The sequence below is a fragment of the Numenius arquata genome, chromosome 5 (genome assembly GCF_964106895.1).
Source record: "Numenius arquata chromosome 5, bNumArq3.hap1.1, whole genome shotgun sequence".
Taxonomy (NCBI): Eukaryota; Metazoa; Chordata; class Aves; order Charadriiformes; family Scolopacidae; genus Numenius; species Numenius arquata.
In genome coordinates this window covers 3,173,567-3,311,309 of record NC_133580.1, presented here as the reverse complement: position 1 = coordinate 3,311,309, position 137,743 = coordinate 3,173,567, and the positions used below count along the sequence as shown (strand labels likewise).

The 137,743-nt window shown below is 47.8% G+C and overlaps 9 protein-coding genes across 14 annotated transcripts; 4 read left to right on the top strand and 5 right to left on the bottom strand.

Annotated features, from left to right (window-relative positions):
• Positions 1-1,586: 1,586 nt before the first annotated feature.
• P2RY4 (pyrimidinergic receptor P2Y4) lies at positions 1,587-2,825 on the bottom strand. The gene has a single exon (XM_074147494.1). It carries the CDS (start codon positions 2,823-2,825, stop codon positions 1,587-1,589), a length of 1,239 nt encoding a protein of 412 aa, XP_074003595.1.
• Positions 2,826-8,490: 5,665 nt separating this feature from the next.
• Positions 8,491-18,570, bottom strand: LOC141464335 (phosphatidylinositol 3,4,5-trisphosphate 5-phosphatase 2-like). The gene is made up of 27 exons (XM_074147172.1): positions 18,434-18,570; positions 17,132-17,195; positions 16,221-16,359; positions 15,987-16,137; positions 15,724-15,864; positions 15,499-15,586; positions 15,042-15,128; positions 14,643-14,750; positions 14,436-14,550; positions 14,160-14,266; positions 13,835-13,937; positions 13,217-13,413; positions 12,764-12,881; positions 12,571-12,667; positions 12,269-12,407; positions 12,064-12,163; positions 11,610-11,698; positions 11,287-11,368; positions 11,095-11,184; positions 10,887-11,003; positions 10,712-10,800; positions 10,419-10,506; positions 10,056-10,211; positions 9,866-9,947; positions 9,268-9,787; positions 8,863-8,981; positions 8,491-8,623 (listed from the first exon to the last, which is right to left on the bottom strand). Exons 1-27 carry the CDS (start codon positions 18,568-18,570, stop codon positions 8,491-8,493), a joined length of 3,456 nt encoding a protein of 1,151 aa, XP_074003273.1.
• A 6,069-nt stretch (positions 18,571-24,639) lies between these two features.
• Positions 24,640-31,753, top strand: ARR3 (arrestin 3). The gene is made up of 16 exons (XM_074147364.1): positions 24,640-24,656; positions 25,558-25,588; positions 25,930-25,990; positions 26,372-26,416; positions 26,804-27,003; positions 27,116-27,175; positions 27,430-27,497; positions 27,813-27,948; positions 28,042-28,126; positions 28,252-28,324; positions 28,863-29,000; positions 29,520-29,603; positions 29,889-29,912; positions 29,992-30,048; positions 30,958-30,966; positions 31,654-31,753. Exons 1-16 carry the CDS (start codon positions 24,640-24,642, stop codon positions 31,751-31,753), a joined length of 1,188 nt encoding a protein of 395 aa, XP_074003465.1.
• Positions 31,754-32,487: 734 nt separating this feature from the next.
• On the top strand, positions 32,488-49,833 carry RAB41 (RAB41, member RAS oncogene family). Of its 4 annotated transcripts, none has more exons than XM_074147244.1 (8): positions 32,488-32,645; positions 34,102-34,160; positions 35,884-35,937; positions 41,699-41,804; positions 42,043-42,154; positions 45,107-45,200; positions 47,003-47,069; positions 47,492-49,833. In XM_074147244.1, the coding sequence occupies exons 1-8, from the start codon at positions 32,567-32,569 to the stop codon at positions 47,554-47,556; spliced, it is 636 nt and encodes a 211-aa protein (XP_074003345.1). In that variant the 5' UTR covers positions 32,488-32,566; the 3' UTR covers positions 47,557-49,833. The 4 variants fall into 4 exon arrangements, with proteins under 4 accessions (XP_074003345.1, XP_074003347.1, XP_074003346.1 ...); XM_074147246.1 differs by lacking the exon at positions 45,107-45,200 and adding an exon at positions 44,515-44,608 and having other exon boundaries at positions 32,567-32,645; positions 47,492-47,556; XM_074147245.1 differs by lacking the exons at positions 41,699-41,804; positions 45,107-45,200 and adding exons at positions 38,013-38,118; positions 44,515-44,608 and having other exon boundaries at positions 32,567-32,645; positions 47,492-47,556.
• A 2,777-nt stretch (positions 49,834-52,610) lies between these two features.
• PDZD11 (PDZ domain containing 11) lies at positions 52,611-56,686 on the bottom strand. Of its 2 annotated transcripts, XM_074147938.1 has the most exons (6): positions 56,591-56,686; positions 56,353-56,436; positions 55,149-55,205; positions 54,716-54,814; positions 54,478-54,538; positions 52,611-53,660 (listed from the first exon to the last, which is right to left on the bottom strand). In XM_074147938.1, the coding sequence occupies exons 1-6, from the start codon at positions 56,675-56,677 to the stop codon at positions 53,626-53,628; spliced, it is 423 nt and encodes a 140-aa protein (XP_074004039.1). In that variant the 5' UTR covers positions 56,678-56,686; the 3' UTR covers positions 52,611-53,625. The 2 variants fall into 2 exon arrangements, with proteins under 2 accessions (XP_074004039.1, XP_074004040.1); XM_074147939.1 differs by lacking the exon at positions 55,149-55,205.
• A 362-nt stretch (positions 56,687-57,048) lies between these two features.
• Positions 57,049-78,471, top strand: KIF4A (kinesin family member 4A). Its single transcript, XM_074147130.1, has 30 exons — positions 57,049-57,199; positions 57,311-57,425; positions 58,079-58,269; positions 58,961-59,053; positions 60,308-60,474; positions 60,716-60,810; positions 61,019-61,138; positions 62,277-62,452; positions 63,443-63,504; positions 64,172-64,307; positions 64,825-64,883; positions 65,093-65,198; positions 65,885-65,947; positions 66,259-66,444; positions 67,538-67,641; positions 67,947-68,091; positions 68,555-68,665; positions 69,425-69,508; positions 70,029-70,142; positions 70,388-70,543; positions 70,980-71,074; positions 71,518-71,647; positions 72,317-72,487; positions 72,870-72,977; positions 73,699-73,776; positions 73,865-73,966; positions 74,659-74,820; positions 76,151-76,270; positions 77,010-77,126; positions 77,714-78,471. The coding sequence occupies exons 1-30, from the start codon at positions 57,077-57,079 to the stop codon at positions 77,891-77,893; spliced, it is 3,669 nt and encodes a 1,222-aa protein (XP_074003231.1). The 5' UTR covers positions 57,049-57,076; the 3' UTR covers positions 77,894-78,471.
• Positions 78,472-81,175: 2,704 nt separating this feature from the next.
• On the bottom strand, positions 81,176-84,549 carry TAF9B (TATA-box binding protein associated factor 9b). Its single transcript, XM_074147129.1, has 7 exons — positions 84,489-84,549; positions 84,330-84,411; positions 83,933-84,069; positions 83,724-83,858; positions 83,005-83,086; positions 82,089-82,202; positions 81,176-81,704 (listed from the first exon to the last, which is right to left on the bottom strand). Exons 1-7 carry the CDS (start codon positions 84,537-84,539, stop codon positions 81,538-81,540), a joined length of 768 nt encoding a protein of 255 aa, XP_074003230.1. The 5' UTR covers positions 84,540-84,549; the 3' UTR covers positions 81,176-81,537.
• Positions 84,550-89,128: 4,579 nt separating this feature from the next.
• Positions 89,129-91,691, top strand: LOC141464578 (growth hormone secretagogue receptor type 1-like). Its single transcript, XM_074147573.1, has 2 exons — positions 89,129-89,885; positions 91,384-91,691. The coding sequence occupies exons 1-2, from the start codon at positions 89,129-89,131 to the stop codon at positions 91,689-91,691; spliced, it is 1,065 nt and encodes a 354-aa protein (XP_074003674.1).
• Positions 91,692-93,384: 1,693 nt separating this feature from the next.
• LOC141464322 (fibronectin type-III domain-containing protein 3a-like) lies at positions 93,385-122,975 on the bottom strand. Of its 2 annotated transcripts, none has more exons than XM_074147150.1 (25): positions 122,840-122,975; positions 118,843-118,918; positions 117,473-117,549; positions 113,470-113,701; positions 112,023-112,295; positions 110,986-111,041; positions 109,649-109,803; positions 109,316-109,375; positions 108,084-108,222; positions 107,017-107,070; positions 106,210-106,331; positions 105,936-106,110; positions 105,605-105,691; positions 105,157-105,295; positions 103,788-103,856; positions 103,437-103,555; positions 103,232-103,337; positions 102,448-102,623; positions 101,510-101,623; positions 100,874-101,023; positions 99,890-100,170; positions 98,983-99,195; positions 97,525-97,691; positions 96,403-96,524; positions 93,385-95,499 (listed from the first exon to the last, which is right to left on the bottom strand). In XM_074147150.1, exons 1-25 carry the CDS (start codon positions 122,933-122,935, stop codon positions 95,182-95,184), a joined length of 3,576 nt encoding a protein of 1,191 aa, XP_074003251.1. In that variant the 5' UTR covers positions 122,936-122,975; the 3' UTR covers positions 93,385-95,181. The 2 variants fall into 2 exon arrangements, with proteins under 2 accessions (XP_074003251.1, XP_074003250.1); XM_074147149.1 differs by having other exon boundaries at positions 118,843-118,933; positions 122,840-122,932.
• Between the last annotated feature and the right edge of the window lie 14,768 nt (positions 122,976-137,743).

Below are 137,743 nucleotides of genomic sequence, written 5' to 3'. Positions count from 1 at the left end.
TGACACAGCTGTCCCCCAAGGACATGGGACTGATGTGGGGGGGCTGGCACAAGGCTGGGGTCCAGCAATGGGCACAGTACCCCCAAGATAACCAGGACACCATGAGCTGAGGGAGGAGTTGTTATGGGAGGAGGGAATGAGATGGACTCTTTGGGCTGGCATCCCGATGGCAAGCAGGACTGGGCTGGGGAGACGTTCCTCCAGGGTAGGGGGGACCCTCCTGGACTTGGGGATCCATGGAAGTGGCCTCAGCTGGAACCATGGAGTCTTGGGCAAGGGGGCAGGTGCTGCCCTGGCCCCAGATGAGCCTTTTCAGCCACCTCTGTACCCAATACAGATTTCCAGCTCCCCCCACCGCTGCCTGTGTGTGCTGGGGGGGCAGGATCAGCGGTACCATGGCCATATCCCCATGTAGGTGGACATGCCACCCACCCATGTCCCCTCCCTAGCAGTCCCGTCTCTGGGGCTGGGAATGTGCTTGGTGGGGACCCTTGCACCACTCAGGTGCAACCAAGCATCTCCGGGTCCACCTGGGCCATATTGGCTATAAGGGGAGGTGAGGTGCTGCAGCTGCTCTTACTGGGTTAACTGGTCTTTGGAGGGCTGTTTGCTTCTCTCTCTGCTTTCAGCTCAGCGGTGAGTGAGGAGGTGTCTGGGGGTCCAGTGGGATGGGGGAACCCTGGAGCCTTCTCCCTCCCTGGGTGACCTGGGCAGCTCCTGGTGGGATGTGGCTGTGTGTGGCCGGTGCCAGGGCTGGGAAGGTGACAGACCAATGATGCTATGGGCTTCCCTTCTCTGGGAATCTGCTGGGGTGATGGAGGGGGAACATGTCCCAGGGCTCCCTGTGGTGGGGAGAGCCTCGTCCCATGCCTTCCTGGGCTGGTGTGGGAGGGTCAACAGCGCCGAAAGCTGCTCCTCTCTGTGCAAGAACTCGGTCAAACAAGAGGGCTGGGTAAACATTTGGAAAGCAAACACCTATAAAGGCAGATTTCTGAGGACTCTCCCATCGCTGTGGGTGTCACCGCTCCAGCCCCTCACTCCGAACCTGCCCTGGCGCTAAGGTGGCGGGTGGCTTTTCTTGCTCTCAAATGCTTTCTGGGACGAGGGTGGGCATCTCGTCCCGCTTCCTTCTGCTACGAGGAGAAACAGGTCTGGGTGTAGAGAAAAGGGAAGGGGCTTTATTGGGGGATGGTGGGCAGTAAGTGCCCTGTGCTGTGTCCCTCTCTGCCTCTCCCAAGGCCAACAGTGTGACAGGGACACCTCGGAGAGCCTCTGCCAGGCACACAGGGGACCCAGCATCGGCGCCATCCCTGGGTTCGGTCCGGTCCCCACACGTTGCTGGCAAGCAGACTGGAAGGGCTGTGCATCCCCAGGGAGGGACCAGTGTCCCTTCTCTTTAATGACCTGTCAGCCTCCATGTGTCCTCGGAAGCATCCTGGGATGGAACATGCCCTATCCCAACGTGGCTTTCTCAGCATCCTTCCCATTCCCACAGGAAGATGGCTCTCCTGCCTCAAGCAGTACTGTCACCCTCCTCCCACCGCATCCCGGCGTAGGGCTGGGACAAACCCCATGGCCACCCATCCTCAGCCTTCAGCAGGGGCAGGTTTGGAGACCTGGGGGTGCCGGCGTGCCCACACAGAGCCTGGAGGGGCTGTGACTTGTGGAGACCAGGGATGAGGCTGCTGCAACCCCCCATTGTCCCCTCGGCACCTGCCTCTGCTCTGTGCTGTCCCTGTCCCTCGGGTGTCACTGGCAGTGTGGTTGCCACCCATGAGGTTGTTCGTGATGGGGGACACCAGGGCCAGGTTGCATGTGGGCACGGGCCGGAGCCGCTGGCCTGGACCCCGTCGCAGCCACCCCCGGTACTTGTCCCCAGCCATGAAGTACAAGATAGGGTCGAGGCAACTATTGATGCTGGCCAGGGGCCGTGTGATCTTGTAGGTGAAGTTGATGATGTTGAGGGTCCAGCAGTCGGCTTGGAAGTAGCGGGAGGTGTAGTAGAGGGTTCTGGTGATGTGGAAGGGCACAAAGCAGATGGCAAAGACAGTGAGGACAATGATGATCATCCTGATGGAGCGCTTCTTGTAGGAGGGCATTCGGGGGCTGGAGAATCTGGACTTGCCAAGACTCTTGGCCATCAGGCAGTAGCACAAGACAATCACCAAGAAGGGGACCCCAAAGAGGAGGGCCATGACGGAGGAGCTGTAGTGCACGTAATGGTCGAACTCCTCAGGCCTGGTGGTGTCATGGCACAGGGTGCTGTTGCCCTTGGAGCTGGTGGTGACAAAGATGAGGTTGGGGATGAGGCAGATGGTGACGACAAGCCAGGCGCCCACACAAATGATGCGGGCATGTTTGGTCTTCACCCACTTCAGGGCGCGGATGGGGTGGCAGATGCCCATGTAGCGGTGGACACTGATGCACGTCAGGAAGAGGATGCTGCTGTAGAGATTAGCGTAGAAGAGGAAGCGAACGATCTTGCAGAGCCATTTCCCGAAGGGCCAGTTGTTGCGGTCGGCATAATAGTAGACCAGGGTGGGGAGGGAGAGGACGTAGAGCGTGTCAGAGACGGCCAAGTTGAACATGTAGGTGGTGGTGGCATTCCATGGCCTCATCCTGGAGATGAACATCCACAGGGCCCAGGAGTTGAGGGGCAGCCCCACCACAAAGACAATGCTGTAGGAGACGGGCAGCAGGATGAACTTGAACTCCTCGTTGAAGACGCACTTGGCCTCCGACACTGCGGTGGTGTTTTCTCCCGGCCAGGGAGCAGGCGTTGGTGTCCACAGGGCAACTGGGAACGTCCTCACTGAAGTGGCCATGTTTTCCAAGCCAGATCTAGGGGAGCAGTTAATAAAAGCGCATTAGTCGTTGATCCTGACCATTGTCAGGCACAAAGCATGGAAGGGAGCCAAAGATGCCAGATTTTCCCCCCCTCCAGGAGCTCCAGCCACTTTGATGGTTCTCTGGTTTTTCTCAGCTCGCGCGTTCGGGCCTCACGGGGAGCCGAGGGAGGCTTGACAAATCCTCCCCTTCGCAGCCCCCGCAATGACACCCGTTAATCATCCCTTTGAGCAGTGCGCAGTGACACCAGCGCCGCGTGGAGCCAGGAAGCGTGCCTGAGACAGAGGACCGCGCCGGCCCCGCCGGCCAGCAGCCCCACGGCGCGCCGAACAATGAGACCTTTATGAGCAACAGCAGCCCCCGGCCGGTGCCAGCGCAGCCTCTTGGAAGCCGGCTCAGCCTAATTGGCACCATCCTGACAATGCTGCTCGTCCCAGAGGGCTCCTTGACAGAAGAAAGGCAGGAGGAGAAGAAAGGCTTGTCTGGGGGAATATTATGGTCCAGAGAAATCCTTGGGGGGCTGTTAAAGGAGCCTTTGGGAGAGAGCGTCCCTGGATGGCGAGGGGCCTCCAGCTGCTGGGTATTCTCCGTAGGAGAGGGATGATCTAAGCCCTGCGGAGAGGAGCTGCGCCAGAGCCAAGTCCCAGCCCAAGACAGTGCAAGTTGACAAGGCAGACATTTCCCCTCGCACAGTGTTAGGATCAAAAGCTGGGTTCTGCATCCTCCTGGAAAATCAAGCCCCAGGTCTGAGGTATGAGGGTGAGTTCATAAGGGTGGAATTCGCCCCTCAGGATGTCTAAAGTTCAGAGTCCACTCCTCCAGAGGTAAGAAGGAGCTTCTGCCACCATCATGGTGTCCAGCAAAGGACCAGTGAAGGCTGCCCATGCCTTGGCCCCTCCACACCCACCACCATCCCTGGAGAAGTGATTTTGGAGTAGCTGCTTCTACCAGACGAGGATGGATGCTTGGATGAGTAACCTGGGAGTAGGAGCATCTGCCATGCTGCTGGCAGAGATGAGGGTGCAGCCAAAAGCCATATCTGACAGAGTTGTGTGTCTCCAGTTTCTGCTGGTCCAGGGCTCACCCAGGAGGTGAAGGGTGCCAGAACGGAGGAGGACTTGGGGCTCAGGGAGATGATTACGTGTTTATGGTGTTGGTGGCACGAGGTGGAAAGCAGCATCCTTCATCCCTTGGCTCCCTCATCATCCACCCCCTTGCCTTTGCCGTGGAGATGAGCAGCCTGATGGCTTCTTGTGGCAAGCGCAGTTGGCAGGAATATCCTGTAGGGTGTATCCATGGGGTCAGCTGAACTGCAATCAATCCTCTCCCTGCAAAACCTCACCTGGAGAGACATCCCTGAGTTTACAGAGATGATCATAAATTAATCAGCAGGCAGATGGGCAGGCGGGTGTCCACAGGACTGGCCCCTCAGTGCCACACGCACCTCCGTACTCTCTGTTTGAGTTGTGGGCTGAGCTGCAGCATCAGGCTCACATCGAACACCCTGCAGCTTCCTTCCCACTGTAGGCAGCGCAGGCAGCTGCCTGGCTTTATTACAGGGATGAGTTCAGAGAGCAACAGGCAGGTCCTGATCAAACATTAACAGTAGGAAGAACTTGCTCTGTTTTCCCAGCACCAGGAGGGAAAAAACAACTGGTATGAAACCCTGAGCCTCCGGGCACTCGTGCCAGAGGTGGTCTCACGGGGCTGGCTCTGCTGGTGGGAACACTGTGCTGGTCCCAGCCCAGTGGCTGCACCTCCCCAAGCCGCGACACTGCCAAGGACACAAGGCACCAGGAGATTTATTTTCCATTTCTAACCTCTGAGTGCAAGTGAGCATGAAGCCTTGAGCCTGACCGGACCGTAGGTTCTGCAGGGTTCAGTGACCAAAGCCAATGCCCATGACGCAGGTCAACAAACAACTAAGATACAAAAAAGCCAATAAATAAAAAAATAATAATCTGGTGTAAGGGAGGCAGAAGGGACAAGCTTGAGCAGCTGTGTGATATCGGGCTGTTCAGAGGAGAGCGCAGGTACGTGGCTTCTGGAAGCTGATAAAGCCTGAGCACAATCAGTGCTCGGCAGCATGATTTAACCATTCCTGAGCAAGCTTCCTTTGGGGACAACCACCAAAAAATAAAAATGCAAAAGAAGGTAACATTTGGCAAGCTTTATCTCAACAAGTTTCCTGCTTCCTCATCTTAGTCACGGATCAAAATCAGTGCTTTAAATTACTGATTTGCAACAGTCCACCCTGAGGACACGTCACTGCCAAGCCCGTTCCTACCCCTTGCTGACATCCCCAGCAAGGCTATCCCTGGCCACAACCTCTCCAGCGTGGGCTTTCTCAAGGAGGGACCAACTGTAGCCACAGCATGGTCTGAGCCAAGCGTTTGGGCTCACTGATGGAGCGGGAGATGGAAGGCACTGCAGGGAAAGGCCATGGAGCTGGGAAGGTGATGCCCGCTCCTGCCCTGCTCGTTTTGTGGATGCACAAGAGCTGCAGTGCTGGGGAATCCCTTGCCCATGGCAAGCACATCCCCCTGGGATGGTGCCTGCAGACTGGCCCCCGTGCATGGCCCACGAAGCTGTGGGGAGTCCTGCAAATCACCCACGTGTCCATCTGCCAGCAGAAAGGGGCAGGAGGTGGCCATGGGGCCATGCATCGGGGGCATGTGCTGTCCGTGGCCCTTTGTTGCAGGATTGGGAACTCTGCCCTGACTCCCAGCCCCGTGGCTGTGCCCAGCTTGAACCCATCCTTCTGCCCCATGGGCAGAAACCAGCCCCTTTGAGAGCTGGTGGCCACCCCCAGCCCAGGGTGGCCCCGCAACTGGCCAAGGCTGTGGGCCCTGGGGATTTACGGGGGCGTTGGAAAGGCACCAATGAAATGAATGAGTGGGGCAGTGCCGAGGGCAGACTCTGCCCCGGAGCTGATGTCCTGCTCACCGGGATGATGGGACCAAGGGTCGGCGACCGCGGTGTAGCGGGCAGGAGCTTCAGAGAGCGGATTTCAGAGGGGAGCGAGCGGCCACCGGAGGACGTGGGGTGAGCCTGGGACTGGTTGCTGCTGGAGCACGGGAAAAACAGGGCTTTTCTTCTCGCCTAAGCTCTCGGAAATTGCAAAACAAGGGGAAATTATGCAAAACATCCTGCAGAAGGACCCTTGTCCCTAATCGCCACGTGGTTTTTGCAGCCAAAGCCCCGGCACAAGGGGAGCGTGACCTAATTTCTTTTCGATCTTTCTCTTCGGCTGCAAGAGCAGCCAAAGCACGATCTGCCAGCGCTGCCTGGGCGCCGGTGCCTCCTCCCTGGGGATGCCAGCGGAGTCAGGCGCTTCCCTCGCTGCCCACCACGTCCCCCTGCTCTGATGTGAACCCCTTTCTCAGTAGGGTGGGAGGCAAGGGTTTCCTTTTGCCCTTGGGTGGGCTGTCTCTGTCCCTCCGCCTCCCTGGGGAAGGGCAGGAGTGTTGGGCTAAGCCGTGGCAGCCCGAGGGCAGCTTTGCCCTGTGAGGAGACAGAGATTTGGGGGATGGAGAGGAAGATGAAGGAGAGGAGGTGGCCACACTGAGAAGGGTGAAGGCCCTTGGTGATGGAGGAAGGCAGTGGCACGTTAGAGAAGAGAAGGCATGGAGGAATTTGGGGATGGTGGATGGATGGGAAGAACTGGCTGACCCCCACCCCACATCCAGCCAGCCCTGGGGGTCCCATCTCCATCCCTTGGGGGGCCAAAGCTGCTCCCCACAGCCTCCCCCCCGGAGCCCAGTTGGGTTTGCAAGGCCGTGGCATGGCCATGGCAGGGCGACCCCAGCTGCTGCCCTCCACCAGCTCACCTGCGGTCCTGGGCTGGGGTGGCTCTCAGGAGCGGGGCACCCCTGTGGAGCCCCTGTCCTCCATGGGGCTGGGGGCCATGCTGGTGGGGCTGCGGGCTACCTTTTGCCGAGTTGTGCCGTCTGTGCCCGCTCCCGCTCTCCCAACGCTGGGAGCAAAGTGCCCGGGAGAGGCAGGGCTGGAGGCGGGCGGAGGCGGGGGCAGGAGCCCGCAGTGTCCCTGCCCGCAGTGTCCCTGCCCGTGTCCCTGCCCGCCCCAGCGGCTGCCTGCGGGGCTTGGCCCCAGCTGCGTCCCCATCCTGCCCATCGCCCTCAGAGGCTTTGAGCCACCTGCAGCCCCCACAGCAGCCCCCCAGACAAGGCGTGTGTGGTCTTCACCCTTGAGTCACAGCCCTTTCCCCATGGGGGCCAAGGACTCTTGGCCATGGGGACCACGGTCCCTCGCTCATAGGGACCACAGTGCCCCACTTACGGGGACCATGGTCCCTCTACCACAGGGGCCATTAGCCCCTCATCCATGGGCATGGCAGCCCCCTGCCCGTGGGGACCGCGGCCCCTCGCCCACCCCAGGGCAGCCTCCCTGCCCCACTGGGACCATGCGGGTCCCGACAGTGCCCGCACCCCAGGGTGCTGCCCTGCTGGCACCCCAGCTCTGCGGGGCACTCCTGGGCACAAAGGTGGCCACTGCCACCTTGAGGCCAGCCTGGGCATAGTGTCCCCAAAACCAGGGCCACCTCGGGTGTCGCAGCAGCTAGGGCCCTGCTGAGTCCCACGTTTGGGGGGACTGTGTCCCCCCACCCCCTGCGGAGGTGTGCCACGTCCAGGAGGTTTAACTCTTTTGCAAGCGTCCAGGTGGGCAAAGGATGGGTGCTGTGCAAACATGTCACTGTTGCGATGAAGGGGGCACGCCGGGGGGCCAGCGGGTGCGCCTTGGGATGTGGGGGACCATGGATGAGAGCGGGGGGCAGCAAGGGGTTCTTTGGCTATGGAGGGAGAGCACAGGGGACTGCGGGTGTGCAGGGCTGAGGGAGCAGAGCCAGCGTGTTTGAGGGGGAACTGTGTCACCTCAAGCACCCGCCGAGGGTTGGGGTTTGTGGGGTCCCCAGTTAAACAGGGGGAAGGAAGGGGGCACTGCCCCCGGAGCAGCCGAGGTACCGGGAGCCAGCACTCTCCCCACCCAGCTTGCCCATCTCGTCTCAGCACACTCCTGCCTTGCCCCGGCACAGAACCAGGCGTTGCACACACGCGTCCCCCTGGTGTCCCTGAGACTTTATTCTGGATGGAGACAGCAGGGGGCATCTCATAAGGAGACGGTGCTGCAGCCTCAGGAGCTGTTAGGAGAAGTCCTCTTGGAAGTCCATCCGACCAGGGCTGAGCCCAGGGAGGAGGGAGCAGCTGCCGAGGCCGAAGGCACGAGGGTCTGTGGGGCTGGGCACAGACACCGCTGTGCCCTTGCAGGCTGCAAGTCGACTGCCTGAAGAGGCTGAGCCTCGTGATCCAAAGCACCCAGCGGTCCTCACTTCCCAAGTGGCCTGAACATCTCCGGTGTCCCCTATCCCTCCTTGCTGGTGGGGCTCAGTATGGTCCTTCCATCACTTTGGGGAGGGAGGACCTTTACAGGCAGCAAGACCTGGATAGTGTCCATCCCGATGGCCACAGGAACTTCCTGAAACTTTCCAACTGCTTGCTGGTGAGGTCACTGAGTTGGGAGCGTGGTCAATAGGTCCAGCCCTGTGTGAGTTCCTCAGCAGCTCTGTCTGCCTCAGGAGCTCCACAGAGGAGAGCACACGTGGGTGCTGGAGCAGGGATAGGTGCTCTAGGTGCTGGGTCCGAGGTCGGGTCTCTGTGGCAGGCTCACCGCGGTGTCCTCACCGAGTTTGCCATGGATGAGCTGGGGAGGGGTTGGGCTGAGCACCCCAGCCTTCAGCAGGTCCCGCTCTGTGACATCTCTATGCACGGGGCAAGAGGAGCCACCAAGAAGGAGCAGGGAGCCCGCATGACCCCAGGGCATCCATGGAGATGTAGGGACTTAGTATCCTCCTGTCCCTGCCCTGCCACATTTCCCCCCACCCACCCCGAGGCTCACTTCTCCTCACCCCTGGGGTGTGGAGCTCTGCCAGGAACCCTGGGGCCACAGGAGCTGGCCCGCACGGTGCCCCCCTTTCCGAGCTCCAGTGCCTGGGGGTACCTGAAGAATTCCAGGTGGTTCCAGCCATGCTCCTGCAGCCTTTCCTTGTCCTGCTGCAAGCCAAGGTGGCCCAGGCACCTGCCGACACCACGGGACCACTCCTCCCTGTCACATGGCCACTGGTGAAAGAAGAACAAGGACATACACCAGCAGCGTCACATCAGGACTATGAAGTTCTCCACCTTCACGTCTTCACCCTGCATGAACTGCGCATGTTGTTGCTCCTCCACTTTCCACTGTATCCCACTGCCTGTGCCGTGGTGGCTTCACCAGGCAGAGCACTGCCATGGGGATGGGACCTCACATCTGTTGGTGGCCCCACAGCCCAAAGCAAGTCCCCCTACTCCTTGAGCTCCCCAAACCCCTCAGCTGAGCTCCAGCACCCCACAGAGACCACAGAAGTACCTCTCCAGGGTGGCCGTGATGGTGAGTATCCAGTGTGCACCTTGGCACCTCCCGGTAGGGCCGTGGGGGTGGCTCCAGGGTGCTGTGTGTCTGGCACAGCAGGGTCTTCTGGTTGTCCCCTCTGTGGTCAGAGGATGCCCAGTCCAGCTGGCTCAGGCAGGTGGCCATCTGCAGTGCTGTCAGTGAGCAGTCGCCCAGCCCTGGTGTGTCCCTTGCCAGGATGGCCGATTTGGGTCTTTTCTGCTGGCCCACACCAGGGGGGCTGCGTGTTTGCCCATGGGATGGCCCCCCTGGCACACAGCGACGCCGGCCACCCCATCGCTCTTCCTCTGAGGGTGAAGGGACTCGTGCCCCAAGGGGGCTCCGGCACTGCTGGCCCCCGGACGGGCTCTCCACCTGCTTGTCATGGGCTTCGCCAGCACCGGGGGCCGGCACCCACGTGTTGGGGACCCCCTCGAAGATGAAGTAGGCTGGGTTGGTGTAGCTGGCAGCCGGCTCTGGAAGGCTGCGGGGTCGACTCCTGCAAAGCACGGAGGGTGAGGGCTCAGCATCAGCCCACGGCCGGGGCTCGTGGTGGGGCAGAGCCCAGCTGGGGTACCTGAGGGGCTGCAGGGGTGGCTTGGGGCATGTTGGGACATCAGCCACCGGCTCGGTGTCCTCCTCCTCGAAGCTGATCCACTCTGCAAAGACACCAAGGTCAGGCCTCTTCCCACCAGGCACAGCCATGCTGTCCCTGAGCATGGCCCCATGTCCTGGGCGATGGGAGGGGGCTGTCATGGCCACATTACCATAGAGCCTCTCGCGGGTGCTGCGCCTGTCCTTGGGGACCCGGACCTTCATCCAGCCACGCATGGAGCCCGTCTCCTCGCCACGGTGGAAGAGGAAGGTCTCAAACTGCTGGGCCATGCTGCCGATCATCGACCTCATGGCGATGCAGCACTCGCCTGCAGGCATGGCACACGCTGGTGTTAGCCCCCCCTGGGAAGCTCGGGGGGCAGATGAGCCCCTCGCGGGTGGCAGCGTCCCTTCTGCCAAGCTCCAGCTGCAAAACCTTAGATCCAGCAGGCTGTTACCTGTGCCCTGCTGGGGCTATGCTTGGCATCCCCCCTCATGCCACCATGGTGGCCCCCAGGCCACCATCCTGCACGCACCGTAGGACTCGCAGCTCTCCACACCCTTGATGCTGAGGAGAAGATGCTGGTCCCCCAGGTACTCCAGGTCTGGCAGGATGGGGTTCAGCTGCACATGGAAAGAGGGGTGCTCGGGAGGGGGGGGACTGCTGCAGGGCAGGGTGGTACAGGGGTGGCTCTGGAGGGTGACGGTGACAGCCCCTGGCACCCCTTGGGGCTAAGGGTACAGAGCCAGAGGGAGGGATGGGGAAGAGGAATGAAGATGCTCAAGGGCTGGGGGGGGGGCAGCAGCTGCCCCCCTGCCCAGTACCTACCACAGGCAGATGCTTTGCGGACCAGCCCAACTTGAGGAAGCCAGGGACGTCACAGCTCTGGGAGGTGTTCTCCCCGCTCCGCTGGGCTTCTGCCGGGGGAGAGGTGGGGGCACAGCTCCAGCTGGGGCTAGCTCACCCCCGCGGCACCCTCCCCAGCACCCAGGGGCCACCTCACCCTCCAGGCAGTAGGAGTGAAACTCGATGTAGCACTTGCTGCGGCTGGCAGTTTTCACGATCACCTCGATGCTCTCCCACTCGATGCAGGCCAGGGGCTCAGGGTCAGATCCGGGGGCTGCAGGCAAGTACCGGCCAGGTTGGCATGTGCCAGCAGCCAGGGCCTACCCCAAACCAGGCACAGGGGGTGACAGACCCCAACCCCTTACCTTTCTTGGGCACAAACTGTGACGTTACTCCCACCTCGAAGGTGGCAAAGACGGGCGAGTGGTCACTGGTTACGATATCGTCGGTGCAGCCTGGATGGAGGGAGGGGGCAACTGGGTGACAGACCCCAAGCCCTGGGGACCTGGGCAGCGCTGGCCACCCCGGGCTCCCCCCAGCCCCGGGGTCTCACTCACCATAGGAGTTACAGACCACGTGGGTCTCTGGGTGCGACTTCCACAGGATGCGGTCACACCATGAGGGGACGTTGATCCTCATCTAAAAATGCAGAAAGCATCTGGCTTCAGTGACCCCTCGGGTCTGGCTCCCCCCAGCCCAGAAAAGCACCCCAAAAAGTGAGCTCCATCCTGGCCAGACCCACTTTTGAGGGAGAAGAACGAGCTGGCAGAGGCGTGAGGGCTGACCACCACAAAGCAGCACCCCCCCAGCACCGTCCGAGCCTGGTGTCCCCGTACCCCGGTGATGTCCTACAGCTCAGCAGGAGCCTCCGGGAACTCACCCCCGTGGGCTTGAACTTCTGCCACATGTAGCTGTCCCGGGAGCCCCGCTCGTACCGGTACGTGGGCGGGAAGGAGATGTCACCCTCACCTAGGAACCAAGACACAGAGATGGCATAATGGCCAGTGTCCCTGCTTGTCCCCATAGCTGCAACCAGATGGGGAGAGTCCCCATGGGGTGTCATGGTCCCCGTCCAGGGGACTCATTGATGGCTGGCACCCTCATCCAGCCCTGCAGGGACAGGCTGTGACTGTCCCTATGCTTGCACACTCTTGGGACACAGAGCCCAGGGGTTTTGCACGGTGCACATCAAGGTCCCCCAGGATTTCAGCATCCCAGGACAGGGCACCACCGCATTTCCGAGGTGGCACAGGGAGAGGGCTACAGGGACCAGCGCAGGGGCAGGTGTCCCCCACCTTTGAGAGGGGAGCCGTTCCCTCTGCCCCGACACTCACTGAATCGCAGGAACACCTTGTTTTTCTCCCGCTCCAGGTTGAGCTGATCGACAGCCAGGAGGGTTTCAAACTCCTTCTTGGTTATGTGGGCAAGGATGTCCTGCACCGGGGGAGGAAGGTACAGTGAGCCCTGGCTCTTCTCCCCCCTGTGGCTGCCACCACCAGTGTGTCACCGTCCCCAGCCATGGTGCCTGCGGAGTCCCACCTGCACGTCCATGTCCAGGCGGTAGTTGAGGTCCCCAAACCAGAAGAGGTGGGTGAAGCGCAGGGTGAGGTCAAAGGCACTGAGCCGCTTGTCGCCCAGAACCAGGGAGCGCAGGATGTCACTGTAGTTCTGGTTACGCCTGTGGAGGGGACAGCAGCACCACATGAACCTCCCTGGGGACACCTCATCCTGCCCCTGCCAGGCGGGGACAGGGACAACCCCACAGTCCCTGTGGCTCCTCCAGCCCCCTGAGACACCCACCTGCCCAGGAGCAAGCCCGCCCACCCAAACCCCTTCATCACCTGTGGGTCTTCTCGCTGCCAGAGGCCAGGTGGCAGTTGATGAAGCCAAAGGAGGTCCCATTGAAGAGGAAGGAGACACCTACAGCTCCCTTGTTCCCTGCAGGGATGTGCTGGGCACTGAGCTCTGGGAGGTCCTGGGATGGCTCCCAGGCTGCTCTCTGGGGCATCCCCTCCACCCCATCCCCATTCCTACCCAGTGTGTTGGCAATCCCGGTTTTCACACTGGACGTGTGGACGTGGCTGATGCGCCGTTCGTGCTCAGGCTTCACCAGCACCACGATCTTGATGCTCCAGAGGCATTGCAGGGCGACCTGCGGGGGGAGGCAGGGGGTGAGCCTGCCTGCTCCCCCCACATTGCCCTACAGCTGAACATGGTGGGGACGGAGAAGCAGCAAGGTGAGCCAACCCATCCCTGAAAGGTGGCTCCTGGGGAGGGCACTCCCTGCATGGGGTCCACCAGGCACAGGAGGTTCCCTGGGCTGCATTTGAGGTGGGAGAGGACCCTGGGTTTGGGGGTAAGAGCCCTGAGGTGATGGCTACTGGCAACCAGCTCCTTGAGACTGGTGGGGAATGGCTTTACTTTGCCTAGCACTGAGTATCCCCCCCAGGCACAGCTGGAGGGGTCCAGGCTGCACCCCGCTGTTACCACACGGTAGTCGATGGCCATCAGGGTCTTCAGAGATGCACGGAGGAACTCGACCCACTCGCGGTCACCCAGGGAGTTCTCCTGGGTGCCGATAACGTAGATGTCGTGGGGGATGCAGGCGGTGGTCTCATCCTGCGTGCGCCCCAAGCCCCTTGACGTCAGCCAGGAGGCAAGGGAGCGGGGTGGTGGGGTGCTGCCTGTGGGCAGGGGACAGCAGGTCACTGGGGGGACAACACAGGGCTGATTCCAAGCTCCTCAAGCCCCTCTCCACCCTCTGACCCTGCGTGTCCCCAGGAGCTGCTAGGGATGGGAAGTATCGTGGTCTACCCACGCGCATCCCAGACTGCTACCACCCAAAACCCTCTCAGTGCTCCAGCTTCTCCGTTTCCCTGACTGCCACCAAGTGGGTGGATCCCGATGGGACAGAAAAACCCAAAAGTGACCAGGTCAGAGTCTTCTCCAGCCTCCTGCTCCCATTGAGGGCCAGCTTGGACCTCAGCTTTCCTGGGGCAGCTCCTTCACCTCCCAAAACCCACCCAGGCACGCAACGAGCCGTGACAGCCTCCCAGGAGCCCCCCTGTTCTCCCAGTACAATGGGACCTTACGCTGGCCCCTTACCCATGTTCCACGTCCCGATGTACACTGAGATGAGGTCAGGCTCGTCCAGCTTGGAGTGCTGGATCTTCATCAGCTGCAGCAGCTGGCAAAAGGCCTCTCGCTTCTGCAGGATGATACGGGTGTCTTAGGACCCCCAGAGGTGAGCTGGGACCTACAGCACCCCAGAAGGTGCCAGTGGCAGCAGGATCAGGGGGACATCATCCGCAGGCATAGGAGCCGGCTTGCAGGGCTGGTCTGAACCCCAAGACCATCTGTCTGCTGCATCCCTACATAACGGCTCTGTATTCCCTTGGGACACCCAGCGAGCGCAACCAGTGCCGCTTACCCGTGCGTTGGGGAAGACAAAGTCCCTGCTCAGGCTCCTCTGGGGGTCCCGGTCGTACACCAGCCTCACCTTGTTCTGTACGCTCTGGTATTTGATCAGCTGCAGGACTGAACTCCGGGCATGAGGGGGGCAATAGTGGTACCCACCTCCCACAGCGGGGGCCAGCAGGCAGCGTGGGATGTGTGCAACTGGGTCTGCAGCCCATCACCCTGGCATCAGGCCTGTGCCAGGGAATCCCACGGCCCTGCAGGTAGCCGGGGGTCAGCAGCCCCTTACTTTTGTCCTGTGGAATGGTCTCCTCCGGGGACCCACTGCCCCTCTTGGTGATGGCCACTGTGCCCAACTCCACGTCCACCGTCAGGGCTGCCCTTTGCAACTTGCCCACCTTCACCTGCAGATGGGGACACAGTTGCCGGGTCAGCCCCGTGCCTTGCCGTGCCTGAACAGTGACAACTAGGGTCCTGCCGTGCCCCCTGCCCTCACCTCGAAGCTCTGCACGGCCAGGGGCTTGGCAGTCGGCGGGGGGGATGTCACCATGCTGGGCAGCGCCAGGTTGTGCCTCGACACTGTCTCCTGCAGCGACTTCAGCACCTGCCGGAGAGATGGGCACTGGTCTGGGGGGAACTGGGCTAACTGGGAGCCCTGGGCACCCTGCGCCTACCTGTTCTGCCCTGGGGGGCAGCCTGGGGCTGTGCCACCTCACCCAGCTTGTTTTGCTGGAGGGTTTAATTTCGGTGAGGGCTTTGCTGGAGCAGAGTGAGGTTCCCCAGCCCAAGGTGCCAGCAGAGCCAGGAAGCGGCTGCCGTTAACAGTGGCCGTGCTCCCCCTGCACCCAGCTGGGCTTCCCCAGCCTGCTGTCATGGGGAGGGGGGGGGTAGGCACCTTCTTCTCCAGCGAAGAGAGGAGGTGGTTGACAGTAGATATCTTGTTGAGGAGCAGCTCAAGGTCTGGGTCGCTGGTCAGGAGGCCCTGAGGGGAAGGATGAGTATTTTTGGAACAGTGTGGTGGCACTGGCCCAGTGGATTCCTCCCAGCAGGTCCAGGCTGCACCCCGAGATGTGGGGGGTTTCCCCCAGCCATATCCTGGAATGGGCACAGAAATGAGTCCCTGCTTGTCCCCAGGCCACAGGGAGCCAGGTTCCCCCCTTCCAGCTGTAGAAACCTCAGCACACACAGCACTCGAGGACCACCAGCAGCACCACGGGGCGTGCAGCATCTTTGGGTGCCAACGGGTCCCAAAAACACCTTGACCACCTCCCCCCCAAGCCAGCTGCCCCTATCCACATGCGACAGGGCACCTGCAGGCAACTGGGGGCTGTGGTGGCCCAAGAGGGGCTCACCTGCTCCCTGGCCGGGCTGCGAGGGGACGCGGGGGGGTCGAACACCCTGGCCAGTGTCTCCAGACCCGCCAACGTGAAGTCGATCTCACTGCAGAGGAGAGGAGCGGGTGAGACCCAGCACAGGCATCTCCCGAGCCTCAGTGGCTATGCTGGGTCACCACAAAGGGGCTGGGGATGAGGTGGGTGGCCCCGGAGGGGTGTGTGTCCCCCACCCCGGCCACTCGCCTGTGCAGCGCCCGGCAGGCGGTGACGAGCGCGGTGCTGAGATGGCGCAGCTGCGGGTGCCCGTGGCGCAGAGCCTCCAGGTCCAGCTGCAGGTGGTGGTTCAGGTACTCGGCCATGAAGCCCATGAAGTCACTGGCTGGGCTGCAAGGGCAGGTGAGCATCTTTGGAAAGATCCCCCACCGGACGTGCCACCTTCTCCAGCGAGGGGTGGCCGTGCCCACCCTATGGCCACCATCACCCTGGGGTGGTCAGGGGTGCGTTACCTGCTGTGGACCTGCTCCTGCAGCCTCTGGTGCAGCTGCTGTGAGATGTGGGTCCGGCTGGCGATGGGAGCACTGACCCATGTGCCCGTCCCGGCTCCCCCGGCCAGGACTGCGCTCGCCGTGTGCCCACCACCACGGCCATCCTCCCCGTCTGCGGGCAGAGGACAGCCAGCTCAGCGGGATGCCCCCCCCACCGCTCACAGCCCTGCACAATCGCCCCCCTCCCCGTCTCACCCGAGTCTTCGTCGGCCGCTTGCCTGGCCCGGTGCACGGGGTAGAGCAGGGGTGTCACCAGCCCGTTGTTGGGCTGCTGGTAGGCGCCGATCAGGTCGGGGAGGGTGCGGAAGCACTTGGCCTGGATGCCCTGGATGGTCTGGGGAGGCAGAGAGGGGGGAGCACTGTCATGTCCCCCCACTCCGCCAGCTCCACACGCTGGGGCAGCCCTCCGCCAGGCTGCGGACCAGCCTGTCATGTCGAGCGGGTCTGTCCCCCGAAATGTGGCCACGGTGAGCTTTAAGTGCCAGCTGGATGCTGAGCTCACCCCAGCCCCTGGCAGGACAGCAGAGGGAGGAGAGGAGTGTGGAGACATGACAATTCCATGACAATTCGGTGACATCTGCCTCGAGCAGCAGATGGGGCTGCTCCCTAGGGACCCTCAGGATGCTCTTTTTAGGGTGTCAGAAGGAGCTGGGTACCAGGAGAAACGGGAAGTGGCACCAAAGAGAGGAAGCAAGGCCGAGCCGGTGGCCAGGACAGACATCGCAGGGACAGATGTTGCGGGGATCGGGGCCGCCTGGCCGGGCTGGGGCAGGGGATGGTGGCAGGAAGGGGACAAGCATTTTGCTGTGTCGCCCCAGGTGGGCTGGTGGCAGCCATGGGGCTGGTGGGGAGATGGCCTTCCCAGGCAGCCCCGTGCTGAAGGGGTGGCTGCAAAGTGCTCGCATCCTGTCGTGCTGTGTGTTGCCGGCAGCTCGTGCAAAAAGCAAACCGCACTGCTCACTCAGCGCCGGCGTGCCGGGGAGGGCAGGCACCTGCATCCTGTCTGCACCCCAGTTCGTAGCCGGTGGCCCCCCCAGCATGGCGCCTGGCGGCGTTAGCCAGGGCAGGGAGTGCACCCCAGTGGCACTCGGCCTCCGGGCACCCACCTGGACGGAGAGCAGCCCCTCGTCATCAGGGAGGATGCGGTAGGTGTGGACGTGCCGCTGGAACCTGGGAGAGAGCAGATGAGGGTCCCCCATTGCACCCCCCACAACACCATGGGTGCGTTGGGGGGGCGCCTGGCACCCAGCCCTGGTGCAAACACCCCGTCCCCTCACAGAGAGAGGAACTGAGCTCTCATCTCTGGAAATAAAAGCGTCACCCTCAGCTCTGAGTCTGGACCCGTCTGCAGGGGAGGATGCGCAGCGTCCCCCCGCCTCCAAACAGCATCCTGCCTGCAGCAGCCACGGCATGGCCACGGCACACCAGGGGCTCAGCCACATCTCTGTCATCATTCGCCTGTCACCTACAGCCCCATGGCTCCGTGTAGCAGCGAGGGCTTTTGGCCAGCTGGAGCCAGGCGCTGCGCTCCCCGTGACTGTGACTACTCTTTCCAAGGCCACCACAGCATCCCTGCCCGTGCCACCATCCTGTCTGGCATCAGCCTGACATCCGACTCGGTGCTGGGATGCTGGCAGAGCCAGGGTGGCTACCGGCTGAACCCCCGGCGTGACTCGCACCTCCCCATTCCCCTCGGCACCATGTGTTTGCAATTTGTCCCACGCGCCGAGCCTGGGGAAAGGGGGTGGCATCCTGCCAAAGCCGCCGAGGCACCGCCCTGCACGGTCCCCGCTGCAGACGTGTCGCTGGGCTGCAGGCAGGGTGCAGGCAGGGTGCAGGCAGGGTGCAGGCACCCCCCAGCAGCAGTGCTCTCAGGGGGCTGCGAGCCCGGTGCCAGGCAGGGAGATGGGGAGGTTAGAGGGGGATGCAGCCCCACCAAGTCCCAGCATCTGAGATGTTTAACAGCGGGCGTCGCGGTCTGGATGCGGCTGCCCTGGGGGTTGGAGGGAGAGGGGGGATGTTTGTTTTCGCAGAGGGAGGGTGATGCAAGTCAGCCTCTCCCACTCCCACGCACGGGGCCGGCATGGCGGGCAGCCCAAAATGGCTCAGCGTACCCTGGATTTCGGGTTCTCCCTTCAGCAACCCCGGTGCTGGGCAGGGTTAGCCCAGGCTGCCTGCTCCCAAGGACACAGTGACCTGGGCATCACTGGAAAACCCCTGTGCTAGAGAGCTGGCACCCTGCTCACCCCACCAGCATCCCTGCAGAAGGCTTTTCTACGAGATTTTGGCAGTGCCAGTCTGAGGGGCAGTGCCAGGATTGCTGTGCCCGGAGCTGGGAGAGGGACAGAGGGACCCCGGCAAGGGACAAGAGAGGAAAGCCGCGAGCAGAAGCCAGGCAGTTGACTCACAGGAGGCAGAGGGCGTACGCCCCGGAGACCGACTCGCTGTCCCGCACCAGGAAGCAGCCATCCCGCCCGGCCTTGGCCAGCAGCTCCTCCGCCACCACCCGACTGATGTCCCGGTGGTACCAGCTTGCTGCTGCCATCCTCCAAAGCAGCGGGACACCGACAGCGCTGTGTCCCTGTCCCAGCCCCACATCGGGGCTCAGCGGCGGATGCTGGCCATCAGCTGGCCCACGGGGTCGGCTGGGGAAGGTGAAGGTGGGGGTGGCGTGGGGGGACCAGCCCGCTGGTACCCGAGCAAGCCAGTGGCTGGAGGTCCCAGAGGGTGATGTGCAGCCACCCAGGTGATGCTCATGGGGATGGGGTGCCCTGCAGCCAGGCAGCGTGGCAGGAGCAGGAGGGCAGCTGGGGGAGGCTGGGGGTCCAGATGCTCCTCATCGCAGGGGGGTTCCAGCCTGTGGGGTGCATGGGGGCAGAGAGGAGGAGATCAGCGATCAGACTTTTCCCGCAGGGGGGACTCACCCCATGTTCCCGCCCCAGCCTCGGGGCCACCGTCCTGCCCTGGTGCACGGCAAGGACAGGCCATGTTGGCATCCTGGTGGCACAGGAGGGCTCAGACCTCACCGGACACACTCACCGTCCCTTGCAGATGCGCTGTGGGGCTCCTGTGGCTCTTGCAGGGTGCTGGGGGCAGCAAGCCAAGCTCTTGGGGTGTAGCCAAGCAGGACCGGAGCTGCGATGCTGCACCGGCCGCCCTGGGCTTCCTTCTGCGGGGGACGCCGGCAGCTCTGCCAGGCACACGCTGCCTGTCAGGGTGGCAGTGTGGGCTCAGAGAGCACCCAGCCCGCTGGCCCCACTCCCCAGCCCCACCACCCTGGCCCACCCCCTCAGTGCCCCGTCCCGCTCACTCGGCACCACGGCGGCCGCCGCGCTCTTCCTCCTTCTCTGCGCTCTGCTCGCCCCACGCCAGAACCAGCCTCCTTGCTCCTCCTCCCGCTCCAGCCCTGCTCGAGGGGGAAGCCTTGCAGCCATGCGGGGCTGAGCGTGGCAGGGCGCAGGCAGCAGCAGTCCTGGAGCCGGGGCTCTGCCTCCACCTCGCTCCCCGCTGCCCATCTTCCCCTGGGGCGAGAGGCAATGGAGGGGAGAGAGCCCCATCCCTCGGACAGAACCCCAGGAGAGGGGGCGGCCAGAAGTGTGGGACAGCAGCAAGCTCCTGAAATGTATTTGGGGTGGTGGGCAGCCTGTGGGCAGCAACTGAGCTGCCCGCTCCTGGGGACCTTGCTGCCCACGCCTGGGCTGAGCTCTGCTGTTTGCTGCCGGCCACATGGAGGTGGAGACGCCGCAGGCATCAGGCAACCAAGCGAGCTGAGCACCCGCGATGCCAGTCATGTCACCCCATCTGTGGGTGCCCTGGCTCCGGGCAGAAGGGAAGCAGGGTTCTGGGGATCCCGGGAAGGGGTTTAGGAAGGCAGGAAGCTTTTCCTGGCAGGATGGGGCTGCAAACAGGACCAGGGCTCTCGCAGCGCCCAGGCGCAGACCCAGAGATTTTGCTCCTCATGGCAAGCAGCGAGCGGGCCATGCACATGCCAGCAGTGGCCTGGGCAAGTGGGTGGCTTGAGCTGTGCTAGGGTGATTAGCATCAATTAACTAAAGATGAGCAGCAGCCACCATCTGCTGCCAGAGTGTCTGGGGGCACGAGGGCTGCTCTGGTAGAAGAGGGAACAGCAGGTTCCTGCCAGAGGAGGATAAGGATGAGGAGAGGATGAGGATGGAGTGCAATGCCAAGTCACACTCCCGGCTGTCTGCCACCCTTGGCATCACGAGCCAACCCCTGCAGCCATGAGCCCAACGCAAAAGGACCAACCCCACCACCGTCTGCCCAAGCCCGCCGGTGTGGATGTGCCAAAAGCCCCTGACAGGGCTTCCTCCCGGACTCCCAGCCTCAAGAGGAACCTGTGGCCAAGGCCACTGAGAAGTTGGGCAGCCCACTTGACTTTGGGCCGGGAGCCGGGAGCCGCACGGCAGTGGCTGCATTTCTCACCAGCGCCCGACATGGGGAAGTAGAGCGATGGCTGGTCTGTGAAGGGACAGCAGCTGGAGACCCCCATCCTACTGGAGCCCCACCAGCGCTACTCCCTCCTTGTTACTTAACAGTGCGGCAATAATTCCCCACAGCTGCAGAGGCGCCTGGCTTCGGATTAATGCCATCCACGCCGCTTAAGCCAGATCAGAGGAGGAAGACCTGGAGCTCTGAGGGGCTTGGAGAAATCAGAAGCACCGGCTGCAGGCTTTTACGTAAGGCTGCTGCGGTGTGTGGTGCCGGAGGCTGAGCCGGGATGTTGCCAAACACACTGGCATCGGCACGCAGGGAGCTCTGCCAGCACCGGGGGACAGTTGTATTTTGGAATGCGATGTGTGTTCACCCGTGACCAGCTTTCTGGGAGGCTCCCCAGGCTCCTTTCAGAGGGCAGACCCCATGAACGAGGGCACCGAAGTGGGAGGACGCAAGGAACCCCGTGGCCATTCCTCAGGAAGGGAGGACACTGTCCATCGGGAGCCAGGGATGAAGCCGGGCCCCCACACACTCCATCGGTATCCTGCCCCGCTGGAAGTGGCTGGTTGAGCTGTGCTTCACACAGTGCATGGACCCGGAGGGATGTGTGGGATGAGGCAGATCAGAGGAGACTTTGGCCATTTATTAAACAGGAAAAAGGAAGAAGCCCTCCCTCATTTCCCTATTATTTTTAACACTACGCTGCATCCCCCCCAGCTTCCTTCCCCGGTGCTTGGTTTGGAGCATGGCGTGAGCGCGGGAAGCGATGTGGTCTGTCCATCCCACCACTGATTTCTTTGTGGGGGGAAATATCTACCACCCCACCTGGGCAAGTTCTCCCTGGCTGAATCCATGCAGTCAGGACTAAACCGAGCTGAAGCCACCCATAATGAAACCTGCTCTCCGTCCTTGCCATGCTCCACACACTCTATGGCTCCTGTGAACAGTACGGGTCTCAGGGGCCTTATTAAGAGCCTAACGAAGGGCTGCAAACAGCTCAGGATTAGGTGCTGGGGGTGGCTGCTCCGCCATCGCCCCCCCCCCCCCTCCAGCCGAGCAGTGGGCATCCAGGTGGGGCTGCCACCTCCTCCTCCTCTTCCACCCACCGGTGGGAAGGTCACAGTTCACGTGTCCCCCCTGACCTTGGCAGAAATAGCACCCACTAATCTGCAAACTAAGCAGCTCTCCTGCGTGCAATTAAAGAAATCACAAGTCCCGGCCCCAGGAAACGTGTGCTGACAGCTAAAGCCCTGGGAGGTGGAGCTGGTGGGGCTGGCGTGCTGTGGTGGCTTGTGGTGGCTCCCAGTGGCCCACAGGACCAGAGGCACAGGTGGGCTGCGTTTGGGAGGGTCTGGTAGCCAGGTGATGAAGGTGATTGAGCTGATCTAGGGTGCTGGGAGGAGGCTGCTGGCAAGTCTGGGATACAGTGGTGAGCAGAGACATCCTGACCTTGGTGCTCAGCTCTGGGAGCTGAGCCACAACCGAGTACATGCTCAAACCAAAGGGTCTCGCCAAGGAAACCAGGGCTTGGGGGATGCTGAAGATGAGGAAGAGGAATGGGGCCTTGCTGGAGAAGTTTGCAGGCCACCCTGGGCTATCCTTGCGATCCGTGCCCTGTCCTTGGGGCCAACCCAGGGGTATCATCCACATAAGCATCCTGCAGCCCCTCACCCTGTGAGAGGGGCGTCCTGCGTGCTGGCTGCTGCTGAGGAAGGAGGGTAGCGTGGAACGTTTCTCTCCCGGCCGGCCATAAGGCAAATCCACTCTGCGCTTTCAATGGTTTTCTATTTGCAGCAGCAAACCTTGAATTAATGATGTGCTAATCGGGTCAGGCGAGGCCAGCCCGCGGCATTATGAAATGATGTGGGGCTGAGCAGATTGCCCAGTTGGTGCTGGAGGATGGCGGCAGGTCCATGTCCCACCACCAAGGGCTGGCTGGCCCTTCCCTGATGCTTTGGGGGGGTGCAAAGACTGGCATAGGAGTTGCCACCGCAGCCCCGAGCCTTGCGTGTGCTATTGCCCCATCACCTTCTACATCAGCCTCCCCATGAAAAGGGTGTCCCATGTGCCCTGGAACACAGCAGGTCACTTCTAGGTAACCAGCCAGATGGGCACATCGGCTATGGAAGAAGCTGTCTGCACCTCCTGTCCATCTGTCAGTCATCCAGCAAAGTGCGTAAGTGAGGGATAAAATCCAGCAGGTTCCTCTTTCCCCCCTGCCATCTCCGTCTACCCTCATGGCCAGGGTTGGCCCAGCCCCGCTTGCCATGGGAGCAGTTGTAGAGAGCCCCCGTGGGAATCTGCACCCCTGCCCACCGGGAGCAGAGCTTCCACCTCAATTACCGTCACCTTCCTCCTAAGCCCGCTTTGCCAATCTCCGTAAGCTGCTTTCTCAGGGCTCCGGCAGCAGCCGTATTTATAGCCCACTCTTACTCATGAAGCGTCTCCCCAGTTAATAAGCTAATAGGATTCTTCGCGAAAGCACCTCTCCCACGGTATGCACACCCCCCCCCCCCCCCGCATCTCCAGCCAAAGCTGGGTGAGATCAGATACCAGGGGAGGGACCACCCGGGGGGGTATAAGAAGCTGCAGGACTGGGAGCAGCCCATAGTGACTGGGTGGCAGTGGGACGTGCTGGGAGAAGAAGAGGAGAGTGTCTGTCTGTCCATCTACCCCCCCCAGGTGAGTGCTGCCTGCTCTGCTGCCTGGGCCCTGCCAGTGATTTGGGGCACGGATTCTGCTGTTTTGTAAAACACTTGGGCGCAGGGATGTTGGTGCCGACTGTGGCTTGGAAGGAGGGTGGTTTGGGGCTGAAAGGGGAAAAATGTGGCCAAAAGGATTTCAGCGCGGCCAAGCCAGAGGGCATGGATGGAGGGGTTGGGTAGCGGCACGGGAGAGCTTAGCCAAGACTGGAGGGGTCTCAGTCCGCTCTCTGGGGCTTGGGAGATGCAGAGGAGGAGTTCAGCTCTTCTCTCCTCCACTTTTCATCACCTCATCCCAAATTCCTGGGCTCTGGACAGGGCTGAGCCCATGGCACCATTCTGCTCCCACTCCCTTCGCACGTTCTCTCGCTGCTGCCCAAACAACCCTGCAGGTGAGGGTGCCCGAGCTCCGCATCTTACAGCACCTGAGGGCATCAAAGAGCCTGCATTTGGGACAAATCCCTTGTTTTCCCACAGGGAAGAGGATCGTCTCCTCCTCCTATATCAATTTCTTCTTTCTCCCCAGCATCCTTGTGGTTGCATAAAGAGGCAACTCTGCCCACGTGCTCTTGGGGCTTAAAATCCTGCCTGGACTTAAGCTCTGCTAATGTCAGAGCTGCCTAACTTTAAGAAGCTGAGCTCATCCTGTCTAATCTCCCGGCGAATCAGCTGGCGATCAGCGCAATATTTACGGTTTAATTCTGGATGCCAGGCTTGAGCAAGCAAAACACAGGCAGCACAGTCAGGCAGGGCTGGGCATTGCCTTCCCAGAACCGGCTCTGGCGCTGCTGGCTAGCAACGGGGATGGAGGGGCCATGGGTTGGGGACGTGCGCCCCGAGACTCCCCTCCTGCCCACAGGGTGGTTAAGTGGTTAAACTGCCCTTGACCTTTCTGCCTGTGGTTTCCTCACTTTCCTGTGAGTGATGGGACAGAACAAGCCCGTTCCTGCCCTTAAGCCATGACAGCCAATTTCCTGCAGACAAGAAAAATTCATAAAATTGAACCTCCGTAAGCCCTTTTGTTCATTTTCTTGCCTTTCCCAGCCTTGAACTCACTTCCCTTGGGAGTCACCCCTGTGCTTCCTATTTTCTGAAGCCTGTGCCTGGGCCATCGCTCTCCCTTTTTTCTCTTCCACCTCTTCTTCACTGCCTTTTTAGCTGGAGGCAAGGGGTTTGCTTGGCTCAGGTGCCCTGCTGGGTTTCCAGCCGCTACCATGTGCCCTGAAGCCAGGCAGCTCCAGCTGAACCTGGAGCATCCCAGCTCTGCCAAGGCAAAAGGCCCAGCAGTGCCATAGCCTGAGGGCTCTGCAGTTCCAGCTCCTTGGGAGGTGAATGATTTTATGATTTTGTCCCACTGGCTGGTGACAGCCAGCAGCTGCCCCTTCCCCACCGCCTCACCCAGCACTTCCCCTCCATCTCTCCCTGCAGATCCCCGCCTGTGTCGCTGCTGACTTAAAATGGCAGATGGATCAAAGTAAGTGTCTTTTTTTCCTTTTTTTTTTTTAATTTTTTTTTTGTTGTTATTGGGATGGAGGAGGGCACTGCATGGCAGGAGCAGAGGGAGAAAGTAAGCTCCCTGACTCCCCCCACCCACTGCCCCCATGTGCAGGTACCTGAGCTGGCTGTAGAGAGATAGAGTTCTCCTTCTCTTCTCCTTCTCTTCTCCTTCTCTTCTCCTTCTCTTCTCCTTCTCTTCTCCTTCTCTTCTCCTTCTCTTCTCCTTCTCTTCTCCTTCTCTTCTCCTTCTCTTCTCCTTCTCTTCTCCTTCTCTTCTCCTTCTCTTCTCCTTCTCTTCTCTCTTCTCCCTTCCCTTCCCTTCCCTTCCCTTCCCTTCCCTTCCCTTCCCTTCCCTTCCCTTCCCTTCCCTTCCCTTCCCTTCCCTTCCCTTCCCTTCCCTTCCCTTCCCTTCCCTTCCCTTCCCTTCCCTTCCCTTCCCTTCCCTTCCCTTCCCTTCCCTTCCCTTCCCTTCCCTTCCCTTCCCTTCCCTTCCCTTCCCTTCCCTTCCCTTCCCTTCCCTTCCCTTCCCTTCCCTTCCCTTCTCTTTCTCTTCTCTTCATGTCAGTACTTTCTCACTTGCCCTTAAGACACAGCCAGCTAACACAACCCCTCCTCGATGGTTACACACTGAGCTCAGGAGCATTCCATGGGGCAGGTTTGGCTCTGAATTTTCAGGACACTGAATTCTCCAAGGCCAGGACATCCCTTGCACTGGCATAGCTCTTGGAGGCGCACCGTGCTCACAGGGAAGCCCTCTCCCTCCTTGCCCCACAGAGACCAAAGGCTGCTCCCTCCCTCCCTGCCTCAGGAGTGGGCTGGGCTGCATCCAGCCTCATTGAGGGCATTCCCAATCCCCCCTCTCTGTGTTTCCTCCGCAGGGTGTTCAAGAAGACCAGCCCCAATGGCAAGGTGAGTCCATGCATGCAGAGACGGGACCATGTGCCCCATCCCTGGGACTCCTCTGGGGCAGCTCTGCCCACAGGATGGGAGGCAGACTGGGTTTCCCTTCCCTTTGAAATCTGATTGATTTCTGCTATTCCCACCACAATGCCACTGCAGGGCTCACTTTTTTAAAATAGAAATTAAAAAAAAAGAAATCTATATGGACCCTTAAATGCAATGTCTGGTCCAACATGCTAACAGCAGGGTTAACGTCCCGCAACACAACCCAGGGCTTGAAAATTTTTGGCCAATTCAATGACAAACACTAACCTGTTTCCCTCTTTCCTTTGACTATGTGCTGCCTCCAGCTATCCATCTACCTGGGAAAGAGAGACTTTGTGGATCACGTGGAGTCGGTGGATGCTGTAGGTGAGTGGGGCTGTTTCCGCCACGGACCGAGAATCACGGGCAGCAAGCGGTCCAGGGGGGACCAGTCCCTGCGCTGGTGGCTGCTCACCTCTGCTTCCCACCAGAGCAGAAGGAGCAAGGGCAGCTCTGGAGGAGCAAACGTCCCATTTTCCTGCAAATACCCTTACAGAAAAATGCTGGGGAAAGGGACAAAATCCCTTTGCCAAACAACCCAGTGACACTGCTGGTGGTGATGCTGAAGCCATCCCGCTGACCAGCAGCTCCCCTCGGTCACCTTCCCAGCCAATGAGCAGATTGTTTAACTTTTAAAAACCCTGTGGTTTTGCAAGGATCTTCTCTGGTGGCTGAGCTCACTGGCCCTTCTTCTCTGCTTGTTTGCAGATGGCATCTGCCTGATCGACCCAGAGTACCTAAAGGACAGAAAAGGTATTAAGACACAAAACCCCCACGTTATAAGGGGAACGGGTGGAAACCAGTTCAAAGCTCACAAGTAACCTGGGACTGTAGTCAAGTTAAATCTGCAACAGGTTGTCTAAGCTTGTTGTACATCAGGGCAACGGCAGCTGGCCTGACAAGGAAAGCTGCCTCTTTCTTCTCGTCTTTTCTGCCTGGGGCACTGGCTCTGAAGCTACCCGTGCCTTGTAGAGAGATGTGATAAATCTTGTTAACTTGGTGTTTGAGGTCTAGGTCCTGATAACAGGGTCATATTTCTCCTAAAGAGTTATTAAAGTAGTTTTTCTTTCTTTGTTCTTCTCTCAACCCCTTTTCCCCCTTCCCCTAACCCTACTCCTCTCCGTTTCCATCTGGCTTCAGTGTATGTGACGCTGACCTGTGCGTTTCGCTACGGCCGAGATGACCTCGACGTTATCGGCTTGACCTTCAGGAAGGACCTCTATGTCCTGACCACCCAGATCTTCCCGCCGGTACCAGATCAAGCACCCAAAACCCTCACTTCTTTACAGGAAAAGCTGATGAAGAAGCTCGGGGAGAACGCCTACCCCTTCACCTTTGAGGTAGGGGCTGCTCAGCCCTTCCCAATCACACACCTTCCATGATGTGCACCAGGGATCATCTCTGGGCACACTCTTTATTTACTTTTTTTCTCTCTTTCCCTGTTCTGCCCAGATTGCCACCAACCTGCCCTGCTCCGTCACCCTGCAGCCAGGACCAGATGATGTGGGAAAGGTGAGCTGCTGTCCCCGACCTGTGTCCCCTGGACCCGTTCTCCCTGGCAGGGACTTAAGTTGTGGGGTGCCAAAAACAAGAGCTGCTTCTTTTTCATGGGGACGTGGCCCATGGGATGAGGGTTGGGGAGGAAGGATGGCTGGAGTCAGGACCAGGATCTCTGGGGATGCAGTGGAGGGGGAAAGAAGGGAATGGACCTGAACTTCAGGCAGCTCTGAGCCCCTCCTACTTAGTGACCATATGTGTCCCCCCAGGCCTGCGGCGTGGACTTTGAGGTCAAAGGATTTTGTGCTGAAAATCTGGAGGAGAAAATTCACAAGAGGTATTTGTAGGGGATCCCTTTCCTGCCTTATGGCCCTAAAATTGAACCACCAGATGGTTTTGGGGTGGCCAGCTTAGGGGTCGGGCCAAGAACCTCCTGTCAGCCTGTGCCCCGCTTGGATTGGGTACTGTACCTGAAGGGGGGGGCAGTGGTCCCCATGTAAGTGCCCACCACGTCCTAAGAGCAGGCTGCAGCTTGCATCCTCTGGCTACAGACACCGTGATGTCCCCAAAGGCAGCCAACATGTTCCCCTTGAAAGCCATGTCAACACATCCCTGCTGGGGTAAGCAGGGGTGACCGCTTCTCACCCTGCAGGAACTCGGTGCGCCTCATCATCCGCAAGATCCAGTTTGCACCCATGAAAACGGGGCCAGCTCCAAAGTCGGAGACCACCCGGCAGTTCATGATGTCTGACAAGCCCCTGCACCTCGAAGCCTCCCTGGATAAAGAGGTCAGTATGGAGTCTGTTCCCTGGCTCACCATGTGACCCCAGAGACAGAGACTGGGATACCCAGTCATGTAACTGAGCCTTTTCCCACCACAGATCTACTACCATGGAGATCCCATCAATGTGACCGTCAACATCAACAACACCACCAACAAGATTGTGAAAAAAATTAAGATTTCCGGTGAGAGGGGGCAGGAGGCGCACATCCTGGCACCCACTGCATCCCGGCCTCCCCGTCCGAGATGGGGACTGCGTGCCTGTGCCTCTGCCATGTCACCAACGCTGCACCCTCTTGTCTCTCCTCAGTTGATCAGATCACAGATGTGGTCCTCTATTCGCTGGATAAATACACGAAGACTGTGTGCACCGAGGAGATAAAGTAAGTAAAAAGGGGCTGGGAGTGGCGCGGCATCGCAGCCAGAGGGAGGAAGAGAGAGGAGGAGGAGGAGAAGGAGGAGGAGGGGAGAGTGATGGGGAGAGGGGGTGGGGAAGACGGTTTTACACCAGGCAGCAAAAATATCAGGGTTAGAAAAGCAGATGCAGAGGAAGCAGAGAAGAGGGAAGGCTGTGGACACTGTGCGCCCCCCCCAAACGCAAGCCGGTGTCAGCTGAGGAGGTCCCTGGGGGAAGGTGCACAGCTGCCCCCAGGCTGCTTCCTCTCCTCGCTTTGCATCTCTGAGGGCAGCCACAGCCTCTACGCCCCTGCGGCTGCAGCAAAGGCAGAGGGTAGAAAAAAGAAGTGGTTGTATAAGGGAACAAAAGGAGGAAACAGAACCAGGCAGTTGCGTGAGGAGGGCAGGGCAGGGGGATGTCTGGCTCTGCCCAGGTGCCTGGTGTGATGCTGAGCATCCCCGATGGGTGCTGAGCACCCACCAGGCTGGTGCTGGCTCTGAGCTCTCCTCTCCCACTCCTTCCAGTGAGAATGTGGCGGCCAACTCCACCTTCTCCAAAACGTACTCCGTCACCCCCACGCTCTCAGCCAACCGTGAGAAGCGAGGCCTCGCTCTCGATGGCAAACTCAAGCACGAGGACACCAACCTGGCCTCCACCACCATGTAAGATCCGGGCGGGTTTCCCTCCTCCCTGCCATGGCCAGACCCATGCCTTCACCCCACTCCGACAGCTTCCTGATGCTCAGGGGGCTCTGGGCTCCCACCAAGGGTCTCTCGCACCTCCTGTGCCTGAGCCCACTCCTTCCAGCTGGAAAATGCAGGGATTTTGTCACGTGGCCACAGACCCACCTCTCCATCTTGTAGGAGAGACATAGTCTCCCAATCCCACCCATAGTCCAAAGCCCCTGTATCCCTCTGCTGAGCTGCATCGAGTCTTGTCTTGGGAGTAAATCCCAGCTCAAGCAGCTCAAGTGGCCTCCAGAAACTGTTCTGTGGCTTCAGCCAAGTCACCTGCCCTCCTCTCTCTTTTACTGCCATGTTGTGTTGTCCTCTCCTGCTAAACCCCAGTGCACCCCACATGAAATGTGGCATGGAGACAGCCCCAGGAACTGCTGCAGGGGAGCAGATGGGGTCTGTGAGCAGCACTGCCCTCCTCACCACTCTGCTCTGCCTTTCTCCTAGCCTGAGACCTGGCATGGACAAGGAGGTGTTGGGCATCCTGGTATCCTACAAAGTGAAGGTCAACCTGGTGGTGTCCCGAGGAGGGTGAGGTTCCGTGGGCGCGAGGGTAGGGACCATCCCCTTGGGCTGTGGGATCTTGTACCACCGGGCAGATGACTCATGCCATGGGCCCCCTTGTCCCTGCCCCACTCCCCTGAGCTGTGGGGCAGCTGGGTGCTGGGCTGCTTTCTGGCTCCCAGTCCTCCAGCCCAATCACCACTGCCCTTCACTCCTGTTATAAATCATCTTCTACATTATTATAAAGCAAAGTCTAAAACCTTCCCTCCTCTGCCTTGGCTGATTTCTGTCCCTTCTCTCCTGCTGCCGCAGCATCCTGGGGGATCTCACTTCCAGGTAAGGGGGGAGCTGCCTGTGGGGCCGAGCATGGTATGGCGCTGGGCGAGTTTATTGAAAGAAGTGCTTTTCCTTCCAGCGACGTTGGTGTCGAGCTGCCTGTCATCCTGATGCACCCGAAGCCTGCGGACAGTAAGTAATGCCTGGGATACCACCAAAACTCAGGGGAGGAAGAGGCAGTCCCCGTTCAGAAGGGAACTGGGAAAAGCCATGCTGATGCAGCCACCTCCATGCAAAGGGCCTCGCTTTTCCCCAGCATCACTGGCTGTGGGACAGGCAGAGCCACCCTCTGTCCGGGACCAGCTGTGGGAGCAGGTCTCCTCCCCGCAGCACCCTGGCTGCCGCCCATCTTAACACCTCTCTTTCCAGAAAAACACCTGAGCATTAAGAAGAGATGTTAGTTGCCATGTCCTTTCTCTATTAACCTGCATGTGTGTCTTTCTTCCAATCCTTGCCTCCCCGTGCTTTGCTTATCAATGGACTACAGATAAGCCAAGGTAAAGAGACGTTTGCTTATAGTCAAGCCAGTGTTTCCTCTAGCACATGAACCATACGGATCCATCCCAGATGGATGTGATGCCCAGCTTGAGGTTACATCCTTGGATTAAATCATCCAGGCCTCAAAGTCCTGAGCCCCTGTGTCACGGCATGACACCCTCCACGGTGGCACAGGCAGCAGGAGCGTTGTCATGGGCTGGGAGGATTCAAATTGCATGTGTTCTGCAAGTTTCCAGGGCTTATTTTACAACTCCACAGTCACAAGTGCCACCACTGGACATAACATCCCCTACAGCTTTGGTCCCCATCTGCTGCGTGCTGAGGTCCCTTGGCTGTTGGAAGCGTTGCTGGTCACATCCCCTTGCCCCTTTGTGCTCCCCAGTGCCAGAGCCCTCTTCTCCTCCCACCACATGAGCTTATTCCAGCTGAAGCCACAGCTGGGGTTGCTTCCCTCCGGGAAGCCGCAGCATGCCAAATCCATTCCTGGCAGCCGTGCCTGGCAGCCACAGCCGCCAACCAGCCCCACAGCCGGCCCTGGCTTGCAAAGGCCCAAAAGGCTGTTTTTTGTGTCTGGTTACACCCTGCAATGGGACACGAGCACTGGGATTTGGAGCCTGGAAACTCAGGCTGCAACTGCAGAGCTTTCACACTGAAGCCTATCAGTTTCCCAGCTCAGTGAGGATATTTAAACTTCCAGAACAGGAAATCTCTTGGCCTGTCCCCACCATCGCTCCCTGTAGATTTTGCCAAGTCGTTTCACATTTGCAGGCTTTTGGAATCAGTCTTGCTGACTCTTTTTTTCCATTTTCTTCCCCCACTTTTCATTTTGTGGCTCTCCCTTGATGTCATCTGCTGCTTGCCTTTTGTAAGGAGGTAACTAATCTCTTTGTCTCCACTTAAATTTCTTTTCCTTCCCTTTTTTCCCTTGACAATGCAAAATACTGTCTTTAAAAATGCCAAAAGTTGCAGTTACTCTCGCCCAGTTCCTCCGGTCACGCACACTTGCAGCCGAGCCAGTGATCTGTCCTGGATTTGTGTTCTCGGGTTAGGCCATGGCTCACAGTGACCTGGCTGTTCCCTGAAGCGTGAGGGGTAATGGGGCCAGGGCGAGCATCAGCAGGATTTGGGCACCGTCCCCTAGTAGGAACAGGGTTTGGGTGTCAGCAGGGATTTTGCCCTCTTCGCTGAGGTGCGTGTCAGACAGCTGGACAATGGGCTCACCATGCTCTGCTCTCCTTTCCAGTGAGGAGGACATTGTCATCGAGGAATTCGCTCGCCAAAAACTCAAGGGGGAGAAAGACGACGAAGATGAGAAGGAGGAGGCCGACAAAGAGGAAAGCTAACCTGCTGCCTGCTCGCACGGACAGCCACTGGTCCCATGCGCCCCGGTTTGGGACATAGATGCCCGTAGCGCGTTCCCTGCTGCACTGCACGCAGTACAGACACCTCAGCCCTCTACACGCAGTGCGATGTATTCCCCTAGGTACACCTTCCTACCCTGGGCTCCTCACTCTGACTCCAAGCCCTGGTTGCGATGGCGGGAGCCGCTGCATCTCCTCCCGGTACCGCCACATTGGAAAGCCTGAGTGAGTGCAGGACGGTGCTCCCACCTCCTTGCACCCATGGCTGCCTTCGAGGGGATGGGGACAGGGAGGGTGCAGCGGAGCCCGGCCAAGCGCCATCACCAGCGTGTTTGTCGTTTGCCTGCGTTATGAAATACTCTGTGACACCGTTATAAATAAACCCGCCCCTGTGGCCCGGTGCAGGCTCCGTGTCGTGATGCCGGGGCGCGGGGCCCGCCCCGGGGCGTGTGGGGAGAGCTCGCAGCGGGCAGCCGATGCTTCAGGCTGCGACGGGCCTCGGCGGGAGGGCGAGGCGTGGGGGAAGCCGGGGGCGGCCGCTCCCGGCCGGTCCCCCCGTTACAGGGCTGGCCCCCCTGCACAGGCCGCAGCGGAGGCCGCTCCCGGCCAGGCCCCCAGAGGCCGGCCCGTCGCTATGGCAACCGCCCGCCCCGGGGGTGGTGCGGAGTGACGCGGCGGTGACGGCGGCGGAAGTGACGCGCGGCGCGGCAGGCGGGGCGGTGGCGGTGCCGGTGTGCGCTCGGCGGTGTCTCCTTCTCCTCAGTCACGGCTCCGGCTCGGCCTTCCCGCGCCGCCATGTCCGCCCCCGGCAGCGGCGGCGAGTTCGGGAACCCGCTGAGGAAGTTCAAGCTCGTCTTCCTGGGCGAGCAGAGCGGTGAGCGGGGCGGCGGCGAGCGGGGGGGAGCAGGCCGCGGCGGGCCTCAGGGGCCTGGCGCCGCGGGGGAGGCGGGGTGAGGAGCCGCCGCGGGCCTAACGCTGCGGGCGGGCGGTGAGGAGCCGTGAGGGACGGTGAGGAATCGTGAAGGGCTTTTCTCTGCCCGGGGGGGAGGCGATAACGAGCCGTCCGGGGCTCCCGCCCGAGGGAGCGGCGGCCCCGCCATGGTCCGGCCTTATCCCTCCGCCGGCCTGGCGAGCGCCCGGGTCTGCGTTTGAGGACACCGCCTGCTGAGGCCGGGCCTCCTCCCGGGGCTGGCCCGCAGCCGTGGGGCCGGGCGAGCGGCTGGGCCTTGCTGGCGGTTGGGAGAAATGCGGTGGCTCTCAGGACGCTGCTCCGCCCCGTGTGTTGTGTCTCTGACCGTGTCCGCACCAAGTGAGAGAGAATGAATGGCAAAGCTGTGCTGTTTGTATACCGTGGCCGTTGCCTCTCTTACATCTTCATTTTTTCGTTTGTTTTACCTGAAAGTTACCTCCCTTTTGTACCCTTTCCTCATAATAAATGGATGAGTTGTATCTTTTTCTTGAAGTCATGGTGTTCTTTGCTGTATTACTTTCTTTAGATCTATCTCTTGCTGCTTATCTCCTCCTCGGTCCCAGAACTGTAGGTCGTGGGGGAATTTCCAGAAGTTGTCTGATATCCCTGCCTTACCAAGGCGGGATCGACTGCTGCTGACAGACATTTGTCTAACCCTCTCTAATGTTCACAATTTCATAATCTTTCTAGGCAGCTTATTCCTTTTCCCTCTTCTCTTCCTTGTCATGTCCTTTGAATTTTTCTTGGCTTCCTCCAGCCTCCTGAGAGAGAATCAGAGATCTTATCTTTGGCTCCCATTTCTTGTCAGTTCTGCGCTTTGTGTCTTGATAATATTTGGAGATGTAAATTTAAAGTTTTTAAGTAAGCCACCAAGTTTACTCTGTACCTAGAATCTTGTTATGAGGAAAGGATACAAGTCTTGAATGTGGCGTTTGTGTCCAGCCCGAGGCAGCTGAACAGTGTCCAGGCCATCACCATGTTTTATTTTGATGTTTGTGTCTAGAAGTCCAAGGCTTGGTGATTACATAAGTAGCAAAATGTGAATAACAAAGCAGATTTATTGCTTGCTTAAAGCAAACAAATAATTCTTTGTTACATGCATCACAACGTACCTAATACGAGGACCAGATTTTCATTATCATTCATTTTTGACCTACGTAGATTGATTTGGCTTAACCTACTTCATCATTTTGTGAATTAATTTCTTAGCTGGTTATTTTGCAGGAGGGCGTCGCTGGGAAATATCCTTAGGTTGGCAAGTTCATTCATATGATCGGTGCTACCAGCATGTGACTCCCAAAGCGGTGGTTATTTTTTTCCACTGCTGCTTGAGAGTTTTTTTTTTTCTGTTCTTTTGTAGTTGGGAAGACCTCTCTGATCACCAGGTTTATGTATGACAGTTTTGACAATACTTACCAGGTATGTGGTAGTTTTGTTAGTTTTGGGTGTGGTTTTTCTTTTTAAATATATATATCAGCAAGTCTGTTCCCCGCTATTAAAGTCTATGCCTGTGAGAACTGTTAGGAGCAAGCATGTTCCCATGAGATGTCAGTTCAATGTCATATGTAAGGTTGTAATGTGCCTTGAAATGGAGATGAGACTTCTTGATTAAACCCAAGCATCTAGTATGATGTTGGGGATTACAACATACAAAAAAGAAGCAAGGTTTAGATCCTGTCTGGGTATATGAGAAGCCTTGAGGAAAACAGGGAGAAACATTGGTTTATGGAGTTGGCTAACAGAGAAGACAATGGTCAGGGTGCGTGACGATGGATATGGAAGTCTTGGCAAACGGAGAGAAAGAATAAAATATGAACGCTTATGATGGTTTCTGGTCTCTAGCATCTGAGTCCAGAGTGCATAGATAGATCTGCAAGAAGTCACCGTGGTGTATTCTCCTTTCTCATTCTTTTTTATTATTACTTTTTTTTTTTTTCTTTAACCAGAAGACTATAGATAGAAAAAGGCAGGGAAATCTTGGCAGGGAAAGAGTAGGGTAGGGATGAGGAGGCTGCAGATGAAAAGCTGAAGATGTTTAAGAGGCCTGAAGATCTCAGGAAGAGTTAGTTGCATTAAAACCACTTAGCAGTATTTCAGGGGAATGCCAAATATCTTTAAGGAAGATGAGACTAGGGTGTTATCTTTTAATTCAAGCCAGAAAGAGCTACTGGTTTAGATTGGGGTAATTTAAAGCTGGAAAAGGAAGAAAAATTTGTTTTCTTGAGGACAAGACATTCACTGGACCTGGATCCTCTTGTGCTTTCTGTGTTTCTTGTCCTGATTTTTGTAAGGTGCTCTTGTAGATTTACCTGCTTGTTGTAGTTGTTATAAACTGTGTCTTGCCTGCAGAAAATAGGACTAGAAACCAGTACTAACTACAGAAATTGACTGTCGGGGTCTCTTCTAATATTAAGTGGCTCGTGTTCTGATGGAGACCTTCCAGAACATGTTATGCTGCTTGTGTTTAAGACAGATAATCTGTCTAAAATACTCAAATCTGTTACATCAGTAGCCTGTCTCCTGTTTCCTGGAGGTATGATGGCCTAGGACATCTGCTTGGTTTAAGTGTCTGGGAGTGCATCTAACTTAGTAAATTACTTTAAGTGTCTTTGTGCTGGAATTGCTGTACAGCAATGAAAACATGAATGGAAGGAGACGTACAGAAAGAACTGCCTGGGAAGTGAAGCTTCTGAATTTCACTGGAAAGGAAGCACATTCTGAAATGGAAAGCCCCAAATGAATGTTGCTTTTTAGCTTTCAGTACAGTTGCCCACAATTTATATATATCTAATTTGCTCCATCTTTTCGTTATTTCTAAGAAGATAATTCTTGCCAGACTGAATTGCAGTAGAGCAGAAAGAGATGCCAGTTCAGATATGATCTGTGTTAAGATGCATGAATGTCTGAGGCTAAAATCCAGACTCAGAGGTTCTCATGCAGTTGAGAAGTGTTAGAAGAATGATGTGAAATGAAGACGGTGCAGATATCCAGCTTGCTTTCTTTTTATCAACCATATTGAAGGCAAATGACTTCAACAGCTTAATTTAAGTTTGTGAACATTTCTGAGAGTTTGTATAGAAAGATCTGAGTTGCAGATGCTGGAAGGCGAGTTGCAGTTACTAATGCTTTTTCTTCTTTTCAGGCGACCATTGGAATTGATTTCCTGTCAAAAACAATGTATCTTGAAGATCGCACGGTAAGTGAGGCATCTGTGTGATAGCATGGCGACTGCAGGCAGGGGAGTGCCAGTTGCTGTGCATGCTGTTCCGCCTGGCTGTTCCTCCAATGGCTCCTGAAATCCCACGGCAGCCTTCAGAGGGACAGCCTTTGTTGAATAAAATCACTGACCCGCTCTCCTGTTTCTGATACGTGTTAACATCTGATACGTCTAGAATGAAGTCAAAATCTTTCATGCAAAATCGGGGCAAGCTAGTGTCCATATCCCGAGCCATGGGCTGTTCTGCTATAGGCTGTCTACCTTAGATATAGTTTGCTCCCAGAATTTGCAGCTCTGCCTCTGGGATTGTCAGTATAAATGGTTTTGAGCAGACCCCAGGCAGTTCCAAGTCTTGAGGTCATTAGGGATTACCAGCGGGGGCATAGTTCCTTCCCATAGAAACCCTCCTTTTATAACACAGTTCTTACTTATTCTTAATAAAGTAATTATGGATTTAGCTTGCATGAGATTCCTTTTTGCATAAAGAGATCCCTCACATCCCTCTCCTGTCTTTCAGTATTTGTTTTTTCATTAGTTCATGTTTTGCTAGTAGTTGCCTTTTTGTTAGTTTTGCTATTGGCTGGGAAACTGTTGTGGGAAGGAAGTGTGTGTGGTGGTACAATGGAAGTCCTTTGTTTGGCTTTGGGTCTGTTGCTTCTGAAGAAGTCTCAGCCCAGTGTGTGGTGAGTTCCCCGAGTGCTCCTCTGCCATCTTACCAGCGATTCACCCTTAGAAAAGACCTTGCTTAATCTTTGTTTGGGACAAACTACTTGTATAACATTCTTCAATGGTGCTGGCAGTGGCAGAAGAAGAAAAAGATCTCGGGAATGCTGCTTAACACCTGTGAAGGCCAGTTGGAATGCCTGCGTGCTGTTTCCAGCAGCGTAGTCTTGATTTCTTGTGGCTGTGTAGGTCAGAATGTCATTTACCCGCTGGCCTGCTATCCAGAAAGTACCATGTTCTTTCTGATGTTGGATATACTGTTAGCTTTCCTGCTTCTGTAAGTGGTCCACAGAGCCCGTAAAGCCTGTTTAAATAACAGAGGTGTTGATTGTAGGTAAGAGGAGGGGGAAATACAAGCACACAAGCTAGGAAAATTCAGACATCGAAATAATTTCTCGGATATGGCTAATGAAATGAAGAACATTAAGCCTCTAACTACAGCATACGCTTTAGCATATTTGATAATGTCTTTACACCAAATAACGTACCTTGAAATTATACCTGTGCCAGATCACTCAGCGCTAAATATGGCCTGAGTAGCAACTACTTGCCAGCAGAAAGGACAACTATATGTGGAGCTGGGTTCTTCAAAACCATCTCCAGTAGCCAGCGCATTGGGAGCTCTGGCACTAAGTGAGCTGGGGCCACAAGAAGCCCCGTCCTCACTCCCAGCTGTCAGGCTGCCAGTTCCATGTTACAGTTACAACCTCATTCTTGAAAGACTGAGTAGTGGTTCCTTCTCTGAGGCTGGATATCTTCCCAGACTTTGATTTAAGCACAAGATAAGCCAGTCTAGAGGGTGTTTACTATCCTGGTACCCCACTGCTATATTTCAGTACTTGACATCAGGCTTTCCAGTGGATTCATCCGCAGCGGGGTGATGTGGTCCTTATGGTTAGGAGTGACCGCATCTAACTAGCTGTAGGCTGCAGTTTGCTTCTGTGGCTCTTGTAGCCTGAGTCCTGACACGGCAGGATGCACTGAGGTACGTATGCTTATTTCCCTCGTCAGCACATGGTGTGAAAAGGTATTTTTTAGGGATATCTTGGTTTTATGATTAACTGGAAGAACACGTTCGTATGTGTGAGTTATTAATGGGTCTGTGGAGGGAGGGAGGTTTCTCAGACGTGCTCGGCTGAGGTTACTGCCAGAATGCAGTTAGAAGTGCCATTAGCTCTTTTCACATTTCTGTTCCATTTTAACTTTCCTTTGGTTGCATTATTTTTGCCTTGCAATTTTTTTTTTCTTTTTATTTCACTTGAGTTTTGGTTTTGTTTTCCGTTTTCCTGCTCTTCCCTTTCCCCCTTTCCCTACGCTTTTCCATTTCCCAGATCAGGCTGCAGCTGTGGGATACAGCCGGCCAGGAGAGGTTCCGCAGCCTCATTCCCAGCTACATCCGTGACTCTGCTGTGGCTGTCATTGTCTTTGACATTACAAGTAGGTATTGAGCTGGAGTGTCTGCAGGGACCTTGCTTTTAACATGTACCTTTTATGCACTAGAAGTGGTGGTGGTGGTATCTGAAAGGAGCTAAGACAGGCCATTGGCCCCAGGACTGTAGGTGTTTCATGGGCTGAGGGGAAGTAGCTGAGCATCTTCCCCCCAACCAATGGTAACTCCATCCCATAATACAGAAACTGGGCAATTGTTTAACCCTGGTCTGCTCAAAGCTCAAACGATGGAAGTGATACGCAGAGGACTGACAGGTGGGCGAACAAAGACTGTGACTTCCCATGTGTCTGTGCTGATTTGAATGAAAGGTGGTTGGTAGCCCTTGGAAAGCTTTATACTTTTTCTTGTTTTGGTTTTATTAAACATCAAACCTGTTTTTCCCCCTCTGGATAACTAGAGAGGTAATACAAGTAATGACTTCAGATACCGAAGCAATGGAATACTGTCAGAGTAGGTAGAAAAGTATAACACCCCTTTAAATAAAAGTGACTTATGAGGATTCGAGACTCCCATTTCATTGAAGAGGAGAGATGGTGATTCATATGAGTGACCAGAGAGCTTTTGAAAGAGAAGAGATGTGACTACTATAATTTCTAAAAAATAAACAAGCTTAAAGGGAAATTTTCCATAACTCTTGGCATTAATGTTTTAGTATAAGATATGAAGATAGGAATACAATTATTTCATTGTAACTCCTTGTTATTGATTCCACCTGATCTGTCTTTTCGGGTTAAGCTCCAGGATCACCATAAATACGTAGACAGGATTTATACCAGTGAGCCAACACCACGTGAACAAAGTCTTAAGAATGTAGCGCAGGTGAAAAACCTCTGCCCCACCTTTATTCTGTCACTTTCTCCAGATTATAGTGAGGCTTTACAGACCAGGGGTTTGTTTTGGTTAACAGAAGTGCTTAACAAATAATAACCTTCTGTTATGATTTATCTTGCATGTTGAGGGCAAATAATTATATGGTCTTACTCCTAACCCTATAGTTTAAGTACTTGACTCTGGGAGGATTTCTGGTTTGGTGCAAAATGATGTAAAAGTGGAGTAATATGTTTGGGTTTGAGGAGTGCTGAGGTGTGCACGTGATGACGTGACGATGACTGGGAACTTGTCTGGGTGGGGCAGTGTGGCAGGCTGCATAGGTTGGCATCTTTTGTCCCCACGGTTGTGACAGGTACATGATGCTGTTTATCCAGGCAGGTGGAAAAATCTTACCAGTCCAGGCTGCTGTTAATAGCTTCCAGACATGTCAAAAATAATTAAGTGAGAGCTGATCTCATCATACTTTGGTAATGGTCTCATCTTTTCGGGTAATTTCATTTTTTCTTGTTACTGCTCTTTGTTCTGTTCTTAGTGACTGGGAGGCTTTTAGTTTTCTTGTGTTATCGAAGGAACATGCGCATGTACCTCTGAGGGCATGATGATGGTGAGCGCTAGTGGGATTAGGAAAACACAGTTTCCTTTACCACTCTGAAGAGCTATATATTTGCATTGTCTTTAGGGGTAACTGTATTTGGGAACCTCAAATAGTCTCCTGTTAGTTAATGATTGTTGTGGTAGTGTAAAATAGGGAGAGTCCCATAGGACATACTTAAGTGCCAGCCAAGATACTCTTAACTAGTAGGGAAAACCCAGAAGCTAGCATGTGGGGAGCTGATAAAAAAAAAAAGAGAAATTGCTTACTTATTGTTACTGTGCTGGGCATCTTGAAGTACAAGTGGCCCATGGAGAGATCCATGGTAAAAATCTATATTGCAACTCTGGCCCCTTTCTGAACAAGTTGCCTTCTTTATAAGAGAGGGTTAACTCCTGGTTGAGCACCTTCCATCTTTCCAGACCTGTAGGGTCAATGGCATGTGAGTGGGTTATTTATATTTTGTTTTCCCTTCCACAAACTTTGGCTTGTAGGAACAAGAAGCCACAGAAGACTGTGGTCCCTTCAGGGGTACCCACACCCCAGCTGAAGGCCTTCCCTCAAATAGCGTTACCCTTCAGTACGAGATTACCGGGGACAGTTCTTCCCTGGTTCTGTGGTACTTCCTCTCATTGCCTTTTTGAGTCTGAAGGTTGGAGCGTTTAAATTACCACTTTGATAAACTTTCTGGGTGGATAGTCTGGTGTAGCAGCAATGTCTTGGGGACTGTGTGGCAGCTTGCTGCGATAGCTAGAAGCCGGAGCCCGAAGCTGTCATTATCAATCTGATCTGTCAGCACGGGTGTGATATTGTCCAGGTGTATGGAGTTTTTTCACCCTGAGTTTCCTGGGGTAGTGAAGAGTCCTGACTTTTGCTACTGTGATCAAGGCTGTCTTCAAAATGAAGCATGAGCCTAATTGCTTTAACTATAAGCCCTAATCTTCCTTAAGCCCTAGGGCATCAGATCTACATACCCTGATGTAGATGCGATGTTTTGAATCTTCTTGTAGCGAGACACTTTGCAGACATGTGCTATGTCCAGCTTCTACTTATCTCTTAAACAAGCCAATTATTGGTCCTTCTGAAACTGCTTTCTCTCTTGCAGCCAGTCTCCTGCAAACTGCCTTATTAATTGCTGTTCTGTGCATAAACAGCTGCTTTCCTTCGTTGCTGAACAAGTGGCTTTGTGAGCACATCTGACTGATTCATGTCATTAAGCTGAAAACCAGTATCTGCCCTCCTATGAAACTCGTGCCTGTTGAGAATGCCAACAGCAATCATGTTTTCTGGCAGTGGAGCGGTAGCTGTAGAGGTAGCCGGGGAGGGTAATGACTTGGAAGGAAATGGTATCACTCCCGGTTGTGAAAAAAGCTTTTGTTTAGCATCCACTGTGGTAGTTGGGCATGTTTTGACCGTTGCTGTTTCAAACAGGCAGGTGCCAGACCTTAGAGCTAATATATGTAATAAGTCAGTTTGTGTTTGGGCATAATTCTGGAGATCAGACTGTCCCTCTCATACTGTTTATTTGTTTCTGACTCCCATGCTTATCTGAAAGGGAAAACCCAATGCCCTTTGTGTCACATGAAGCCTACAGTATATAGCTTTTGCTTTTGTTTCTGCTGGAACTTATTGATTGCCTTAATCTTGCATGAAAATCCCCATTGATGTCTTCTGGATGCTTGATGCTGGAGAATGGTTGCTGTTTTGCTATGTGGTGTCTGGGCTGAGGGAATTGCATGTCTGTCACATGGGAATTGCCCAAAAAGCTTTGATCTGAGATGCTCTAGGCTAGGCGTCCGGTGGAGACCCCATACAGAGCACTGGGTAGACCAGGAAGGCCAGCTCTGTATTGTTAGCTGCCGCTATCAGCATTTGGGTAGTAGCCATAGCCTAGAGCTCTTTGGGAACACCAGAATCTCTAGGCAAGGACATTATCTACAACCAGAGTCAGAAAAGCCAACTTTGTTGGTGTTTGGAAATTTGGGACAAGATTACAAGGTCAACCTCAGCTTCTCAGACTGAGCTGCATAGAGTTAATTCTAGAAACGGCCTTTTCTCTAAAGGACAGTTTCCTCCTTTTCTTTTCTCTCTTGCTCTCTCTCTCTCTCTCTTTCTCTCTGCTCTCCCTGGCCTGGTACCAGCAGGTTCGGCTGCAGCTTTGGGACACAGCAGGCCAGGAGCGGTTCCGCAGTCTCATTCCCAGCTACATCCGCGACTCCACCATTGCTGTGGTAGTCTATGACATTACAAGTGAGTGATGCTTTGGTGTCTCATTATTTGAAATACTACGTGTAAGCAGAACTAATAAGTTAAAACCAGAAGTTCTGCAAAAAGATGATTAACATCAGAAATGTTTTTTTGCCCCGCCATGCTTTTCTGTCTGAGCAGAAAACAATTTATGGGTCATTTATGTGTGGTGTGGGAAGATTTGGAGAAGCACCTTCCCTCTCTGAAAAGAAGTTTTATCCTGTTTGATTCTTCCCTACAGACTTGAATTCTTTCCAGCAAACCTCCAAGTGGATTGATGACGTTCGGACAGAGAGAGGAAGCGATGTCATCATCATGTTGGTGGGGAACAAAACCGACCTGGCAGACAAGAGGTAATGGAGGGGAGCTGGCAGCCTGGCTGCCCTGGCCAGTAAAAGCGAGGAATTGGCCAACTAGTCTGTCTTCAACACAATTTGTTGACTTTAAATGAAGCATAAATAGCAAGTTTCTTCTTGTTACAGGATGCAGCATAAGCTTTTATAGTATCGATCTAAAAGGTTTCCCTCTCAGCCTAAATTCATGTTATACATAACACAAACTGTGATGTTGTGGATACGTGAGAGGAAATTAAATTAGCAAAAGCAGACTTCCCCAAGAGACTTAAGAAGTTAATTAGACTCTGTAAATCACACAGATTTAATGTTTTGGGACATGTCATGGAGCATTTTACTTTTAAAACTCTTAATCCTACAATGCCACTTCAACATTATCATGTGAGAGCTTCTTAGAAGACCACAGGCTTGTGCTTTTGCATTTCTTTTTCAAATCCTTCTCTTGATTGTTGATTTAGCAAAAAATTTGTTTAATATTTTCAGAGATTATCATTCTTTATGAAGATGTCAGAAACGGTCTAGATAAGGAAAGATTTTTATTATAATGGTTAGTATCAGCAGTAGTTGGCAAAGGGATGAGAGAGTAAGCCATATGCAGTTCCTTACAGTCCCAATACTTTACACTGAAACATCTTCACATACACCAGGTCCTCTAAAACGTGTGCTTCATATGTCAGAGGACATATGAAGTATTGAAATGATGGGAAATTTTTATCTGATGCAAAAGAAGGCACCTCAGAAAGGCAGAACTGGAAAATACGTGGATCTCGCAGCAAAATGAGGTCTTACAAAATCAAACCCTTATCCTTTGGCTGTTCACAAGACACTTCTGATCAAAAAATAACAGCTTGAAAAGCCTTCCAGGTGGAACATAAATGTTTTCTCAGAAAAATCTCGCACTATTATCTGAACTGCCTGGGTTTTTACTCTGTTCCTTGGGATGATGGGCCTAATAGGGATCTGTTTCATTGTTGGATGCTAGCACATTTTAAATTCTAAACCGTGCTTTATTCCTGCAGTGTACATATTGCTTCAGAATGTATTGTGATGTGATTTTTTTCCCCTTGTAGTTTTGGTGTTGTCCAAATGCCCCTATGAGACAATAGCCAGCATCCCTGGCTGCACAAACCGGTCTCAGGAGATGCTTTTTGCCCTTTATTCCTGTACAAGTCATGCTGTTAGTTTTTTTGTTTGTCATGCCGAGCAGGAAAAGCATAGATAATTCTAATACTGGCAGGTGGTTTGAGTCAGCGGGGGGGAAAAAAAGATAAAGTTAGGCTCTAACAAGGCACTGTGTGGGCTTTGTACTGATGGTTCCTACAGAAACGTGGTCTGTGTCCACCACACAGACCACCTTAGTCTTTACAACTATTTGGCTTTTTCCATTTCCAGTGGGGGGCCCTTCTAAGTGGCCTGTGCCTTGCACTTTGGAAATGTTGGTAAAAGTTGGGTTCAGAGCTTCAGAAATATGATAAAAATGTGTATAGCTGCTTTGGATTAAGAATTCCAGGTGGCAAGACCTCAGATCAGTCTCTGAAATCAGTTTACAAAAAGCAACAGAGCAAAATCCAAGATACTCTGCTTGAGCCAGCTCTGGATATTGACAACATAACTCATATGCCCTCCTGGGAGCTGAAAATAACTGCAGCTTCCCAACTGAATAACCTGAATTTCTATCAAAATCCAATTTCATGTGGAACTGGAAAACCCAATGGGATAATTTCAGCCTTGGATTATTTCCTGATAGTATGTAAGTGAAGGAGAGTGTGTGCAGGACAGCTGGCCCAGCACTGTCATAAGAATTAAAAATACCAGAAAATTGTTTGAAACATAGCTACGGTTGAAGTTCATGTAGCACTAGAAGTTCTTATTCTTATTTTAGAAGCTTAATGTAAGCAACAGTCTTACCAGTCTACCAGGACAGTAGTCCTGGTCTAGGCTAGAATTTTGAATTCTGGTGTATATCCAGGTATCAGTAAAAGAAGCTGCCTTGGTTTTCTTTTAAAGGGAAGGTAGATTGGTGTTCAGCTGAAATACCGGGCCTTTTAAGGCTGGGCGAAGCCACAGTATCAGTCTGAGCTTTGTCACATTTTTCAAAATAGAATACAGCATATTGGAAGCCATTCATCCTATGGTAAAAACCAAGTGATGATGCAAGTTAAGTTCTGAGGCCAGAAAGCTGAACTAAAAATAGCACTGTTCTTATTCGGTGCAGCCTGTTAAGTTTTTCTTTCCTGCTAATGTTGCTTCAGTTGGTGGCTGGGTTTTGGTTTTTTTTCTGCCGTTTTCTTTTTATTATTTTTGGACTATTTTTCTTTGTTTTGGTTTTTCTTTTCTGTGATTTGTTCTCGTTGCTGTAGACAGGTTTCTATAGAGGAGGGTGAGAGAAAAGCCCAAGAACTGAATATGATGTATATTGAAACCAGTGCTAAAGCAGGATATAATGTGAAACAGGTATGTACAGGGTATTGATGAGAGATGCGTTTGCAGGTGCTTGCTTGCAGGCAGCAGCCTAGCATTTGCTGTTGCACTGTACTTGCTGCTGGAGCCTTTCTGAAACCTTTCTGTAACCTCACAAGAGTTCCCCCTGTTGACTTTTGGGAAACTGCTTTTTGTATCAGGTGCAGCTTCTGGGGATTTTTCCTTCCCTTGAGGATGCTGTGAATGAGGCTCAAATGTACTGCACAAACTTCATCCTGTGCTGATCGTCTGTTATTAACAGTCATAAGCCCAGGCGTTGCCTGGGTAACTTACCTGACGTTGTTTCAGTCTTAGCTGGAAGACCTGGGAGTCTTTAAGACTCAGAGGTCCTGAGGTCTCCATTGGTGGACTCTGCACCCTTGTAGGGGGTGGTGAGGCCCTCCACTGAAGAGCGTCTCAGTCACAGACATCTAACTCTCCCTGTCTGTTCTTCCTTTCTGTCTTTCTGCTTCTGTTTGGATCTCTGTCCAGGCAAATCACTACAGAAGAAGGTGAACAGAGAGCCAAAGAGCTGAATGTGATGTTTATCGAGACCAGTGCAAAGACTGGATACAATGTGAAACAGGTAGATCAATGTTATGTTCTAACGGCAGGAAATCTGCCCTTGACTGCTCTGTATGGGAATGCTTCTGCTTGGGGTTCATGTTCCATCAGATATTTGCTTGTAGTGTTTATTGTCAGCCCCTGAAATGCTTCTTGCATTGCTGCCGCACCTTTATTTATTGGAAGCTCCTTTCCTGTCAAGTCAGTGACTCCCAGTTAAAGCTAAGCAAACTCATCTTGAATGAAAGGAGAATCTAAAACCAGAGTGTGCTGAGGGATAGGAATGGCACTATTTTGTACAGCCAGTCAAACATAATTTTTGTACATTCCCTTTGCTTTTGTTAAAAGTTAATGCACTGTTTTCCGAAATCAGTGTTGACATCAGTCAGGATAATTGCTTATGCTGATGCACTAGAGCAGAAGTTCCTGCTTCTGTTTGCAAGCTGCAGAGGAAAATCTTAGAATAGTTGAGGTTGGAAAGGATCGTCTAGTCCAAACCTCATGCTCAGAGCGGGCTGCCCAGATCTGACTCCAGTTGGGTTTTGAATATCTCAAAGGATAGAGAACCCATTTCTCCACGCAACCTGGCACAGTGTTTGAACGTCCGTACACTAAAAAAAAAAAAAGCTTTAAACTTGTCTCGTGTTTAAGCGGAATTTCTTGTATTTCAGTTTGTGCCCATTGCCTTTTGGTATAAGCTTGTGGTCCCACTCTCTGCTAGTTCAGGAATCGTTCTGAAGCGTGACGGAACTTGGGGAGTAAGGCAACCCTAAGGTCCAGGGCTCTGCAGGGAGCATAAGTACTGTTCATGTCAGCTGGGAAACACACGTACCGGTTTGCTGTGCACCAGCTGGTGAGGACAACCTCACGATGGGATTAGGAGGCTTTGGGTTTGTTTCTTTTGACAATTCTGGATTGAGTCCACTTTAGTCTTTGGTTCTGACTTGCTGTTGCTTTATTTGTCTAGCGGGTGTTCGCAGTGAGAACTTCTGTGACTTAAAGGATGCGAACTGCAGCACCTTGCTAGTACCTCAGTGGCTTGATTTTTCCAAGTGACACAATTTGGAGGTGTGGATGAGAAGCCCCCACCAAGCTACTGTGAGAAAAGTCATCGATAACTGATGATCCCTTTAGCTCTTTATGCAGTGCTTTTCACCAGAGAGCCTGGCGGTGTCTGTGTGTGAGCTGCTGCGTCAGTGTCAGCAGGAGGAGCTCTCAAGCATTGACTTACACAAAACCATTTTCTGTTTTTAAGGGGATATGATAGTCCTTCCCAGCTCTAGCACATCCTTAGTAGCTTAAATGCAGCTCACTTGATCAGCTGCTCTGCTTGGAAATGGCTGGTTTGCAGCAGGACTGAAGCGAAAGGATGGGGTGTAAAATCTCAGTTATCCATAGATTTCTTAAACCTTTGGTCTCTTCTGAGGTTGCTTATCATAAGTCTAGTTTTTGCACTGTAACATTGCTGGGTACAAAAGCATTTGAGGCTGGAAATGGTAGATGACACGCTTAGTGAGTGCAGGAGGGAATTGTTCTATGTGTCCCTGGAAGAACTGTTGCTAATTAATTCCATGTTCTGTTCAAGCAGAAACAGGTAAAATAAAAATGTCTTTTTTAGGCATCGAATAACTTCCTTAATAAAACCTGTTAAATTTCTTAGATAAGATTCTTGTGGCATTTGTTGATCATTGCTTTGCTTGCTAAAGTACCCATGTAACAAGTTTGTACAATTTGGACTCTAAGATCTGCTGTAAAGCAATGTGTTTTTAATATGTGGGGTTTTTTTCTGACAACTCTTCAGCTCTCCCTGTTTCTCCTTTTCAGCTTTTCCGTCGTGTGGCTGCTGCCTTACCTGGGATGGACAGCACACCAGAGAAGAGCAAAGAAGACAGTATCCTTGCCTTCTTATCAGTAACTTTTCCTGGTCTCGTAGTATTTGACAATTATCTTTTGTTAGGTTGGGCTTACTGACTTTTTGGCACGTTGTGGGGATGGGCCTTACTGGGGTTTTGCAGAGATATGGCTGAAACAACCAGTGTAAGTGTGGTGCTTACCTATGGGCAAAAATTGAGGACCCTGCTTGTGGTCTGTACATAAATGTACACAACTACTGAGAATGGCAAGTACAACTTTTGCTTTCTCCACGTAAGCTTAGGATAAAATTTGTAGAGTTTTAAAATACCATAATTCTTTCCTCTGTTTGCACAGGGCTGTCTTGTGCGCAGACCTGTCCGATCGGGCTCTGTCCTCTACAGGGTCTTGACGTACCAAGTCCACTGGCTTTGCAGTTTTTCTTAACTTGTCTCCTTGCAGTGATTGACATCAAACTAGAGAAACCTCCTGAGCAGCCAGTAACGGAGAGCGGGTGCTCCTGCTAACAGGCCCGTTCTGTAGCAGCACATTCCCCAACCGGCCAGTCTCACTGAAGAACATCACCGCTCATTGGCTAGGCAACCCTACTTTGTGGGCTGAAAAAAAACCAATCTACTAAGCGAGCGAACTCCCTGTTTACTGGTGGGGAGCAGCCCCGGCCGCCCCTCTTACTGCATGGTATGAGCCCTGAGTGCAGAATGAGTGTCCTGTCTTTTATTTTATTTTTTTATGTTATTGCACTTTGGCACTGCGGTGCCCTTTACACTCTTTCTCTCTCTTCCTCTCCTTCGCCCCTTCTTCTCCTCCTGCCCCGCCCCCCACCTTGAGCCTGTCTGCTCAGATGTATCTTGTGAATGCAATGGAAAAGCCACCAAGTTAGGGAAGACAAAAATAGAGCTTGGGGGTGGGCTTTCCACCTTCCTTACTGCCTTGCATCTTAACTAGTTCCCTCTCCACTCCAGCCCCATCTCTGTCCTGCATCCCCACTTCCTCTGTTGAAAGGCTGCTCCTTTTAAACCAGTCAGTTTGACTTGGCCTTGCCTTTTTGGACAATACAGGTTATCTGTTTCTAGGCTTTTGCTTCCTGCAGGGCACACACAATATTAGCTCTTCCGTTTCTCCTTTCTGTGGATGATCTTGGCTGACTCTTGCTCATGACTTCTGAGGTTTTTTTCCCCTCGTGTTAGACACAGCACTGGAAACCCCCAGACTCTGATAGCTTTGGCCTTGTTGCTCCCGTTTCTGTAGCAGAGACATCCCGCAGGCTCCTTTCCTCAGTTGGAATATCTCCCCAGCCAGAGAATGTTGGCGCTCGGTGAGTGTGGGGAAGGAAGAGGGTACGGAGGCTTTGCAGCATGAGGCTGGATGGGGAGAGATCCTCAGGGTGGTTTGTAGAGACCTGGGTCCTGTCTGTCAACAGCGAAAGCAAACGGTTACCCAAAATCCATCGCTACAGGGGCAATATCTGCCCTGGGAGTCATGGATGGCGTTCGGGCTCCTTTCCTAAACTCTGTCCTCTTGTTCATTGTCACATAGACTGGGACCTTCTTCACGCAGGTCACAGCAGATAGAAGGCCGGTGATAGCTGCTCTGCTCTCATACCGAGGTTGCTGCTTGATGAAATCATACGTAGCCGCTTCTACCGTTGTAGTAGACTCCTCGGGGATGGGGCCAGTAGCCATTTCACTTTTGGACTAGTCTTAAGCTGTCACATTGCCAAAACCGAGATGAGCAGTGGCAGGGATTTATTGTCAGAGCTGGGTAGAGGAGCGGAGGAACGTGTGCTGCTGAAGTGAATTTTGGTGTCACCTCTTGACCTTGGAGGGTGGGAAATAAATCCTCTTCCCCCTGCCCCTGGGTTCTAATCAAGTTAATGGAGCTTTTCAGAGACTCTTACTGGGGTTTTTCATCCATCTGTCTGAACCAGAAGTCTGTAGGTTTGTTGAGAGCGAGGAGAACAGAACAGTCGGATGGCTCTAAGCCATTCACTGTTCTTTTCGTCACCCGGCCTATGTCATGCTGACAGGGGGGATGTTAGCGGGCAGGAGAGCGACTGACCGCAGTGTGAGGGGTGGGGACAGGAGCGTTTGGCTGTCGGTGACACTGTCCTAGCAGGATGCCCACCGGTCGCTGACACAGCGTGCGCACTTTGAAGCCTGCAGGCCCTCGAGGGAGGGGAAGGGGCAGCCTCGGACAGGGAGGTGGCAGTCCCCATGTTGGCCATAAGTCACCTCGCTGCCCATGACTGCCCTTTTGTCCCCCAGAGCCCTGTCCCTTCCCCTCCGGCTGAGCTGGCCTGCAGGAGGAAGCTGGGATGTTGTTTCCCATTTCACTCTGGAGTGTCCCCCTCCCCTCCTTACCCACAGTCCCAGCTGGCAGAGTGGGGTCCCAGCGCCGGCCCCCCCCCCCCCTCCTCTGTACATACCCCCTGTTGTGTGGGAATTGCTGATGTTTGTCGGTGTGTCCGTGTCTGCCGTAGAACAGGTTTTGCTGTCCCCTTCTCACGGGCAGGTGTGCACTGCTCTGCTGTCGTGTTGTTCTGAGTCACGGAGCTGGGGGAGGGAGGGGGGAGACCCTATGTACCGGGGTGGGGTGGGGGGGGGGGGTAACTAGTGAAATAAAATAGTTCACTTCCCACTGTCTTCTCTATGGATGTGTATAATATTGAGTGTGTGTCTGGCCCTGCTGTCTCCTAGCTGTTAGCCGAGTAAGTGTGACTATTAAATATGAGTATGGACTGTCTGACCACAGCCGTGTATCACACTAAATAAAGTTATTTCACCAACACCTTCGCTGTCCTGCTGCCAGAGCTGGGGGGGCCTGGGGGTGCCTCAGCTTATTTTACTCCTAGGTTTAACAGGTCTGTCCTGCGCAGGGTACGGTGGAAGAAGGACAAGCTTAATGGCCGTAAGCCCGGCTTTGGGAGTGGGATGAGAAGAGATCCAGGATGGGGTCCACTCCAGGAGGGCCCTGAGGGAGGGGGGGGGCTGGGCTGAGGGGGTGTCACCAACCCAGGAGCACTGGTGGCCCCAGCTCCTCTCTCTTGCTCAAGGGGGTGTGAGGGTACCCCCCTCCCCAAGCCCTTGCAAGCCCCTTCCTCCCCTTGGGGTGTGAGGTGTTGCGGGAACCCAAAGGGAACTGCAGGGCCCCCCCCTCCCACACTCACCCCACCAAGGAGCGGTTCAGGGTGTGGGGTAGGACACCCTGTCCTGAGCCACCAGGACTCCCTGCGGTGCCACATCAACATCTGGACGTGGCGGTGGAGATGGTGTATGACACGCTGCACTGCATCGATGGAAGTGGGACACCAACGTCACCAACACACGTGACGTTGCCTGGCTGGCTACCAGCGCTGATGTGGGCTACGGTGGCTGTGAGTGGGGGCCTGAGGAGGGGGGGGACAAGGGGTGGGACTGGCTCACGTAGAGGGGCCACCCTGTCTCCCTGGCAGGAGAGAGGTGTCTGGGGGACAGGACACCCCTTGGGATCTCTGCTACAAGAGGCGGTTCTCACCAGTGGGGCTCGAAGGGGAATGGTGGGAGCTGCTTGGTGGACACAGTAGGACCACCAAGCAAACTGGAGGGGGTCACTCGGGCCAGCAGCATCCCTAGAGTGGCTGTGTGTCCGTGTGGACCCCACCTGCTGTTTGGGCTGGTGAAATAACTTTTCTTCTTGTTCAAGGCAGTGCCTGAAGCCTTTAGGGAACAGGGATGTGGTGACACTGATTCTTACAGGTTGAGGACGGGTATAACACCATTATCAACTTCTCCGTCAAACACCTGGTGAGTCAAGAATGAGCTGGGCTAGAATGCTTTCCCATTACAGTGGTCTCGTGGACTGGAGTGTCCAAAAATGCTGTCCTGGGGCTGGTCACCTGCTGCACGAATTCACCTGAAGTCCAGGATGGTCTCCTGAAGAGCGTACGGCACTGACTCCCTCAAAGCTGAGCTACGCTCGCTCGGTGTCAGCCTAGCAGGAGTGCAGCAAGGTCCTGCCTGGGGCAAACTGGGATCCCAGAGCCCCTAGGATGTAGCCGTATAATTCCTGTACGAGTTTCTCAGCTTGAGGCAGCTCCTCTGAGCCTCTTGCCCAGTCTTTGCCCTGTACTTTCAATGCCAGACCCGGGAGAGTGCAGGGAAGAGGGAAGGCAGCATCTGACCACCGTCTGCCCAGGAAACACCCTCCAGACGAGGATCTGGCAAGACCTTCTCCAAGCTTCCATGGTTGTTTCCTGCTGCTTCCCCTCTCAGCGGTGGCGCTGCAGCGTGTCACCTCGCTGGAGAAGGCCTGTGGGAGCAGCCCCGTCCCAAGGGAAGGATGAGAGGGGCGACCGCAGCCATTGGGAGAACTGATGCTGCTGGCCCCGCTGCAGGGAGGAACGTTACGTGGTTTACAATATGGGGCGGGAGAGAGCTTTTAAAGCAAATCTCTGGGTTTTGTAGCCTTTTTTTTTCTCGTGACATGCCTGTCTGAGACTCTCTGCGCTGAGACTCGATGGGGCCGGGAGCCCGCAGGCGGCCTCTGCCAACCCGGCTGAGTTACGCCGAGGGAGAGGAGCGGTACAGAATGGTTCTGAGGTGTAACCTGCTGTGCCTTAACACAACACAGCTTGTTCTGGGACTGCTTCTGTCGCCCCAAAAGGTTCAAGTGACCTGTAATACCTTTGCCCGTCTGCTCCCCTGGCCAGGGAGTTATTCATTGACAAACTAAAGCTGCTCCAGCGCTCGTGACCCTTGGCCTCTATTTTTTGCGAGTCGCTAAAAAAAAAAAAAAAAAATCCCACGTTGCTGGAGCTGTTGTTTTCCCAGCAGGGACCAGTAATTACCCCTTTGTCCCTCCAGTTCTGGAGGATGAAATGGACTGTGGTGGCCAGGACAAACCCTGTTATTGCTTTGTCAGTTAAGATACCTAAAACATGACTGTGTCTTGGGAAAGAATCCGCTCTTTCCTGTCAGCCCACAGCCAGTCACAGGCTGCAAAAGCGCCTGAGTAATTACCTCTGAGTAATGGCAGGGAGGAAGCTGCCCAAGGCAGGGGAGATCTTCCTGGAGCTCTGGCGAGGGACCGCTCAGGAGTCCCCAAGGAACACCTAAATGCTGAGAAACTGGTGTGAGACTGGAAAGGCCAGTGTCCATAGAAGACCTCTCCGCTTACCTTCTCGGAGCGTTCCAGGGGGGCTTCCAGGATGCTTATTTCCCCAGTAGAAAAGCTAATTTTTTTAATTCTGAGTGAAAGTCGTTGTTCTAGTATATTTTTCTCTGCTTCAGCCTGGCTCAGCCCAGCGTTCAAGCTAAGAGCAACCTGGCTGTGTCAGGGCTGTCTCAAGCAAGTTGCATTTGTGCCACCACAGACAAAATCCTCCACTGCAGCAGCGCTGAAACACCGCTCCCGGCTAATCAAGGGCAGTGGAAAACCACCCTTAAACCAGAGCTGCACCTCGCCTGGGGTCTCCTGCCTTCCTCCCACAGGCTGCAAGGGCAACTGGAGCCAAGCCTTGTCCCAGTTTTCTGCCCAGCATTTCCCTGGGGTGGTGCTGACAAACAGCCCTCCACAGAGACTTCCTGGGTGAGAGTAAGACTCATTTTATTATTTCAGTTATTACAGATAAGCAGAAACCACTGCACAGAAGGCCAAGGGCTGTCCTGATGCCATTTACAATGTGATACTAGCACGCGTTTGCACCCAGATTTGCTGATAACTAGCACGTTTTCATCTGTGCTCCCCCAGCGCAGGGCACAGCAGGGTTCCACACCTTGACTGGGGAACAGGGAAGGGGAAAGGTTTGCCTCAAAGTGGGGGGAAGAGTTCTGATGGGAGCACGTGAGAGGGACAGGGCTGTGCCAAGTGAAAGGAAGCAGGTTCAGAGAGTGAAACCCTTCACCGTGCAAGCACCACACCTGAGGGAACCTGGCCAAGTGCCCGCAGCAGTTCAGGAACACGCCCCAAGCGTCTCAGTCCTGTACCACGGGGGTTGTTAAGCAGCAAAGAGGTACAAATGTGCCTCGGCAAATTAGTGCTGCTAGAGATGGACACTAAATTTGTGTAGATTTTACTCCTGTTCCTCTAGTCCCAAGCAAACCCAGCAGTGTAGAGCAGAGGTAGGAGAGTGGAGAAGGAAAGAATTTCACGTCACCAGAGAAAGTGAAGAGATTGATCTCTTGGAGGACAAAGGCCGTGCTCTGCTCAAGCACCCTCAGACCCTCTTGGCCTTATATCCAGCAACAAGGGTGGGATCCAGAACCAGCGGAGCACTCCTTTAAGTCCTGCTAGAAAAGAAGCACAGATCTTGCCGGAGAAGCTGCCTTCCGGTACCCACTTCCACATCAGCACCACCAGCTTGTTTCAACACCCGGTTCAAAGAGTACAGACTAAAGCCCCATCCATCCTCCAGCTAAGTAAGACCCCGTTGCCATCTCTCCACGCAGGAAGCGGAGCCGATGTCTGTGCAGCCAACAGGACAGTTGTACCTCCAGTGACAGCTGAAACTTGATTTGTCATCTCACATGTTGAGGAAAAGTAGTGTAGAGGTTTTTTTGCAGGACGGCCGCTCTGGAGACCCAGCAGACAGCTGCCTACTAGTGAACAGTTCGTTCCTTCTGTCTCTGGTAATCTGGAAGGGAAGGAGAAGGCAAGGCTGAAAGAGCAGGAAAGGCAGCCGATGGCAAAGGGGAATTAGTCAAAATGTTACAGGAAAACATATATTCTATTTATACATCACTAAATAGAGGCACTGTTTGCTACCCTCTTGGGTAGCAGCTGGCTTTAAAATAGAATATTTGCACCCCAGCCAGTCATTTCAAGTTATTTTAGGGCATTTAGAAAAAAAGTTTGTTTAAACTACTCTCTTCCCCTGCTCCATGTTTTTCTTCTTTCTCCACTTCAGGGTCAGCTTCCATTTTATGAAGAATCCTTGTTTGGCTTGACTTGGCCTCTATTTTTTCCCCCCTTATATCTATGAACTTTATAGGTGAAGAAACTGTAAGTTAATACAGTCTCTTCCCTCACTCAGAGTTTAAATGACCTTAGGGAGGGATAAAAACCACAAGCAGCGTCCACTATCGGCACAGGGCCACTAGTGACAGAACTAATTCCTGTGTTATTCAAAGGTAAATAGTATGTTCTACAGCTCTGAAGTTAACGCTTGCATCCAACAATCATCCCACCTTTTATCCCTGTGTTGTTAAGCCCTGCTCTGTAAGTTTTTCTATGTGGACAGCTGAAGCCAGTCCTTACTCTTTTGACTTGGTAGCTGTCCTGATCCCCAAATCAAAGCCCAATGTTCTTTCTGATCTGCAGGCTCTTAACACCATCTATGACCTTAGACTCAAAACCGCTAAGCTCAGGTGGCATCGGCAGGGATGCATGGCATTCTGCTTCCCAAGGAGAAATACTGCTTGGTGACTGGACTTGGAGCCAGGGGCACTTACTGTAGGGGAAGTAACGCACGCGCATGGTGATTTCACGGGCTGTCTTCAGGATCTCCACAGCCTGAAAGCAGAAAGAGTTGCTCAGTGACCAGACTGGGCTGGAGGATAGGAAAGAGGAATGCATCGGTTATGTCGTGCCACCAGCTGAGTTGGTGCGGACTGAGAGGCCGGAAGGAGATGGTGTGTGCACGAACTCCCCATCCTGTCCTTCCAGGAGCTGGGCCTCAAGAGCGCTCACCTTGCTGTGCTCAATGTCCTGGAAATCCACATCGTTCACCGAGAGCACCTGGTCCCCTTCCTGCAGCCCAGCTCTGTGTGCATCCGAGTCGGGAATCACCTGCGAAGGGAAGAGCAGAGACAACAGCCGTGACCCCCCCAGCACAGCCAAGGCAGCCCAGCCCCAGGGCCTCCCCACAGTGCCCATCCCACTCACACCGGACTGGGGAGGATAGGGACTGGGGGACTGTGGTGCAACAGCAACACTCCGTGGGTTGGGGAGAGATCAGGAAATGGTGCAGGACTGTCTGATTGCTGCTTGGTGCATGGCAAATTACAGCTACAAGTCTGGAGATGCATATAAGGCATATGACAGTCTCCATGCACACCCAGCTGGCTCAGCAACACCCAAAGGGACAAAACACAGGGAGGGAATGGCAGAAGGACAGACACACCTTAGAGATGAAGATCCCCAGCTGCGAGGCTTTTCCTCCTCGGATGTTGAAGCCCAGCTGTGAGAGAAAGCAGCAGTGAAGTGCAGTCATCCCCTTTGGCCCAGGACCCTTCCCGCTGCTAATATGTCCTTTCCAGATGGAGCAAAGATGTTGGTGCTGCAGCGTTCAGCCAGGCAGCAGCAACCACCAGTCCCCCTCTGCTAATTTCTGTGGCAATCTCATCCTGAACACCTGAGGAGCTCCCTGCTCCCTGTCCTTTATCATCTCCACTTCACAACATACCAGACTTCACCCACAAAGCTTTCTTTTCTCTCTATGGCATGGCCCTTCCCAGCAGGGCAGGAGCAATCCTTCCCCTTACCCCACTCACTCTACCAAGTCCCTGGATGAGGGAAGAACCAGGAACCTCCCCCGTCTGCCCTCAGCACCCTATCTTGCTAGGAGGATGCTGCCCATCGGGGATAATCATAATCCCGCATGGAGTTCGGCCTCTCCATCAACCGGTTCCTGCCATTGGGAACAACGTCCATGAATCAAACTGTGTAATCTGTCCAGCTTTGGAGTCCTCAACACAGGAAGGACATGGACCTGTTGGAATGGATCAAGCGGAGTGCCACTAAAATGCTCAGAGGGCTGGAGCACCTCTCCTCTGAAGACAGGCTGAGAGAGCTGGGGTTGTTCAGCCTGGAGAAGAGAAGGCTCCGGGGAGATCTTAAAGCAGCCTTCCAATACCTAAAGGGGACCTACAGGAGAGCTGGAGAGGGATTCTTTGTCAGGGAGTGTAGCAATAGGACGAGGGGTAATGGTTTTAAATTGAAAGGGGGGAGATTTAGGTTAGATACTAGAAAGAAATTATTTGCTGTGAAGGTGGTGAGACACTGGCCCAGGTTGCCCAGAGAAGCTGTGGCTGCCCCATCCCTGGAGGGGTTCAAGGCCAGGCTGGATGGGGCTTGGAGCAACCTGTTCTGGTGGGAGGTGTCCCTGCCCATGGCAGGGGGTTGGAACTGAATGGTCTTTAAGGTCCCTTCCCACTCTAACCATTCTACGGTTCTATGAAACACAGCAAACCCCAGGCCGAGGAAACGACCGGGCAGGAGCTGTCGTCGTCCCCCACCACCACGGTGCCCGTGGGGCCGGAGCGGGGCCGCGGGAGAAGTCGGGGGGGGGGGGGGGGGGGGGGAGGGATGGTTAAGCGGGGTCTCACCTGCGCCCCGGGCGGCTTCTTCAGGACGATGGTGCGTGGCAGGAACTGAGTGAGCTCGTTGTTGTAGTCGGGGTGGTACACCCTCTGCAAAGCAACGCGCCGGGGGCCGTCAGGCGGCGGAGCCCGCCGCACCCCCTCGGCGCGGGCCACCAGCCCAGCCCGCCACCTTTCCGGCCACCAGCCCGGGGGCCGCCGCCGCCGCCCCCCCCCCCACCCACCCCTCTCCCCGTCCCCTCACCTCATGCGGCGGCACCCAGGCGGGCGGGCTCTCGTAGGGCGGCAGGAAAACCACCGGGAAGTCGTCGTAAGGCAGCCGGCCCTCCATGCTGCCCCGCCGCCTGACGGGACCGCCTGACGGGACCGCCCCGCCCCGCCCCGCCGCGCGCCCTGACGCCCAGCCCCGCCATTGGCTGTTGCGGCGCGCGGCCCCGGTTTGAATGTTGGCGGTTGCCGGCGCCGCCATCGCTACCAGCAGCGGCTTCAGGTGGGTTCCGCCGCGGCCGCGCTCCCCGCTTCCCTCAGGCACGGCCGCCGCCGGGCTGGTGGCCGCCGCGCTCTCCCTCTCCTCCGCCCGGTGGGGCCTGGTCTGTCGCTGGGCGCGGCCCGTCGGGGCTGGGCGCCTTACCGGCCTAGGCCTCCGGCTGCCGGGCGGGGGGTTGCAGGCCGCAGCGGTGAGGCCTCACCGGGCTTCGTTCATCCGTAGGGCGGCCTAGGGTGGCTGAAAATGGTGAGGGAAGATGAGAAGGTGATCCCGGTGCGCGTGGCGCTGCGCTGCCGTCCCTTGGTGCCGAAGGAGACCAGCGAAGGGTGTCAGATGTGTCTGTCCTTCGTGCCGGGGGAGCCGCAAGTAAGGGAGAGGGGGGGCCTGAGCCCAGGGGTCGGCCTCGCCTCCCCTGCGCCCCGGGGTTTGCTGCTGGGGCGGCGTGGTCAGCGCTGTCTGTTGTCCTCTCCTCCGCAGGTGGTCGTAGGTAACGATAAGTCGTTCACGTATGATTATGTGTTCGACCCTTCTGTCGAGCAAGAGGAAGTCTTCAACACAGCTGTCGCCCCTCTCATACGAGGCATCTTCAAAGGTTTGTGGTGACTGAGGTCAAGCTCTGTTTTAAAATACCGGGGGCTTTGGTGGGCTCCGCTGTGTGGAAGGCGGCACTGCACTGTTTTGTTCTCTGTTCTAACTCATTTCTTCTTTGATCTTATCAGAAAATAAAATCCTGAGCTATCTAGATACTGACTTCATCCTCTAGTGAGAAGCGCTAGTGCTATTTACAACCTGTTGTACTCCATAGGGCTAACAAAATGACTCATATGCATTCACTGGATCGTTTTGATTCCTGAAGATATTTATATAAGGCAAAAGAATTCTATCAAGATTAATACAATGAATTGATAAGCATCCCATACCAGAAGCTGTACCGATGCTACAGTGCAGCTGGGATGACAGAGAACTTCCACTTGTGTTTTTATGATTAGCTCTAGTAAAGCAACAGTACAGTCTTTAAAAAGAGCTGAAATAATAAATTTATCTGTGTTTTGGGGAGCTTTTTGTTGACTTTTTCCCCCCTTTATGTTGCCAACTGTGATCTGTGCATAAAGCTTGTGTAAACTGACAGCAAGGGGCAGTGCTCGTCTGGAAGGATGCTTTTACTGGAATGCAGCTTTTTTTTCGTCAGACGTTTCTTCTGGCTCCCATGTGACTGTCTGATCTGGGCACCCTTTGTTCCCATAGGGTATAATGCTACCGTCTTAGCCTACGGACAGACAGGATCTGGAAAAACATACTCTATGGGAGGTACCTACACTGCCAGTCAAGAGTACGAACCTAATGTGGGTGTCATCCCCCGGGTAATCAAACTGCTATTTAAGGAGAAGGAACAAAGGCAGGATTGGGAATTCGTCCTCAAAGTTTCTTATCTAGAGGTAAAAGTTGTTTTGATTTTCAAACTATTGTAAAGTTATGAATTGCAGATAAAGTGAGCTTTCATGACACCACCTCCTTCGAGTAACAGAATCATAGAATCATCTAGGTTGGAAGGGACCTTTAAGATCATCTAGTCCAACCATCAACCTAACTGATGAAAACCATCAGTAAACCATGTCACTAAGCACTATGTCAACTTGTCTTTTAAATACCTCCAGGGATGGTGCCTCAACCACTTCCCTGGGCAGCCCATTCCAATGCTTAATAACCCTTTCCGTGTAAAAAATTTTCCTAATATCCAACCTGAACCTCCCCTGGCGCAACTTGAGGCCGTTTCCTTTAGTCCTGTCGCCTGTGACTTGGGAGAAGAGACCAACCCCCCCATTGCTACACCTTCATTTCAGGTAGTTGTAGAGAGCAATAAGGTCTCCCCTCAGCCTTCTTTTCTCCAGGCTGAACACCTTCAGCTCCCTCAGCCTTTCCTCATAAGACTTACAATACATATTTACTTAATCAAAACTGCGTAGTTAAGACTACATAAGGTCTTGTCAGGAACAGGTACTAGGTATCTTTCTCTAAAGTTAAAATCATGCAAAGTTAGCTGTGATTTCAGCATAACTGTACGTCTTTCTCTGTGAGTTGCTCTCTTGCAAGGCTGCTAACTCTGAACTGCTCTTCTGATGCTTTCAGATCTACAATGAGGATATTCTAGACCTCCTGTGCCCGTCAAGAGAACGGTCTTCTCAAATCAGTATACGGGAAGATCCAAAAGAAGGCATAAAGGTCTGTTGCTGGGTTAGATATAGGTATATAAGGGGCTGACATGTCTCAGGATGAATGTTTCAGTGAAACAACTGACTCCTTGAGCACTCATTTATATTCATAGAATCATAGAATGGTTCAGGTTGGAAGGGACCTTAAAGATCATGGAGTTCCAAACCCCAATATTAGTGCATATGAAATCATCACAACTACTCATTCTTCTCAAAATTGAGCTGTTGATGATTCTTAAGTTAACTCAGAGGGTAACACCAATAGGGTTAGATATTCATGACTGGCAAGTCCTATTCTGACTTTTTCTGAAGGCTGATTTAGGTGAATAACTGAGATTGTTGTATTTCAAGTAACTTCAAGTTTCAAACTCTGTTGCGATTGTACTCTTTAGTTTAGCAGACGTAGCGCGCAACAAAGGGATCTTGAAGAGAAACTGTTCAAGTGCTTATTTTTCGTACACGTGTGTACTGTAAAAGGCAAACCTTGTGCTGCTGCTTGCTCTGTGGACTTGTTTTGTAGTTAAACTTCTGTCCATCGGTTGTGCTTCACTGATACAGTTTCTGTTTACAGCGGTGGGTAGGTTTTCATATGCACAGCTTAGGCCTGCATGGCACCTGTAGCTTTGATCCATTTGTGATGTGTAATCTTGTGCTGCTCACTGTCACCTCTAAAGTACCAGGGTGTGACTCATGTGTGTGTTAGTAGTGACATTGTGATCCAGGGAGACAGGCCCTTCAGAGGGAAGTGCAAACTTGCCAAGGAGCGTGACCAGCCCTGATTTCTCAGTCCCCTCTGTCCTTTGTGTCCCCAATACCTGCCTCCCCTCCATTCTGTTCACACAAGTCCCCACCCTTATCAATCAATTTTCATCATCTTCTGCCTGGCACAACTTTCAGTTCCCAGCTTGGACAGGAATATCTGAAGGCAGCTGTGGGTTTCTCTAGAGTACTGAGGAGCCCTGTCTCTATCCTGTAGCCCAGCTGGTTCTCAAACCAGTGCAGAGGAACTTGATGTGTGTACGTAGGAGTAGGATGAGGGAGAGGTGATGTGACTTAGTGTTACTGATATGAAGTTCAGAACAAACTTTTTCTGGGGGAATCCATACCAAGCTTCTGCCTTGAAGTGAGACCCTGATTCTTGTGAATGCATATTTACACAGAGACTTCACTTTATCTGCTGTAGTCTAAGACAGGATAATTTTTCTGACGTAAGCTGGGGTGAAGAGGAAGGGGAGGCTAAATAATGCTTTCTTCCTGGATACAGATTGTAGGGCTAACAGAAAGAAGTGTCACCTGTGCCCAAGATACTGTATCCTGCCTGGAGCAAGGGAACAATTCCAGAACGGTGGCCTCCACAGCAATGAACTCCCAGTCGTCACGGTCACATGCCATCTTCACCATTTGCATCGATCAGAAGAAGAAAAATGACAAGTAAGAGCGATTGCGCAGTCACTCCTAGCAGCTGTTAGAAGTCAGACTTACTCAAAATCTCATTCTTTTTTGGTCTTGGATGAACTCAGCTGAGCTACTCTTGAGGCAGTTCCTTTATTTGGCTGTCTGATATGAAGTATATTTTTCAGCCTAGTAGCTCAACTCTATTAACCACTGGACTGCTCCTTCCCTAACTGCATGTTTATACTTGAGAGAGTAAAATAGTCTATTTCTGCCATAGGAACAGCAGTTTTCACTCCAAGCTACACCTGGTTGATCTTGCTGGCTCCGAGAGACAAAAGAAGACCAAGGCTGAGGGAGACCGACTAAAAGAAGGTCTGTAGGAAAAAGGATTGGTGTATAGCCTGGGCTTCTTATTGTCTTTGAGTTAATAAATTGAGTCCTTGTCAAGAAAAGCAAAGCAGTTCTTTAATTAACCTTTATAATTGCTTTTTAAATCATCTTAAATTTTTTAAAAGGACTGGAAATGACCAATTGTTAGCTGTTGAGGTAGCTCTACTTACTGTCATCTGTTTGTATGCAGGCATCAACATAAACAGAGGACTCCTCTGCCTGGGGAATGTAATTAGTGCTCTTGGTGATGAAAATAAAAAGGGAGGTTTTGTCCCCTACAGAGATTCAAAGTTAACGAGACTGCTGCAAGGTAAGAGACAGGTGATGATAAAGCCTAAATCTACAGATGCACTTCAAATAGCAAAGTAGCCAAAAAACCCAAGAGCCAAATGACTACAGGTCAAAGTGGGAGCTGCTGTTGACAAAGGGATTGCTTTTATTGGTTTAGTTCCCCTTCTCACTGAAGGTAGACCTCTTCTATACCCTTTTTTTAGGTTACAAATGCACTGAAATGAACTCATACAATTCCTGTTCTTATGTGATGAGAGGAAACTAGACCGATCTAGTGCATTTCTTGGGTGGGAGGGAGAAGGAAGATGGGAAGTCAAGTCTGGAACCAGAGACCTATACTTATACCCTGATTATAGCTACTTACTGGAGGATATTACAACCAGAAAGAAACTCAAGCTGTCTGTGCCTTCACTGTGCACGTCATGTTTGTTTTGTTTTCTCAGTATGAATATCTAAACTGTGTGGTACTTATTTTTCAATAGTTGCAATCTAAATTAGCCTTTAATATAGGCATAGCTATAGTAGTGCAATTTACTGGGATTTTTTTGTACAGACAGTTAGGCTTGTCGGTATTTTTCATACCTGAAGATACTTAAAAAAGGAGCTGGATTATGCGGAGCTGGATGTGGGGTCCTGTTTTTTTCTGATCAAAAATTTTATGTAGCCAATATGTATTAGTGCAAAACCAAAGGCGAAAATATCATGCAGCTTGATGATCTGAACAAATATGTTAGCCAAAGATTCTTTAAATTGGAAGATAGTGTGAATTCTGATGTCTGGATACCCATGGAGGTCTTGAGCATTACTGTGTGGAAGAAGGGAGGGGAAAAACCTGAAAGAATTTAAGCAAGAAATGGCGTACAGTAATTACAGACATTAGTCAACAGGACAAGAAGATTACTGGGGGTTTTGGTGTCAAATCATCGGTGCTGAGACATAATTTTGGGACTCCGGCTTTCGGGAAAAAAAAGCCTTTTACTATAGTACTGAGTGGGGCAGAGGAGAAAGTAGATGACAATGGCACACAGATACAACTAGAAAATATCTAGCTGTAGTATGGAGATGCACTCATGTCGTCTTAGATATCTTAATGATGGTATGTTACTAGTCATTCTTGCTCTCTCAAAGCATTGATTATGCCTCGTTTTCCTTCTCAGATTCTCTGGGTGGTAACAGCCACACTCTCATGATTGCCTGTGTAAGCCCAGCGGATTCCAATCTAGAAGAAACTCTAAATACCCTGCGTTATGCTGACAGAGCAAGAAAAATAAAAAATAAACCAATTGTCAACCTCGATCCCCAGGCAGCAGAGTTGCACAATCTAAAGCAGCAGGTACTGGGTGCTTTCTTCATGTGGAAGAAGTAGCTCTGCCCTTTTGGTTTTAAGCTCAGTAAACAGCAAGCAAAGACATCAGATGCCTAACTACACAAAATATGCAAAAAAGAATATTTAGTATGTGTTTCTTTGTCTCTTGAGATGGCTGCATAAGTGCTGTAAAGGGAATACATGAATATTTCTTGTAACTCTACAGCAACTATTCAATGGCATAGAAAAATGGTAATGTTACTGTGATTTACGTTTCCCTTCCATGGAACAAATTATTGCCTGCTCATTAGACTACAGGCAAAATTAGAAATAGAATGATGATTGTCTTTGCTGACGTCACCTGCCTATGTCCAGCACAGAGTGGGAAGTGAAGAGTGTTCCTCTGTGGTCAACTTCAGAGGGAAATAAGTTGCATAAACTAGAATTGGTTAAAGCCAAGGCTAGAATGCCTGAGGGCTTGTCTACCAATGAGAGTTATCCAGGCTTGCTGTGCTTACTTGATGGGAAGTATATGATAGTCTACTGCTTCTCCATAGAAAAAACTCATTAATCTGGTTTCACAATGGAGCAAATAGGCAAAACCACTTATCTCCTATGAGTGTTCACCAAACCGAGTGAATGTTTAGGAACATACTGTAAATTCAAATCACATATTTAGGAAGGTAAGTGAGCTGATTTCCTCACGTGAAAGATAGCAACAGAGCATTGGTTCAGCCAAGTGGGAGACCTGCCCTTCGGATCAGCAAGGTCTCTGTCACCCTGCACAGAACAGTATGTCAACTGTGGGTGACTAAACACGCATTCCTGACAAAGAGAAGGTAGCTTTTTAGTGTAAATTTACTTGAAATACCGTAGCGACAGAATTCCACAGGCAAGGGTAAAAGGACACTTCTGGAGCAGGTGACTCATTAAGACTCAAGATCTTAATAGTGTTCCTTCAACCATCTAGTTACTATATGGGAGAGATTTACAAGCAGTAATTGTTTTTCTTTCTAGGTTCAACAGCTACAGGTGTTATTGCTGCAGGCCCATGGAGGGACTCTCCCGGTGTCTATCAAGTAAGATTTGTAGATTAATGCTCAATGTATCTGATGGCCACCACACGCCAGTGAAGGCTCTAGGTCTCCTGTGTTCCACACAGTGCTGTAGAGTGAGGGTAGAGCAAACTGGTTGCTTTCTAATATGATCTGGACAGTGGTTTTTTTTTTTTCCTTTTTTTTTTGTCATGTTTACTGAAATTCCATGCAGGTATGGGTTATTTAGTTTTGTAGCAAAACCCTTTAAGATTGCCAATATCACTTGTTAGGAGACATTGCCTAGTTCCTCTTCCCTACTAAGTATCTGTTTCTCAGACCCATCCATCCCTCTTTCTTCCTCACTCTATCCCTAAATGTAGGGCACCTCCATCTCCATTGTTCTTAAAAGCACAAAATGCAGGGAAGAGTGTAATTGTGTGTTTGGCTTCTGAGGGTGTTTCAAAACCCAAGTACATGCAGTTTACAGACTTACCATTAAACAAGGGTGTTCTCTTTCAAATGCCTACTTTTGGTATGCTGTATTGCTTACATTTTTTAATTCAGATTAGACTTCCTCCAGTTATTTCTGTTCATCTGCTACAACCTGTATTTATTGTAAGTTATTTAGGAAACTTGGAGGTAACTTCAGTGCTATTACAAACCTCTAGTGAAGTCATGTTTGCAAGCAAACTGGTCCTTAATGTTACAGTAGCATGGCACCTTCGGAGAACCTCCAGTCCCTGATGGAGAAGAACCAGTCGCTAATGGAGGAGAATCAGAAGCTGAGCCGAGGCCTGAGTGAGGCTGCTGGTCAGACAGCACAGATGCTGGAGAGGATCATTCTGGTAAGGTTCAGTTACCCAGAGTTTTTGGGTTGGTTTTTTTGCAGCTGTGTGACTTGCCCCATTTAGCTGAAGATTGATCAATAGCAGCTCCTGTACTAATGGCACCTGAAGAATCTCTCTTTAATGTTCATTTCACGTTTATTGCAAATCTCTAGCTTTGTCAGAATCAAAAGTCTTCCAGAGCCTGTCAGTCTATAGGTTTGGTGACGTCAGTAGGGAAAAGTATGAATCTTTCAGCTTTTCTGTCACTTTAATGTTTTAGATACCAGCATTTGGACATGCATGCGCTCTCTTCCCTCTTCCCCACCCTGCTCTGCTTTGTTTTGATTCACTGGGGTGTGTATTCCTGTGGAAAAGGGTGTTAAGTCTAAATAAACTAGTGGTGGTGATCATGGTTATATCTTTCAGTAGACTGAATTGCCACAGACTGACAAATATCTTTTGCTATAAATAAATTAGCTGTTTTCTCACTTATCTTGCTTTTCCTACAAATCAGTATAATTCTGACTTCTCTTAGACAGAGCAAGAAAATGAGAAGATGAATGCCAAACTAGAACAACTTCAGCAACATGCTGTGTAAGTCTATTTCCACACCCTACTCATGCTGAGGGAATGTCCTTCAGCATTAAATGTTTTTTGTTGGGATAAACTGGATACAGTCAATTTATGTTTGTTCATCCAGAACTCATTTGTATGTTCAGTGGGGAAAGTTGTTCCTTATTGGCATGTGTGACACGAATGTGCCATGTAATACTCAGGGACTTATTCCCATGTCTGTGTTGCAGATGCAAGCTTGATCTGCAGAAGCTGGTAGAGACTGTGGAAGATGAAGAACTAAAAGAGAATGTAGAGGTGATTCGCAATCTGCAGCAAGTGTTGGCCCAGATGCAGGTAAGACCGAATTCAGGGAGAGAAGAGTGTCGAGCCAGTTTACGAATAAAACCTAGGGTTCTTCTGCCCATCTGCTGAGCAGTGGATTCCACTCTGCAGAAGCCTTGCTTAAGGAGCCCAGAAACTACAAGTATTAAACGACTCTTGATATATCCACTCCAAAACAAGCTGTCCTGCTGTGCTTTTAGTGCTGCAGAAAGGCCACTTGCGCTTGAGTGGCTGCATGTGATGGAGGGGGAAAGGAAGAGTCTCCATAAAAGAATCTGATAGTGGGAAATTAGCATGGATTTACAATCCAAAAATTGGAAGGAGACTTATAAACTTGGTAGTTTTAATGAGGAATCCAAATTGCAGAGACCTGAAATCGTTAAATAGAGGTTGCCAAATCTTTATCTAATTTGAGGAACTTCTGTTCGCCCTCGCTAGACACCCCCCCTGTTCCCAGACTCCTTACTCTTGCGAGGAGCTGGCTGCTGGTGCTGGAGTTCAGGGAAGACTAGAAAGAATGCCTTGTCCAGCTAGTTGAGGAGGAGTATGCTCACTTTACTGAAGGAGGAAGACAATGGCATCCTCTATCCAGAGATAGCTTTCTGGACGGAGGAGAATAACATCGTGCTTTGTCATTATAGGGCAACAGCTTCATCTGTCACTTTTTACCAAAATTTTCTTTTCTTCGTCCTGTATAGAGTGAAAATGCTGCTACAATGGAAGCTGCTGCTGAGATGGCAAACTCTGATGATGCTGCAGCTGTAAGTGAGGGGAGTCCAGCACTGCAGACCTTGAGGGGCATGTTTTTATCCTATCACTCCTTTTATCTGCATCCTTCTGCTAGGTTTCTAACCCAAATGCTTGGTAAATAACGTGTCACTCTTGTATGTGCTGCCTTTCTAGGCTCTTATTTGCTCAATGTGTTCAAGATCAATAACCTGTTCTCATTTCTGAATATCTAATTTTTTTTCAAGTAAAAAAAAAAAGAATGTGAAGTGTTCTGCAGAACTGTGATCACATAGTTAAAGAGCTTTGGACTGGCTTCTCCAGCTCATTACTGTGTCTTCTCCAGGAAGCAGAAACAGCCCAGGCTACCAAGAGATCCTCGGATGACTTCACCACTCAACATGCTCTCCGTCAAGCACAGATGTCCAAAGAGCTGCTTGAATTGAATAAAGCCCTTACTCTGAAAGAGGCACTTGCCAAAAAAATGACACAGAATGATAGTCAGCTGGAGCCCATTCAGTCCCAATACCAGGTAAACTCTTCCGAAATAGTTCTTGTAAGGCTTTGTTCAGTTTCTTTTTCTCAGTTAGTGCAGTCACTGCATGCTGAGGAGGGAAAGGAGAAGATCTGTCCTCTCATGAGCATGTACTTATTGGGTATATCTTTCCTTAAGCTGGTCACTGCGCCTGTGGGCACAGGGGGGCAGTCAACTACAGGTGTTAGCAGAGAAAGTGGGGGGATGACCATGCCCAGCTACCTACAAATAGATCTACCACGATGACAACGAAGCTGGTGAGGGGTCTGGAGCACAAGTCTTATGAGGAGAGGCTGAGGGAGCTGGAGTTGTTCAGCCTAGAGAAAAGGAGGCTGAGGGGGGACCTTATTGCTCTCTACAACTACCTGAAAGGAGGTTGTAGAGAGGCAGGGGTCGGTCTCTTCTCCCAAGTCACAGCTGACAGGACTAAAGGAAACAGCCTCAAGTTGAGCAAGGGGAGGTTCAGGTTGGATATTGGAAGAATTTTTACACTGAAAGGGTTATCAAGCCTTATCAATGGGCTGCCCAGGGAAGTGGTTGAGGCACCATCCCTGGAGGTGTTCAAAAGACGGGTTGACATGGTGCTGGGGGACATGGTTTAATGATGTGGTGGGTTTTTTTTGTTGTCAGAGTTAGGTTGATGGTTGGACTAGATGATCTTAAAGGTCCCTTCCAACCTAGATGATTCTATGATTCTAAGATGGTCTTTTCCGTGAAACAATCTATTAGCCACTAGCTGTTCTATATGAAATGAGCTTCCTTGCTTTTTACTCGGAGGTTGGCTTGGCCACACCAAGCCAAAATGCAGGTACTTCATTGTTAACTCTCACAGTACAGCCAGCTGATCTGGCTTCCCCTGTTCACTAATAATGCTGTGATCTTCCACCTCTGAAATTGTTCAGCTGTTACATGGTGTTTGTGGACCAACTAAGATTGCAGTGTGGGGAGGACGAGCCCTTTTGACTCTACTGCTTTTAGACAAGGTGGTTTACAGCCTGTTGGAATGTGGTTTCTCAAGGCCTACTGCCTTAAAGCTTTGTCTCCGAGTGCAGTTTCAAAGTCTTTATTTTACTGCTCTTGTCCTTTCTAGACAAATATCAAGGATCTGGAGTTGGAGGTCAGCAATTTGCAAAAAGAAAAGGAGGAACTGATCCTCGCTCTGCATATGGCAAAGAAGGATGTCAACCAAGCTAAGTAAGAGTGCCTCTGGAAGCCCTGTGGCTTATGGCACTGTAAATTGTGTTCGTGAGCCTGTGAAAATTCATGGTCTTGCACTTCTATTTGTAAAAGCTCTTCTTTTGATGCGAATGCCTCTCTTTTAACTTGCCATGTGAGTTGTATGAGCTGCAGAGAAGCCTGAGAATGGGCTTTCATCAGTGGGAAAGGTGGTAACACACAATTGCTTTATTTTTCATAAAGCATCTCTAAAGTTGGAGGGTACTTGTTTGAGAATAACAGTAATTAGGGGGGGCTATTCTTAAAGCGTGATTTCTTTACAGACTGAGTGAACGGCGTCGCAAAAGACTTCAGGAGTTGGAAGGGCAAATTAATGAGCTGAAGAAAAAGCTGAATGAGCAGTCAAAGCTCTTAAAGCTGAAGGAATCTACAGAACACACTGTCACCAAACTGAACCAGGAAATCAGGGTAACTAACTCGAGCATGCAGTTCTCAAGCTTGTTCCGGTGTAGACACAGCAGCTTCCAGACAGAAGGCACTCACTTTGTTTTGTTAAAATGAGAACATCAGTTTTTGGCAAGACTCCTTTGGCTATGTGACCACCCGGCAGGTGGCTCTTGAAACTTGGGAGGAGCAAAAGTCCAAAGCATCTTCTGGTTATTCTGATAATTTATTGCCTCGGTCAAATCACTTGACTTCTCTTTGATTTCCATGTGTATACCATGCATGTGTTTGTCTTATGCCTTAAAAGAAAAATTCCTGGGTTTTAGCACTTGGAGAGTGTCCTTAGGCGTGTGCTCTGAGTGGGCAACACGTTGTAATATTTCCCATCTGCCACTCCCCACCCTGACAGACACGCTATGGGAACGCAGGTTGAAACTGCCCAGAATTCAAGTACTGGACAAATCTTCTAGCCGTTTCTGTTTTTCAGGAAATGAAAAACCAAAGGGTACAACTGATGCGCCAAATAAAAGATGATGCTGAGAAATTCAGGCAATGGAAACAACAGAAGGATAAGGAAGTGATCCAGCTGAAAGAACGGGTAAGCAAACAATAAGTCCCCAAACTGTACCTCCCTCCGAAGAGTGAAACAAATCATTAAAGTGTTTGCTGCAAGGCTTTGTTTAACTAGCAAGCATCTGAAAAACATCTGGGGAATGCTTTGAAGATAACTTAGTTCATATGGTTGCCACCTCTTACCAGTTGTCGTAAATGGACTCGCTTGCTTATGTCTGGAGATCTTAAAGCTATCAATACAGCTGTCATGATTCAGCTCTAAAGCAGAAGGCAAAATTGCTTAATACTTTAAATACTTTAAAGTTGTAAGGTTTGTCCATTAAATGGGAGGTATTTAAGCTTTCAAAGGAATATGGAATCTGCAGGTAAAGGGAATTGGTAATGAAATACAGCTGCTTGTAGCATTCAAGTGTAACGGACAGCAAACATCTGTACCTCTTGTTCTAGTCTCACAGGAGTTCTCAATGTAACAAGTATGCTCCTCAATGTTTTGGGACACTAAGACTTAAATTTTTGGTTTGCAATCTCTTATAGCCTTTAGGCTTCTAAACCTTTTTAATGGAAAGTGTGGAGCCCCTTCTAGTCGCTTTAAGTTTAACAGCCATTTGTTCTCAGAGGCGCTTACCTTGTAATGATCAGTGAGATCACTATCATGAAGCACTTGAATTGCAGAACAGCAAATGTAATTACGTTCCAAGAAGTGTGAAACTGGCCATAGGTATTAATGTGACATGTGATTTTATTTTATTTTTTTTCCATCTGTCTTAACACTATTTCCCTGCAGGATCGCAAGAGACAATATGAGCTACTTAAGCTAGAACGAGATTTCCAGAAGCAGGCCAATGTACTTCGGCGCAAAACAGAAGAGGTAAGGAGCTAATATCTGCTAGAAACTCCTGACCAGTTCCTGAAGGTCTGCAAAGGAGGTTGGAGGTTGTAATAAGATATGCAGAAACTTCTTAAAAGCAGTTTGGAGGTCTGGAAAGAGGTGCCTTTCTCTCTGTAGAAAAATAATCTGTCTTGTAGCCTTTGAGGCATTCTAGTTAAGTCTGCTCCTTTAAAAGGTAAATTGCCCTCTGAGTATCAGGCTGCTGTGGTAAATCTGTAACAGACACCCAAGAAAGTGTATAATGAGCTTGGGCGGACCATCATTTTGGATGCTTTCTTCTATCTTTAGGCCTAGAAGCAGATTCTCTTTACACCAGGAATCTCAGCAAAGGAAACTAAGTCAGGGACTCAAGTCTTCAATTAATCCTAAAGTTTTATTAACCTTACGCTCTTCTCACTGTCTCAAGGTCTGGCTTGCACGGTGAATACCTCAGGCTTTCAACTGTTGCAGATTAAGTGAAGTAACTACTGTTCAGCTCTTGTGTTAAAATATTTTGCAGGCAGCAGCTGCTAACAAGCGCCTTAAGGATGCTCTGCAGAAACAACGGGAGGCTGCAGATAAACGGAAGGAGACTCAAAATCGGGGAATGGAAGGAGTTGCTGCACGAGTAAAGGTGGGTGACAATGTGTTGTGCATCCCAACAGAAAACAGGCAAGCTCAGCTTTGTTAACTCAGTAGGTGCTGCTGGGATTGGTGGCTGGAGAGCAGAGGGGAGGAACATGGAGTTATATATTGAGAGAGAATGTTATTATTCAATGTATCCGTGAAGGCATTGTGGAGGAGAATTCAGTCCTGAAGTTGAGACTACTGTTTGTGGGTTGATTTTTCTTTTTTTTTTTTTTTTTTTTTTCCCTCTAGAGCTGGCTTGCAAATGAAGTAGAGGTACTTGTTAGCACTGAAGAGGCTCGACGGCACCTTGCAGACCTTCTGGAGGACAGAAAGATCTTGGCACAGGAGCTCCTTCAGCTTAAAGAGAAGAAAGAGGCTGGGGAAAACCCACCTCTAAAGCTCCGGGTAAGAGAAAAGGAAATGCCATTTTCCTTGTCCCGCACCTCTGGCTGTTCAGCAAGTTCTGTAACTTATTAACTCCTATTTAACCTTTTCCCTCAGAAAAGGGATGAAGATGTTCCCTTTCTGGAAGAAAGGGTTAATGTTGTTACTGTCCTCTGGCATTTGAGGGAACAGAGTTGCTGAAGTAACTTGTTAATTAATGTGATGTATCTAATGAATGGGAGTGTGTGACACCTCTTACCACAGAGTTGATGCCTTTGGGAAGAAACAATGGAATTTAATTAATGGATAAATACTTGGAGGCTTTTTATAATAGTATGGCTCCTCTTTGCTGTGATATTTGTAAACAAAACCTCAGTATATGTGTATTGTGTATACACAGTATATTGTGTATTTCTTCACCTATTGCTCACTCCTGTCCATTACTGCAATTCTTTAGAGACGCACCTACTCCATCGCAGATCTCCAGGCATCAGAGATGGACCTTTCCATATCCAAGCAGATAGAAAGCCTGGAAACTGAGATGGAGCTCAGGTAAGGCAGTATGACAAAGCTGCTTTGCACAGCCTTGCCTCCTTTTTTTTTTTCCTCATCTCTATCTGTGAAACAGAAAGTAAAATAACTTACACACTGATACTAAAAATGATGAGATAAGACCATGTGGCTTTCCTGGTTTGAATTTTTCCAAGAATGTGGGGATATGAGGACACTACTCAGTTGCTAAGATTGCTTTTTTTTTTCCTTAACTCTTTGTGAGCATCTCTGTACGAGGGAAACACTGTGCTTCTAGTTGGAAGTGTGGAGGGAAGGAGAAACTCCCTGGAATACCATTGCAGACTCCAGCTGCTGTATGAAGCAGTCAGAATTCTAACTTGAACTATTTTTGTCTAATATTTTAGTAACACTAATCTCAGCCCAGACACTAGCCCAGGTTTTCTCCTGGGTTTGTAACCTCAAATACATGATTTCTTCCAAAGGAGCGCCCAGATAGCAGATCTACAGCAGAAACTCTTAGACGCAGACAATGGAGATCGTGTGAAACAGCGTTGGGACAGCATCGCAACTATTCTAGAGGCTAAATGTGCTTTGAAGTATCTCCTTGGAGAGGTAAGTTCTGAATTTTCCTATTTTATTGCTAAAAAAAAAAAAGGCTCTAAGTCTGCTTAGCCAGGAATGAAGGGAAGGGTTCGACAGGCTGATAGCAGAGATGAACTCAAGTGAAGCACTGCTGTACTAGATGAGGCTTATTTCCCTCAACTTCTGATTAAACCATTCTCCTGTACTGTAGGTCATTTTGGGGAGTGAAATCCAAAAAGAATCAGGAAGAGGGAAACAGATAGACACAGCTCTGGAGATATCAGCTGAAGTTGTACTTACAGAAGGCGTTCATGGGAATAGTAAAATGGAAGAGGCAAATTTCAGAAGTGGAAGAGAAGAGAAAGCACCAAAAAATACTGAACAAGTGGGCAACCTGCAGGGGAAACAAGGGTACCACTCTCTGAGGTCAGAGGAAAAGCAGTAGAATGGGTGTTGGGATAGGAGAAGCTTGAACAAGTCTGGGGGTAGGAGAGAGTAGGAATTGGACTAATGTGGAATCAAGAAAAGGGCAACTGAATGGCAGAATTGTGTGTCAGTCCCTGGTTCAAATTCTTAGGGTGGTTGGAATTCAGGCAGAAATGCTTTGCCTTCATACTGAAGCATGTCTGCCCCACCAGACTTTATGAAACATGGAACTCATTGACCCAGCAATCACCTTGGTTTTTTTTTGAATTTCAGCTGGTCTCCTCGAAAGTGCAGGAAAGCAAGTTGGAGAGCAGCCTGCAGCAGAGTAAAGCCAACTGTTCAGACATTCAAAAGATGCTGATTGAAGAGCGAAACCACATAACAGAGATGGAGGCCGAGTTCCAAAATCAGCTTTTGGTGCAGGAACAACACCACCAGGAGAAGGTAAAACATAAATGATGGAAATCTTGAGAGCTCCTGTGTCTTGAGACTCTGATTCACAGATCTGCTTGGAGATAAAGGCGAAGTGTTGTGCTGAAACCAATCTGTTGCTGTGTATCTGAGGAAGATTTGCCAGACTTGCAGTATAGCTAACAAAAACCCTAGGAATCTCCCTATTCATCTTCTGTCCTATGCAAGTTGTTTTATTCAATAGCTTTTCACGATGCTTTAAGTGAGGATGTTACACGTGAGCACAAGATAACTTTTCAAGTAGGATTGTGCTGGAAGTGGCAGAAAGAAACTTTCTGAAAGATTCTTTCCTATGGTTGGGCTGCCAGATGTCTCTTTAGGAATTCACACCTCCTCTATGTTAACTTGCTTTTAGGTTCTGTACCTGCTTAGCCAATTTCAGCAAAAAGAAGCAGCAGAGAAGAAATTGGAAGATTCTATAAGTGAGCAGGAGAAACAGCTCCAAGAGCGGCTCAAGTTCCAGGTAGAGTGTCTGAATGTGGCTTTGGGGGAGTGCTCATTGGACTAGTAACTTCAGAGCGAGGAAGGTGCAGGGAGATCAAAAGCGTTTCTATTTGTAGCCAAGGTTGCTCAATCCAGTTGGTTACAGGGGTTAATTGCTATACAGGTTTGAATAAGCCTGAGGGTGTTTTTCTCTTATTTATCTTTTTCAATTAAATAAATATAAATGCAGCCATGAGGCCTACCACAATCTGACCAACCCAAGCAACTTCTTCCATGCTCAGAACACCTTTAGGATATTCATTGTGCTATTACTAATCCTTTACAGAACACAGCTCCAGTATGTTATCAGCAATGGAAGATCATATAAACAAGCTGCACCTTTTCCTGTTGCTAAGAGGATTAAGTGGAGTAGCGAACTCTTGTGGAAGGGCATGTTCAGTGATGTATTAAAGCAAAATCAGCCTTAGGTACACCTAATTTGGAGATAAACCTTAGAAATAGAGGGAGTTTAAGATCACTTTGAAAGGACCATGTTCTCTCTTTTGTATTGGCAGTGTTACGCGTAAAACAAAGCAGTAAGCATTTTCCTGATCTAGAAGTCAGAGCTGATCTCCTGTTGGAGAATACAAAGAAACCCCTCTGGCGTTGCAAGAAAGATCCAAATAGAAAAACTTGTCCCAAACAACTATTTGTGCTACCCCCGCATAAGCCCTACAGATTTCATCTTGTCTTGCAAACAGGAGGAAGAGTTGGAGAAAATGAGAGAGATCTGTGAGAAGAACCAAGAACTTCTCCGGGAAAATGACACTCTTAAACAGGTAGAGATTTCTACAGATGTAAGTCAGAAGAGCTGCTTGGCAGTTGGGTTATGTATTTGCAAAGTGAAACTTTTGTCCCTCTTGACAGAAAATGCTGCTCCTTCAAGTTGCCAGTGGACAGAAGCTCCGTCACATTCAGCAAATGGCATCTGAGTCCCCAGATTCTCCTTTTGATTACGTTCCACCCAAGGTAAAGATTCTGCACACCAATTTCCATGCTCGTATTGTACCTGGGTTCTTTTCAAAAGTTAATGTTGGCTATTAATAATCTTGGTTTCTTTCCCCCAAGTTGCTTTTTACAAGGCATTTTGTTTTGCTTATTGAAGTGGGCCTGCTCTCTGCAGTCCTTAAAGGTTTCTGTTTTCAGAATACTTCTGAAACTAGTTTGCAGTAGGTTTTCAGTCTTTGTGGGGAAAAAAGAAAGGCAAACAAAACTCCAGACCTGCTTCCTCAGTCTAATTATGTCTGACTCTGTACCCTGCTTAGTAATTCAGGTGTTTTCTCTGTAGCATTTCCAGCCTCTGAATCACGGAGCAAGGCATCTGTCATAGAAAACTTAATTACTGCCTTGCGAAAGAGCAAAATCTTAGTGCTGGGAGGAATAAATGAACTAAAACTACTTTGCCAAGACTGGGACACAAATCTATTAATTTTCCAAGGATTTTTCAAATTTTTCCTCTTATAAACTCTAGCAGTTTAAATTGACTGGTTATTTTTTTTAATCCTGACAATTTGATCTTTTATCTCCTCCCTAACGCTAGAGCCACCTTGGCTGTCTGAGAGGAATGGGGCTATGGTGGTGGGACTCTGAAATGCCTTAATAAAATATAAACACACTGTTAGTACTTCTGGGGCCTCAACCCTTGTCGTTTCTATGTGTAGCCAAAGACTCGCCGGCAAACGACAGCAAAACCCCGTGCACCGACCCCAGAAATGGATGTGGAAGAGCTGCTCTCTGACTCGGGGGAGTCCGGAGGGGAGATAAGCGATGCAGACTGGGTTCCGGTAAAAGCAGCCAAAGGAGCAAAGAAAAGCGTGATGGGGGTAAGACCCAGTTACTTGTGTCTTGTTGTTACCTCTGAGGGAATCACTTGCCTGTACCTCTAAGGCTGGCATTGGTTATTTATCATATTCTGACAGAGCAAAATTGCTGTGAAACTACACCGCTACTGAGAGATATGTTCTTCCCCTTTCACAAAGGGGTAGATTATTACATCGTTCACTATAGAGTGGCTGAAAACGTTAGTGGATACCACAGGAAACTTATGAATTTTAAGGTCTTGCTTTAGTTCCTTTCACTGCAGCTTGTCAACCTGAGACTGAACTACAGAACTATTAGTGGTTTGATTTTGGGGAAGTTCTTTTTGGCTGTGTTGCAGGGAGGAGGGGTTTGTGCTTTACACTTGGACCTTGTGAGTTCGTTTATGTAGCCCAGTGGAACTCCAGTGTAAATTACTGCTCAGTGCAGAACTGTAGTGTGGAGCAGCTGGTCTGCAGTCTTCTACTGCCTCACATACCCAGGCTAGCAAAGAGATTCATTGCTCTGATCATAGAGTATTGTAGAATGGTTTGGGTTGGAAGGGACCTTAAAGATCATCCAGTTCCACCCCCCTGCCCTGGGCAGGGACACCTCCCACCAGACCAGGTTGCTCAAAGCCCCCTCCAACCTGGCCTTGAACCCCTCCAGGGATGGGGCAGCCACAGCTTCTCTGGGCAACCTGGGCCAGGCTCTCACCACCCTCACAGGAAAGAATTTCTTCCTAATACCTAATCTAAATCTCCCCTCTTTCAGTTTAAAACCATTACCCCTCATCCTAACACTGCACTCCCTGACAAAGAGTCCCTCTCCAGCTTTCCTGTAGGTCCCCTTCAGGTATTAGAAAGCTGCTATGAGGTCTCCCCGGAGCCTTCTCTTCTCCAGGCTGAACCCCCCAGCTCTCTCAGCCTGTCCTCATAGGAGAAGTACTCCAGCCCTCTGAGCATCATCTGGTACACCATGAAGTAGCTAAACTGGGTCACCTCCATCAAGAGAGCCCTGTTACAGGGTGAATCAGGTTTGCCTCCTAGTGTGTAAATGTGAGCTTGTTTTACTGACACTGAGACCGGCATCCCTTTTGGATAACTTAAAGTCAGGGACTGAGTAATTGAAGATGCTTATTTTGGGGATACTGAAACGAGATGGCTCTGTAGGTGGAAAGAACTTGTTTCTTTTCCTGGGATGCAGTACTGATGGTGAAACCATAAAAGGTTCATGGCAGCTTGGGGATGGTGCTGTCCTGTAGATGGCTCCAGGTGTTGACAGCTGTGACAATCTAGATGAAGTCAATGAAACACCAAAGCTCTTTCTGCACAGAACTCTTCTTCTCTTCCTTAGTGCTCCTGCAAGGGCCGGTGTGGAAACAGGCAGTGTGGCTGCAGGAAGCAGAAGCTTGGCTGCACCGAAGGCTGTAGCTGTGACTCTACAAAATGCAGAAACAGAGACCCTGGCTTTCCGGTGAGTAGCGCTGCCCTCGGGGGTGCCAAAGGGCTGCACCCAACATCCAGAGCACACAGCGAAGCTGGGTGAATGGATAGCGGTTATGGTGTTAGTGTACCTGCTTTGTCCAGGTAAAGCATATGCACCTTTCTGAATTGTATGGAGATGTCGCTGTAATTCAGTGTTTATCTGTGGTAATTGAGCACAAAGTTTTCCGCTGCAGTATCAGGCTCTTGCACTAAATATAGAAATTTGTGTGTTGTTCCAAGTCACAGAGATTCACCTACTGCCTATTGCCAGCCATGAATCTGAAGATAAATTTAAATCTTTTTTTTTACACTTAGTAAACAAAAATTGTATCTTTGGCTTCAGGTGGCACAAGAACTTAACTCATTTTTCAGATATTTGATTTCTTTTTTTTTTTTTTTAAAGAATGGAAGGGATAATTTGGGGAGGGGGTTGTAGCATCAGGAATGTTCAACAGCAACTGATGGTCATTAGAATTTGTGCTCAAAAATGTCTGCATTATTACTCTTGTAGCTTAGAGTTTTGAAGCAGAGAGTTTCCACGGTAATTCTTTAATTATTGACTGGTTTATGCCTCAGTTGCCTGACAGAGGCATGTAGCATCCTGTACTACGAATTACTTTGCAACTGGAGAGAAGGTCTCTTAGGGACCTCTACTATTTCTTCAGCTGTTGGTGGGGAAGAAAGGGATGGATATTGCCAATGTGCTTCAAAATAGTACTGCCCCACAGGATGCCACGCTGTGCGAGGACCAAACAAGGGACTCTGAAGGTTCCTCTAAACTCGAAGACTCCACTGGAGTGACTGAAGGAGAGACCTTCTTTAAGCCTGTCACGCAGACTACAAAGGTACCACCTAAAGTTGTAAGAAAGAACAGTGGTTCTGAATATGTGTGCACCTTGTTTATGGCAAGTGATGGATCTTAAAGAAAGGGAAAAAAAACCCAATAAACCCAAAATGATAGACTGCTGCTAGAAAATTCTGAACATGCTACAGCTGTCAAGGTATTTGAGTCTAAATTCTTCAGTTTTCATACTGAAATTTTGCCACATGGGCTTGTCATGCCTTCCTGCTGCACTTTGCAGAGTCTTTCCAGAGTCTTTCCAGAGAGACTGGTAATTGAGGAGCTCATAGGACAAAATCATACCTGTCTGTGCCCAAACTTACTGTTCTTAAGGCATTGTGTGCTCTGACTTGGCAGCTGGATAAAAGGATTCCCTTATCTCGTGTACCCTCTGCACCCTATTCCCAAATGCTGTCTCTTCCTGCTCAGCCTGGGAATTTGTCCTTTGAATTTTGACTTAAGAAATTGAGCCCCTCCTGACCCTGGCCTGGCAACTTCTGTATGTGCAATCTCCAAGCTCCAGTGTGAGCTGGGTGGCTTCTTCAGGCCGGCGACCGACTCCAAAAATTGTCTTCCTTGCTTTTCTGATAGGTCCTGAAAGATATCACAGGCCAAGATGTCTTCATGAAGAAGCCCAGCGCTCCCCCTTCCATGCTCGTAAGCGATGAGGAACTTCAGGAGAACCAGATGCTGTTTGTAAAGCGGAAGAAGAGAATGCTGAGTAGCAACACCAGCTTCTTTGCAGGTTGTACCCCCATTAAAGAGGCCTGACTGCCGAGCCCAGGAGATGCCCTGTGCCTGAGTGGTGCTGTGCTTCTTTCGACCATGTTGCTGGTGACTTTTTAATGTGTTGGGATCTCTTGCTGCGGCAAAAGCCTGATGACTCTCAAGCCTGACAGCTTCTGGCACCAGCAACGGAGTCAAACACTAGTTCTTGCTAGATTGTGTCTGATTTATTGTAAAAATTTGTATGTGTGGGTCTTGGGCCCTGATAGTAAGAAACTTTCCTCTGGAATTTCTGATTTTTATCCAGGTTTCTCATTCCAGCTGCCTTCCTCATCCTGAGCTGTGAATGTGTTGGGTACAGTTTAATCCATAATCTTGAAAGAACTTTGTATTTGCACTGGAAATCTGGGCACTGTCTAGTCCCATATGGCATCAGCTGCCCTGTGACATCCACTCGTGCTTGATCTTGAGGAGGCCCTGGCTGTAGTCTTAAACGAGCTACCAGATGTGAAATGGTTGGCGTTTCTCTATCCCTGTTAATGAAGTTAAAAAACTTGCTAGCCCTATTGTGAATATTGTAGTAATTTTTAACTTGGTTTTGTAGATTTAATAAACTAATTGTCAAAAACCCCCAACTTCTTAATTTTACATCACAGAGGGATCTCAGCAATTAAAATTGGGCTCGAGCCTGTTCCAGCAGTTGCCAGTAGGACAAGCCTCCTGCCTTACTCAAAAAGTAGGCAACCTAACAGCTCCTGCTGCTTTCCTTTCCAATCCACCCCCCCTCCTAGACCTAATTCTTGAGCTCCAGCTCCTAGTCCTGATTTTTGAGCTCCTCTCTAATAGTGCTGGGTTAGCATCGTACCTTCCCTGAGCTTCGAGAGCCCTCTCTGTTTATCTTGGGCTTGGTGCGATATTAAGGATGATGCAGAAGCTGAGCATGCTCTTCTGCCCAGGAGCTTTTCAGATGTGTCTTTAGTGACCATCAAAGGATAACTAACTGCGTGGTTTCTCCTAAATAAAATTGGTATCAACAGGACTGAGTAACGTATCATTCCTGAGGCCTGGCTGGAGCAGAGTGTGGTCCAGGGATGGTTCATGCTGTGCCTGGCAGTGCTTCTGCTGGTGGAACTGTGCAGGGGTCACAGGTGCATCATAGAATCATAGAATGGTTAGAGTTGGAAGGGATCAGCTCCTTAGCAGAGAGTCCAGGAGGATCTGCTCCATGATCTTGCCAGGCACAGAGGTGAGACTGACTGGCCTATAGTTCCCTGGGTCGTCTTTTTTTCCTTTTTTGAATATTGGGTCAGTTCTCCAGTCAGTGGGAACTTCACCAAATGATTGCCACAATTTCTCAAATATGATGGAAAGCGCCTTAGCAACTTCGTCCCCCAGCTCCCTCAGGACCTGTGGATGGATTTCATCAGGTCCCATGGACTTATGCACCTTCAGGTTCCTTCAGTGGTCTTGAACCTGATCTTCTCCTACTGTGGGCAGTTCTTCATTCTCCGAGCCCCTGTTTTTGCCTTCAGTGACTTGGGCAGTGTGGTTAGAGCCCTTGCTGGTGAAGACTGAGGCAAAAAAGTCGCTCAGTAGCTCAGCCTTATCCATAATCTGGGAGGCCAGATCTCCCATTTCCTTCTGGAGAGTGCCCACAACTTCCCTAGTCTTCCCTTTATCCCTGACGTATCTATAGATAAGTTTTTCTTATGTTTTTGATGTCCCTGGCTGGATTTAGTTCTGCCTGGCCTTTCGCTTGCCTGATGTGGTTCCTGGCCACTTGGACAGTTTCTCTATATTCTGCCCATTCTACCCGTCCCTGCTTCTACCCTCTATAGGCCTCCTTTTTGGTCCTGAGCTTGTCCAGCAGTTCCTTGTTCATCCATGCAGGCCTGCTGGCTATTTTGCCTGACTTCTTCTTTTTTGGGATGCACCTCTCCTGAGCTTGGAGGAGGTGATCCTTTAGTGCCAACCAGCTTTCTCGAGCCCCTCTCCCCTCCAGTTCTTTTTCCCACACGACCCTGCCAAAAGGATCTCTCAGGAGTCCAAAGTCTCCTCTCCTGAAGTCCAGGATAGCGAGCTTGCTGCACACCTTCCTTGCTGCCCTACAAATCTTGAATTCTACCATTCCATAATCACTGCAGCCGAGGCTATTCTTGAACTTGACGTTCCCCACCAGCCCCTCCTTGTTGGTACCAACCAAAAAAGTTGGTGGTGTTCTACCTCAACCCAGGACACCTGTGAAAACTGTCACCCAGGACACAAATCCCACCTAGTCACATATGCCACCGTTCCATAAGGAGCTATGAGAGGACTGTTCTTCTACCTTCAGCCATCTTTTTACTTTTCAAGCAGATAAAAGTCCCCGATAGCTTTGAAACAAGCATCCTACAACTCTTTAAACAAGCTTGTATGTTTTGAGGGCTTTACCCAGCGAAAGGGCACTCACCTCATCCCACAAACCTTCCCCTCCTTTACGCAGAGGTTTAGAAACTGAGTCAGGATGATCTCACAGCTGAAGAACAAAGGCACAGCACAAAGGCAACAACTCTTCCTGCAGGTGAAACACGAGGTGACAAATGCCTGTGGTTAAAGTGAACTTGTCCTACTCATGGACACCACCTGCTGTGGTTTTGTGCAGACTCACACAAGCGGCCTTGATGGTTTGGAGATTGGGTTCTGGGCTCATTCCGAGCTGAAAGACACTCCTCCTCCCCGCCACCCCGAACCCAGGAAAAGAGGGGGGTCAGGGCCCGATATTAAAACTCACCCCAAGGAGGGTTGTATGTATAGAACCATCACTGTATAGAAACATCAGCATTGACATGTAACCTGAGGGGAGGATGGGCTGCTAAACGCAGTTTGACAATGCAATAGGCTCTTCTGGAAGTGGTGAAGAACACGTTCAAGCACTCAAAAAAATAGCCATGTAGCCCTTCCAAAGACAAGGCGCAGCTCTTTGGAAATAAATAAAGAGCAAATTTGGCTGGGATTTTACCTCTTTGCTAATTTTTGAGTTGCTGGTGTAGGTGTTAAGGCCAACAGAAACCATGGATTAATGGGACACCAGAGGTCAGCCTCAGTAGGTGTTCTCCAGAAATCCCCTCCTTGCCTTTTTGTCTGCATGTCTACTGTTAAAGAGATAATCTTCACACCCTCTGGACCTGCACAGTGACTACGACTAACACAACCTTGAAGTGGGAAATGTATTTGGGAGGGGTTAAAAAAAAAAAAAAAAAGGCTGATATTCCCCAGCTATATCCCACCTCACCCAGGACTCGTGTTTTTGGTGTTGAAATGAGTCTACGTGACGCCACCCGGTGTTTTCTAAAAATCATTTTTACTCATCATGGGGCTGTACAAGCACCTGGCTCACCCGGCTTGAGAGACACCGACACGGCCGTTAGAAACAAGGCGACAGAAGAGACGCGAAGACTGTTCTGTGTAAGAGCGACCAGTGCTCACCATCACTGCTGCTGAAGCTCAAAAGGCATTACAGGACACAGGAAAAGATCAATTGCTTTTTCCTTCTTCCGCAGGCAACGATCTCTCTCTCTCATTCACTCCGCACCCAGCTGTGTTTTAACGGCGTATTTACACACTCTCACGCTGGTTACAAAGAACTCCCGGCGAAACCCCTCAGACTCAATGTGAATCACGGAAGAAGGGAAGGGGACGGGCCAGTTTCGTCACAAGTTATCGTAGTCGTCATCATCTTCATGCTTCCTCTTCAAGGGATTTGATTCATTAGATGTATTCTGTGATGACACCATATTTGTAGTAATAAGAATGTTCTTCGGGCCAATCAACGAAGGATTAATTAGAACATTCTGAACTGTCGGAGTAGTCGGCGTGGCTGTGAAAAAAAGAAAGACATTGATAAAATGACAGTTGAATTTCCCCACACTGAAATAGAACTTCCAAGGCAATAAAGCAGCTACTAGAACATTCCAGGCTGAAAAACCTGGAGTGATCCTGAAGGTGAAGTAGAGAAGACAGGAAAATGCTGTAAGGGAAATCTGCCTGAAACACTCCACGTTCCGGTTGACTCCACTGTGCTAGAAATAGGAATGAAAACTGGAAGTTACTGGAACGACCAGAGAGGGGACTGCCCGCCTCGTGTAAGGAGACCCGAAAGATTAGCAAGATTAAAAAACAGAAGAGGTGAAGTAATCACCCACATTATTACTATAAATTAATTCCTGTTCCACTCAAAAGATCGTTACAGCTTGTGTTTTACCTGACTTGACGGCTGCCTGAGAGGAGGGGATCTGCACGGTGAACCTCTGCCCGGTCAGCGACACCGGGGTGCCGACTTTTGTTGAGACGGATACTGTTTGCGCTGAAGGTGTGCCTGAAATTCAAAACAACTCAGTCAAAAGACAAATTAAACAAAAAAATAAAACACTTGCACTCATATATTTGCTCTCAAAGCAGAACCTAGTATTTTCAAAGTAGTGGGAACACAGAGCGGAGATTTAGATGAGATATGAAGAAGAAATTCTTTGCTGTGAGGGCGGTGAGACACTGGCCCAGGTTGCCCAGAGAAGCTGTGGCTGCCCCATCCCTGGAGGGGTTCAAGGCCAGGCTGGATGGGGCTTGGAGCAACCTGGTCTGGTGGGAGGTGTCCCCTTGAAGGAATCTTTAAGGTCCCTTCCAACTCTAACCATTCTATGATTCTGTGATACTGGTTATATATGAGTCAGATTTTCAGGCAGAACTGCACATTTACTCAAGATCTATACAATTCTAGGCTGCAACCACACACACTAATATGTCAGTGTACGTCCTCAGTCATAAATTTTGTGAACCTTTTAAAAATGGATTTTTATCTAGCGCTATTTGTAGTCCAGCGTAGCGCTTAAGTTGAGGAAAAAACCTTCAATCTTATTAAGTTTCTTGCATAGTCTCCTTACGTACAGGAGTTATCACGAATACAGGAATAAAAATAGAGAACGTCAGTAATGTGTATACGTATCAAAGATTACAAGAATCTTTTTGAAACTAATTTAATTTTTCTGATGCTGTCAAATGATACCAAGCTCAGGTGGCACCCAACATGTCCTCAGTGGTAGAAGGAGGCCTTAAATTCCTCCTCGTTAGTTTTTTTCCTTCATAAAATCAACATGGGAAACCCCAACCGAGCTGTTTCCTACCTAAAGTAGGGGTGCTGGGCCGGCTGCTCACAGCGCCAACGCTCAGGCGAGGGACTGTTATTCTTCCCGCAGAGGAAGAAACCTGTCAAGACAGAATGCCCAGTTTAGCATCCCGTTAGAAATTAACAGTTCTTAACAAGAAAAAACCAAATGGTTCTTCCGACAAAACCACCGCGAGCCTATTTCACAGCAACAATACACAATTTGTAAGCCAACACTGAAGTTCTCACAACTAGCACCAAGGCACATCCCATCTCAACCTTAAGTTCAACTTTTAAGATTCTTTCTTTAAAACGTGGGAAATAAACATGAAATCCTACACACCGAGACAGTCAGTATTTTCCAGCAAGCAAAGTAAACCTTTTCTCTTTCTTCTAAAGCAAAAACAACTAAGGTGTAAGTACAAAATACCCTTCGATATTTATACTAAAGCCTTACTTTTGCCTTTTACCACTTCAACTTGACAATTTTGCTTCAATACTAAAAAGACTCACAGATGCGTTTTACACTTTGCATTTGAAACTAGCTAGCAATAAGAATACTTGCAAATCCCTCGAGACAAAAACCCCTGACCTAGTTTGAAACACTCTTTCGGACACACAGAGGTCAGTATTTGCCCACACATATCCTTCAGAGGGGTGGAAAACTCTTAATTCCAACAACATTCCTGACAAACAACGTGGGCGTTAGGTGAATCCTCCCCTACCCAAACCCCTTACCTTCTTCTGTAAGGACTTCAGTCTGTAGTTGGGAGCTGTCAAGCAGTATCTGTCAGGCGGGAGCCTGGGTCCAGAATAAGGCTTTATCAACGGCAACGGCGTCTGGTTTTTCTGCCTCGCAATATCTAACAAGAACTGAAGAGACAGGGTTACATTCCCCGCCGTGGTCTTTTGCTGTGTTCTGTTTTTATCAACACAGTTTTACTTACGTCTCTCGGGGGCGGAGATGTGAACGACTGGTCTGTGCGACACTGGATGGCCAACCTCACGTCATCCGCATCGACGCTGGACTTCTTTGCATGGCTCGAGTAAATTTTTGCATCTTCCAGTATAGTTGTCACATACCCTTTGGAAAACAGCACCTCTCACTACGGCTGAATTAAAAGAAATAAATCTTCCCTCTCCCGATCCCACTCAGGCTTCACCGAAAACACCGCTTCCTCCAGGGTTATTTTTAAAGACTGAGAAGGGAACCCCTTCAAGGAAAAACGGCTAAAGACAGCACGTCCCTTCCCCACTCGGCGTTTCCCTCCCCAGAAGCAGCGCCGCCGCCCCTGCCAGGCCCCGACAGAGCCCCCGGCCCGGCCCGGCCCCGCCATCCCTTACTGTAAGCAAACTCCAGCATCTGGTTGATGACGCGCGGCTCGTACTCCGTGATTCCCATGTCCTTCAGGATCTGCGCCATCACCTGCGGGGCGGAGAAGGCACAGCTCAGCTTCGTCACCCTCACCCGGCCCGCCCCGGCCCCTCCGGCCCCCGCGGTACCTGCGCGTCTTTGGGCGCGCTCTTGGGAGACGCCATCTTGGCCGGCTCCATCGCCTCCGCTCGCCCCAGGCGGCCGCTTCCGGTCACGTGACCGGCTACGGGGGCCGGGCGGGCGGCCGGCCGGCCGGGGCGGGGGTTGCCATGGAGACGCGGCCTGGCCGGCGCCGGGGCCGGGGCGGGCGCAGGCCGCGGCGGCGCTGAGGGGAAGAAGCTGTGTCCTGGCAGCAGCTTGTGCCGTGCGGGTGTTGCCGTTCCTCCTTTCTGTGCCAAAGCAAACAAGCCCTCGAGGTGTCTAACAGCCACGGCACAAACGGGAGCTTTGGTGTCCCCCCCGGGGTGGAATGCGGGGGTGGGGAGTCACAGGCCCCTGAGCTCCCTCCCCGAGTCAGGCCAGTGTTGGGTTCCGTAGGGCTTTTATCCTGCTTTTTACTTTTAAAAACCTACATTTCTGTGATGCATAAATTCTCTTCTAATAAAAACATTTGCAGAGACAAAAAGTGATCCACGAGGGCACAGACCAAGTCTGATGGGATCAGGGAATTGTCCCCTGCCCTCCCTTCTGCAGAATAGTCCAGTGATGAAACAGAAGGGCATGTTACTTCATTAACGACTGTGATGGCCACTTTTTAAATTGTCAGCATGTCCCAGATTAAAGAAAAATGAGAGTATTGGCAGCAGGACTTTTTAAGCTTGTTTTCCTAGCAGCTGAAGGATTTCTACATACATTCCACACAAGTTTCATCAAAATTTCCCTCTTACTTCCTGAGGCAAAACAGAACCAAAAATTATTTTGTTTTCTTGTGATTTTGTCAAGCGGGGATTAGCAGCATACCAGAAGAAGTTGCAATAATGTTGTCATTAGCCGTGACGGTCCAAACGAAGCAAGGTCTGGAGAAAGACATGATGTCTGCGCTGGACCAGCTGATCCGGGGGGGGAAGAGAAGCCAACCTCCTTTGAGAGCAAGGAGAAATAAACAGCTGTTCACTTGTGATCCCTCTGATTCATGCCTGCAACGCCTTGCGAAACGTTCCAGCAGCAGCGAGACTTTCTCTCTGCCTCTCATCTGTATCTCAGATGATGTTTAGCACCTGGAAGCCATACACTCAGCCTACCTGGATGCAAATCACAGAATCACAGAATGATATGGGGTTGGCTAGTCATCTAGTCCAACCCCCGCCGCCAAAGCAGGTCCACCCAGAGCAGGTTGCACGGGAATGTGTCCAGGAGAGCTTTTGAATGTCTCCAGAGACGGAGACTCCACCACCTCTCTGGGCAGCCTCTTCCAGGGCTCTGCCACCCTCAAAGTAAAGAAGTTCCTCCTCATGTTTAGATGGAACTTCTTATGTTCAAGTTTGTGCCCATTTCCTCTTGTCCTGTCACTGGGCACCACTGAGAAAAGACTGGCCCCATCCTCTTGACACCCACCCTTTAAGTATTTGTAGGTGTTGATCAGATCCCCCCTTAGTCTTCTCTTCTCCAGACTAAAGAGACCCAAGTCCCTCAGCCTTTCCTCATCAGAAAGATGTTCTAGTCCCTTCATCATCTTTGTAGCCCTCTGCTGTACCCTCTCCAGCAGTTCCCCGTCCTTCTGGAACCGGGGAGCCCCGAACTAGACATAGTGCTCCAGATGGGGCCTCACCAGGGCAGAGCAGAGGGGGAGGATGACCTCCCTCCACCTGCTGGCCACACTCTTCCTGATGTAACATTCGAACCGGTCTTGGCTCTTGCGTATCTGTACTGAGAAGGCGGCTGGCAGCTGCCCCCCTCCCCACCCCCCGCCGTGGGTTTGCTGATGATGGGGGTGCCTGATGGGGGGCAGAGGCAGCTCCATGGCTGCAGCAGCGGCTGGAGGAGCTGGAAAACCCACGTCCAGCATGAGCCAGAGCTGGAGGTGCCGGCAGCCGGAATGCCTCTTCTGAGGCTCTTTGGTTGGAAGCGCTGTAGCGTTGTAGTCCAAGTCATTTGACTTTCATGAGTCAGAGTGTATTACACAAAAACATCCTGCGAGGAGGGAACGGAGGATGAATTCCAGACACTGACCTTAGACAACAAACAAAACCCACTTTTTTTTTTTTTCCCCCTTGTTTGAGGGAAGAGGGGGAGGGAAGCTCTTCCACCTCGGACGGGATGCAGGCTGTGGATTGGGCTGAAACTTGGCATCATCGGGCCGTCCGCCATCACTGCTGTTTATTCCCGATGCAGTAAAAAAAGAAAGATACTCCATACTGCAGAAGAGCTCTGAGTTTACCCCCAGGAGCAGGCAAAGACCCTTCTGCCTGCCCCCAGGTCTTCTGGCTGTGCTGTGACCACCTTCTCCACCAACCCCGCTGCGCAGGGGTGACTCTCCAGGCTGAACAGCACCACCAAGAGCTGCGGCTACTTCCAGCTTTTCTGCTTGGAAACCAGCAGCGAGGAGAAGACTTTGCAGAGCCAGTTTCCACAGGGGACTTATTTGTCCCCAAGGCCACAAATGCTTTCCGTGTGGGCAGCTGAGCTGGAGCGGCTCTGCCTGGCCGTGAAAGCTTCCTCCCCACGGCCAGTCCTCTGGGGCACGGCCGTGCTGTGAATGCCTGCCTTCAGCGGGCTGCACAGCGTCCTGAATGAAAGAGCGGTCACCCTTCATCTCTGCCCAGACACTGGGGTTTCTTTCAGCACTGGAAAACAGGAAACCGGGTCACGGCGTGGCCCGGCCGAGCGTTGACTCCTCCATCTGCCACCGCCAAACCGGGGACGTTCATCAGAGGCAACTGTCTCCCAGCTGGGAGCGATCTGCTCGAAGAAACGGGGACGGCAGCCGCACGCTGTTCAGCCCGTGCGAGCACACGTCGGCCGGGGCTCAGCTTTGCTCGGGGTGCATCATTTAAATTGCCACCGCAGAGTTAGGCAGTGGGAATTTCTTCTTAGGTGGATTTTGTAGAGGTGTCTGAAGTGCAGCAAAGTAAAGCCTTGGCACACAGGCTGCTGGGTTTGATTTTGGGGTGGGTTTTTTTTTTTTTTTGGAGGTGTTCAGGTGCCTAAACCTCTTGGAAAAATAACTCCACAGCCAACGCTTCCACCTTTTGGAAATGGCAGCAGAACTCTCCCTAACGTCAGAACCAAGGCTCTGTCAACACAATGCGGTGACTGTGTTCAGCGCTGACCTTTTCGAGCCCAAATCCCACACTATTTGGCTCCACAAAAATGCTGGCTTTTGACTAGTCCTTCAGACAAGAAAAAAAAAAAAAACCAGCAAAGAGCGGAGCTCTGAGGAGAATGGAGGGGGTTTAATTTTGCACTGGGTAGCCTGCTCACTTCTGCCAGCGCCCCAGTTCCTGAGTTATGGAGGAATTTCCAAGGATTGTAGCCGGACGCATCCTGCTGTCGAGCTGAGCGGCCTCTCCGGTGCCGAGTGTCCCTGCTCTCTGGCTGCGTGCCGTTAACCTCCAGCTTCCCGGGAGCCTTCCCTCGCGTTTTCCCTCGCGCTGGCCCCTTTTCCCCTCGCCTCCCCCGCACTTTCCAGCTCGTCATCTCTGATCTTTTCTGAAGTGGAAAGTAAATCAGGGCTAAGTGTCAGACTGTCTCATTTTGAAGACTGATGTACAAATAAAGGCTTTCCCATCCTATCTTAATAATGTCATTAAAGCAGTGTCAGTAGAAACGTTCTCACTCGGCGGCATATGCTGGGGAGGAGCTCAAGTGGGAAAGGCCCTGAGTAAACACGGAATGATGGAAAATTATGTAACTGGCCCAAATGGGCTAATTAAATTTCCAGTATCAAAGGACTGTTCTGCTCTACCTGGTAACTGCAGGCACTTTGCGCAGGGCAAGGAGAAGAGCGGAGCCCGGGGTGCGTATTTAGTGCAGCATCATTAGCGGTGTGTAGGTGGGGAGAGGAAGGTGGATGACCTTGTGGGAAGCGGCTGTGAAAAGTCAAGCTGATTTCCTCAGAAACTGTGCCAGGGAACTCCAGCACTCCGGGGACCTCCCTGCACAAACAGCGTCGTCGTCACCGGCGGCAGGAAAACCACCCTGCAGGTGAAGCAACCCCGTGTCTGCCAGCTGCACTGACCTCCTGCGAGCCTCCTTGCTCCTCTGCGGAGCCTCGAGGAGAACATCTCAGCCTAAAGATTTCCAGTCGTGCTGGAAGGATCTGGCAAACCACAGAGCGCATCCAAGAGGCTGTTCCCGTCCGGCTCCTCTTGGGGTGACTGTCTCCCCTTGCAGCTCCTCCACCATCGATCCGGAGCCCCACTGCCAGACCCGGCTCTGTGCAGTTAGCGGGATTCACAGGACTTGAAAGGAAATGTTAAAAAAAAAAAAAAAAGACCCTTTTCCAAACAGTGTGAAGCTAAGGGTAAATATTGTTTTATACTGGTCAATATTGTTTTCCAATGGTTGTGTCTGGCGAATGCTGGATGTGTGAATCTAATATTCCTTCACTACTTGTAAAAAAGGACTAATCGTCACTTGGGTATTTATCTTCATCAGCTAAACGGTCGCAAATATAATTTTGATTTTTTTAACTGATCGCGTAAGAATCGTTGCGTAGACAATTGGTTCTTGGACACTTGCTGGGAAACATGCCTCTCTCTCACCCTGACTCGGGTTTCTGCCCAAGGGAAAAAGGAAGCCAGCCCTGCCCTCGGCTTTAAAACCAGCCATGGGCTCCATCGCCAATCACAGCTATTTCGGCAACGACACGGACTCCTCTGAAGATCAGTCTTTTTCTTTGTTTGACGTCCAGATTTTGGTGCCCGTGACTATAATTTCCATCATCCTGTTTTTCTTGGGGGTCGCTGGGAATTTGATTACGATAGTCATTTTCAGACGCTCGCAGGAGATGAGGACGACAGTGAACATGTACCTGTCCAGCATGGCGCTGTCGGACACACTGATTTTCCTTGGCCTGCCCTCGGATCTCTACCGCCTTTGGAAGTACAAGCCCTACATATTTGGGGATTTTCTCTGCAAGTTCTTCATTTACCTGAGTGAAACCTGCACCTACTGCACCATCCTGCACATCACGACGGTGAGCGTGGAGAGGTACTTCGCCATCTGCTTTCCCCTGAAAGCCAAAGCCACCATCACCAAGTGCCGGGTGAAACGGGTCATCCTGGCGCTGTGGGGCTGCTCCCTCCTCACCGCCGGCCCCATCCTCTTCCTCTTCGGGGTGGAACACCCCAACGGCAGCCTGCCCCAGGAGAGCCGGGAGTGCAGGTCCATCGAGAGCGTGGCCCGCACGGGGCTGCTGGAGACCATGACCTGGGTCTCCACCATTTATTTCTTCCTGCCGATGTTCTGCTTGACCCTGCTCTACGGGCTCATCTGCAGGAAGCTGTGGCGGAGCGGGAAGCGGCTGCCGGGCTGCCGGGCTGCGGGCAGGAAAAGGTCACACACGCAGACTGTCAAAATGCTGGGTAAGAGCAGTTTAAAAAAACCTAACGGGAAGAGCTGCCCTCTTTAATCGCTCCCACCGGGTGCGTAGCGATGCGGGGGATGATGGAGAGGAGGGAGAAAACACACAGAGTGATATAGATTTAAAATCAATGGATTTGCACTTAATTTGTGGCTCGTCCTGGTGAGAAGGGGTGTCTCTGAGTGCGTGGTGTTCGGGCAAGGGATCTCTCTGCACAGCAGGGAAGCAGATCAGCGGGGCTTTGGGTTGCTTTGAGATCACATTCCTCATCTCCCCCTGCCATCTCTGCCCTTGTGGGATTAAAATTAAAGAAATTGGAAAATTCTCTGACTTTTAAAAAACCAGACTGGGCTCTTACTCTGCTACAGCAAGGAAAGGTTATTTCCCCTGCAAAATTTCTCCGGCTTCGTGACTACGGCTTTGCCCAGGATGGCAACAACCCACCTGCCTGGGCTTAGTCAAACGTGATCTTTATCCTGCGCCAGCTGGTACCTCTGCCTCTGAAGCCAGGAGGATTTGGGTCTCCCCATCTCCTCCCCATCCCTCCGACTGCTCCCTCCCAAGGGGACCGCTCCCCTCCCACCCCCCCCCACCCCAGATCCTTGTCCCCAGGGAGGCAGCAACACCCACGACTGGAGCTACCCTCAGTACGGGGTACTACAGCCATCCCCCGGCTAGCTTCCTGCCAGGTTTTCCTTGCTAATTGTGTGCTCCGTTTTCCCATCCTCTTCCTCAGTGCCTCCTGGTCCAGTTTGCTCCCCTTTTCCACCCCAGAGGAGACCCCTCTTGCGTGTCCCCGCTCTTTCCCCTCTGATACCTGTCACAGGATGCCAACGGCCACTCAGATTTTCAGGCCAAGAGCGGGCAGTAGCCCTTAATTTAAGTACAGGCTGCTTTGCCCCCGGATTTTAATCTCTTACCTCCAATGGACAACATGGGTGTAGAGAGACGCTTAATTCCAAACAATTAATTTTGTGTGCAACTGTCCTCGTAGCTTCAGATTACCGGTACTCACAGCACAAAAGCAGTTGGGGCAAGGCAGGATGTCTTCTCTTTGCTGGGTTAAATTTAGCAACCTCATGTCTTGATCCTTAAATAGTTTAAAGAGGCAGAATAAACTCTGCTGGAGCTGATCAATGCTTGTAAATACTTAAAGGGTGGGTGTCAGGAGGACGGGGCCAGTGTTTTTTCAGTGGTGCCCAGTGACAGGACAAGAGGAAATGGGCACAAACTTGAACATAAGAAGTTCCACCTAAACACGAGAAGGAACTTCTTTGCTTTGAGGGCGGCAGAGCCCTGGAAGAGGCTGTCCAGAGAGGTGGTGGAGTCTCCGTCTCTGGAGACATTCAAACCCCGCCTGGACACGTTCCTGTGCAACCTGCTCTGGGTGGACCTGCTGTGGCGGGGGGGGGGGGTGGACTAGATGATCTCCAGAGGTCCCTTCCAACCCCATATCATTCTGTGATTCTGTGACCAAAGTGTGCTCTTTACCTCTTTAGCTGTCGTAGTCTTGGCCTTTGTGCTGTGCTGGCTCCCGTTCCACGTCGGCCGAATCCTCTTTGCCCAGAGTCAGATCATCCTGTACGACCTCACGCAGTACTTCAACCTCATCGCTATGCTCCTCTTCTACCTGGGGGCTTCTATAAACCCCATACTTTACAACGTCATGTCACACAAATACAGGAAAGCCATGAGCAAAATCCTGCGTCACGAGCGAACTCGGCGCTGCAGGAGCGTGACCAGGAGCGAGAAGGTTTCTTTTGAAGGTACGGAACTGGGTACTTTCGTGTCAACTGTTCAGCACTGACTTAATTCTCGCAACCCGAGCCTTTTGCCAGCAACATTGTGGGCTAAAACCCAAATAGATTGTGCACATGGAGACCGGAACCGGTTTTAAGGCTGTCTTTTTTGGCTACTATGCGTTTCCCGAGATCGGTTTGGAACTTTCAAGAAGGTTGGAATCGATTCACGTTACTCCCGCACGCACAGAGGCAGGCACGGGGGAGCCTGGGCTCTTCTCTTCAGCGAACTTACCAGCCACACTGTCCACCAAGCTCCTGTGGAAGGATTTGTCTCCGTTTTTGAGGACCAGGCATTTCATTAATCACAGACCTGTGAAACAATTCAAGTTACTTTCTTCCCAAAGAAGCCAAGAGAGAAAGTAGAGGCTAAAGCCAGGCCGGCTGTTTGCTCTCGGCAAATAAGCGTAAGAAATACAAGCTGTAAGGTACTTTAAAGTGACAAGAAATTACTGACTTAGCGGGACTAAGAACACGTTGCCTTCTTCCTACAGACTGATTTATTGCTCACCCTCCAGGTTTCTCGAGTTGCTTCCCTCATTTTCGGTCTTTTATCTTGTTCTTTGTTCAAACTATCCCCAGCTTTCCGCAAGGTCAGGTTCCATCTTTACGGCGAGAAACCATCCCGGCCTTTAGAGCTCCTTTGAAGGGAGCAGGGACAAATGACACGTGGGCAGTGGCTGGGGAGAGGGGCACGAGAGAAAGGCATTTGCCCACCTCCCTTGGTTGTAAAACAGGTGAACACGGGGTCCAGACCACCGGTTCACAGGCTGGTGGTGGTCAAGACCAAGCTGGATGGGGCTTTGAGCAACCTGGTGTGGTGGGAGGTGTCCCTGCCCAGGGCAGGGGGTTGGAACTGGATGGGCTTTAAGGTCCCTTCCAACCCAAACCATTCTATGATTCCATGAAATAATAAATAAATCTTTCTGGAAGAAAAGACAGCTCTTAACGACACAGATTAACAACGCTAAACTTGTTCCTTCACCTTAAATTACACACTATACAAACGACCGCTCCTGAAAAATCAAATAAAAATCAAAATCCACAAAACCACACACAACCCCGGAGTCAAATTTGAATACATTTGTATTATTTATTGGCTGTATTAAATATATTATCTATTTGATAGTTACAATTTAGTAATACAATGCATGGCAGCTTTAACATAAGTTTGAGATACCTCAACATTACGATACAAGAAAACTGAAGATACCTAAATACATTAATGCCACGAGGGTACATCGGTCTGGAATGGATAACAGCTGACGTCCAACCTGCACTGCCGGAGGCTTTCACCGGTATTTTCTGGAAACGTGACTATTTTGTGGCAATCACAACTTTCTTTCGCTTTTTAGGAGTCGTGTCTTGTTAGTATTTACTCTGCAACCCTAATTTATCCTTTTTAAAAGCATCAGAAATATTATTGCCAAATAAACCTCTACCAACTTCGTTCTAAGAGTTAAAAGAAATAACCCTTTGGCAACAGCCGTTTGCTGCAGGCAGTCTCAGTTGCTAAAAGTAGACTATGAGGAGAAACAAAGATTGTAAACTCTTCTGCAACCTAAAGACTAATATCTGTATAAAACTCTTTCCGACGCTGGAGGGAGAGATTTCTATGATATAATAAATGATTAACTTAAAGTTCTGCTACAAGTAGAACAATACATTCAAACATACATTTTTTTTTTTTTTTTTTTTTTTCCCCCCAGGACTTTTAATCAAAAATAAATAGAGTACAAAATGAAGAGTACATTTTGAAAAGATTAATTTCAGATTGCACCATAAATCTACTTTTAAGAGTATTAAGCGATACTATGTCATAATTTAGGTATTTCCACATCTGAAATACAACACAATGCCTCAAACTATAACGCAACATTATTCATCAACTGCCAGAGGAGAAAGACCCTTAAAGTGATTAATTACTGGAAATACTTCGCCTGTAGCACTATCACAGCCAACATTCCACGTACAAGTGCATTGCTCCGATGTATATAAAGTGTAGCCATAGTCTTTGCAAAAATACACTAAATTGACCTTTCTATGGCAAATTCCAAATGCTATTGGGAAGACCCATTCTGAAACGTCTCGGAAACTTGGGAGTTCCAGCTTTTCCAAATATTTCACCTCAAGAAGACAGCTCTCAGGCTCATCTCTAGGTATTCGCCAGCGGATTTAACAAGAACAGTCGTACGTAGTGCACAGCGTCCCCCGCCCCAAAAAAACCCCTCCCTCCTCCCTCCCCAAGACAAACAGGACGAGTTTCAGAAAAGTTCATTCACGGCAGGTTGAACATTCCCATCTGGAAAACAACGGAATGTGAAGCTGCTACCGCTGGGATAGCAAGTCATTTAAAACATTGTATAAATGTTATCTAAAAAGAGTTCTTCTCACGTACAATTTTGATAATTCAGATTAAGTTAGAAGGGCATCCAAAAGCAGTTCGAACTTCTTTTTTTTTTTTTTTTTATTTTTAGGTTAATAATAGTACAAAAAACATTTGCTCAGTTTGAGCCAAATAGTGTAACATTTATCATAAATGCACTCTTTTCTCCTTAAAGACAATACCTGTGGCTCTTCTGAAAAAAAAAACCACTGCAGAGATTTGATCAGAAGCACAGGGAATTACTCTTCTCTCAGGCACTGAGAGTGAAATGTGGATTGGGCCAAGAGCTGCTCACCACCAGCCAAAAAGCATTTCATTCAGAAATGTACGATACAAAAAGGGGCCTTTTTTTCTGCAGCGTCGCATCCCAGCGCCGTCGCCGTACGGACATCACGTCCTGCTAACGTTTCGTCTAGCGTTTTGATTAAAACTCTTAAAAAAAAAAAAAAAAAAAAAAATAATGCCGGCACCCTCTAACTTTTAACACTTGAAATGATTATTACTGAATCCCAAATATTAAAATAACTGTAAAGTAGTAATATCGCTAAGTCAAAGTCAAATATTCTGCTTTCCTTCTACAGTATAGTAAATGTGGTACGCTCTAGTAATGTTCTGCGATACGGTAACTGCTCTAAGCTTAAGCATTTGTGCTGCTGTATTTCATTTATACCAAACTACAACGATACCTGATTAAACACTGCGGATCGACTACCACTGCTCTAGTCGGACTGGAAAAGGACTCGTTCCGTCAATGCCTTCTCTCTCTCTTAACCGGCCAAAGGGCACCGGCTTTGAATTCGGAGAGAGGAAGAGTGTGCACACACACACACACACACACACCCCCAGTGTGCGCAATAAGGCAGGTTTGTTTTTATTTTGCTGTTTTATTAACAGCTAACCCTGATTTACAGAGGACCCAGGATTACCCTTTCTACAAGAAAATCTGTGTTCAGTATTTGGAAAGGATCCGCCGGCCCAGCCTCACTGTCAGCCAGCAGCAAAACTGGAAACGCCCGGAACTCTACGTTTCCAGCCGAGACTTTTATTAGAACTAACCATAAATACCCGAAATAGCTTCTGTACAAAAAGTTGAGTACTCAACAGGCTCTCGTCTACTTGATCACAAAGTACTGAATAACAACAGCAAATAAAATAGCAACCACTGCAAATCCGCAGAGAAGAACGATAGCGATGAAACGCTCTTCGCGTAACGTCTTCTTTGTCTCCGCCAGCTCCGTCGTCAGATCAGCAGAGGGTGGGACCAGCTCTTGTTTCTGAGATGAGAACACTGTACTGGGACTGTAAGGTCCATACAGTTCCTGTGATCCAGCAGAGTCCTGGGACTGGCGGCCAGCGCAGACTCTGATCCGATATTCACAGTTTGTCTGCAAGCTCGTGAGACGGAAGGACGTCTCTGGTCCCTTGTACACCTAGGCAGGAGGAGGAGAAAAGAACCACTTCATGTGGGATTCATCTTTGAAACAATACATGATGCTTTCTGTTCTGCTTTGGAGCAGGAGCTGGGGTTGTTCAGCCTGGAGAAAAGGAGGCTGAGAGGAGACCTTCTCGCTCTCTACAACTCCCTGAAAGGAGGGTGTAGTGAGGGAGGGTTGGTCTCTTCTCCCAAGTCACAGGCGACAGGACTAAAAGAAACGGCCTCAAGTTGCACCAGGGGAGGTTTAGGATGGATATTAGGAAGAATTTCATCACCGAAAGGGTTATCAAGCACTGGAACAGGCTGCCCAGGGAAGTGGTGGAGTTCCCATCCCTGGAGGTATCTAAGGACGAGTAGATGTGGTGCTGAGGGACATGGTTTAGTGCTAACTTGTCAGTGTGAGGTTAACAGTTGGACTTCATGATTTTAACGGTCTCTTCCCACCCAAACAATTTTATGAATCAAAAGAGCCAAGGGGAATGCTGGGAGAAGAGGATAAACCAGCATTAACCCACTTCCAGATAACCAGTTCTCCCAGTGACTCTCAAGCCGCCTTCACAGTCATTGGTTTTACAGAACAAGCAAAGGGTCAACAGGGAAACGAATCTCTGTGATCCTCAATCTAGGGCAACCTTCGATGCTGTGAAGAGGCAGAATGGCAGGACCATACACTGAAAGCTGTCCCCACCCATCACAAAATGGAAATCTCACGGAGAGGAACCGACTGAGACCTAGAACTCATGGTAAAACAAGGCCCTTGCCCAAACGAGATGTATCCCTGCCAGCAGCATCATCAAAAGGAAATTCAACCTTCAAATACAGACATCTTTTTTTTTTCCCCCCAGTAATTTTTCAAAGCAAAAAAACCCTCAAGTTCATTATGTTAAGTAGGAGGTACCTGATCAAACTCTCTCCCAGCAGCAAGCTGAAGGATGTAAACAATGGAATCCCCTTTCATCGGCTGTAAAGGTTCCCATGTGATTTCATAAGTGTTTTCTTCCAGCTGATTTGCTTTGGGTGCTGGAAAAGAGCAATTGTTGGCATTTAAAAAAAAAAAAAAAAAAAAAAACAAAGAGAACAATGGTCTCTGCAAGTGTTCTTGTTCTTTCAATTGGAAAAAAAGGTCTAAAATTATTACAGCGACTCATTTTCACAGTTAATGTAGCAAATGGGCACTAGTTTCAGTGACAAGGAAGAAGCTTTCTCGCTCTGGTTTGCCGTGGCTTTCCTTTTAAAACGTTCCAGTTCTAACGCAAGAGACTGGGCAGCGGCAATCTAAAAGCTTAAGGTTTCTCCCATTTATCTCTTAACAAGGTAGAGGGATCTGTCCTTCTTAGAGGCAAATAATTTTAAGCAATTAAGATTTGTTTCATTCTACTTTCTTTTTCTTTGCTACATTTCATGACATAAACTTAAAAAACGATCATTGCAGTATTTGTAGGTTACACTTGTCTTTGTTTTCAAGCTGACAAGATGCGCTTTTGACATGTTAATGCTTGTAGAGACGAGGAATCCCTTCCAAATCACTAAAGACGACACATTTTATATCTGGGTATCTCCAGAACTGAAATTACTCGTTATAAATACGATTGAGTCAACTAATTTTCCTGCGGGTAATTAGCATTCTGATCTTCAGATGACTTTCTCTAATAGCAATCTTGAATGTTCCTATTAGAAAGCGAACATCGGAGGAATTGTTTGTGTCCCTATTTGCCTACACGCTATTGTAACTTCTATCAAATGATGGATAACCCTGTAAAATGACTTTCCAGCTGAAAAAGGGTAGAAGAAATCCTCACTGTCTGGGGTGGAAGAGCTACAGCGTAGGAGACGGCCACATGCTGGTCCTACATCAGCAGAGCCCTTCTTACACCAAGACGAAGCCCATCACAACGAGTTTCCGTTTCTCTGCCCCACAAAGGCCCTGGAAAGACGCTGGGCCGGGAAAAGAAGTCAGGTTTTAGCATTTAACCTGGTAGGTAAATGCCTCGCGGAGGTTTCTAGCGCGGCATGAGCTCACCTTTAAGAGATGCGGGTGGAGACTTAGTTGTAGTGAAAGCGTAAACTTCAGAAAACTCTCCCTCTCCAGCATCATTATACGCCTGGATTTTAAAATAGTATGTAGTGGATTCACTGAGTCGCTGCACCTTGTATGTATGACAAGGACCATTATAAACAGTAACAAACCTGGAAGAAAACCACCGAATACATACAAATTCAAGTTATTCAGCAATCACAAATTTCTACGGCAGTATCATCAGTGGAACAGTTTCATATTTAACTTAAGCACAAAAAGAAGTAGCAGTACATTCCGGGTGCCCCAGCTTTCTACATACAGACATGATGAACCTCAGGCAGTTTGAACTGGAGGAAGTTTGAGGCCCCACCTTGAGGGCTGTGTCCAGCTTTGGGCCCTTTCACACAAAAAAGACATTGAGGTGCTGGAGCGGGTCCAGAGAAGGGCAACGGAGCTGGTGAGGGCTCTGGAGCACAAGTCTTATAAGGAGAGGCTGAGGGAGCTGGGGTTGTTCAGCCTGGAGAAAAGGAGGCTGAGGGGAGACCTTGTTGCTCTCTACAACTCCCTGAAAGGAGGGGGCAGCCAGGGGGGGGTCGGTCTCTTCTCCCAAGTCACAGATGATGGGACAAGAGAAAACGGCCTCAGGTTGTGCCAGGGGAGGTTCAGGTTGGATATTAGGAAAAATGTTGACACTGAAAGGGTTATTAAGCCTTGGAATGGGCTGCCCAGGGAAGTGGTTGAGGCACCATCCCTGGAGGTATTTAAAAGACAGATTGACATAGTGCTTAGAGACATGGTTTAGTGATGGTTTCTATCAGAGTTAGGTTGATGGTTGGACTAGATGATCTTAAAGGTCCCTTCCAACCCAGACAATTCTATGATTCTGTAATTGCCATCAACAGTTCACGATGTGCATTAAATCAGCAACGCACACTGTTCATACTGGTGGGAATCTTAATTTACAGTTGCAACCTGTCCAGGCACTAAGCTACAGCCACACACAGGCTACCACCGAAACGACCACCAAAATCTTGATTTCAATCAGGAGAATAACCCTTGTTATTAGGTACATAAGTTCCAATTTCAAATTAAAGAACAGCAGTCAAATGCGTGTTTCCTATATTCAAACTGGGCTGCATTTTAGAATTCCCCAAAATTAAAAATAACCGGCAACATAGGAAGATGGTGAGATGTTACTTTACTGTTTAAATGTAAATAAAATTAAATTTAAGTTAATTTACTATTTAAATAGTATTTACTGTTTACAAGTAAATACCAGTGCAACAGCTATTGACAGCACTTCTGGTGTAAAGCCAGGACAAAAAATGCAAAGTAAGGGGCAAACTTTTGGTTGCCCCAATGACTTATTAGTGCAAACAGAAGAGAGAATACTTAAAATGTCTTAAAAACTCGGTACGAAGTTGTAGAGCAACCATGTCCTTAACGTTCTGCTGATCTTACCTGCCAAACCTGTCCTCCATCTGCAAGTTGAATTGTGTCGGGTTGGTAATTAAAGCTCTGCTGGGACCTTCACCCCATTTCAGTTTAAGGCTCTGGTAGCTGAAGACCACACATTCGAGATGAGGAGGGTCAGGAGGTAGTGGTTTCGTTTTGGCTTTAATGGAATGACTGAAAGGACCAACCCCCAAGCTGTTTATGGCCTGTATTCGAATTCTAGGAGGGCGAGAAGAGCAGCTTTATGGTTAATTTACTGAGTTACCGAAAAAATGCTGGGTAATAAAGCAAGAGTTAAAATTTGTAAAGAATATAACCACAAACAATAAAGCAATTAAAATGCAGTTAGAAATTAACTATAAAAATAATTGACTTCAAAACAAGTCAACATAATTACATTGTTTTCAGCATAATGAAGCCTCGGTGTTTCTCAGCATTGTTCAGGCTTATCCTGTTCAGTGAACAAGTGCCCAGGTCCCCCCCGCGTTCCCCTGAGCCGTTTGCCTCCCGCGGACCCTGAGGATCCACAACCTCACCTGGGCTTTAACCAAGCGACGCGACACGGGAACAGCTAATTCTGCTCTTATCTGTGCATTCACCCTCTTCTGGTGAGATACTGACCATCCCATCACATGCATTGCTTCTGAATAAACAATTCTAAACCCAGAAAACTTGGAATAAAGCCTTGGCTGCGAGACAGAACGTTAATCTTAACTCTTGCTGCTAAAACATCGCGGTTTAATTCTGGATATGACAATTTTATTGTGTTTTTTTTTCAGAGCTGCAGAGTGAATTAGGCAAATAGTCTGTAAACCAATTAAAAAACTGCCCTAAGTTTTTAACACATCACCCTCAAAGCTATTGACTGAAAGTCCTACAACCGCGGTTTCAGAATAAAACGATTAATTATTACCTGTAGAGAGTGTCAGGCAGCAGATTCTCCAGAACGTGGCTTGTATTTCTTCCGACAGTTACAAGCTGCTTTTCTCCGTATTCGATGTTATACCCGGTGATCTCTGCCCCGTGACAGCACGGCTCTTCCCACTGAATTGCAAGGCACGTCGATAAAGGAAGAGATGTCTCCATTTGATCTTCTTCAAGTAAATGCAGCACTGCCACCGCCGCGGGCACCGCCGCGGGGGTTGTCACCACGCCAGTCTCGCCAAACAACCCAACGCCAGCCACATTCACAGCCTGAAAAACAGACCATGTATCGTTTACTGAATCTACGTCTTTTCTAACCAGTCACAACTCTCACGCATCCTTTTGAGTATTATTAAAAGCAATTTGGAAGAGAATGGAAAATCTCCCAAATAAAATATAAATACGGCAAAATGTCTGGTATTTCATACAACATTAGATCTAAAGCTCTTTTCTAAATATATATACAGTTAGGAGGGACTGGGGGAGAAGGAAAGTATTTTTACCAATTACCTTCAATATTGCATTAGTAGGGAGACCTTAGACCCCCTTCCAGTCCGTAAAGGGGCTAGAGGAGAGATGGGGAGGGACTCTTGATCAGGGAGTGGGGTGACAGGACAAGGGGTAATGGTTTTAAACTGAAAGAGGGGAGATTTAGATTAGATATTAGGAAGAAATTCTTTGCTGTGAGGGTGGTGAGACCCTGGCCCAGGTTGCCCACAGAAGCTGTGGCTGCCCCATCCCTGGAGGGGTTCAAGGCCAGGTTGGATGGGGCTTTGAGCAACCTGGTCTGGTGGGAGGTGTCCCTGCCCAGGGAGTTGGAACTGGATGATCTTTAAGGTCCCTTCCAACCCAAACCATTCTATGATTCTGGGTAACAGTACGCAATTTTCCTCCTCTCCAGCTGAAGTTTTTCTTCAAACTGCACGTACATGGTTCGTTTGTTTAATAACACACAATAAAAGGCTTTTCATACCTGTACTCTGCAGTAATACGTGGTTGCGGGCGTGAGACCTTTCACTTCATAGCTCTGGCAGGGGCCCGTGTAAATGATATGCATCGATCCTTCCGCCTGTCCCCAGTCCAGCCGGTATTCACTGATTTCTACGCCGTTACACGCAGGACTCTGGGGGTTTAAGTGATAAATTTGCCTTCAGCTCTGGTACATACACACCACGCGAGTGGGATCTCTCAGTACGCTGAACAGATATCGGAACAGAAACACTGGGGCAGAAACCCGAGGTCTTTTCCACCATAGCCAAGGGCATGATTTTAAGTCCAGCTTGTTAAAAGGTTTCCATCTCAACACATGGATATAACAAAAACACGGTTCAGACCAGAGTAACTCACCATCTGATGAATTAAATATATTATATACTAGTTACTATACCATTAGGAAGATTAAATGTCACCCAATTTCTTCAGTTAAGGTGGAAATTCACAGCTGGCAAAATTTACAAACCCAACGTATGCCTCTATCGAGAAACGTGCTTTAAATATTCCACCTCTACATTTTTTTGTTTCTCCCTCTCTGTGTATCACACACGCCTCACTACAACTCTAAAAGCCAAATATTAACCTATGTGTTACTGAAAAAAACATTAAAACCTACCTCCCACGAAACTACAGCACAAGTTGCACTTTTACAAGTTATCAGGGGTTTGCAGCATTGGTCGGGGGGGCCCGGAGCAGTGGAGATCTCTGCTTTGTCAGAGGGGGGGCCAAACTGCAAGAAACCACAAACTGCATGAATTCAGGACCTGCAGCGGAGCAAACACTGACGTGTGAGTGTATGAGCTGAAGGGAACAAATTATTTTTAACCTGATAGAGAAATAACTAGAAGGGTTCGGTGCTTGGTTTCTCAGCACCGTTTACAATTCCTTTCAGGTAGTTTACTTTATGACCTGGCCCTGTGCCCACAGGATATCTGGAACCCTCCCACCGCTGTGCTTTTCAACTCCTCCTTCCTCTCTAGTCGGGATCTGGCTTCCAGAAGCAGCCAGGTACTGTTTCAGACAGACTTTTTAATGCCACCAACATTTATCCCAATCCTTTTCAAACCTGGTATTATTTGAACACGCTCCTCTCCACACAACGCTATTCCCACGCCACCAACCTGCAAAGCCTACGCTAGTTGCAAAACACGAGGCAATTTCTTAAGGCACAAACTTTAAGTGGCTACTCCCAGCCAGAAATGTAGGGTTCACACCGCAGAGAAATGACTAAAAGAAGTAATCGAATGTCTAGCACTAACTTTGGACTAATTACCTTGGGTATTGACGGTAATCCAGGAAACAACAAGAGAAATACAACACACAGGGAACGTCCCCTTTATCAGGGACATTCAGTCCTTCCTTCAGCCCTAATTTATTGAATCTTCTTTAAATAATTTTTTTTTTATCCCCTAAGAAATTTTGCTCCTTCCACAAAACTACGACAGAACACAGAAGCTACAAAATACCATCAGGCTTTAAGACAAGAGTATCATTATTATCTCTTGTGTAAAAAAAATAAAGATAAAAATGGATCTCGTTAACCGCAGTGGTTACCCCAACTTTATTTGCTGCTCGTATCCAGAAGCAATACGTTCTCCCTGGAAGCAGATTGTTTACTACGTGTTCAGATGCTGGACCCTGATACACTTGTCTGCGTTCCTCCTGTTCCGAGGTTGCCATCTCTACAATGTATTCTGTGATGTCGGAACCTCCATCTACAGATGGGGGGCCTGTGAAAAAAGAGAATTTTTTTTCACCTTTTCCTTTTAAATAGTTTATTATTAGCCGTCTCTAGCCAAAATCAGATGAATTCTAAAAGTCAGAGTGCAGAGTTTTATCATATATCTTATCTTCATAAAGAAACACTTTATGAAGTTGGATTTCCCTCCCCCCCAACAGATACTGGACGAATTGTTTAAGATGGCTTTCATCAGGTATTTTTTTTTCAGGTATTTTCCACGTATTTCCTTTAAAAAACCCCACGTATCTTCATTACTTTATTATCTCTGTTGCTGAGATAAAAATAAGAAAAGGAGGGTTGGTTTTTAAATTGCCAAATGTATGTCAGTTCTGAGACAGTCGGGAAGCTCTCTCACTGGAAGACTTTTATGTCTGCTTAAGTCTCCCTGTATTGTGGCACATGCACACACAGGCGTCACTAAATTAGAGGTGCTTAGCAAGCTTTGGTCTTCTTAAAAAAAGTAAAAAATACAGCTACATAGGCTACATCTATGTATTTTAATTTTTTTTTTTCCTCCTGTAGAGATCTACAGATTTTTCATTTTGTTCTGACATTTAAAAGCAGACAAATATTTTGCTCGGAAGCACTGGCGCTTACCCCACTGCAGAGTGATTTCCTTGGGCTTAGCTTTGCCCGCCAGGCAGGGAGCAAGGCAGGGGCCAGGAGGAACAGCCGATGTCGTAACGGTCGTAACATCAGAAGCCTGGCAGAAATACACAGTGTTTTAGAGCGGAAACAAAAAAAACAGTATTTAACAAATGGAAATGGTTTTCCGAAGCAAATTTATTCTCGTTTTTCTTACCTGGCTTTCACCGCCTTTACTGACGCAATAAACCCTCATTCTGTAGGAAGTGCCAGGCTTCAGGTGATCACACACGTGTTCCCTCTGGGAACCGCTGTAGATGGTGTCCCATTTACTTCCTGAGGGAAAACAAAAGGAAAATACTTTACACTACAAAACTTCTGCAAAAACCAACCTTGAAAATTCTCTCATGCGATTATTAATTAAGAGCTAACCCAGCTACAGAATCCAATTTGAATAATCAATTACGCAAAGAACATGTACAACACAATATACACACGTGGAAACGGAACAGTAATTGCTAGAGCAACGAGTGGTGAATTAGCACCCTCAATTAGTACTTAAACTCACCAACTGATGCTTCTGAGATTTCCAAAAAGTATTTAGAAATGTCTGCTCCTCCATTATCTTTAGGTGGGTCTGAAAGAAATCAACACCTTAGAATAAATTCTAGAAGATTTTAAAGCAATGCATTATGTTGTAATCAGCTGTTTCAGAGAACATATTCATTCACTGGAGAACATACTCAGGTAGAAAACTCAATTCAAACAGAAACGGAAACCAGCATACTTAGATATTAACAACACATTTTGCAGAACAACAGGTTTTTTTCTATTACTAATCGTGATTATACCAGGAAGAGGAAAAACTAGGAAAATACTGCCTATTTCAGGTATCATCTCTTATCTTTTTTAAGAATATATGAAAAGTACTTAAGCATCAGAGTAAATTTAGAGGCCATTACAACTGAGGCTGCTACAATAGCACTGACTGCTTCTCTGAAATGAATAAAGAAAACCATTACTTTTGTACTACAGCTCCAAACCAAACCAAGTCGCAATTTTTTGGTAACGCCAAATATTTCTCCTGCCATAGCAACATTTGCAGAGACAAATAATTAGCCTGAGTACCATTACTGGCTGGGGGCTGACCTGCTGAAGAGCAGCTCTGAGGAAAAAGACCTGGGAGTCCTGGTGGACAACAGGATGACCATGAGCCAGCAATGTGCCCTTGTGGCCAAGAAGGCCAATGCCATCCCGGGGTGCATCAGGAAGAGTGTGACCAGCAGGTCCAGGGAGGTCATCCTTCCCCTCTGCTCTGCCCTGATGAGGCCCCATCTGGAGCACTGTGTCCAGTTCTGGGCTCCCCAGTTCAAGAAGGACAGGGAACTGCTAGAGAGGGTACAGCAGAGGGCTACAAAGATGATGAGGGAACTAGAACATCTCTCTGATGAGGAAAGGCTGAGGGACTTGGGTCTCTTTAGTCTGGAGAAGAGAAGACTGAGGGGGGATCTGATCAACACTTACAAATACTTAAAGGGTGGGTGTCAAGAGGATGGGGCCAGTCTTTTTTCAGTGGTGCCCAGTGACAGGACAAAAGGAAATGGGCACAAATTTGAACATAAGAAATTCCATCTAAACATGAGGAGGAACTTCTTCACTTTGAGGGCGGCAGAGCCCTGGCAGAGGCTGCTCAGGGAGGTGGTGGAGTCTCCATCTCTGGAGACATTCAAAACCCGCCTGGACACGTTCTTGTACAACCTGCTCTGGGTGGACCAGCTCTGGGCAGGGGGGTTGGACTAGCTGATCTCCAGAGGTCCCTTCCAACCCCATATCACTCTGTGATTCTGTGAGTTCGTCTCTGTTTTCAATCCGCGTTACCGAGTGACTGTATGTACAGCAGCAGCGCTCAAACACAGTGTTAAGGAAAGGTAACCCACCCCACGCAACCTTCACGCTGTGCGAATGGATCTTGCCCTTTACAGCGGGTTTACTGGGCGCTCCGGGTTTATCAGGGTTGGTGCTGTGCTCCACCACCTCACTGGGACTGCTTTTTCCTTCGCTGTTGTAGGCAAAGAGCTGTTTCAGGAATAAACGGAATATAGAATAAATGATTTATTTTATGACAAGCAATATTCTGCTGATTTATAAAGTTCTTCCATGAAAGAAAAATAAAACAAAATAACAAACCCCCAGAAAAGACAACAAAATCAAATAGTGCAAAAAGATCTCATTTGTCTTGATTCCACTAAAATCTATTATAACAACAAAAGTACTGCAGATAGTTTTCTGCTGTCTCCATAGGAAGTGTCTCAGATACATGAAAACATTAAAACTCCAGTAAAGCATACAATCATCATTAAATTAGAAACAAAATACAGTACAAACCCTAAACTTGTAGGATGTACTCCTCCTAAGATTTCTTAAAGTGCACGAGAGCTCATCTCCGTTGTACTGTGGTTGGAAACCGTAACCCTGCAAAGAGGGAAAATAAGAGCAAACAGCATCACTAATTTTTCACGATAAAACAAAACTCGGATCAGATTGATCGCCTTTTTTTTAAGCTTGAACTTCATCTTTGTTTCATGAACCCATGCGATACTTGCTAACTACTGCAGTATTTTGCAGGATTTTATTTGAAAGTAAAACACACTTATTTTTTTACATAAGCACTACCACGTATCAAGCTTTTACACTTATAACAAACCCAAGCACTTACAGAACCTTCTTCTTCCATGTCCAAACTGTAAGTGAGAGAGTCATCTGAAGACACCCCGTTGGGTGGGCTCCACTTCACTGACAGCCAGGTCACTCCTGCTTCAACGAGCACCGGGGGGGATGGGGCTGGGGGGACAATTCCTGCTGTATAATATGTCACCGTCTCACTGAACCCACTGGAAAATTATTTAAAAAAAAATAAAAATATATATATATTAACAACAAACGCCGTAGTTGATGAGAAAACAAGTGACATGATACAGCATGTTCATTACCTCATTCCGATATCATTTTTAGCAGCTAATCTGAGTGAATATTTTGTAGAAGGAGAGAGTTTGGTGAGTTTATACTGCTTCAGGTGCCCGTAGTAGCACTCTTTGAAGGGTCCATTCTTCCCCTTTAAAAAAGTAAGAACAACCTCAGTCACTTCTGAGTCATTTTTTACATGGAGACTGTACGCTCCCTGCTAAGGTCAACTTCTTCACTCTAAATTTTCCTAAATTTAATTTCACTAATTTAATAATAATAATTAGAAAAATATATAAAAATCATTACACCTGAAGAATGTAAAAAGCTAATGTCATCATGGTCATACCGAGTGTGCTGACAGTAACTCTGACCATTCTTGATAATAAACCCCCACTTTGATTGAGATATCTGTTTATTTTTTGGCACTGCAGATTTGACAAAATGGCAATAAATGACTGCAATTGAAAACAAAAACATTTTTGAAGTTTTTTAATCACTTTGGAACACAATCCAGTGCGGAGTTCAAAAGCTGAGTGGTGTTTGTGACAGCTACCGAAGATACAAGCCAAAAGCTCGCTCATTTAAACAGAGCGTAGGAATTAACGATGCTCTGAGTGACAAGAGCCAAATGAGGGAGTTTACACTAAGACTGTCTACTTGAACCGCTGAAATATTACTCTTTTGATCCAAGCCGTTTAATTGGCTTGTCCCTTTAAAACTGTCTGGACAGTTGCACTGAAAATAGCCCATGTACCTAAGCAAAAGGTATTTTTAAATATAATTGGTCTACAGATGTCATTACGGTATTTTTTTTCCACTAGAAAAGGTCTTACCTCATCCCATTCTAAAAGAAAATTAGTTATTTTGGAACCATTGTCATTTGAGGACTGAAAATAAAGAAACAATGAAACAAGTTAAAATCAAACGGTTGTACTTTTATAAATATTTTTGCACATTAAAAAAATACGTTTTAACAATTGAATATAATATACTCCAACTGCCTTTTAAAAAAAAAAAAAATTTAGTGTAGAGCTGAAAGGAATCTGCAGCAGGGACCCAGAACTGCCCTCCTATTCCACAAACACATCATCTGATCATCTGAAATTCTGCTGTGGGCACAGACACGTATTCAGTGAGGCAAGTTAAAAAAAGGTCAATGCAGCTGTTTTAGCTGGTTTAATTCCTCGTTCCTCATGGCTCCCCAGGCTGCTACACTACCTCTATTAATTCTGATAGTTTGGCATATGAACTTATTAATAATATGAATAATGTAAATTATATTCTTGGAGCTTTTTTCCTTGTGTCCTTGCACTGTGTGTTCGCCAACTGCCTGAGCAACGTAAGAATTCAGATGAGCAACGCTTGTGCTTGTTATGACACATTAATTGGGAACTTCCTTCAAAGTACAGATTATACAAATAATTTAACTAAATAAATTCATTTAGCTATAAACCGTTTTCCAGGTATAAGCATAGTCATAAGAACTTGAAAAGACAAGAAAACACAGTTACCAGCAAGTCTTCGCAGATACTGTATATACTCAAAATCAGGTTAAAAAACCTAAATCTACAAACCAGGCAGAGAAATTTGATTTGAATGGGTCAGAATAATTATAAGAACTCTGAATTATGAAGTTAAGTCATATCCACTTATCATCCAGGAACCCTGAGAAAAAATATAACTGCTCTATCCTTTCCTATGCTGCTGGGTCAGAAGAGAACTCGAGCACACTGAAGGTGTGTGCAAGAAACTAAATAAATGTTGAAAGAAAGGAAGAAACAACCATGATTTCAGTTATCAGTCTTAACTGAGCAACTTAAAAGCCAACACCTAAAGTACACACTAAATTATTGCCAAAGGTAACTTAAACACACCATACATGGATACATGGACTGCTTACCTTCCACTGCAAACTCAGGCTGTTTTTGGTTCTGTTAATTAGCTTCGGTGCAGCTGGACAGTCTGGCTCACAACTTTCCGTAGTAAAACTCACTAATTCTGAAATGGATTCCTTTATGGAACTGCTGGTTGCTGAAACTCTGCACAAAGTACAATTAACTATGTTATTATTGCACTAGCATCTGAAAATTTAAGGAAAGAGTTGTCAGCTTTAAAAATGCATTTAATCACAAGGAGCGGTTGCTGCAACAAGACCAGCTGCTCATGTTATAAGCGTCCAATCACTCTCTTTTCAGATCATTGACTCTAAAAGACAGTTTATATTTCAGAGAAACAAGAAAAGACAGAGAAGAGAGTAGGGAAGAGAACAAGGGGACATTTTTATGAAATTAGAAGATAAGTGGGAATTTAGACAGCAACAGCAATCATAGAATCATCTAGGCTGGAAAAGACCCTTGGGATCATCAAGTCCAACTATCTACCCTACTCTACAAAGTTCTCCCCTACACCATATCCCCCAACACCACATCTAAGCGACTCTTAAACTCATCCAGGGATGGTGACTCAACCACCTCCCTGGGCAGCCTGTTCCAGTGTCTGATCACTCTTTCTGTGGAGAATTGTTTCCTAATGTCCAGTCTAAACCTACCCTGTTGCAGCTTGAATCCATTCCCTCTTGTTCTATCGCTATTTGCTTGTGAGAAGAGACCAGGACCAACCTCTCTACAATGTCCTTTCAAGTAGTTGTAGAGAGTGATGAGGTCTCCCCTCAGTCTCCTCTTCCTCAAACTAAACAGTCCCAGCTCCCTCAATCGTTCTTCGTACGATTTATTCTCCAGGCCCTTCGCCAGCTTCGTTGCCCTCCTCTGCACCCGCTCCAGCACCTCCATCTCTCTCTTGTATTGAGGTGCCCAAAACTGGACACAATACTCCAGGTGTGGCCTCACCAGTGCTGAGTACAGGGGGACAATCACCTCCCTACTTCTGCTGGTCACGCTATTTCTAATACAAGCCAGGATGCCGTTGGCTTTCTTGGCCACCTGGGCACACTGCCGGCTCATATTCAGCCGCTTGTCAATTAGAACCCCCAAGTCCTTTTCTGCAATGTCCACAGCTATGATATTTTATGCAGACTATTCCTCAAATTGTGATCTCACCTTTTCATGAAGCTACCATAATTTTGTAATTAACAGTTCAACAAAAGCATTAAGTATTTCATTCCCAGAAACGTACCTGGCATGATAATCAGTCGCTGGTCTGAGATCAGGAAGTATGATTGTCAATTCTTCCCCACTGTGAAAAGGTAAAAAAAATAATAATAATGAGTTACAGCTCTTCCTTACACTGTAAAGGATAAAAGCTTATCGAAAAGCAAAACCATGTAGCGCACATTTAATTTTCAAGTTTTCCATTGTCCATGTAACTCTTTAGTGATATTACTTAAAATTTATTTCCCGTGAAGTAGGTAGGTCTGCAAGTCAACAAACAGCTCCTGATAGAGAGATTGCTGATTGGTTAATGTTTTTAAACATCGGTATTGTGCTTAAATGAAGAAACTAAACTTACACATAGACAGATTTAAATTTTCCATTTTTACCACTGTTGGATATTGCTACTTCAAATGTAAATGCTGCTGGACTATGACTATGGCTCTCTCCATTCTGTGAACTAACTGGGAGATTCCAGGACAGAACGGCTGATCTTGCTTGTATATCAGAAACCTATTAAAAGCATAAATAATGCAAGTAAGTTTGCTTTCTGTAATAAAAGGTATATTAGTCAATAACATGGTGTCGCTAGTTTGCCTATGAAGTTCCTCGCTGGAGGAGTTCTTTACCTTTGTAGTGGAAATATCGAGTCATTATTTGAATTGATATTGTTTCCTCTTTTCATTTCAAAAAAATATTGTATCACAGGATTTCCCTTCAAACACTAAACAAACTTAAGAGAGACACTACAGCGTCTCAGTGTATGAAGAGAAAGCTGTTTCACCTGCACTGTTTGCATCACTCATTTGGAGCAAAATTTCACATTTGAGAGTCCCGAACCCTGACACCAGATCTCTACTCAGGCACAGTCAGTCGGTCTAACTCTCAAACTCCGTTACAACTCCCTCACGGAATCTTAGTATTTAACCACTAAGATATATGACAGCAAGAGGCTCTGATTTTTAAGTGCTCAAGATGAAAATATTTTAAGTTTTTTGCTGCTTAATTCCCACATTCCAAATTTTCTCTGACAAAGTCAGCACGGCCTTCTGCTGGCATTAAGTAGAGATGTCAGAAGCAGCAATGAAAAAATATTACTCTTATAAAAAAAAAAAAATAGCTAGAAAGCTGGAGCGAAAGAATATAACCCATGCTGACTGTGTAGATGATGCAAAGAAGATGCTCAAGATCAAAAATATCAGTGCAGTTTTAGCCTTTAGACATTTAAATTAAACATCACCAGACTCCAGCTTCCTAAATAAGCCTGCAAATACTCAAAACATTTGCTCCAGTTTCTAAACATAACATAAAAAGATGATCTGGCTTTTAAAATTCTATTCCCAATATTCTTAAATCCTTTAAGCTTAATGAAGGATGGTTCAAGAGTGGATAGACTTCATCAGTTTAGCGGGGCCTTTGCAAGGTACTAAAGCTCTCTCATACACTGGACAACTTCAGCAGTGGACATATCTCGCGTTACAGACTGGGAAACTGAGTCAAACTGTTTCAGAAAGTTGAGAAAAAGTGGTTTTCTATAGCATGGTCGCCCTTTCCAAGCTATAAACTCTAACAACTAACATACATTTTCTCTATTAAAAAAATAAACCATCAAGAAAAAAGAAAAAGAGATCAATAAAATGCATGTTATTTTATAGAAATAACAGAAAATAACGGTATTTTAAGGATGATACTTACGACTGGCTTCCCAATGCTCAGGTGAATATCACATTTCTTGGATTCTGTGTCAGATTCTGAAATTTTAAATACAAAACAGATTACCAAAACCCCCTCAGGAGTAAACCAGTCTGTTACGAAAAGGCCACCACAAGATGGAGTTCGCCTCATTAAGAGTTTAACAATAGTACTTATTGTGCAAAGTTCATTTCCCCTGTTTGTTTTGGCTGCGTGAGGGGTAGAAACATGAACTATCCAAAACTAACAGTGTTACAAAAACCCTTTTAGTACATCCTGCACAAAGGGTTTATTTTCCTAATCTGAGCATAAACGGGTTTTCTCTGACAACACAAAAACATTCCTCCAAAAACGAAAGGTGTTAAAAAAATGACAATAAGATCCTATCTCTCTATTGTCCGTGCTTTCCTTGAATTGCTATTGCAAAACACTTGGGCCAGGCATAACTTGGAAGGAGCCTGATCAAAACTGCACACTAAAAACACTTACTGGTAAAATGAATCCTATCTATACAATTGTCCACATCAAACAATTCAGGATATTATCCAAAACCCCAAAGATTAATCTGAGCAAAGTAACGCACTGAACTGAAATGACAACTGATCAAACAACAGCCTGTGGAGACACTTGCTCAAACCTTCCTATTTCTTGAGGTTTTCAGTAACTCCTGATTACCTGAAAAGCACCGCAAAGAACGACACCATCAGTTTTTTAGGTAAGTACCCACAGGTCATCCTCATGTGGAATATTGATAAGGCCCGGGTCAGAAAAGGCAGTGGAGTAAATAAAAGGCTTAAAATTAAACCTTCCTAAGGACCTTATTTGAGGAATCTCAAATGAACATTGACATTACTATGATTTCCAGAGGAAAAAAATCCTAAACAAAGTGAAAATTATTTCAAGCTTTCTCTAATCCTGAATAGCCAAAGAAATTTACAAATTCTGTTTTTTTCCAGAAGCTATTTTGCAACAAACTTCTAGCATCATCTGTCATAAAATAACTTGGTTTTTTTTTTTTTTACCCTTCCAGTGGAACCTACCTCCCATCTCTGCATCTGGGCTGCCCTTTGTTTTTCCTATCTGCTTCTGCTTTAGTGGTCCTCCTGCCCCTTGCTGTCCCTTCCCATTGCCATTCTGCATCGTTGTATTGGAAGAATTAACAACTTTATGGGGTGAAGATGGAGGGCTGTTAAGTTTATTGTTAGTGTGACCACTGGCTTGTCTGTCTTTTAGTCTTTTCTTCAGGTGTTCTTGCATTTTGAGACTCCTTTCATCTCGCTGAATGAAGTTTGTCCTTCCGTGTGTACGAGGTTCTACAAAGAAAGGAGACCTTAGTTCATTATTGAATACAATTTATTCGACACCTGAGAAATACACTACAAGTTAGATGAGTAACTACAGTAAAAGCAGAACTTGAAAACCCACGGAACTCCACCGGGTGTGCTTTGGCAGCCTGTGCATGATGCATGGAGGTTCCATTTTTCCTATTTAACCCATATCCAAATGGTTGATTATTTTTCTTTTCCTTTTTCTTAAACATTATTTTTGATCATTTGCTGAGTTTAGGGGTTGGATTTTTTCTTCCTTTTTCTTTTTTAAATTTAATTCTTCAGGCCTCTTTTGTTAGCTGCTCCAGATTATGCCTTACAGTTGCTGTTCTCCCCTGACATAGCCATACAGTCACATTTTAAAAAAAGCGTGAGCAAATTTAGGACCCAAACTAACTTTTTAAAACATTGCTTGGGTGCTGAGTGTTTTATCCTGGACATGAGCCAGAATATCTTAATTACCAATTTAAGCTTGAGAAGGAGAGAGATAGTGAATGGTCTTAATAAGGCTTACAGCCTGGTTTAATTCAGCAGCGACCCCAGTCCTCCACTGAAGGATCGCTTAATTCAGTTTTTAAATACTGAGCAGATTTGCACTTCACCCTCCAGCACAGATTACTGTATTTTTTGGTTTATGTGTGGTATTTTTATTTTCTTTCCAGTCACATTTGGACTCTGTCTAGCAAAAAAAAGAAAAAAAAAAAAAAACACTTGTCTATCAAATTAAATGCATTTTCAAAATACTTCATGCCAAAGCTGTGACAAAACACAGGAGTTTTGGAGAGCTGAATTTTAGAAGAAGGTAGGAGCAATCACTGTGACATTTACAGTAACAATAGTAAGGATCTATGAAAAATATACTATACATGGTATCAGAACACTTCTAAGTTACCACTTTTGCATTAAACCCTTAAAAACAGAAGATATAAACTTTATACAGTGATAGTTTGCACACGCAGAGTGTCTTCAGACCAGGCTCCGCGATACCTTATACACATGTATTTTAAGATACCCCATAAACACACATAAGGCTCAGGGAGTCTAATAACTAGCACCAAAAATCACCTAAATGTGTGAAAGACAGAACTCAGTCGTCTCAGTCTCCAGACGCTGCATGAAAAAGCCTCCTCGGGTATTTAACCATCACCCGGGCTCTCACCTTGCTCCTGGAAAACGTGTGGCGGCGGATGCTGGTGAATGAACTGTGGTGGCAGCTCTCCCGTGCCAGGAACCGGAGGGTACACTGGGTGAGGTGGGTGGGGAAGCAAAGCGTGGTGATGGTGCATGTAATGTGGTACGTGGGGGGGAGGAGGAGGAGGATGCATGGAAGGATGGAATTCAGCCGAGTGGGGCAATACCACCACCTTCCGAACTCCATTTTCTTCCACCACCTGTCAAGAAATGAAACATCAGTACGAAAAACAAATCTTATAAATATTATACATCTAGTAAAGAATCTCTATGCTTCAGTTTACACACATAATCAGACAGTCAAGGATACACCAAAATGAATTCCAGTGGAAACCCAGCATAAGCTACTGGAAGAAACTGCAGATTGAGGCAGTCAGTTCCAAGAAGCTGAGCTTCACACACAGCAGCGCTAAGCAATCTATAATTTATGCATAATGTATATATTCTTTTACCAAGTAAAGTGACTCTATGAGGGTATAATTCCCAGTCTACTTGTAATTACAGTTAGAAGAGCTGCCGTAGAGCCCCATCCCGACTGACAGCACTACAGGATGCACAAGTCACTGCATGTCACCTCCTTTGTGGGACACGTCTGCGGACATGTCCTTAGCTCGCGGCAAGTACAAAGTATTACACGTCAGCTCTGCTGCCTTCTCCTATGATCCAACCCAACTCAAATGCCAAAATATTTCATGTTCGCCACAGGCTAAGAGAATTCCGACAAGGAACCTGTCTGCGTGCTTGAACTCTAGGATAAAAAGATGCTCAGACAGTGCATATGTACTCACACTCCCCAATATATAGGCTCCTTCCGGAGTCTAATTCTGCCAGCGTGAAATACGTTAATATCTCAATGTATTGTTTTTCCCGCAGTAAATTTAAGATACGTCAAGGTTTTACGCAGTAACACTTCTCTAAATCTTAAAACTGAGAAGAGACTTTGGACAGAACATGGGTTTTAGAACACAAGGTGAAAAAATAACACCAGAGTGGGATTCACAAAAAGGCGTATTAAACAATGATGACACTGAAGGAAACAACTGCCCAGTTTAGTGTCATCTTTAAGACCCCTGGAACAGACAACCAGAGGCTGAGTTTTACAGGGTCCTTTCTCCAGGCAGGGTTCACGGTACAGACAGAGGACATCTGTTCTCATTCTGTAGTTACACTCCATTTTGCTTATCTGAAGGATTAATTTTCAGCACCTGCAGTTCTGACGGGGTCAAAGGCTTCCGAATTGACCATCAGAGAAATCTCCTGGTCATACTCCGGTTTGTTTCTTCTGCCACAGTACAGAAGTCCACTGTCATAAAGTTCAGACTCTATCTAATGAGACATCTGACTCAGAAGCAAACTAGACTGTATTAAATCCTATTTAAAAGCAGACACAAATCAATTGGTTTCTCCCTCACACAAAAAATTAAAGAGGTACGAGCAATGCAATTGGAAAAAAAAATAATCAATGATAGAAAAATGTTCAATATTAAAGGCAAACTGACGCTTCAAAATTAATCCAGGCATTTGTCTTAGATTGGTTTAAAATTAGTCTGCAGCTTTACGCTTCCTTCCTCCTAAATCAGTTATCTTCTCCAAGTCGCATTTAAAAACGCAAATCACAAACGCTATTAGGCAGGGCCTTGCAGTGCTTTAACATTAACAGAGATGGATCGCGTAGTCAGCAGAAAACATTATCCCTGGATGCAAGCGGGGGGCGCATTCCAGCTGCAGGCTGGCATACTAAATCGAGAGGCAAAAAAATGCATTTTTATTGCAATCTGTAAAGTAAATACTACCAAATAAAACCTGCTTTTAGAAGATTTCACCTTACTTACGCAGCCCGCTGTTATTAAAAATATACACAGTTTATATTTTCAGGCATTTAAAGAAAGCACTTACGCAAAAGCAGGCCATATGTTTCATCCTGTTAGTTTCTTCAAGATCCTCTCTTAAAGCATATTTAGTTTGGCTATAAGAAATCACTGCAGCATTTCCTAGTTGGCCAAGAAGGCATTACAGATGTTGAAATATTGCTTACGCCAAAAGTACATTTTGAAAAGCTCCTCAGCAAAAGACAGAGCAAACTAACAAGAAATTCTTCTTCTGAAGGGAAATAGAATGTGTCCGCTTACAAACTGCTACGACAGAGTCCAGCTGCGAGACGGCCTCAGAGTCAGCTGTATTATTAGCAAATACTAACAGACTTTAAATAGAAGAAAAAAAAAAAATGACAAGGAGAAGTCACTCAAGCCTAAGTTTACACCGAATACATTTTGTTCTAGAAACAACGTGGGGGGCTTTTTGGTTCATCAAGGGAACTGAACACACCACTTGAACCACATGACATAGCAGAATATTGTAACACACGCTATAACGGGTACAAGTCAAAACCCAGAGCAAATTTTGACGGCTTTGTTAACTCTATTTTACATACATATTAAGCAAGAACACATGGCACAGTTTTGGGTAGAAGGGATACATTAGTATATTAAGATTTTCACATGATTTTACAGTCTGAAGATGCCATGTCCCTATTACCCACTACTGAATCACTTCACTCCACTTTGGCAGAAACCAACGTAATTATCTCTGGGCTCCTCCAGGCAGATTTGGGGACAGAAAGTTCAAGTCTCATCTACTGACAAGAACAGCGCAAGGAGCTCAAGCTCTGATTTAAAGTCAGTTTCAAATTTGTCTATCCCTGTCATAACGACCAAGGGGCAACAAAACAAAACTCGTTTCATGTGACAGCAAACACAGAAAAACTGTATTTTCCAGTTTGTACAGCTCAGCATCTGCCAGCGCTTCGCATTTTGTTTGCGCTGAAGACTCGATTTGATATTGATGCATGAATTATCTGGGGGATCTTTCCCCAGGGTCTGCGTTAGAGTACCTACTGATAACAGCAGAGGCAGCTATATGCAAAAAGACAACTGCCGGGGAAACTCAAGAACATAGAGTTACAAGATTTTACCCAGAAAACTCCTGCTTTTGAACATCACTAGAAAATGAGAAACCTCGCCTGTCCTGTTTAAACATTTTTTTTTTTAATTACTTGCCTTTAAAAATGCATTAGTTGAAAAGTAAATCAAACTGGAAAACTTCCAATATCTCTGATAACGGTTCAAATGCCACACACCCACAGGTCTGACCTGCTACGGCTGAACAAGACAGAGGAGTGGAAAATCAACGGGAATGGAAAAGTAAAGCTGGGAGAGAAGCCCAGAGCCCTGCTAATTCCATAGGCACATGTCACCAGCGTTAACACTCCTCTCCACACTTCTGCGGTAACGGTAGGGTGTTTTGCTGAATGTTAAGGAGATCAGAGCTGGTAAAGAAAGAGGCATTGAAAACTTTGATAAATAGAATTATACTAGAATAGGAAAAATCTGAATTAAGAGAAGACATTCAAGAGAAATATAAGAAGGGAAAAGAAAAAAAAAAGACCTAAGGGATGAGAGAGAGAATGATAACTGGTATATGACCCATATAACCCCACTGTAAAAAACCCCGAGTCTCATATCCATAGTATGTGTGAGACACGTTCAATTCCAGCACTGCCCCCAGCCATGTTCCCATCAGACTGGTTCCAGCAGCGCCAGCAGCCAGCTCCCATTGCCAGCTCCCATTCCCATTGCCAGCTCCTGCCACCCAGGCACCCACTTTCACCCTGAAAACGTGACCGAAGAAAAATCAAGATGTGGATCCTGCTAATGAAGCCTGACAGCCAGTTCAGAGCCACCTTACTAAAAGGAATCTTTGCTGCCCAGTAATATGATTAAAAAAATCCTGAGAACTAGATCAAATTCGAAGCGAACAGAAGGCGGTAGAGCCTACAATAGAGTTAAGTAGTTCAATGGAAAAAACATGAGAAATGCTTTCAACAGCTCTTCTAGATAAAATAATCCATAGCCTTATTGTTAAAAAGCCACACCCACAAACATACTTAAATGTAAGAATAAATTAAAGTTTACCTGAGATACATAACCGGGAGGCACAAATATAGGCGGCATAGAACCATTTGGTGACATCATAGGAACATGGGCTGGACCTGAGAAGTAACAAGGTGCCACTTTTTAACAAATGAGGCTTTTTACAAACTCGAAACACCTTTTTTCTTCCAAAGGTGGTGGCTCACTTTGGTGCCTGAAAAGCCAGCAACCGCAGCCAACTCTATATTTACAGAACTGCTTTTAGACAAGTAGATTTAGAAGCAAGGCTTAAGCTATCCAATAAAAAAAGTGAGTGAGGAGAGAAACTTAAATAATCAGGACTGCGAGTTTCAAAAATAAAAAAGTGACTGTAATAAGTTTTCATCAAGACAAATAATGCAATTTATGTCACCAATGGATAACTCATTTTCACATTCGAAATACACATAAAGAATGATTTAATAACTTTCAGAAAACATCCAGAATTTTAGATAATATTGCTGAATGCAAGTACAGCTGTACATTTATTCTACAAAAAGCACAAATTAGATTTATCCCAAACACGATGCTTACACAGTCAACAGTATTTCTTTAATTGTACAAAAATCAGCAGAGATCAATTTTAGTTCTTCTTTTGCGACCAAGTCCATAGCAACAACATTGGCACTAGAGTAGTGCTGACAGCTGGTCTACCCACTTTTTTTTTGTTGTTTTTTTAAAAAAAATCAGAATATATTATTTTTCACATGAAGCTGAAAGAAAGTATTCCTGTCTGGGATTTGATGAAAGCAGAATGGACAGTTTTTATACAATATCAGTTGAAATGGTTAAAAATATTCCAAAAAATGGAAGTACTGATAAATTCAACTTGACTTACAGAAGATATTTTGACCCAGCTCAGATTTGCGGTTCTGTCACTTACCCAGAAGGTAAAAAGCAGTTTATAGCCACAAACAGTAGCCACTACCCTATGTAAAGCGAGGTCACACAGCGTCTATTAAAGTTGTTTAGATTAGTGTGGACTAAAGCCCACCTAAATTCACGTGTTAAGATTCCAAGGCGACAGTTATTCAAGGATCATTACAAAACCAGTTGAGGTGCCAGCCCTTTATAAATTGGCAGCAAAGTCTGCAGAGATGCAGGAATCCTGGCAATTTCCCAGCGCTGTCTCATTTGTGCTTTAAGTACAAACTGAAAAATGTTTTTATATGTTCTGCGATGTAATAAATCACACACTTGACATTACAGAAACCAATACTGGTCGTAATTTCACTGAATTTCACTGAATTTTTAGAGTTGGAAGGGACCATAAAGATCATCTAGTCCAACTCCCCTGCCGAAGCAGGGGATGTAATGTTGTGATAGTTGCAGAATTAAAAGATGTGGATTCAGTACTGCAGTTTTTCCTTTACCTTGAATACACTGAATGTGTCCATCTTCAGTTGTAATTGTAAATGTTTCACCTGGGTTTACCTGTACAAGAATAACCTGTAGAAAACAAGAGATGACATGTGGGTTTTTTAAATTTTAGAAATTACCTGGGGGAAAAAGCCCATCTCTTTCTTATACACGTGTTAGATTAAAACAATACAGCCTTGGCAACCTCAGAGAGTAAAAAAGCAAAATGAGGAACACTGACAGGTAGAATGAGATTTCTTCACACTTTGACATAAAATCATTAGTTTTGCATATCCAGTATTTTTTCCCATTACTACCAGAAGTGCTTCCCTTGTTACGCTTGAAAGCTTTTATTTTCAATATTTTCATGCTGTTTTTTCTTCTTTTACCATAGCAATAAATTACCTAAGATTCACCTTGCTTTCCAAGCTTTGCCTATGAGATTATTTCAGTTTCAGGGCTAAATTGGCAAAAATTAGGATTATACACACACACAAAAAAAAAAAAAAAAATGCTTTTCCCAAAACTCAAGACATGTATTTTCACTGAGAGCATGCTGGTGTGTACTTTGACAACATATTCTCCGATGCTATCAGGTAACTTCATAAAGAATGCAGTCCTGTGGGGGTAGAAGGATGGTAGAAGAGGTGACAAAGCAGGTCCTGCCCAACACCTCTGAAAGATCAGGTTTATTTTCTCACATGTTTGTGCAATCCTGTAGCTAAAGAAATACAACCACCAGTGAGGTCTGGCGGGTCAGTCTGGACACGATGGCATTCACTGTCACACAAATCAATGTGGACATCTGCCCAAATTATTCCTCGGGCAACCTACAGCATTGCTTCCCTCATGCTGGGTAACACCAACCATCACCTCGTTCTACCCCACTCACAGCACAGGCTTCAGTCTGACTGAAAACTGAAGCACTGCCAATATTTTAATTGTAACGCAACAACTTTACTACAAGAATTTTGCAGTGAGATTCTACTGTATTACACAGGCACGGGTCTAATTCTTCAGTAAAATGAGGGATTTGGCCATGTAAGAACTGCACAGTCAAAATTCCACCCGAGTTCTGAGGTGAAAGCCAGCACATAAAGAAGGCAGGCTGATATAAAAATTGAAATAAAATTTATTTGTAAAACTAGCTACGAAACCCAAAAAGTAAAGTCTCCTTTCATTAATTTTTTATAAAATATTTTTATTCTATTCATGGAATAACAATTATAGCAGGGAGACAGAATTCTCTGTCAGGTCTTTGGAACAGGTTTCAATTAACTGAAGTTCTCACAAACAGTTCAGAAAACTATTAACTGAACGCAGGGAGAAGGATCAGAAGTAGGTGGTGTAATCCACAGGGCTGCAGAGCAGTTCAGAGACTGGAATTTCAGGAATGCACAGGCAATGTCTTAGAGGAATGACTCACTATAATTAATGAAGTAAATGCAATTCCATCTACCTTCCACCAAGGAAAATTTCCAGGAAGCTTAAGTGTGTCTAATGAGTCAATCTAAGCCCAGTTAGATGACAGACTAGCGCTAGGGGTCACAGTCACGTTGACACCTTCAGGTGTCCCGCACAAGCATTTCAGAACCAGTGGGATCGAGCTATTTCAAAGCACTGGTCAGTGTTTTGCTTTTATTCCTTATTCACACACTTTCCATCACTGAAGGTTTTGAAAACAAGAAACCCTTCCAGAAAACTTCCAACCGAGACTTTACGGGAAATGAAACTAATGAACTCGGTGCCGCATCTAACTGAAGCGATTGGCCAAAACAGCACAAGATTTATTTCTGGGAATGAAACCACTGCACAAACACCCCACAATTAGCCCCATTCCTACATCACTGGCAGCAAAATAATAAAAAATAATCTGCATTAATAAAGCTTTAAAGTTAGTGGCCTATTTAAAAGCAAACTTTCCAATGTGAGACTGCGGCTCAGAAGCTTCCCCTCTCTAGAGAAAGGTACCACAAACAAGTGTATTTGTCAGGCAACTGAGGGATGGTAACACGTGGTTGTTTATATACAGACATGCAAGAATGACAAACGTTGGCACATTAAGTCACATTCCCAGTCCCATGAAGATTTTCACTAGACAGACTTACTCGCTATTTCCAGTATCATTCAAATAGAAGTCTGGGAGACTATCAGTGTTGAAAGTCTCCTCTTCAAATGCCATTTTCCCATACACCTCCAAGATCCAACTAATTTGTTTTACTTTTAACCCCATCTGATTGCAAACAAACAATCTCCACTGGGGTTCCAAAAATTTCCACGACACTCACCTTCTTTTGGGTCATTTAATATAATACACACTAGCATTCTTCTACACACTGATCTATCCCAAGACACGCTATGCAAACACAGCTACGGAGATGGTCTCCGATTAGATCTACTTGATCTCTTTTCCTTGTGTAACACGAAACAGCAGCTACCGAATAACCTCACAGCTGCTCAGTGTCTAAAATTTCCCATTGCTAATGCTGGAACTTCAGAACTAGCTTAGAGACTCTATCGTTTTACTTATTTCAAAACACAGTCACTGCATTTTATCTCCAGAGTCTGAGGAAACAAAGGAGAGTAGACTTTTTTTTTTTTAAATAAAGGCTATTTTTACAAGCAATACTACAATCCTTCCCCATCTGTAACAATTACAAAGCAAAGGATACTTCATGTAAAACTTTTCAGCACTTATGGTCTACCAGATCCTTAATTTGTGGTTATTTTGTTGTACCCTGTTTATCCACTATACATTCAAATATACCAAGGTCTTCACTGTTACCCTTCATAATCATTTCACATGACAGTTATCCTCCAGAAATGTTTATGCAACTTTTCTTTCTGGATTAACTCCTTAATTCCTATTTCAATTACTGTCTGATACTTGACATTATAAACCAATCAGTTTAAAGCAATGGGCAGTTTTGTCCCCTGCTTCAATAAAATGATTATTTAACTCCAGGCACATAAAGCCTTCAAATTTATGTTTCGTTATCATAGAATCCTGCAACAGCCCAGGTTGGAAGGGACCTCAAGAGACCACCTGGTCCAATCTGTTGTGGGAAAGGGAGCCCAGATGAGATTATCCAGCCCCCTGTCCCATCACAGCCACCCACACAGAGCTATTTAGCTATGTAAAGCAAACCTTTTCTCTCCTATCAGGACCGGTCACATTTGTAGCTGCTGTAGGGCAGGACAAAGATGCTTCTTAAATTAATAACCAGTGTTAAAATGTTAGGACGCCTGTAATATTTCTGAGGGCACTGGAAGTCTGTCTCCAAATGATGGGACAATATCTCAGCATGTGTTGTACAAGGCACTCAGCTCCTACTGCCAAACACTAAATTCACTTCAAGTTCACTGACAACTTACACAAGCTTGTGCTTCACAATCATTTTGCTTTCAACTTTTGTCTGTATTTCTAACCATACTCAGTACTCCTGAAGGGTTCTGTCCAATAAAATTCTACTGTTTCAACTAAATATACTCAAGTTTCACCAGTGCACTGTAATTATTAATGAAGATACTTAATACCAGGAAGACAAGGTCTTTCCTCTCCCTTTCCCTGCAATAGACTTCTTGGTTTAGAGCACTGCAGCCACTTGCTAATCTCTATTGATTGCTTTACATGAGCTTTAAGAAGAGCTTTCAATATCTTAGCGCTTTTTTAAATCCATATATTATATTTTTCCTTCTATTCTTTGATCTTGTAGTTTAATTTTAAAGCACTTACATGCGTATAACAAACATTCCTTTTCATTTGCAATCTTTTCACATTTCCACTATATTAATACGGAATGATTTTCTTCCTCTCTGTAGCTGCGCTTCCATTTTACTGATGGATATCAGTGCTGAGAAGCACACGCTTTTCCAGCTTTGCTAATCAGCATCGCAGTTGCTTTATTCCAAGCCTAGATTTTTCTATTTGTTTTCAAGTATGCTTGAATGTCAGCCTCCTGCTGGCACAGCATGGCATGAGTTGTAAGAAAATGCGATGGATTTACTTGCCTGTTGTATGCTGTCCCCATTAACCATATGAGGTAGAAGTGGCACTTCATTCAATATAGGCGTAGCTTCCAGTGGAGGCGGCTGGTCAGCCATCATGTCTGAAAACCATTCATTGACGACCGCTCACATTAACCACCTGCTAGAACAAAAAGAGAGTGTTCAATATTAGATACATCTCTCCACTCCCCCTAATAATTCTCTACTTCGTTTGCCAAACTGGGTACCAATGTTTCAGAAGAAAAATAGAGCAGTGCCTTCAGGACACTGCTTTGGGTTTTTTTTTTTTCTTTTCCACAAAACAAATACTTGCACTATGATATTATTTGAATCCTTTAATGACAACAATTCATGAACGGTTGAAAACTCAATAGGAAAATATAATCAGACTTTAACACTCCACAACTCTTCCCCCAAAGATTTTTCAAACAAACTGACTTTAACTGGAGACAAAAGTTACTATAAAACATCCACTTCCAGCTTCATTGAACATTTAAAAACTTGTGCAAACTGACAGTCTTAAAAGCACGGAGGGGGATAATAAGTCATACATCCAAGTTCTTCACGATGGAGCACATCCAAGCAGTCTAATACACTACCCTACTTTTCATTTTTAAGTACTGCATTTAAGGAATACATCCCTCTTCCAAACACATGCTCTTTAAATACGTATCGTGCATATTCAACCCGACACACCAAGAGTGATAAAATCGGTACATAAGTGATGCAATTACAGAGTAGCAAAAGTCACACTTTATTCCTAAATTTGTAGTTACAATTTCTAAATTGCTTGTATTCCAGAACCTAAGTTTTAGATGAGACAATTCACATATTATATGTACATTTCAGTCTCTGTAATGATCATTGGCCCCCCCAAACCATACAATTTCTCCAGTGTAGCATCATGTCATCAACCCAGAACTCAGACGCAGTGAAAACAAGGCTCAAGGCAACACAAGAGAGACAAAAGTCTTTAACTGAGTATCATGGAGAATTGCACATGGAGAAGTGCTGTATAGTTTTGGGCTTCTAGTGAATAATCTATGATTAAAATAAATCAAAATACAATCCAAACCTTAGTGAATTTTCAGCGTATAGTTAATTCAGCATCCATAAAAAGCACAAGAGAACAGGATACAGGAAATGCTGACATTTCCTTCTCCCTTCCCATTACCTCCTATAAACCCAGGCAGAAGACAAAATGCGGTTAGGATAAGCTAATTTATTAAATTAAAAATAAAAAGCAAAAGCAAAACAAAAAACACTTATTTTCCCCAAATCTGTACATGAACCAAGTCAGACTATACACAACTGCCAAATCTTTGTTCAGTTCTCTATAACCAGTATGGAAATTACAGTTTCCATATTCAAATTGGGGGGGGGAAGGAACACTGGTTAATTCTATACTTGTAGGACTGAATCTTCAGCAGATTAGTGACAGTGGGAGAAATATTATGGCCTGACGGTTATAATTCCTTCCAGTCTTAACTCATTTCGTTCAGAAAGGATCTGTAATAAAGGTGAGATTACATGGATTTCTCCTGTAATTCCAATCCAAGGTAAAGAGGCTGGTAAACTCCATTGTAAAAACCACCCTCTTTCTTGTTTGCAAAAGTATCTCAAAATAACGGATACAATCGCACAGCCACAAAATACAACATAACAAAATAGCCCAAACTGCCAAAGAAACCAGCTGTTCTCTGGGTCTGCCCAGTAACAATTTTAAGAAGCAAACATGACTGTACAGGTGCGAGGACGAGACACAACCTCTAAAGTTTAAACTTAACCAAGCATGCTATTTGTTTCCTGAATAAAATAATCTCCCATCCTATTTGTTAGATTTTGAATTACCTCTGCCCAGGAAACAAACTCATCTGATATATGTATATACCTATTCCACTTAAAAATACCTGCACGGTAACACCACCAGCCAGTATGTTAAAATTAAGGCAGAAGTTTCTTCCACCTACACCTCGCCCATTTTTAGAGACTTAGTCTTAAGACTTTTAGACCTAAGTCTTGAGAGCCATTATAGCAATTCAGTATACACAGGCTGATTGAAAATACTTTATTTTATATCTGTGTACAGTCCCAGTTTCTTTCACCTAAGAACCTAAAAATCGACAGAAATTAGCACTTAACATAAAGGGGAAAACCCTTTACCAAAAAGCAACTACATCTGCATTCAAACGTTCAACTCACCAAAATAACCAGCTGCAGAAAAAGGTGTTCTGAAACAAGCTCCAGTACCACCTGCAATTTTAAATAAATGTTCAAAGTTTCTATCATAGTCTCCTACCTTGGCTGGATATAATTCTCTGAGGTTTTCTCTATGTTAGCGAGCAGCACGGTGTAGTTAGTATAAACTGTAGAGCAGAGCACCAACATCCACGTGGTTATTAGAATCCTTAATTTATTGCCTGATGACACAGATAGTATTTACATTTACACCTACACACACGTTCTACTTGCTTAGTGCTGTAACTTCACATTTTTCAGAGGAAGAACGTAATACTTGGAGTATTAGGAAAGAAATGTTTTTATACAGTCAATGACAACGTCCAAAAATAGCAAATACAATTTCAAGTCTCCATATGGTCAAAGAAAATGGAACTACCAGCACAAATGAGACCATTTTAGTAACTTTGGGGGCAGTTTCACCTGAGTCAGAACACTAATATTTCACTGTACAGCTGGGCTCAGATGGCTGCAAGTGGCAGAACACCAACTATAAAGAGGAACCTCCCACTGCACACTGATGGACTTTGCAAAAAAACAGGTTTTTTTGCTTTTAGAGCACAGCTTCATTGCTTGAAAATACTGATAAGAGAACAGCAAAAGACACTGCTGCTCTCAAAGGTACCATCTCTGCTGGTAAATGAGCACGGGGCTCAACCCCCTCCCCAGTGCAACAGGTAAAACTTTAGGGAAATAAAGCGCTCCCACAGAACGTGCTGTCGAAGGGTTCACCTCCCAAAAGTCTCCATTTCATTCGAGGAGGCAGGTGGTATTTGGGTAAATAAAAAGAGAATTCCTGAAAAGTGATTACATACTCGGCACAATTTCCTGAAAAACAGAACAAAGAAATTGAGATCTATCCTGAAAAGCCATTACCCACATCCTCCTACTGCTGCTCCTGGAGTGGGGAATCCAGCCTTGTGTCCTCCAGCTCAGCCCCACCACTTGTCCCCCGAAGGCAACCATGGGGTGGGCAGAGAGGAGATCCAAGGATCCCTAACCCACCTCCATCCATCCCACGTTCCAAGTCCTGCTAAGTCCCTCAAATGCTGTCAGTGATGTTGGGCACCTTTGTTTTTACTCCAGACCCAACCCAAGTCAACTCTGATGGGCAAATCCAAATGACCCAAAGAGGAAGAACCCACCTAGAAGGAAAACTGCATCAAAAAGCATCTTGGGTCCCTAAAGACTAATTTATTTTATCCCATGCTTGGTAACAGAGGCTCAGGCTGCTATTTTCCATGGTCTGTTCTTGGCATCTAGGCATTTAAGTTTACCACTACTAACTATCCAAGCAGACAGGGGGGGAAAAGAAAAAAAAAAAAAGAAAAAAGCATTTGCGCTAAGAATTCACAGGCTGCACTGACACTAAAGATGAGCAAATACACAAAATTTTAAACCCTAGACTAAAAATAACCAAGAAAAATCCCATCTGCAAGCATTAAAGACTAGGCAAATTTGGTAGTTGTCAGAGTTGCAAAGGAACATACTGAGAATTAGTGAATCATTATCTATGAATCAAGAGTATAGGTATCTTCTAGAGCTCTGTCACCACGCACTGGAGATGTTTAAGTCAGTATGGAATTAAATTGATTAATTTTTAGAAAGGTTACGTTTTGCAAGGGTACTTCTACTGTGATTCACTTCTTTGCAGTGGTTTCTATTAGACATCAGTTAAAGGTCATTCCCAAACCTCGTTTGAGCTGAAGGATGAATTCAGCCCATACAGCATGATAGCCATTAAAAAAAAAAAAAAAATTTAAAAAAATACTGGGACTAACCATCTCGGAAACAAACCTTCTGAAGCACTGTTTTAGCAAAGGTGAAAGAAGTAATAGTGGACATTGCATTTCTAAGTTAACAGAAATCCACACCGGAAATAGTTTGAGCTACCGCTTTCACAGATTATTTGTTCAAGACACACGCATCTAAAAAACTGGAATGTTTTGTCATTTATTTTACAACATAAAAAAATGAAAATATTTTAAAGCAAATAAAACCAGCTCATATTTTAAAAATGTACTCTTAAGAAGTGTTCCTGAGTAATTCAACACTGTGCTAACGTAATATGGTTAATCATGTTAACCATATTAAATAAAAAAGAAAGGCAATATTTTCCACTGACAGTCTCGCACTACAAAGGCTTCTAAGAAAAACAGAAAATCTTAATGACTAGCCTTCCAGAAAACAATTACAGTATACAGCGGCTGTGCCTGACCTCACTTCCTGACATAGTAAAAACGCTGAGGCTCTGGAAGACTGAAACATTGCCCTTCCCTTTTCTCCAGCCCAAATTCTTCCCCAACCAGCGCTGCAGTCAGCCTGGCCCCCATCCAGCTCCCGAGGATCCGCACTGAACTCAGTGTTCATTGATTCACACTTCGCTCCCCGACTGAAATCAGCGCCTGGGCCGAGAAAGCCGGGGCTCTGATTTACATACAAACGAGCTATTATGCTCCCGGGAGGGAAGGAGCGAGGCAAAGGTAGCTAATCGAGGTCTAGATGATATTAGATCATCGCACCTTAAGGCTGGAAAACATCATGGATTCTCACGAGGCATTCCGAAATGAAAATCTGAAGTAGCGTAAAATCGTTTCAGTCCAAAGTGAAATAAATATGTAATTCCAGAACATGGGGCAGTTACTAACAAATATTTACTAAACCCACTGGAAACACTGGTTCCTGCATTACAGAACCTCCTTTAGCCATTTGCCAACGTGTAGCAAGGAATGAAGTGTCACATTCGGCTCACAGTCCCTTCCACTGGGATGTCACAACAGAAACAGCTTCAAAATTACAACAGCAATATCTCTAAGAGAAAGTCAGGAGCAGAATAATTTTCCAGTATAAACGCACCACTTCTGTTTTATCAATAACTTTGGAGCAGTCACCGATAAACACCAACACCACATCAACAATTGTACAGACATCGTTTCTCTTCAGGCAGTAACCATGAATTTGCAGCTATTTACGTGCAGAGCATGGAAAAACAAAGGAAAGGTTTTGTATTCATTAAACGTGTTTTATAATACAAAATAAGAAAAAGTAATATATTGAAAAAATTACTTTTGCACTGGAATAATATCCTTTAATCATATTAAAAGAATACGAGATTATCTATTGTGCAAATGGGTAGCAGCTTTATGTATTTAGCAAGCTATAGACATTACTTTATCTCACAATAAGTATTTTCCTTGTATATTAAAAAAAAAACAACAACTCTCTCCAGAAAGACATCACACACAAACTAAATAGGGGGGGAACACTGTAGATAGAAATGGATCAGCTTCATTCCACTGTCCAGAGCAGAAGCTGAACAGATTTCATCACAGTAAGTGCTGGAGAAAGTTCCTATTCCAAGGAGCTTACTACTTAATTGGAGACTTCTTTTTTTTTTTTAAATACAGTCTGCACGAGTTAGAGAGAACAATGTGTCCAGGAGCAAAGAGGAAGTCTGATGGAGAGCTAGAAATTTATCTCAGGCTTCCTGATTTCTAGGTTCAGCGCCTTATGCAACCTTCCAGCCGGATCATAAGTTTACACTGATTACAGGAAGTAACCACTACAACATTGCTATTTATTGTATAAAAACCTAAAGCTTTAATTATAGCTTTTTATATTAATAGAATTACTAACTAGTATTTTATATCAGTATCTACTATACTTTTATAGAGAGAAAATAAAATAAGTAGGGAAAAAACCCTACCAGAACTGGATCTGTGGAGACACACGTGTGAACATCACGTACTCGAGACATCGAGACACTGTCAAACCTTAAACTCCAGAAGATCTACTGCAAACCGAGACTTCTGAGTATTTTAAACACTCTCTAACCCGTCAATTAAATTCTGCATCGGCCATCTCCAAAGGCTGTCAAAAAGAACAACAGAAGAACCCAAACAAAAGTCATCCCCAACCTCAGGCTAAGAAATAACCTTGTCAAAAAGATGAAACCTTATTTATGAATTCTAAAAAACCCCTCACCCCTCCAGATTGGAAATTTATGCCCCGCACAATTTTGAGGTAGGAAACATTTTGGAAAAAAAGGTACAAGCTACCCTCTCCCACCCAAGTTTTTCAAATAAACAGTATTTACAAGGTGTTTAAGATATCATCCCAATCCTAAAATAGTTCTCTTCTGCCACAGGACCACACATGAGACGTTCTAGGTGGACTGGTTTACTTTTAGCAAGATTAAGGAAGGGAATGAGAGACTTAACAGAATCAGACTTAATAGAAGGCTCAGTTACAACTTTAGCTCTGAAGAGACCACCATCACTCCATAACAGTCATCTGTTCAAAACTAAATACACGTTTTGATTAAAATGTTGGAAATAATTTATAATGACACCCAAGTGAATTTGTCTGCACCATCTCGTATGAAGTTTGGCTTCTGGCCATGAAGGGCGCCACAACTTTGATACTGAAAACGTTCTTCACAACTTCACCCAACAAATGTCCTCAGTCAAACATTTTTTTTAATACTTACAGCCGTGAAAAGCCCAGTGTCATTTTGATGTAGGAATTGCTAGGACCTCGCAATTTTGACCTAGGTAAGGTCTGTGACCTAAGTAAAACAAAAAAACTCAACACAATGCCCACCCCAACTCCACGGACACCAAGTACAAGGTTTCCACACCCTACACCAACAAACTTTAAAAATCTTTTTCCCTTTTGACATCTGAAAAAGCGACAATTCCAAAACACTTCTCTGTGTTTTCCAAGAAGTTTAATTGTTACTTAAATGCTTATTCCAAAGTGACCACAAGCCTTTTATCACAGTTGGGATAGTCCTTTTGCCCTCACAAAGACCCCCTGGGTACCAAACACATCAGGTCAGTCACCAAAGGGAGCTCTAGTAACTTCCTAAAAGCTGCAGAGCCACAGGTGGCTCCTGTGGCCACCAACAAGAATGACCCATGGTGGGGGGAAGCCCAAGGTGGAGGAAAACAGAGGCTAAAAAAACCAACTAGCAAATTAGAGAAGGACACTTTTTTCCTAAAGACAATTAAATTAAGTATTAACATCCATCTCTCAGGGCACTGTGAGACCTGACCGCCCACCAAAATTCTCCCTGAAGGAGAAGCAAGATTGAGATGGAAAGCCTTCATATTATGGCCACCAAAAAACCTGAAAAACCCAAAGAAACAGCAAACGCAACATCCTAAGGCACATGGGAACTCTGACATAAGTGATAATATCAACTTTCACCCTCCCTTTACCAATCAGGATCAGGTTCCTGATACAACTGTGCCAGGAAAGCAATAAAAAAATTGCTCCACTCCACCCGCAAACAGAAACTACACCAGGAACCACCCAGAGCAATTCAGAATTACTTTCGAGCCTGAAACTACATCCCTTAACATTTGAGAGCTCTACCTCATGGAGGCAGAAAAGGCAAATGCAGAATCTGAAGGGCAGCGCTCACCCCAGAGGGTGACACACCTTTTCCCAGTGACTGCAGAACTTCTTGCTGTCCTTTGCAAGAGAAACTCCACCATTAAGAACTGTGAGCTGGGAGGAAAGGATCTGTCAATACCCAGAGTACATTAGATTTGACCCGATCTGAGCAGTTACGACCAATGAGCATATTGTTAATATTACAGCCACGTCTGTCCTCTTAATAATTTGTTTATGAGGCCTGTAAAGTTTGCATTAACAGCTGCTACAATGCAAACATTACACTACTTTTAGATAAATATTTTCCTTTATTGTTTCAGTTATTTTATGTCTTTACTCTTATTGCCAGAAAAGCAGACTCGCATCCTCAGCACTTCTGCGCTGCTTCCCAAGTGACCAGCCCCATAAAAAACCCAGTAGCTCCTAAAAGGTCCCATTCCTGCTTCTAGAAGTGTTTTTGAGTGGTCTAGAACTAAACACCTCAAAGGACTGAGCCATAAAAGTGTTTCATTCTATTTCAACTTTAAAAAAAAGTAATGGAATTAAGGTCTTTTCCAGCTGTATCGATGTTGTTAAAAAAAGATAATAATTAATTAAATGCAAAACTGACTGCTGCTTTCCACCGGCCAGGAAGATGACACATTCTGGCATAAGCTAAGTGTTTTAACATCCTAAAGCTACAGAAAGCATGACATTTTCAAGCTTATATTTAAAAGCTTTAATACATGTGATGTAACAACATATTTATTTTAAATATGATTTTTTAAGTGTGAAACCGTGTCCCCTGAATTTCAAAACAGTTCTGGTTGTTCAGGCCTTGAAGGAAACCGGTTTATTTACACATTAACAACATACTACTAAAACTCTCTACCTAAATGTCTATCTAAACCACTTAGAAGTTGTGGAAGTAACATACACCACGGTTTATTGAAAAGCAATTCCAAAAAAAGGTCTGACCAGAGTCACAAGAAGCACAGCGCACTGCTGAAATAAGAAAATAATAAAAAATGAGGAAGGAAAAATCCTACAAAAGCAGCAACAGTGTCCTCACAGGACTCATCACAGAATGATATGGGGTTGGAAGGGACCTCTGGAGATCATCTAGTCCAACCCCCCCCTGCCAAAGCAGGTCCACCCAGAGCAGGTTGCACAGGAACGTCTCCAGGCGGGGTCTGAATGTCTCCAGAGACGGAGACTCCACCACCTCTCTAGGCAGCCTGTTCCAGGGCTCTACCACCCGCAAAGTAAAGTTCCTCCTCATGTTTAGATGGAACTTCCTATGTTCCAGTTTGTGCCTGTTTCCTCTTCTCCTGTCACTGGGCACCACTGAAAAAAGACTGGCCCCATCCTCCTGACACCCTCCCTTTAAGTATTTATAGGTGTTGATCAGATTCCCCCCTCAGTCTTCTCTTCTCCAGACTAAAAAGACCCAAGTCCCTCAGCCTTTCCTCATAAGAGAGATATTCCAGTACCCTCATCATCTTTGTACCCCTCTCCTGTACCCTCTCCAGCAGTTCCCTGGAACTTGAACTGGGGAGCCCGGAACTGGACCCAGAACTCATGGTGCAGTTCTAATGCTAACAGTGGTAAAGAACAGCTGGAAAGCCAATACAGTGTTTATTCGCAAATAAAACACACAGCCCTAGAAAGACAATCCTATACTCAAAGAGCACAAGCCCTTCTACGTACCCGAAAATACACCTTGGTGATAACACAGTAATGGCCACTGAGAAACCATCACCAGTCAGTAAAGAGGGAGCTGGAGTTTACACCTTTAAGTAACTACAGATCTGAATGGATGAAGCAAAATGTTTAAAACCGTGCCAAGATTTACCAGATGGGAACTGCAAGTTTCTACAGGGAGCTGCACGTGCTCCGACAGTCTGAAATTCAGGTTAAAGTACCTGGATAACTAAGTAGAATTCTTCCCTATGGGACAAATTCGGTCTTAAAAGCGGAATGTAAAATTGAATCTGTTCTACGATACTTTTTCCCCTCAAAAGAAAAAAAGTTCTGCCCATTATTTTATCAACCTCCTTCAATTCCAGGAGAAGAAGTTCTGTTTCAAAGAATGGAAACAATCCAAAGAAATGGCAGACGAGTCCATTGCAACAGAAACGTGTATATTCCATAGCACCTTGTTCACCTGAGTTTCCTCCCTATAGCAAGGAATACCCAGTTCGCAGCAAGGAATAATTAATTATCCAGGTATTTTTAAAAGCTTTTCTTATAATCCGCAAGTAAGAGCTGGATTTAAGTGCACTCCAAGCTTGGCTGGTGTCTACTTTGTCCCATGCAATGGAATTCCAGACACCAGACGTGCCACACTGTGTTGTGCAGACCTGAACGTCAGTTTGCTGAGCCAGCGAAACCTCCTGGGATTATGCCAGCGAAGCACCAAAATTCAGCCAGTTTTAGTGTCAGAGCTGGGTAATACCTGTCCTAAATTAACCTAGAGAGAATTATGGGATGGCAGACACGAGCACTAAGTTGGTACAGTTGCTGTCACACAAAGATCTGAACCACAAGTTATTTTCCAAACGCTTGCACCCCATATCTTGAATAAGAACTTATTTTTTATTTTAAACTTGACTCTAAGAGAGGACAATCATCCAGATTATTAAAAACAAGAGTCACAACGCTATTTCCAGGAAAGGCTCCCTACCAACAAGACTGGTTGGAGCAGTCAGTTGTTGTCTAATCCAAGGGAACAGAAGTAGTATCAGGACTTCACAAGATTAATACAAGCAAGAGTTTGTGTTCAGGTTTTTGTAGGCATTAGGGAAAGCAAAGGCTGTTTTTCCACCAGCTCTGACTCCATGCCCTCCTGTGAATCAGAAGTGGGCCGGATGTATCCTGTCCAGGTATTGGTACAAACAAGCTTTTTAATTTAAGAACTCCCTTACAAAACATGAATTCAAAAAACAAGCGCAAAAATACAGCGAAAGCAAAGGATTTCTTCGATTTGTAAGAGATTATGCAAACCAAGCAAGGAAGAATTATTGGGATACGCAAACTAACAACTGTTTTCCTCGCACGTGAGAAAAGGTTTAGGCTGCAACACTTTAGCTGCGCAGCGGATCAAATTAATCTAGTTAAAACAGGTTACACTTAAACCAGGGGCTAAAACACACCAATAAATTATACAAATTACCACATCTGAGCAGTCTCATGGAAACAAACGATGTGCATTTTTTGTGTTTCATGGAAAATGCAAGGGAAAATGCAAGCATGAGATCACAGGTCGAGGGAAGTCATTCTCCCCCTCTACTCTGCACTGGTGAGGCCACAACTAGAATACTGCATCCAGTTCTGGGCTCCCCAATTCAAGAGGGATAGGGAACTACTGGAAAGAGTCCAGCGAAGGGCAACGAAGATGATTAAGGGATTGGAGCATCTCCCTTATGAAGAAAGGCTGAGAGAGCTGGGACTCTTTAGCCTGGAGAAGAGAAGGCTGAGGGGAGACCTTATCAATGCTTATAAGTATCTGAAGGGTGGGTTGAAGGAGGAGGGAGCCGGACTCTTTTCAGTGGTTCCCAGTGAGAGGACGAGGGGCAACGGGCACAAGCTGGAACATAGGAGGTTCCACTCAAATATGAGAAAAAACTTCTTCACGGTGAGGGTGCCAGAGCCCTGGAACAGGCTGCCCAGGGAGGGTGTGGAGTCCCCTTCTCTGGAGATTTTCAAGACCTGCCTGGATGCAGTCCCGAGTAACATGCTCTGACATGCTCTAGGCAATCCTGCTTCAGCAGGGGAGTTGGACTAGATGATCTCTATGGTCCCTTCCAACTCTAAAAAAAAAAACATTCAGTGAAATACACATGAGTTTTATGCAAGCACACTTCCCCCAGTGCTTGTGAGAGGCCAGGGACACGCACATAACCATTACCACAGTTCAGCTAATGCGTGGTAACACACTAAAATAATTTGATTCTATGTCTGAGTCTTAAATATTTATTGATAAATCAGTTAACCTGCTACAAGTTTGGGGATGTAATCACACCTTTACGTAAGAGCACGAGTGTAAATTATCACAGTTTTGAAGAATCTAAGGATGACAGTTTATATGTTTTTATCAAGGTTCTATTCTAAGAAATCTAGGCATTAAAAGGCAAAATGCCAGTTTACAATACACAAAAAAAGTTGTTTACATAATATCTTCTAGAACTGAATAGTTCTTCTAAATAATTACCACCTGTGATATTTTTAAATGGACAAAAAAAAAAATATATGTATTGTAAGCAAATCTGACGAAAACAGTCATTCTGCTCAACGCTAACACGTACCGTCTTGCAAAAAGAGTACTAAAGCTACTTACATCCATGCAAATATTAAAGGCTGCCTTTATTCCCTTCAAGTAACTGTAGTATGATGAACCCACTGAAGTTATACATTAATGGTGAAGATCACTTAATCTGGAACGCTTTTATACTTCACACAGCAGAACTGAAAGCAACTGATCCCCCTTAAAGAGATATCAGTGTTGAAGGTATTTAATGAAGAGCATTAAACAGCAGATAAAAATGCTTCATCCAAATTTGTAACCCCGTATTTAACATGATTAAATGATTTTCCTCCTAAAATACCTACTCAACTCAGGAGACTACACTATGGTTACCATTTCTTTTTCTTTATATCTTGTAAGAAACCCACCTGCTGATTGATCTTTCACTCACAGGACACTTTCAACTTTTCTCCCCAAAGACTTGTTTTATACTTCCTTACGTAGTTTCACATCACGTTCTATTCTACACCAATTAGCTACCATTCAGTTCTTTACTTGATTTCCTCTATTGCATGTGACAATTGCAAACCAAACATGAAATAGATTGGAAAAATGGGGTAAAATGCTATTTACAAAATTGAGACCTGCATGTTACACTTGAATTTTGGTGCACAGTCATAACATGAAAACTAATTCTTCACTAGAGGGGACCCAACCTGAGCAAAAATACACCCCTATCCTAGAAAAACTACAATCTGTTCGGATGCCTTTCAATTCACTAAACAGTACATAAGCTGTGATGTACCACAAAATGCAATTTTATCCTCTAACACAGCTGATGTGTGATTGCTTTCCTCAATGCAGCAGTCGTGTTAGGCTAAAGAACGCAGTGCTGTAAGCTATATGCAGCCAACACCACACATAGAGTGATCAAAATCTGTTAATTAGTGACTATTATCAATGGATACCCATTTTGAGCAATATTGACTGTTCTCTTCTAATCCAGAGAGAGACTGTGAGACATGAATTCAAACATATGAATTTGAAAGACTGGGTGCCCATCAATTCAACAGGTGGTTCTAAACATCAACGTTCTTTTCAGAAAAAGCTCAATGACTGACTTCAGGACATATCCACATCAACTCTCCAAAAGATGAAACAACTACTTTATGTCTTTAGATCAAAAGGCGATTTCTGATTCACAAATACTTTATAGTGCATGTGCTTACTCCCCTGCTGCGTAAAACACACTGTTCTAGCCAACGGCTTCTAAAACTTGTCTTTACTTTTGGCTACTGGTATTTTTAAGAATGCAGTTGCCACGGTTTCATAAGGGTCCTGTAGTATTGTACATCAGAAGGCAATCCACAGGAATCTCCATTAAAAAAAAAAAAAAAAGAAATTTGAGAATTCTTGCTCTCACAAGTGTCATACTGAGGGCAATTTTCTGACAGATTTTTTTCCTGTTTTTTTGTTGGTTTTTTTTTTTTTTTCCAGTTTTCAAGCAGGTCGGTTCCATGACCTGATCAATCCCATGACAGAAGCTCAATTCCATGAGCTTCAACTGAAAAAAAAAAAAAAAAAAAAAAAAAAAAGTATCTGAGTAAGGCCACCTAGTCAGGCACTTATCAGAATGCTACCACCCACTTGAGCTGTTTTCTACACAGGAAATGCATTTCACTAAAAACAGAATTTACTTTCTTTATCCAAGGCCAATTATGCAAGTGTCAGACAAAACTTCCAGCTAAGGGGGTGGGGGGAAGAGAGAGAGAGAGAAAACAATGTGAAAATAAAGATAAGGTTGCTACCTTATAAAATCAATAATGTTTATGTGGAAATACCAAACCTCTTCTTACCTCAACAACTCTATCAGTTCTCCCTTCCCTAATTCATTTTTTCCATTTGATAATAAGTTATCCAAAAACTTCTTCCAGGGAGGGTTGGGGGGGGGGGGAAGAAGTCCTATGTTTAGAAGTCTGTCAAATACTTTTATATTATTTCACCTTATAGTGTTACTTAAGAGACTTAACAAGAAAAAAATACCTCGTAAAACCTGGGAGGATAGTAAGTTATGTCTAATTACCGTTGACACTCTCCTGACTCGAATTTCCTCCTGTTGATAAGTGTTATATGGTGAGTGCTGGCTGTAGTAGTAGGAATGTGCTGCCCTGTCCCTCAGTCTTCTTTCTGCAGACAAGAAAAAAGAAATTTTCTTTTTAGTGACTTGGCAAGACTAAAGTTTTAAGAAAAAAAAAAAAGGGGGGGGTGCAGGAAACAACCTACATTCAATAAAACAGCAAAAGACATCAGAGAACAGCCAATGATTAACTCCACCACGGTCAGCAAATAAAACTCAAGGAAGACTCCTCTGGGAAAGAACCAGAAGGCCTTACACAGCCTTCTTGTGTTCCTTCCGTGTGTACAGAATGCAAAACCTGACAACTGTGTAAACACAGCACGTACGTTTAATGCCGTATCGGCCAAAGACACACCATTGCTTAATCTATGATCCAATTAGCAAAAAGGTAACTTGAACACTATGAAGATGGTTCCCGTATGAAGCGCGTTCTGTGGCAGTTAAGTATATTTACTTAGTTATCTACTCATTGCTCTATTCCTCTATATGATAATAATGATGAAAAAAAGACCCATTTCCCAAAGTACGTGAATTTATCCAAATTTACATTATCACGAACATATTTATCCTCTGACAGGGGACATAAAAAAAGACATAAATTTTACAATCTTGGAAAATACAATCAGAGTTAACTGCTACGGGGCAGCACAGCTTTATTCTAGAAACTGTTCCACTAAAGATGCTCCACCAGGAGAAGATAACGAAGAGCTTCAGTAGTCCCTGAAGCCATTCAAGATGTTGCACTTAATAATCTAAAAATCATACTCTTTCTCAAGCTACCGGATCCAGTACCAAACTCCAGTTCCTAACCCATTTGCGCCCTGAGGTTTATAAATTGCTCCGTGTTGGCTCTCCAAACTCTATCTTTACAAATATTAGTCAATTCCCAAGGTAGTTTTTTTCTCAA

Bases quoted from the DNA above. Each gene is read 5' to 3' on its own strand.
- LOC141464335 (XM_074147172.1), bottom strand. From the start codon at position 18,570: ATGGCAGCAGCAAGCTGGTACCACCGGGACATCAGTCGGGTGGTGGCG. The intron at 15,587-15,723 runs GCGAGTGGCCGG...TCTCCTCTGCAG, and splicing joins GCCTGCCGGGCGCTGCACAG to TGAGATCGACTTCACGTTGG. The intron at 12,882-13,216 runs GTAACAGCGGGG...CTCCCCCCGCAG, and splicing joins TGGCCATCGACTACCGTGTG to GTCGCCCTGCAATGCCTCTG.
- RAB41 (XM_074147244.1), top strand. From the start codon at position 32,567: ATGTCCGCCCCCGGCAGCGGCGGCGAGTTCGGGAACCCGCTGAGGAAG. The intron at 41,805-42,042 runs GTGAGTGATGCT...TCTTCCCTACAG, and splicing joins GGTAGTCTATGACATTACAA to ACTTGAATTCTTTCCAGCAA. The intron at 47,070-47,491 runs GTATCCTTGCCT...GTCTCCTTGCAG, and splicing joins AGAGAAGAGCAAAGAAGACA to TGATTGACATCAAACTAGAG.
- P2RY4 (XM_074147494.1), bottom strand. From the start codon at position 2,825: ATGGCCACTTCAGTGAGGACGTTCCCAGTTGCCCTGTGGACACCAACG.
- TAF9B (XM_074147129.1), bottom strand. From the start codon at position 84,539: ATGGAGCCGGCCAAGATGGCGTCTCCCAAGAGCGCGCCCAAAGACGCG. The intron at 83,859-83,932 runs GTAAGTAAAACT...CTGTCTCTTCAG, and splicing joins CATCTCCGCCCCCGAGAGAC to TTCTTGTTAGATATTGCGAG. The intron at 82,203-83,004 runs GTAGGAAACAGC...TTTGAATTTCAG, and splicing joins GCCCAGCACCCCTACTTTAG to GCACACCTTCAGCGCAAACA.
- ARR3 (XM_074147364.1), top strand. The intron at 27,949-28,041 runs GTCAGTATGGAG...TTCCCACCACAG, and splicing joins AAGCCTCCCTGGATAAAGAG to ATCTACTACCATGGAGATCC. The intron at 29,604-29,888 runs GTGAGGTTCCGT...CTGCTGCCGCAG, and splicing joins CTGGTGGTGTCCCGAGGAGG to CATCCTGGGGGATCTCACTT.
- LOC141464578 (XM_074147573.1), top strand. From the start codon at position 89,129: ATGGGCTCCATCGCCAATCACAGCTATTTCGGCAACGACACGGACTCC. The intron at 89,886-91,383 runs GTAAGAGCAGTT...TTACCTCTTTAG, and splicing joins GCAGACTGTCAAAATGCTGG to CTGTCGTAGTCTTGGCCTTT.
- LOC141464322 (XM_074147149.1), bottom strand. From the start codon at position 122,932: ATGGCTGACCAGCCGCCTCCACTGGAAGCTACGCCTATATTGAATGAA. The intron at 111,042-112,022 runs GTAGGTTCCACT...TTAAAATTTCAG, and splicing joins CCCAGATGCAGAGATGGGAG to AATCTGACACAGAATCCAAG. The intron at 99,196-99,889 runs GTAATAATTAAT...TCGCCCTCCTAG, and splicing joins CTGCCTGACACTCTCTACAG to AATTCGAATACAGGCCATAA.
- KIF4A (XM_074147130.1), top strand. From the start codon at position 57,077: ATGGTGAGGGAAGATGAGAAGGTGATCCCGGTGCGCGTGGCGCTGCGC. The intron at 57,426-58,078 runs GTTTGTGGTGAC...TTGTTCCCATAG, and splicing joins CATACGAGGCATCTTCAAAG to GGTATAATGCTACCGTCTTA. The intron at 69,509-70,028 runs GTAAGGAGCTAA...AATATTTTGCAG, and splicing joins TTCGGCGCAAAACAGAAGAG to GCAGCAGCTGCTAACAAGCG.
- PDZD11 (XM_074147938.1), bottom strand. From the start codon at position 56,677: ATGGAGGGCCGGCTGCCTTACGACGACTTCCCGGTGGTTTTCCTGCCG. The intron at 55,206-56,352 runs GTGAGACCCCGC...TTTCTCTCACAG, and splicing joins AGAAGCCGCCCGGGGCGCAG to CTGGGCTTCAACATCCGAGG. The intron at 54,539-54,715 runs GTGAGCGCTCTT...TTCTGCTTTCAG, and splicing joins AGGACATTGAGCACAGCAAG to GCTGTGGAGATCCTGAAGAC.